Below are 144,179 nucleotides of genomic sequence, written 5' to 3'. Positions count from 1 at the left end.
TAGTAATTGAATGTTGCAGAATGCAGAGGTTTCGTCGGTCTTGTGATAATGTCCGCTGTAAAACCGACGTGATTTTGCCTCTCTTTTAATTTTTGTATGCAAAATGTATTAACCATTCAGTACACTGCGACAGTAACACAAATTCATTGCACACGGTGAGCTAGACAGTAACTCATTTCTGTCAGTTTACAGCCGCCGAACGGCCTATTGATTCTGACATATCCAATCGAGTGGATTGGCTAGATGAGACTGTAATCAGTTTGTGGAAACACTCCGCACGCAAATGTATGCAGATGCGCAGCGAAGCCTTTTAATGGCGGAACTCAGTCAATGGATCCGATCAGTGCGGTCCACACAGCCGCAGGACAGGCTCAATGACGCTCAGTGGTGGCTGGCTCCATTCAGCACCGCCACTGCGCGAAATATCGGCTACCTCGCGTGCCGGACAAGAGCTTCAAGTGGCTATACGCCCAGCTGAATGGACACCGCACAAAAGCCCGCCGAGAGCCTTTGCGGAGCAGTATGTTTGTGAGCGACAGATATGTTTGTGGCGGACAGCTAGAAGCGGTGCTTCGCGTGTCTTTCAATCGGCATTGCTCTTCGCGTGTTCTCGGTCCTTTCAGTGAGAAATTGATAGGGAGAAGATGTATGATCTTTTTGCACGGCAGTATCATCCCGAAACATTCAACTGTCACTATGTCGGGGGCGTGATTATCGTCACGCTGGTGACACATTGAGACTATTTGGTCTAAAAACAACAACAAGACATATTCTGATGATGATTGGGTTTTGTAGCGTGTACTCCAAACGTGCTGCCTAAGGGAAACAGCAAAATGATACGAAGTTGCATAAGTATTGCGAGAGACGACAATAACAGAACATGGCGGAAAAACAGATTATGCATGAGATGATTAGTCGCGATCTGCTATTTACCGGTGCCCATTACCCAGCTCCAGTGGTCGTACATATCAGCACGCCTGCCATTTGTCATGGCCCAGTATGGGTCTGTCACCAGCCAATCTTTCTGAGACCGGAAGCACCATCAACCACCCACCCACTGCGCCCTTTCGCTGTGACACTCACAGAGAAATGGTCCGCTGGACACGGGACGGTGAGATCAGGGTATAGTCTTGCTCGTGTGTGTGTGTGGCTGTTGTGCCGGCGCGTCATGCGTGTCATGTTTGTCACCTGTCCCGCCTGTATCAGAAGTGTCATCTATGTCACTGATGTCACTGTGTCCGGTGGGTCGTTTGCCGCGGACGGCGTCAGTGCCCTCACCAGGTAGCCAGCGCTGTGGGCCCGCGATTGATGGGCTTTCACCAGAGGTAAAAGTTTGACGGTGGCAAGATGAGGTAATTTGCGGCAGATACGAGTTATCAGACAGCCCACGCCGCTCTTGAAGGCCGCGGGCACGAGCCACGGCCCCCAGGTGATCAGTATTGATTACAGGCGGTCTGTCCTCGCTTCAGCCCGAGGAGTCCAGCATCGGCGCTTCAGCTTACGCAAAAGAAACGTCTACGGTATCGAAAACATGTCAGCACGGGCATCGCTTAAAGCACTCCGAAAGCGCCTTGAGATGTTCTTGAAAACAAAAATACATAAACATTATTGTCATAATTTTGCCCTAGCTACCTGACTTGTTCTGATTAGTTCTTTTTTGTCTCTCTTTTTCAGAATCATGTGCCGCTCTGCGCTACTGTCCGGCGGTGTGACCGTGTTCCTCGTCGCCCTGGTCCTCTGCACACTGTCACTCTGCTCAGCGGCCAGCCTACAGGTCAACGATGGACTTGAAAGGTAGGTCGCTGCAAATGTATCGATTATAGTATATAGGAGACCGTAAAATGTCTCTTAACGAATTAAATCTTGATTTGTGTTTATGCTTTATTCAGGTCAGGTGCAGGAATATTCCATCGATGTGTTAGCTCCAAATTTGTAAACATCACTTGCTCTTCAGCTGCAGTGTACCCATTGGTCATGCCCATTGCTTTTCTATGATTATTTCTTATTTATTCCGTAGATCAAAAAGCGAAACGTGTGTTGCAAAACAAAAAAAAGCTGATAGGTATTTTCCTCGGAAAAGAAACCATTAAAATGACAGACTCGGTACATCACTGCATATACCCCTGCCAAAATATCCACCACCGTCTTTATTCCATTTCTCCCCTCCATCTCCTTTCCATGCCCGCCGTCCGCCGCGTGCAGCCACGCTCTGCGTCCCGTCGCAAGGTGAGCTTGGTTCGTACCTTGTGGCGACGCTGAGCGGAGATCTCCAATCGTGGCTCCGCCAGCCCCAGGGACCACCTGATGGAGTACCACGCTCCACGCGACCGTGAGAGGCTGGGACACACCGCACAACCATCGTCTCCCACGGGCCGGACTGTGCGGGCTGAAAAGATGACTCGCACAGTTCCGAGCAGTCTGTTCAGGGCATCTAGCCTACCCGGTGAAGGTCAGGTGCTCGTCTTCCGAAACCTGGTCGATAGAATAGGACAGTAAGCAAGGGAACCCATGTGGATTCATTATTGCGGATGGCGATAACTGAAACTCCGCTTGTTCGATCTGGGCGGCGGATGTGTGGAGGATTACCGGGATCGCTTATTTGAAGCTCTGCAGTGAAATTGGCGGCGCTGGCCCACGCCAATAACAGCTCATTCGGGTCGTTTCCGCCCGCGATTGCAGCTATAGAGAGATTATAGGGGAGCGGAACGGTCATTGGGCGTAATAACCATGCCACCGGGCGCCATTTTACATGATAGGCTTTCTGCGTACCGACGAAACAACCTGCCGGCTGAATATTCTGATTTTCATTCATCCAGCCCCCTGCCTGTTTCCCAATATAACGGTAGATGTAAGCTTCGGAAGCCTCCGATGGCTTTGTTGGAAATTGAATCGAGCCGACTTGGATTCGCTCGGCAGCTGAGGCTAAACGTGTGCCTAAGGCTAAACTGGGCATGTAAAGCAGCGTTAGAACTAAGCCGTGATAAATCAGTCACTGCTAAAGGTACGGTCGACGGGGGTCCTATTAATCACTCTTAAAATACAAGCACCTGCGAACCTAACCATAAATCGCTGCAAGTGAGCGCCGAGGAATCCGTTCGTAAGCGCAAATGACTAACCATCATATCCGTATTCAAGCCCTTTGTATCTTTGGGCGAACTGGCTAATTAACACAAACAAAAAGCCACAGACGCATGTAGAGTGTAGACAATCTACAGATTTTCTGTGATTTCCACATGGTCTACATTTTCCAGATCTCCTCGGATTACGCTCCTGACCGGCTTCCCTTTTCGTTTTGTTTCAGGAAGCCCTGGATGGACGCGGTACAGCGAGAACTGCCCAGTGACGCCTACATGACCGAGTTTATCGCCCGGCTGCGAGCGCTCAAAGACGCCGAGGACATCGGGCTTGCACAGTACGATATCATTGATAGCTATTTCCGAGAGCACGTGCCGTTCCTCCACCTCGTCAGCCCGGTGCCGAATAGCGGCAGGCAGGCCCAGCAGGAGTCGCAGCCAGGGTAGGTTCGAATCCAGGCGTCGCCAGGCTTTAGCGCATGCGCCTCGACGCCCAGCCGTGAAGCAGGAGGTTCGACGCGCAGAGGGTGGCAGCTCGAGGCCGAGAAGGAATGCTGCTTCACCGACAGTGGTCGCTTTGTTAGGTTTGAGATTCTCCGAGACTCTGTCGTGTATGGTAAGATGAGAGGCTTTGCATGCCGACAGCTTATACGTGTCTGCCCTAGCTTTCGACGGACGTCAACGAATGACCAGCTATCACTAAAATTACGCCCTATGAAGCGATGTTCTTGTTCTCTGGAAACAGTACCTTTGATCATAGAAATGAATGACAACCGTTTCTGCACAAACATTGACACAGCCTTGGATCCTGCAAAGCGTACAATTAATTTTGGAACCACATTTGAGCTCGGTGAGGTTTCCACATGATTCAATTAGTTTGATGGGCTGATACAAGTAGCTGTGTGCTGTGTGCAGGGCCGTAATATTTTAATTTAGATAGCCCTATTCGCATCGTCTGAACACCAGTCCAGTCCTGCCCTCGGTGTCTGACGCGTCGCACCCACCCCGGCAGGAAGCGCGGACTGGACTTCGGCCTGGGACGCGGCTTCTCCGGCAGCCAGGCGGCGAAGCACATGATGGGACTGGCGGCGGCCAACTTCGCCGGCGGTCCGGGCCGGCGGCGGCGGTCAGCCCCTCTGCCGACGCTCCACTAGACCGCCGGCGCCGCCCCTTCTCGAGCCCTCTCAGTGTGTAGCAATAGCCGCCCAGGGCCGCCGCGCCGCCCCCGCCCCGCCCCGCCCGCTCCGCGCACCGCCCGACCGGCGGAGAGGCACCGCGAGGCACTGCGAGGCGAGAGCCGCTCGAAGCGCGTCGCAGTGAGCCGGCGCCGCGTGCAGGGGCTGGCAGCCGCGGTCAGCGGGGTCGCCGACCAGTGAGGCTGGCGAGGCAGTACGGGCACGGGCGCGCAACCGCGGCCAACGGGGACCTGACCCGAGCTGACCTGACCTCGACTCGCTGCGGCGTGACCTCAACGCAGATGAAGTCGACTAGTGACCTTTAAATTCAAGCAGCTACTCCGGAAAGCTAGCGCGCAACGAAGCTCTCTCCCCTGTCGCGGCCGGATGCGGCGTGCGATTGTTGTACGGTGGTAGACGAGTATACCTATAGGTGCCAAGTCGTGAGGTCGAATAGGCCCGCTGAATATGTGACTATACAAGGGGCAGGGCGGGATGGGGGCTCTGTGGATCTCTGCCTCGTCAACCCCGACGCTTTATTCTTATTTTATTTGACTGTTATGAGTATGTTTTCTTTAAATAAAGTTATTTTGTCCATGCTCTGAATGTGCATACGTTGTGGTGAGATGGAAATAGAATAGAGCAAACGGAACGAGGCGAAACTTCTATACCTAATTTGGTGGTTATCGGATGTCGGTTACCCGCTTTGATGATGCCACTCGGCGTCAGTTGGCTGCTTTTAACCAACCATCGTAACTAGAGAGCTATGGACGTACGTGCAACGTCGCAAAAGGGAAACAGGATTGAGTTTTATTCACGATCGATGGCAACACAAGTCAAATTCCTAAAACCAGACGTTTCGGCCACAGGGTGCCTTCGTCAGTGGACACTAGTGATTAATTGAATTAAAAACACATAGGGTGAATAGGTCAAAAACGCCCCCCTTAAGCGCGAAACCTTCTGACACTCAACCCAACACAGATTACTTAAACCTTTGGGCACCATCATGTAGCTCATTCTTTTTACTACGCTTTGAGACCAAGAAAAGACACCTGCGTGTGGTATTTAACCCCCCAAAAAGGTTTTCGCATACCCTTACAAAAGGGCGTTTTGCCCCATACCCTGGGTAATACGCCCACACCCATGTGCAAAGCGCCCCCACCCCATCCATCAACAGAAAATGATGAACATGGCAGAACTTGACGTCATTCTGACGTCATTTGTGGTCAACCTATCATAGCCTTTGGAATAAAATTTTGTTGCAATGTGTAAAATCGATGCCCGGAGGAGTCCTGAAAGTTTGGTGACGATATCTGCAGTCGTTTAGGATATATCAGCAAAAAAGGGCAGGGAGAGGCCTTTTCGGCCCCGACCTACAGGGCGCTACCCTGCACTCTCACCACCGTGCAAAACGCCCCCCTTTCAGAAAACTGGGGGCGTCTTGCCCCATGCATCGAGTAGGCGTCTTGCCCCATCCACTCCATTTCCGGTCAACAAAATATTGACAAAAAACGCGCCACTAACGCCGCAGCATAATACGTTCAACACAATGACAATAAAACGCAGTTTTGAGTGATGTGCACAATAGCAAGTTTTGTGATATAAAGAGGGCATCAAAATGTTAGGAATCTTCTGTAAAAACAACAAAAACAACACCCAAAACCAACATCAGCACCTACCCACGCTGCTCCTCAAGACGCAGAACCGGAAATAGAGACCTACGTAAACAAGCAGCTGACTGTTCTGAAAGACAGGATAAAACACCTATCCGTCGATAAGAAATACGATTTTTTTAGGGGAGGCGTTTAACCCAGGGGTGCGTCTTCCCCACAGTTACCCTAGTATCAAAAACAATCGGTATACATCGTAAGTCGACACATCGGGCACAGGTTTCGAAATGCATTCTTTGGTTCAACATTAAAAACCTAAATTGAGAACGGCATTCATCACGCTATTGTTCTTGTCGCGTTCTTTTAATATGCTGAAAATTAAATTATATAATGAATGTACCTACAGGTCACAATGTAAATGTCGGAACGTTTAATTCGCTCGCCTTTTCTCAGAGTCTTTCAAAGTTCGCCAATCACCTTTCGTTTAGAAATCGTTTACGTCTTGTTTCCTAGTGCCATCATTGCAGCCGCTTTTGCCCAGGTAAAGAATCCAGGTTTTTCGTTCACTGTATCTTGGAAACAGATGTGAGCTGCTTCCAGAGCTTTTCGCGCCGATTTTGACATGCCTTTTTCAATGACATGAGCACTGTTCCAGTTTGGTAAATTTTGACATTTTTCGATATGAAGGACGAGTGCGTTCGATCTATTGTGGTTCCGGACATCGCGTTTGTGTTCTTTCAGTCGTGTGTCGAGTCCTCTTCCAGTTTCTCCTATGTACGATTTGTTGCATGGGCCCGAGCAAGGAATTTTGTATATCACACTGTTACTATCTTTCTTTTCAGGTCAAATGGATCGAATGTACCGTAAAGTGGGGCTATTTGAGACAGTGGGGCTATTTGAGACAGTATTTAAAATCGCTATAAAATGAAGAGCGTTTGATTTCTATGTGATATTTTTGCTCAGGAAGGTGTGGAATCGAGCAGTAAATCGCCTGAGCAAAAAATAAGCATAAATTTCAAACGGTTTTTATTTTATAACAATTTTAAATACTGTCTCAAATAGCCCCACTGTCTCAAATAGCCCCACCTTACGGTAACGATAGTTTCCGGAAGAAAAGTGGAAAATCTGACTCAGCCGAAGCCTGAAAAGAAAGATAGTAACAGTGTGATATACAAAATTCCTTGCTCGGGCCCATGCAACAAATCGTACATAGGAGAAACTGGAAGAGGACTCGACACACGACTGAAAGAACACAAACGCGATGTCCGGAACCACAATAGATCGAACGCACTCGTCCTTCATATCGAAAAATGTCAAAATTTACCAAACTGGAACAGTGCTCATGTCATTGAAAAAGGCATGTCAAAATCGGTGCGAAAAGCTCTGGAAGCAGCTCACATCTGTTTCCAAGATACAGTGAACGAAAACCCTGGATTCTTTACCTGGGCAAAAGCGGCTGCAATGATGGCACTAGGAAACAAGACGTAAACGATTTCTAAACGAAAGGTGATTGGCGAACTTTGAAAGACTCTGAGAAAAGGCGAGCGAATTAAACGTTCCGACATTTACATTGTGACCTGTAGGTACATTCATTATATAATTTAATTTTCAGCATATTAAAAGAACGCGACAAGAACAATAGCGTGATGAATGCCGTTCTCAATTTAGGTTTTTAATGTTGAACCAAAGAATGCATTTCGAAACCTGTGCCCGATGTGTCGACTTCGAACGATGTATACCGATTGTTTTTGATACTATGTGTTTTTAATTCAATTAATCACTAGTGTCCACTGACGAAGGCACCCTGTGGCCGAAACGTCTGGTTTTAGGAATTTGACTTGTGTTGCCATCGATCGTGAATAAAACTCAATCATGTCTGATCATTTGGAAACAGGATTATGATTACGAGCGAGCGAGCGCAGCGAGCGAAGTGAGTCTTTTCAATATAACGGAAAAATCTCAGTATGAGCGGCCCGGCCCGGCCCGGCCCGGCCCGGCCTGTAACGCTTTTGAGAGGCTTATATCTCAGCAACCGCTGGACCGATTGACCTGCGGTCTTTTTTGTTGGTTAGCCTATCCCTTCTACCCCGTAATTGACTACTTTTAATACATCTCAGTGACCGTCGTAGCACGTGCCACGTGAAAAGTCAAGGGTGTTCAAGCTGTTTTGCAAAAGTAGTGATTTTGAGAGGCTCATATCTCAGCAGCCGCTTGGGCGATTGACTTGCGGTAATTTGTGTAGGGTAGCAGCATCCCTTCTACCCAAAATAGGATACTCTCGATGCATGTAGGTCACCCCCAGTGCACGTGCAAAATCAGGGCCTCGTCTAAGGAATTTTCACTGGGGGGTCAGAGACTGAAGGAGCCAAACCTAGGGTACCCCCAAATCCTGTTTTCTCACCGGATTTAGGCCACTTGTTTTTCGTCACAGCCCTGAGACCATTATTTTTTTAACAAAAAAAAAACAACAAAAAAAGGCAATCTGAGCCGTGTGTGTAGGGGAGGGGAGTGGGGATCGGATGGACTCCCATGGGTTTTCGCGAATAACTCGCGCAAAAAGCGGTCGATCGCGACCAAACTTTCAGTACCCTCGAGTTGATCAATTTTACACCCGTTCTAAAAAAAAATCATGACCCTGACCCAAATGACTTTTGACCTGTGACCTATTTCTCGAGACCATGTTTGGCCGGAATCGCGATTCAGCGCATGTCAGCTCACATTGTCCGCGCGTTTCCAGTCTTTTTGCGATTGTTAACGTCCAAACATGTGAAATGATGTTCTTCCCATGCATTACAGTGGGTGTCAAGGTCACGTGAAGGTTAGGTCAAGGTCATTGACCTTTGATGAACTCGGTTCACTTTTTCGAGTTTTACATGTTTCTTGGGTAGTTTTTGGGGCTGATTTCGAATTTAGCATCCATTTGAACATTTATGAAGTGACATTTATGAAGTATTATGAACATTTAGTGCCTTCGTAACATGTTACGACGCCGACGCCGTCAGTTGTAGTTGATAGCTACTATTGATAGCCGGCAGGACGCCTACTTGTTGACCTAACCTGACCTGACCCAGCCTGGCCTAAATGCATGAAGACATCATTTGTGATCAAAACTAACATGAAATATGTGATCACCAACCCTAAAAAAACATAACAGTTTCACTATATGGAGTTCTAGCAGGTCCCGATTTTCCCGACCTTTGGGTCATTGACCTGACCTGGAAGGTCAGCCAATGACCCAGGACCTTAAAATTGGGTAGTATCGGCTTCCTCTCGTCACGGGCAATACGCTCGTTTTTTTTTCCGCGAAGCTCTAGTTCAATCAGGGGCAAACGGCAGGGGGGTCCAACCGACCCCTCCCCTACACGTTAGACGCTGGCAAACACCGCACACATGCGAGGGTTAACATTAGTGTGTTACCCCCTTACATTGCCCCACCAAACAGTGACAAACATACTTATCCGTGTTGAGCGTTTGATTGAGTGGGGGGGGGGGGGGGCAAACACGAGTTGGGTCACTGGCCAGCTGCCAACTGACAATTTACTTCTTGGCGCTCTTGCAGCTCTGAAAATCACAAAACTCTGGCATTTCCCGTAGCCATGAACAGTTACCTATTGAACAAATTATTGTTTCTCGTTAAATCCATGTAAGACTCCTCACAAAAACGTATTGCAGGGAAGATAATTTTGTTAGAAGTTCACGTTTTGACTGGGGGGGCAAATGCTGGTCACTGGGGGGGCAATCCGCTCGACTGGGTAGGCAATTGCCCCCCCAGTTAACATGTTAGACGAGGCCCTGTGCAAAATACAACAATAAGAGGTGCCAAACTTGTTCCCATTTCAGTAACTCGGTAATTACTGGGGCGATTTCGCTGAAACTTGGCATACAGGTAGGCACCCACCAGGCAATGCATTCCCATGTGTTGCGGTTAGGGTGCTACTGCACGTGCGCACGTGCAGGGGGCGTTTCCAGATCTCGAGAACGGCTGGGCCGATTGCGCTCAAATTTGGTACACGATTGGGGACCAGTTAGTAGGGTGCCGTGCAAAAGTCATTTTGGACCCCGTTTGCACGTGCGCACGTGCAGAATGCCGCTTCCAGATGTCAGACACGGCTGGGCCGATTGCGTTCAAATTTGGCACACCGCTAGCGACCGGTTAGAAGGGTGCTTTGCGCAAGCCCGTTGGAAGCACCCTCTCGCCCTTCCGCACGTGCAGGGCTCACTATCTCGCTCGCTCGTTCTCCGCCCAAAAGGCGTTTTACTGGGCCCTGTTCGGGTCCGCGCAAAATATTTTGCTGAGTGTGAAGTCACACATGCGATGATGTCAGCCACCTGGCTCCGCCCATGCTCCGCCCCCTCTCCGCCGGTTCGCAAGGCCGAGGGCCACGCGACACGCGGCGAACCGTGGCGCCGATGGACTGGTGTGTTTCGTTCAGTTACTAAGTAAAATGCGTTCAAATGTGGTTAATAGCAATGTGCCACTGAAAAGAAAGATAATGATACCAAAACAACACCATACTAACCACTTACAATAAGAAATATATGAGGGTAAACTTTAATCCGCGCCACTTTCGCCTCCTGCAGCTACTATTTTCTTCTTGCGCAAAACTGAAAGATTTTGCGCGAGCCTACGTCACACGTGTGACGTCATACGCCGAAGGGCGGAGCTTGGCACCCGACAGACCCCAACTGCGCATGCGTGGTGCAAAATTTTGCAATAGGATGCGCTGCCCGAACAGGGCTCCGGTAATAAGACTGAAAGGAATTTAGAGAAAAATATTTAAATGAAAAAATTATCATGACTTCGGAACAGCTAGTTTCATTGCTACGACATATCTTCGATAAAAACACACACACGCACTGGGTGCCCACACTGTTCAGTCGCATACCTGTCAACTACAATTATACTTGCCAAAGTGCATGTAAGTTGGCTGCGATATTGAAGCTATTCAATCACCGCAGGCGTCATTGTCGAATACTGAAGTACGTCGTCTAAAGATTCATAGACCCACGACAAAATCACGCCACCTTAATTGACACACTCTGACATAAATGTACGTTTAAAGTGATCAGTGATCACAGTAGGGGAAGCCGGGGGAAGCCCGGCATAGTAAGCTCTTTTTCATTTTTATTACATACCATACGTGCTGTATAAAATGTTGATATCCTGCTAGCTAGCTAAGTTCATTGGCCGTGTTTAAAAATCGGTTTCGTGGAGTAAGTATAAGGTTGAGAAAATCGAGTTTTAAAAAAGTGTTGATTTTTCTGGGGTAAGCCCGGCATAGGGATAACGCCGGCCACCTCCCCAGCGCTTTACAACGAGTTGATGAAACCATTATGTGTTTTCCAAATATTAACGGAAAGTGAAATATTAAGGTACTGATTAGCTCTGGACATCTTAGAGTTTATGTCACTACTGGTATTTTAGCTAGCGTCTACTACATACCTATACATTACAGGTCGATGAAAATCGTGATGCTAAATTGACAAAAAATGTGTATTTCAAAATTCCTTAAAATCTATTTTTCTTTTTACCTTAATGCATCATATTGCATATCATTCGACTCGGCTGATGAAGAAGAACACAACGACACCATTTTTGAAGCTAGCTTCATTGTCAGTCGCGTTATCTGCAAAAACGTACTTTGACCCTAGTTGACCTTAAGTGACATGACTGGCTTTGTCTATGATAACATGTTTATTTTCGAAATTTATCTTTGATCTAGGTGTAAACCAAACCTGTTCAGTGCTCAGTACCTATTATCTCATGGAAAACAGTGGTTTAGTGGCATTGCTCTCGGTTGGGGGTAAGCTTGGCCACTCGCCCGGGGCTACGCCAATGTGCTAATTTTTATTTTAGAACAGCGATATTCGAAAAAATGTCCTACTTAAGCCAGCCTGCCTCGTCACCCCTCACTACAAACACTTAACCTTCCAGGCGGTGGGGGGCATTTTTTGCCCCCCCCCCCTTTAGTTTTTTCGATGTATCTCGAGAACCGCTGCGCCGATCGTCACCAAACTTTCAGTACCCTCCCGGGAGCAGCTAGCGCACATGGTGACCAAAAATTTTTCCAAAGGCTATGATAGGTTGGCCGCAAAGGACGTCAGAGTGACGTCATTTTTGCCATTTTCGACCCAAAACAAGGTTTCGCGGGAAGAGCTGTCAGGCCTACAGCTTTAGAGATACAGAAAAATGTTTTAGACATAAAAGGTGTGGAATCAAGAGGGCTACAACACTGCTATTTCGGTTTTTCGATTTTTTTTTTATTTTGACCCCTAAAAATAAAAAATAAAAAAAAAATTTTGAGTTTCGAAAAAACCGGAATATATGTGATAGTCCCTACCGCCTTCTATCTACATACCAAATTTGAGATCGATACCTCTTTTTTTGGCCAAGTTATAGCAAAAAAACTGTTCAAAATTGATGACGTCAAATATTCAAACTCAATTTTTAGCAATTCTAGACCTCGTAGCGCAAAACAAAGACCACCATTAGACTCCCCGTGACGAGCTGCATCGAATCGATACCCATTTTATGCAAAAATATCAACTTTGAAATTTGATCTTTTTTGACCTGACCTTGACCTGACCTCCACCAGAAAGTGACCTAAACCGTACCTGATGGTCTTATAACCAACACCATTGAGTTGGAAATGAAAAAATGGCCATAAAACATGCATCACATAACCTTAGTACAGTTGGGCTCATGTGGTGACCCTTGGTGACCTTTGGTGACCTGACCTGTGACGTGACCTGGTATGACCAGTGACCTGTAATAGCAACATATGTACTAGACAACTGACGCCTTATCGCTGATTTTCGACAAACTGCGTTTTACTCGGTGTTATAGCGCTTTCCCTAGAAGCCCCGTGAACGGTGAAACATTTTATATTTGACCTGACCTCTGACGTCATCGGTGACCCCGAGGTCAATGAAATTTGGTTTCCCTAGACAAATTGGACAGGGCTATCGAACGACGTTTGAATTTTCCGGATCCGTCCAGTAGTTTCGGAGATACGGGGGGGGGGCAAAAAATGCCCCCCCCCCCCCCCCCGCGCGGAAGGTGGCTGGTAGGCCCACCGCCTGCCGGGTACGGTCCTCACATAACATTTGTATAATTATTAGTACTGTATGGTATAACATTAACAGTGCAACATATCTCACTTTTTAGCTAAAAACCCTTAAAATATCATTTTTGCGCTATAACTTTAACAATGTGCAATTTTTGTCAGCCTAACTTTTTTGCTGGCGTTACCTTAGCTGCCACGCTGAAAGGACAAACAGTTGAGCATTTTATTGTGCATAATTTAGCCGGAAACGGGGTGGCCGGGCTTACCCCGCGCCCGGGCTTCCTCCGGCTTCCCCTACCTATTTTAACTACTTAACCTCACCGGCCGATATGTGGGGAGGGGGAGGGGTTTGGTGCCATTTCTCTAATGAACGGTGTTATGATAATTGGGCTGGGCCCACAGGTAGGTAACTTAAAGGGACCCTCCCACCTTCAAAAAAGTTAATGAATTGGCATGAAAGTGATGTCGCTCGGTTCAGAAAGAGCAAAAACGAATATCTACCAAATTTCATCGAAAAATATTCACCGGTTTTCAAGATATTAGACTTTTACTTTTGTTTACTTTTTGGGATCTCCGCTGTTCCTAGCGACTTTATTTGAAAGTGCGGCATTTGTTGCGCGCAAAGCAGCATATACCACCGCGTGCTACAAAACGTTTTAGTCAAACATTTAACGGACGTTCGAAAGCCTGATGACGTCATCAGATTCCTGTAATGGTTAAGAGATAGGGACCACGCTGGTCCCACCCTGCAAGTAAAGGGAAGAAATTTCTTGAACACCATAAAGCTGCGGGGGTTGCGACCAGGATAAATGGTGGTTTCTGAGCCTGGCTGCAAACTTGGCTATCTCAGCTCAAAACTAATGTTAAGGTGGGAGGGTCCCTTTAAGTTCAGGAGAGTAGATAGACATTAATTTCCGGCAGCGTCCGGTGTGATACCTACTTACGATTCAATAATGTTATTGGTAAATGTTGTGGAGTGGTGCAAGGAGCAAGACTATATTAGCTGACCGTTGGGCAGAAGCCAGAAACGTAGTCCACAGGCGATATGCTAAAGTCATTCAGTGGAACGAAATTGCTTCTGTCACTCAAACTTGATAAAAAGTAATAGAATTTAAATAAAGTAAAACTACCGGAGATGGCGTTCCCGTGTGACAAAAAGCGACGGAGGTGACGCGAAATTCAAAAATTGTGTGCAACAGTCAGAGGGATACCATCGTATAAAAGCTACACTACACTACACTACACAGTACACACAGCCCCCGTCAGTCACTGGGCGGGTACCTTCTGGGTAGGTATTATGATTTCGTAAGCCGAGAAAACTCGAAGGCTACGTCACCATAAAATCGGATATCATTGCTTTTAGAAACAGGTGCGATGTTCTACATATGTACAGTCCCACAGTCTGCAGACTGCAGAGTCGGAGTCGGAGTCGGAGTCGGTCGGATTCGACAGTTCTGACCGGAGTCGGGGTTGGATTCGAAGTCGATTTTGGAAGCCGAGGTAACGCCCGTGGCCGCCCCCGTAGCTCAGTCGGTAGAGAGTTGGACTCCGTGTGGTGAGAGCACGCGTTCTCGGTTAAAAGATAACAGTCCGGGTCCGAAGCGCGACGGGCGCTTGACGTTTATGAGCATCCTTACAGGTATGGTTGCCTGTTGGTGGCAGGCCGTAGCCAGGCGAAGTGCAGTGGTGTGAGTGAGTGGACCGGCCGTGCGCGGCTATGTGCGCACGTCAAACTTTGGACGCTAAATTCTGCCATAGAACCGGAATTGCCCGATCGGAGGGTAGGGGGCACTGGCAGGGTCAACGCAACAAGCTTCGCTTAGCGGGGGCTCTGTCCTTGCGAATCCTTCTATTGAAAAGGTTCGGACTAAATTTATAAAAAGAACTCCCCTCTAGCGAACAGGCTCTTGTTGGTGGGGTGACCGTTTGCCTACTTGGTTAGCTCGTTGACCTGACCCTCGGGACGTGCTCAGCCATCACGCGGCACAGCATTGCATGGTGGGCGCCCAGACCAATGTTCTGCCTCCCCTCGACTAAATTCTATCAATCACGTGCCTAAAGCTATCGCCTATCTCATCAGACCGGAAAGGAGAAAAGACCTACCTAACCGCCCATTAAAGCAATGTGCGAAATCAATCAAATCCTATCCATTTTGAAGGGTCTGTGAATTAACCAATTTCCCTAGGTCACCGACTTGACCAGACCGATAGTTCATTTAGGACATCAAATCAATGAACAATGATTAGTTGGAGGTGAGCTATGGCTAGTTTGAGCATAATTATGCATATTATGATGGTAGAAAATGACCTTATGCTCATGATACAATGAAATGATATTAAAATAAGTCCAAAAAGTATTATGATATATTTCGACTTGCGTCGTCTTCAGAATGTACATTTTCGGAATTGTCGACGGGCAAATTCAAATCCTTTCAAAATAAAAATGTTGCACGCTATTTTGAAAGGATTTGAATTTGCCCGTCGACAATTCCGAAAATGTACATTCTGAAGACGACGCAAGTCGAAATATATCATAATACTTTTTGGACTTATTTTAATATCATTTCATTGTATCATGAGCATAAGGTCATTTTCTACCATCATAATAACAATGATTAGATTTAGTTTTCAGATCCGTCGTTCAGTAAGCAAATAGTAAATGTGCCCATCACGGAAATGAGAAATCTGCCAATGCCGTAACAATTGGCCTAACACTAGAACGTAGTAAAAACTGGTAAAAACCTCTGATGATAAAAAACATTTGGTCAATATGGCAGCATTCAATGTGTCACCAAATGCGGCATTCGTCCTGCCTCACTGCATATTTACGTCTGGACAACGACTTGCGTTGGAGAGGCCGGAAATAGTGGCGATTTCAGGACCGCAAGAATGGACCGTCATTGGAATGATTCTTTTTTAAACCGTGCACTGTTTTCGGCCGGAATTTAATAGTTACTACAAAATATTTTGTAATTACGTTTCCACTAAGAATGAATGCCATCAGGGCTAAATTTTTAATACTATTGCATTTTGTCAAGAAGCATATAGTGCTGTTATATTGCAGTTTTAGCGCGTTTGTTACAAAATATGAACTATGAAGCGAAGAAGCGTCAGTGTAATTCATCAACAGTGCCAGAAGTTAACTTGAGGGAAGGCTATGCTAATTGCTCTTGTCCATCCACTAAAATTTATTAAATATTTTGCTTTGTGTATTCCAAAAGGAGAGGGAACTATTTCATTTGTGCCTTCATGTCAGAATTGAAGGTGGATCATTAAATTTTCAACGCAGTTTACAAACAAGCATTTGGTCTTTCTCGTTTATAAGCAGTGGCTAGGAAAAGGTTGATCAATCCTGAAGTTCAGTCATCGTACCTCAACTTGGCAGCAAGATCCCCCAAGGACAGAGGATATATTGTATACATGTCCTGTAAATCAAAACAAACACACATTTGGTCTTTCTCGTATATAAGCAGTGGCTAAGAAAAGGTTGATCAATCCTGAAGTTCAGTCATCATACCTCAACTTGGCAGCAAGATCCCCCAAGGACAGAGGATATATTGTAAACCTGTCCTGTTAATCAAAACATTTTTGTGCCTTCAAAGGCTTAAGTTATCTGTGGTGTGTTTGGAGTTAGGCTATATGGCCGTTTTTGTTGTATGTTTATGTGGTGATTGAATATAACTGGGACCCTGTGCTTGTTTGTATACTTACGGTCAAACAGGGAACAGCACATTCACATAACATACTCACCTAGCACCTAACTCATAGCTGTACCCTGCAGGATCTGTACTTGTTCATGTCTCGAGCATTAACAAAGCACTTAAGTACCGTAAAATGGGGTGTTAAGGGACAGTGGGGTGTTAAGGGACAGTGGGGTGTTAAGGGACAGTTGCATGGGAAAAACTTTGAGTCATATTAACTTCCTAATTTGAGAAGGTTCAATAAAAACTTCAGTGTGGTAGTTGACACTGTTTTGCTCTTGACCATAGGAGAAAATGGTATGGTTTTTCATGCAAGTGATTTGGTTCAAAAATGGATTTGAAAATCATGCTACATTTTCACAAAATTGAAACATCTCCAAAACTCTGTGTGTACCACATAAACTAGTGGGTGTACAGGGAAAATGAATGCATAGATGTATTGTCACATGTATTGCACATGTTTCCTGAAAAACTTGTGCAAATCCACCCATTCATTCATCATCCTCTTCCTCTTTTCCGGATACATGCATATTTTGAGGTGGATGTGGGGTGCTAAGGGACAGGGAATAAGAAATAAAAAATAATATCTAAATATAATTTAATTAAGGAGGCATGGAAAACACAAAATTCCACATAAAATGCTGGCAAGTTCATACTTTTATCTCTAACACATCTAAAGTTATGTAACAAAACATCTCAACACTCTCGTTTACAATGATGGGTCAATGGAGACTGATGTAGGTAAATGTGATGTCATCATAAAAAGGCTAAAACAAAGAGGGCAACATAATGACAAGTGACTAGCTTCAACATGGGTTTTTATTGATGACAGAAGATTACTTTTTGGTTCTGTTTACCTTATAATTAGCACATTTTCCACAAGCGTAAACTGCATTACACGTAATTGGCTAAAAAGGTCATTAGTGGTGAATGAACCTGACTTGTTTTGTGACAGAATATGCAAAACATTTCAATAAATAAATTGTGTGCCCTTCCACACCCCAATTGTGGGCATTTGATGACCATTTCTTGGAATAATATAGGTGTCCCTTAACACCCCACATTGGGGTGCTAAGGGACAGTGATGAAAAATAATAAAAAATAATATGCAGGCATAAATCTTAAAAACTTTAATGTGGCAGGCATGTAAAGCACCAAATTCCACATAAAATGCTGACAATTTGATGCTTCTATCTCCAACCCTTCTTGAGTTCTATAACAAAACACCTCAAAACTGTCCCTTAACACCCCGTTTTACGGTAGCTTAGTAATCATTTCCCACATTTTCTGAGCATCTAACATGACATAAAGCAGTGCAGAGCAGCTTCAGAGAAGAAACACTTTAAATGCACAGACTCACACCAGCCACCCAATGAGCCAGTTCCTCAGTTGACTGTTTCCCTGGACACAGCTTGGCAATGTGAGCTAACTTTTGGCAAGTTGAAGGTTAGCAGTTAAGATTGAGTTAGGGTGAGTACCTACCTAACTGGGTGCTACTGCCATGCAGGTCTTGGGTAGGCTGCAAATATGTGTGATGATTGAGGTTAGGTCAGCTGCCTGTCAGGTTAGTCAGGTTCAGTGCTCATTGCTCAGGTCACATTTTTATGGACATTTGGCAAATTAAAAAACTAACAATCTGATCTAAGCTAACCCGACTAAACATACACAACTACTGACTATAGGAACTGAGCACCTACCTACTTGTGCCTACATCCCATACCATGTCAAAGTAGAGTTCCTTGGTGGAAGATTACCCTCAGTACTTTTTATCCCAGCCCTGTGAAGAAAACTAATACTTCTAAGCTCTGAGTCACTGCTGGCCATCCACAGGAAGAAACACTGAGACTGAGAGCTTTGCCATTGTATATTGGACCAATAATGACTATCACAAATGACTATATGAACACATAATATGATCACCACGGTGACTGTAAATAATGATCACATCGTTGTATGGATTGTCACATTGACAATTTTACTACAATCCTTTTTTCAAGAAATACAGTGATGATGATTAACATCAAAATCAACATAAAGTGGATTTAGTGATCCAAGCTTTCTCCTCCAGTAGCAATGGAATGATCACATGTTTCATTTGCCAGACACTGAGTACCTGATGCACATTACAATCTGCATAGCATCTAAGCATAGTAAAACTGCCCAAGTCCATTCATTCTAGATTTTAACTTGATAGTTAGCACTAATTCATCTTGCTGTTGTAAGTTATCATTCAATATTCATACCAATACATCAATATGCGCTCATCAGTCAACATTTTCTGGCATGATCCTGCTCAGCGTGCTCTTCAGTATTGCTCCAAGGTCTGCAATATTATAGCTTGTTTTTGGACAATAAGCTCTTTTAATTTTACTTTTTCTTGCTGATATATGAGCCCGATCAACTTGCGTTTATCAACCAAAATTTCATAACTTGTTCAACTTGATATTGATATTGCTCAGTAGTCACTAGTCAGGACCTCTGTCACGACTGTCAGCCTCCTGGTCCTGGATACTTCAGATTGTTTTCAGTCAACATGCTTCTTAACTATGATATAAGTCAATCTTAAGGGATTCAAAACATCCAACAAAACGACGTACAAGAGCAAGAAAACCACCAGATAAACTAAAAATGGCCTTGGAACAGAGCCAAGTGGTGCTCCATTTGTTTGTTTACAATGATTGTAGTGCTGATGTATTTTTAGGACTCTGAACGTCGGCTTATAAAAATGAAACGTTTTTTACAAAAGTTGTAAGGCAAGTAATATTTATCTGAAAGAACTAAAATATTCAAAAGCCAAACACTATGAAATACATGAATCGGAACGAAAAAGTAACCCAAAAACCCAGCCTAATCACCGGCTCCTAAAACTGCAACACAATCAGCACTTTTCCCCGCAACTCGTTGTCCAGACGTAAATATGCTGCCTCACTGCGAAAAAAAAAGTATTGCATGCGTATTGCATTTTTGTTGACACAACACGCGAGCTCAAGTTGAGGCCGGTAGTTGAGGGTTTGATTATCATTATTTCGGCGTATATTTGATCTTTGAAAAGGATCGAAAATGGCGTCCGTAGCAGGTTCCAGTTCGTCCACTTCAAGTACTCAGAATCCTAACGCTGGACAAGGACAACATCAAAGCTGGAGGGAGAGGGTGAGGTTTATGTCTATCTTTCATGTTTTAACCACACCAAAGCCGTACCACAATAATCTATTGAGGAATTTAAGCATTTAAGTTTTGCATGAATTTTGTCGTAGTTCAAGGATCTTCATAATCCAGTGCTAATGATTTTTTCAGGATAGGTCAGTAGGCGGAACTATGGTCAAGCATACCGTAAAACGGGGTGTTAAGGGACAGTTTTGAGGTGTTTTGTTATATAACTCAAGAAGGGTTGGAGATAGAAGCATCAAATTGTCAGCATTTTATGTGGAATTTGGTGCTTTACATGCCTGCCACATTAAAGTTTTTAAGATTTATACCTGCATATTATTTTAACTATTTTTCATCACTGTCCCTTAGCACCCCAATGTGGGGTGTTACGGGACACCAATATTATTCCAAGAAATGGTCATCAAATGCCCATAATTGGGGTGTGGAAGGGCACACAATTTATTTATTGAAATGTTTTGCATATTCTGTCACAAAACAAGTTAGGTTCATTCACCACTAATGACCTTTTTAGCCAATTACGTGTAATGCAGTTTACGCTTGTGGAAAATGTGCTAATTATAAGGTAAACAGAACCAAAAAGTAATCTTCTGTCATCAATAAAAACCCATGTTGAAGCTTGTCACTTGTCATTATGTTGCCCTCTTTGTTTTAGCCTTTTTATGATGACATCACATTTACTTACATCAGTCTCCATTGACCCATCATTGTAAAAGAGAGTGTTGAGATGTTTTGTTACATAACTTAAGATGTGTTAGAGATAAAAGCATGAACTTGCCAGCATTTTATGTGGAATTTGGTGTTTTTCATGCCTACTTAATTAAATTATATTTAGATATTATTTTTTATTTTTTCTTCCCTGTTCCTTAGCACCCCACATCCACCTCAAAATATGCATGTATCCGGAAAAGAGGAAGAGGATGATGAATGAATGGGTGGATTTGCACCAGTTTTTCAGGAAACATGTGCAATACATGTGACAATACACCTAAGCATTCATTTTCCCTGTACACCCACTAGTTTATATGGTACACACAGAGTTTTGGAGATGTTTCAATTTTGTGAAAATGTAGCATGATTTTCAAATCCATTTTTGAACCAAATCACTTGCATGAAAAACCATACCATTTTATCCTATGGTCAAGAGCAAAACAGTGTCAACTACCACACTGAAGTTTTTATTGAACCTTCTCAAATTAGGAAGTTAATATGACTCAAAGTTTTTCCCATGCAACTGTCCCTTAACACCCCACTGTCCCTTAACACCCCATTTTACAGTACCCATTTTCGGGAACGCATTTTCGTTCTCATGTTTGGGAACGATAAACCCAAATATGGGAATGCCATGTAGGCATTATTTAAAACAAGAAAAAGAACCGTTAAATGACGTCCAAAAAATATAAAACGATCGTAAACCGCCTGATATTTGTCTCAATATTGTTGGGAAAGAGTTTGATATTGTAAGGCCCATCGTAGTTTCAAATCGTTCCCCTATTTCTAAAGCAGTCCATTCCATCCTCCGGGCCGCGAGCTCAAATTTGGGAACGCTCTCGTACACTGGCGCTGCAAGCGTTCCTTATTATGGGAACGGCGTACCCAAAATTGGGAACGATTTCACCGACGCCTTTCAGGGGCTCTTTTCATTAACAAGCATCACGTCCAACGCCGCAAATTATTGTTAACGCACCAATCATCACATGACCTTTCCGGCAAGACCGTCGCATGTTTCGCCCGGTCTTCTGCGCTTTTATTCCCGTCTATCTCGCAGCGGGCACGCCCCCCTCTGCAGGATTACGTAATTCACAACGCTCAGCGATGTTCAACAAGGTCTTCCATACCTATATCCACCGTCCGTGCCGAGGGTGGAGACATGTCAAGCACCTGTCTGTTTATCACCGATAGTTGACGAGTATGTACAAGGAAGTATCCAAAAATGGGAACGCTGAATATGTTACACCCTCAAAACACCTAGTCCCAATGAAAATCTAGTTTTTTTCCTTTCTTAATGAGTGTAAGTGGCAAAAGGCCTGGTAGGATGGGCACGAGGAATGATCGAACTCAGCATATAAATTATAAATAAGCCACACAGAGCGACCTATATAAGAGAAATTCCCCCAAAACGATCATGCTTAGAAACACGGAAGACAAAACCACGCTCATGACGCTCCTTATAAAACAACGCTAAACAGCTAGCATCCAAATAAAATATGTCTTTCCGGGCTGATAAAATACAGCTGAATAATTTTCGACCACTTAAACTGAGTTTACAACAGTAGTTCGGTAAAAGCACGCACGTTCTACGCGGTCGTCCGCCTCGACACCAGATGTCAACAATATTACCTCGGGACTGTCCGCGTGTTCGCTTGCATATGTCAGCATCGGGTGTCGCTAGTATGAAACTTCATAACCAGGCGAAAATTATTATACTTGACCTCAAAATGTAAAAAACGCTTCATTTTCCTTAAAATTGCATAATAAAATTTCCATAAAATTTCCTTAAAGTTAAATGTAGTGTAACCCATGTTTTCACCATTCCATCATTTCAAAAAATCATTAAAAATATCATTCGACGGTCAATTTCCTTGTTCAACGGTCAGATTATAGATAATTTTATAGAGACTTAGTAGATACTTAAATTAGCGTGCACTTTTTTGAGACGTGATGCACTAATGAGTTTTAGTGGGCGAACGGCCGAAAAATTACCTTCCGTTCTCATAAATGGGAACGCCCGTTCCCATATTTGGGAACTCCGTTCCCAAAAATGGGAATGTTCCTATATTTGGGTACCTACTCATGACCATAGTTCCACCTACTGAGGGGTGGTGTAGCATTGTTAGGTATCAGTCTGAATCAGTCGTGTCTGGTACATGTGTAGGTGAAGTATGGTGAAGATAAAAAAAACATAATCTAACCTGACCAAACCTCACCTACTGAACTATAGCCTTGAACCTACCAACTTAAAACCTACAAGTTACAATGGTACAACCTACAACCTACAAACTTACCAACCGTACTTCATCTACACATATACCTACCTCATGTTGTTGGTTGTTCTTGATCTTTGCTAATGCTATACATACCCTTCACTGATCTTGGTCCACCATTGTTGTTTTAGCATTATCTTACTGTGGTTTTTCATATTGTCAGAAATACCATCTAGAGGTTCTAAAGGTTGCAGCTGAGTTAGCGATTAGCATCAAACTTGACCCGGCAGTTGCTGGGGTATTTCGCCACCCGCCGTTTGCTGGGGGGGGGGGGGGGTCATTTATTGATGCAAAATTCACATATCTGTCAACCAACTAGGTAGGAAACAAATGATTTAAATAATAAACCAATTGGCAATTGGTACAAATCAAATATATTCAAAAACACACAAAGCTTTTGGCTTCAACAGCCACCTTTAACAACAGCTTTGCCTATGACACAGTGACCAAGGCTGTTGAAGCCACAAGCTTTGTGTGTTTTTGAATATATTTGATTTGCACTAATTGGTTTATTATTTGCATCATTATCCAATCTGTCATGGATACTCAACATCAGTAGGTAAACGTGGTGGGTGAACAAGGCCAAAGGCATTTCAGAAATCCTGTCAGCATGTTATCCTAAAACAGTTCCTAACCCAGCCTTTGTAACATGTTGATCTTCCTGCGCATCTCCCAGCGTGTCTGTTATCCGGCCGTCCCCAGTGCCGGCCCGCCGTGCTGGCTCGGCCGGTGAGTCCCAGCGTGTCTGTTCTCCGGCCGTCCCCCGTCCCGGCCCCGCCGTGCTGGCTCGGCCGGTGAGTGACCGATCCACCCGTGTTTCCACGGTCGGCAGGCGTTCGTCTCGGAGCTGCCATCCGACTTCCTGCGGCCGGACGGCGAGTCGGCCCCTTCCGGCGCCGGCTCCACGCAGGAGGAGCTCGACCGGCAGGCGGCCCTGGCGCTGGCACGTCACTACAACAGCCGGCGACAGATGCCGGCCACGCAGACGGCTGCCGGCAGACTCAACCTCACCATCGCACAGGTCAGAGACGCATATAGGCTATAGTGCAACCATGGCAACCCAACCTCACCATTGTGCAGGTCAGAGACGCACAGACTCAACCTCACCATAGCGCAGGCTAGCAGACTTGGCCATAACATGCGCAGGTCAGACTCAAGCTCAACTTCACCATATTACAGGACAGGGAACTCGTCCTCACCATAGCGCGAGCTATCGAACTTAACCTCGCCATAGCGTGGGCCATCGAGCTTAACCGCGAGCTGAGCACACTTCAAACTCCTTTGAATGTCCATTCTTACTTCTGAAAAATTGATAAGCTTTTCTGTATTGCTATTCATCCCGTTTTGGAAAGCCGCAGTATCATTTAACCGTTGAACTAGCCTCGGACGCAACAGGACCACTGACCAGCCATATAATCTAGAATGTATACGAGCTGTCAGTCTTATTTTCGTCCCGACCGGCGCACCCCTGGCTAATCACGCGCTCCGTCGACAGGCGAAGCTGACCAAGAACTACGGCCTCACGCGTATGGATCCGTACGTGCGCCTGCGACTGGGTCACTGCGTGTACGAGACGCAGACGTGCTACAACGGCGCGACCAACCCGCGCTGGAACAAGTCTGTCATGTGGTGAGTCCAGGGGGTGAGTGGGGCCTTGAGAGGGAGGGGGGAGGGGCGGCAGCCACTTTGACGCCAACTGACTGCCACTGTGGCGAGGGTGGCTGTCTCCATGGACCCACTGCGGATGCTATTTCGGGAGTGATGATCTCTGCAGAGTGGTTGAATCGTTTTCTGTGATATATTTGGAGCAATTTGGTCTGTTGCCCAGGGCTAGATAGCGACGGCGTAGAGACATTCTGATTATTTTATTTTGCGTTTCTTCTCTTTGTTTGTTTGTTTGCTCACAACCTTTATGCCGGGAAAATTGGTTATGGGTCACCGATTTGTATCCAAATCCGGGGTGATCCCTTCGGGAAGGTTGCTAGGATAGCTCGGAATTTGAATAAAAGTTAATGCATTTTGCTGATATTAGACCTCGGCGCCGGAGCTGACAGTGTTGCTGAAAAGTTATGGCTGCATGAAACTTACCCAGATTTCCAGATTTATGGACCTAATAAAACTGCTAAATATTTTCCGTCGAGTTAACATCAGAAGATCATTCCACGCCGTTGAAAACTCCGAAGCTGCTTGTGGGTGGCATATCGGTGCCTTTGTCTACTGCTGGTTTATTCAAATGATTCCCATGGATGTTGTCACCGTTAGCCGTTAAAAAATATGAAACTTAATGCCGCAAATGCACTTTCGAAATCAATGTTTATTTTGGTACAGGCTTGATCCACTTCGCTCCTTGATCGAAATGAAAAACACCGTTCCAAAAGTCGCACATTGCGGCTAACGAGAGAAAATAAACTAAGAAATAAGTTGAAACATAAAGATAAACCTTTCTTGAATGTCACTTTGACACTTGTTAATCAGTGAATGCATCGTCCTTGGCTTTGCATATTTACTTTCACTGTTTCAGAATGAGCTATAATAATGACCCCGTTTCAATCAGTTTCTCATCCAAAAAAACCCCTTTTCCTTAATTTTCTAAGCACAAAAATATGACAACAATTTCGTTGCTAGGCAACAAACGCACAGTACCCCCCGGTCGCGACATCCTCCCCCACCAGTGTTCACAAGGGGGAACACGAAACATGTCACTCGCGATACAGGCCACACGTTCCTGACACCCCTCGGTGTCTTTCACTCTGCACTTAACGACCACACCGTGTCAGCTCTGAGCACTAACGGCCCATGCCGATTCTGTCACGGCTCGCGTTGACCTTACGCAGGTCACAAATGTGGGTGCTAGCCACGCGGATCATTATCAATGTCTTCGAACACAGAACGTACCCCATCCATCAAGATCAACATTACTTTCACGGTTCGTCTCACATGAGCATCACATATTGGGCCAGTTGGCCGTGCACCCCGTCGCACGGATTCTCCGATGATTCCGATTTAGAGGCTTAGTTGAGACTCTCCAAGAGACACAACTTCGTTGTCGGGCGAACATACGTCCCACTCTTTGTCTTCACTTCCGCTGATCTGACTCCTCCGTCAGAGCCTGGGTAGACTCTTGTGATGCGTCCCAATTCCCAGTATCCTCTAGGACTCTGACTGTTGACGACCAAAACTACGTCGTCTATCTGCAGATTCTTCTTCTCTGTCTTCCATTTCTGTCTGTTTGTCAGCGTAGGAAGGTACTCCTTGAGCCACCTTTTCCACAGATGTTCAGCGAGGATCTGTACTTGTTGCCATCTCCTCCGTCCAACAACATCAGCATCAGCATCATTGAATACCCCTGGCGGTAGTCCTTCTCTTCCATCAGATGAGCCCAACAAGAAGTGGTTGGGCGTAAGAGGTTCGGGGTCTTGAGGATCACTGCTAATGTAGGTCAGAGGACGGCCGTTGATCATGAATTCGACCTCCGCTAGGGTCGTCTGAAGAACGTCCTCCGAGACGCATTTGTTTCCTAGAACCACTTTGAGGGAGCGCTTCACCGAGGCGATCAGACGCTCCCATGCACCGCCCATATGCGGGGCGGCTGGCGGGATGAACACCCACTGGATGTTTCTCTGACTCAAAGCATCGGATATCTGTGCCTGATTCCAATGTTCGATGGCTTCTCGCAGTTCTCTTTCGCCTCCGACTAGATTAGTGCCATTGTCCGAGTAGATAGTTCGAGGTCTACCTCTTCGTGCGATAAAGCGGCGCAGTGCCATGATGAAGCTACTGGTGTCCATCAAAGCAGCTAGCTCCAAAAGGATGGCCCGAGTGGCGAGACATGTGATCAGCAGCACATATCTCTTTTCTGTCTTTCGAAACTTCTTCACCGTCAGAGGTCCGAAAAAGTCGAGTCCGACTGTGCTGAACGGACGTCTCATGTCTAGACGGGCCTCTGGCAAGTCTGCCATCCTGGGTGGCTGAGGCGAGGCGCGGCGGTTACGGCAGAATGCACACTTCCACAGGTGCTTCTTCACAGCTGACCGCATCCGTTGCACCCAGTACTTCGATCTCAGCTCACAAAGTGTTCTTTCCAATCCCCAATGCATGACTCGCTGATGTGCATCGACAATGACCAGTCTGGTGATCTCACTCTTGGCGTCAAGAATGACGGGGTGTTTCGTGTACTCGTCTAACGAAGTCTTGCTCAGGCGCCCACCAACTCTCATGAGGCCGTGTTGATCTCGGAATGGAGACAGGTGGTCGAGACTAGCTTGTTTCATGCAGGTTTCTTGATCGTCCTTTATTATGCTGATTTCAGCCGCATCAATTTCTGCGCTGCGTAGTGGACCATCAATGACTTCTGTGCCAGCAACCTTGCTCTTCACGTTGCTGATGAATCGCCTTATCCATGCGACAATGCGTCTGTAACGAGTCCATGAAGAGAGCCGCGCCGGGTCTATGAGCTGGGACAGTAGAGAAGTGATCTCTTCTTTTGGTGAACTAGCATGACTTGTCGCACAGATGGCTGCTGACCTCTTGACTTCTACACAGTCTGGACTGATGTCTCCTACGTCTTCTTGTGGTGGCCAGTGCTCTTCTTTGCTTTCTAGAAACGCTGGGCCTAGCCACCACTCTTGCTGGTTTTTCAACTCTGACAGAGACTTTCCTCTTGAGCAGAGATCTGCCGGATTTTCTGAGCCTGGCACGAAGCGCCACTGATCTGGGCTTGTCGTGTCGTGAATCTCAGATACACGATTCGCCACAAATGTGTGGTATCGCCGACTTTCGTTCTTCAAAAACTGCAGCACCACTTGACTGTCTGTCCAGAAGACGATTCGCTTGAAGTTGTAGTTCATTTCCCTTTTGATAAGACTGGCTACTCTTGTTGACATGACGGCACCTTGCAGCTCAAGTCGGACTATCGACAGCTGTCGCAGAGGTGCGAGCCTAGTGCGAGCCATCACAAAGCGACTGTGATAGTAGCCGCTGGACAATACTCTGATGTATGCTACGGTACCGAACGCTAATTCGGAGGCGTCGCTGAACATGTGCAGCTCGTACTGAGCGTCAACTTCTTGTTCCGGCGCGCCATACCACCGTGGAACACATGCGTCCTCAACATGCTGAAGCTCTTCTTGCCAGCGTCTCCAGATATGTAGGGTTTCTCCTGTGATTCCTTCATCCCAGCCTAGCTTTCTTTCCCAGAGACTCTGGATCAGTTTCTTCGCCACTAGTGTGTAGGGCGCCACGATCCCTAAAGGATCAAACATAGACGCGACTTGCTTCAGGATTCCTCTCTTCGTCGGCGGCACCGCGACTACGCTACACTTGACGGCCAGGTAGTCGTCCTGCGGGGTCCATTTGCATCCTAAAACGCTGCAGTACGACTTGCCCGACGAGTCTATCTTCAAGACAGCTCTTTCATCAACCGGGACTTCAGCCAGCACCCTCTCCTCATTGCTCATCCACTTCGTGAGGCAAAACCCTCCTTTGGCGAGGATGCTGGAGACTTCTCTTTTCATATTGAGTGCAGCTTCACTGGAACATTCTGAGTTGACGAAGTCATCCATGTAAAAGCTGGTCTGAACCGCTTTCTTGGCTGCTGTGGACTCTTCTGTGCCAGTGCAGCCGTCTTCTGCCGCTCTCTGTAGTACAAAATTTGCGATCGCTGGGCTGCACTTCGCGCCAAATATTGCTACTTGCATTTGGTACATATCAGGCTGTCGTGTGGTGTCAAGGTTTCGCCACCAGAAACTTAATGCTGGCTGGTCTTCCTGGCGAATCCTGATCTGGTGGAACATCTTCTTGATGTCTGCTACCATGGCAGTCTGTTCCTCTCTGAAGCGGAGCAAAATTCCAACCAGATTCTGCAGCATGTCCGGTCCCTTCATCAGCTCACTGTTCAGGGACACTCCCAGGTGTGTCGCTGCAGCATCAAAGACTACCCTCAGCTTGGGTTTATTGGGGTTTACTACCGCGTGATGTGGTAGAAGCCAGCGCCTTTTCAAACGCTGATCGGCTTCTTCTTGAGACAGCTTGCGTGCGTGCCCCGCTTCAACATAAGCTTGGAGCTCGGCTTCATACGCCTTAGCCTTTTCCGGGTTACGTAACAAGCCTTTCTCAAGGCTCTGAAGTCTTCTCATGGCTGATGCTCTGTTGTCAGGCATTCTCTGATCTTTGCCTTTCCAAAGAAGTCCTGCTTCGTATCGGTCTCCGCATTTCTTCACTGATGTATCTAGGAGACGCAATGCCCGCAGGTCTTCTGCTGAAGCTTCCCCTTTGAGCTCAACTTTCGTGCCAAATGAATCAGTCTTCCACCACTCTTCGACACACTCTCCGAGATGCCTGTCTTCTGTGTCCGCACGGTGGATGAACATCACCTCTCTGGTTTGAGGTGGGACGAAACCAGCGATCGTGCCGGTCAACGTCCAGCCAAATGCCGTGCGCACCGCCACCGGTTCTCCTGCTCGTCCAACTTTGGCTTCGCGTTGAAGAACGGCTTCAAGGACATTAGCGCCTAGAAGCACCTCCACTGTTCCCTGTGAGCAGTCAGGTATGTTTATGCCTTGTAGATGCTTCCAGTCATCTTTCAATCGTTTAGGAATGTGCTGTGCTCGGACGTTTACTCGCGGCACAGAGAACGCTTCAGGAACAAGGATCTTGCGGTCAACATCTTGACCTTCGCACAAAGGACTCAGAGTCAGCTGGACCCTTTCAGACCTCTTGGTACTTCCTCGTCCTTCAACATTTTCGATGCATAGCGACTGCGCTTCGCCTGAAATCTTCACATCTCTGATGATTGCTTCCGAGCATAAGCTGGTCTGAGATCCTGGATCTAGCAGGGCCAGCGTGTCTCTAAATCTTCCATCTTGGCCGTGCACTCGAACGGGAACTATCTGGAGAAGCGTCATTCCCTCTGCTGGTCGGTTTCCCGTTACTGCGGCTATGACTCTCTGGTCACCACCGTGAGGCCTTACACGGTGACTGCCGTGCAGCATCTTGTGGTGTTTCATCCTGCACCCGTCTATTCCACACTTCTTAGAAAAGACACAATTTCTGCTCATGTGGCCTTTCTTTAAGCAGATGAAGCACATTCCTGAGCTGAACACTAGCTCAGCTCGGCCATTGGCGTCTCGCGCTCTGAAAGCTTCGCAGTCCTTCAAATGATGCTTCCCGCTGCAACACACACAAGTGTCAGAATCGAGTGAGGCTGTAGTGTTTGTAGCCAGTGTCGCCAGTGTCTTTTCTTTTGTCTTTTGATGTTGTGCTCCAGTTGCTGGTCTGGACTGCCAGGCGCGTTTTTTGACTTGATCAGTGTCTTGAATTGTCACGGCAGTGAGCTTCTGAGAGATCCTCACTTGTGTTGTGAGCCACTGGTCGAAGTTGATCAATGTAGCTCGGGCCGGCTCCATTTCAACGACGTGTGCGCTCCAAACGCGCTTCATTTCTTGCGGCAACTTCTCCACTATTCTACGCAGGTTTTCTGTGCTTTGAAGGTCTCCTTCGTACTTCAGGTTCTGAAGAACTGTTACGGCAGAGTGAACAGCTGAGTGAAACCGTTCCAATCCTTGCAGATCTAGATCTGCTGGCGACGGGCATGCAAAGATAGCCTTCATTTTCGCCTGCACAATGTCCTCTTGTCTGCCAAAGCGGTTTTCTAGCGCGTGCAGCGCTTCTTCATAGAGAGTCCCTTCGTAGAGCATCCCACTGATCAGCTGCTGCGCTGGACCCGTTACTGCGTTTTGTAGATGCGCCATTTTTTCAGTGGAGTTTAAGCTTGCTTGATCGTGCACCAATGTTCGGAAGAGCGCGAACCATCTTGGCCACTCTCCCGGACTACCACTGAAGTTTGGCAGCGTGATTCTTGGGAGACTTCTTGCGAACAGAGATTCAGATTGCGTTGGCACAGGACGGGCGCTGGACGGCAGAATAGGCACATGCACTTCAGGGCTGTCATCTTCAGACTCCTTTTCAGCTGGGGAATCGCCTTCGGTTTGAGCTCCTTGCTCTTCAACTGCGGATGCCTCACCATCAAAATCCTTTCTGCGGTCCCAGCTGAGCTCACTCTCAGCAGCTGCGGTAAGGCGCGCTTCTAGCCTGGCTAACTCTTCGGCATCTTTAGCGGCTTGAAGCTCATTTTTTCTTCGCAACTCTTGTTCTTCCCTTTCTCTCAGGTGTCGCCGCTCCAGAAGCTTACGTTCCTTTTCTTTCACTTGAAAAGCAATGTCAGCGCTTCGAGCAGCTAACGAGCTGCTGGACTGGTGAGACTGAATTGAGCCCGACACTATAGATGGTGTTTCACCTTGTCTGGATTTCAAATATTCTCGTATGCATTGATATGCTTCGTCGTGTTGCTGCTCTGCAACCTTCATGTAATCGACCGCTTCTTGAACAAGTGCTTCATCTTCTGCTATTGCTTCTTTGAGCTCTTCGTTCACTTCTTCTAAAGACTCAAGTGCAGCGTCCAGCTCCTTAAGCATGTCGACCAGCTGCGTCCTAGAGCCTCTATTTTCAATCATTACTAGGGCTCGTCTTCTTACTCTGGTGAGATTTGACAGCATCCTCCCACGCTTCCTTTTGAAATCAGATGCTGACATGATTGGTGCAAATAAATCAGTGTATCTTAATCAAAGTTGATAACTTGAATTCAGACGCTACATTGGTTTGCATCATGCTACTTTATATCTGAGCAGCTTCTCTTAAACTTATGCTGTGCAGTTCATCTTAGAGTTTTGCAAACATTTTTGGAACTGTCACCGTTAGCCGTTAAAAAATATGAAACTTAATGCCGCAAATGCACTTTCGAAATCAATGTTTATTTTGGTACAGGCTTGATCCACTTCGCTCCTTGATCGAAATGAAAAACACCGTTCCAAAAGTCGCACATTGCGGCTAACGAGAGAAAATAAACTAAGAAATAAGTTGAAACATAAAGATAAACCTTTCTTGAATGTCACTTTGACACTTGTTAATCAGTGAATGCATCGTCCTTGGCTTTGCATATTTACTTTCACTGTTTCAGAATGAGCTATAATAATGACCCCGTTTCAATCAGTTTCTCATCCAAAAAAACCCCTTTTCCTTAATTTTCTAAGCACAAAAATATGACAACAATTTCGTTGCTAGGCAACAAACGCACAGTACCCCCCGGTCGCGACAGATGTAATCCTGCATTTACATATGGCCATTATTTTGAATGAGCATTTCAGAAAAAGATTTAAGTTAGTAGTTTGATTCCGTTGTGTTCCATACCTGTTTGGATCGTAGCGCATCCACCAGACTTTGCCGCAACACTCGGTCTGGGAATATGCACATATCGGCTTCCATTCAGCCGGAGATGTGTTGCCACATTCAAACGTCCCGCAGGGGACACCTTACCTGACAGAGGCTGGTGATTGGCTGCTATCCCGCAGATGGGCGATACCAGACCGTTTCCATCACCCCGTGACCCCTGTACGATCCGCGCAAGTAAACGGATAAGCACCATCGCTGGTGGATGGGCTACCTTCACGTATCCTTGGAAATCTTAATGGGTGATGCATATCGAATTATCCCGAACCAATTCAATTTGCCTCTCATTTCACAAGGAAGCAGTAATGTTTATATCACCCTGGTGATGCGGATGCCCGTCGAGCTTCTCCTGCTTTCTTCAATTGCATTTTCTGTAACTGGTGAGGATTATCACATAAATCCGGTCTGTTTTCGGAAATGACGTGGTGGCGGCTCCAACTTCCCTGAAATAGAGACGGGACGTCGACGCTCCCCCGGAGCGGCAGATCCTCCCGTCTTCGGCGAGGGTGGCGTGGGTCTGTGGCGAGGGTGGCGCAGATGTGCGTCATTTACGGGAGCCTGCTGCTGGTACAGCCCACCCGGATCATCTCCCTATATGCTGGTGTTTCCACGGAAACCGAAAGCCTAGTGGTCGCTAGTGGCGTGTCGTGAAACATCCCCCGATTTTTGCTCTGGGGAAGTTCGTAAAACCATTGGAGCATTCAGATTCATGTAGATCCACGCAGATCTATGTATGTTTCAGATCAGTCGTCGCTTGTGGACCTAATAAGTGTTGAGTGAGGAAGGTCGGCTCTATTTGAAGTAGAATAGATACTTCTGATTTAGCGACCCATTGGCGCGGTTTCTCGCGGTGATGATTTGTCAGCTGACAGCGTCTCAAAGCATCGTTTGATGAACTCCAGGATGTCATATCCTGGAGGGCCATAAAAGTATGTAATCTCCCATGTTTCGAGCGGTCCCGGGGAAAAGTTGGCCATGTGTCATTGTGAACCTCAGATGACCACTCCATTATCAGATGGGCTGTTCGGGCCAAGACAGGCGCTAAATCACTCTGACCGATTTTTCCCGATGCGAGCTAAAGCCGTAAATTGAGAGCTGAGAATAGTTACATCAGAATACAGGGAACTCGACTCCGATGCAGCGCTCAGGCAGGACGTAGATTAGCGAAGTCGTTTTATCAGCCCGCATTGGTGTTCATGTAATTGGCACTGTACTAACTGTACTATGTCGATATCGTGATTGGCAGGCTGTCCTGGGGGCTATGCAGGTAGCCAGTCCAGTATTCGCCCGGTTTGTGGGATGCTGAACGAACACCATGGCCCTGTACCCGTCTTGTAACGGACTAAACCAACGGTGTTGTTTGGTTGTCATGTTTGTCGGTAATAGGGGCGGCCTGCAGTAACCACAGCGTCATGAAGCTGTGCTTTTGAATGAATGTTACGACTAAAGATCGATTCAATATTGAGTGCCAAATGGGCATATGAAGATATCTTAATCAAACGATTTCACTACGAGCTATCACAACAAACCTGCTTCAACACAACCCTATACAAGCGTATGCAACCCTTAGCCATGATTTTATACCGATCATTGCCTCGCTCTTGAAGCATGCATTTTCTATTGGTCTGGAGTTTAACATTGTGTCCTATTTCGCTAACTGCATCAATATTCACCTCCCATTTAGAAGTTCCCCAGCACCCGGTATGTTATCCGCTGCCATTCTCGGCCCGTTGCCGTGACCAGCGGCCAGTGACCAGTCCAGTCCAGTGACCAGACCAGACCAGTGACCAGTCACTTCATCGTCTCTCCCTCTGTCGGCCAGCTACGTTCCTCACGGTGTGACCTCGATGGGTTGACCTCGTATCTCTGTCTCTGTCCGTCAGTTACGTGCCTGACGTTTGACCTCGAGGAGCTGACCTTATCATTTGTCCCCTCGGTTCATACACTTGGGGTGACCTCGGTGGGTTGACCTCGCATCTCTCCCTCTGTTCGCCAGTTACGTGCCGCACGGAGTAACCTCGATGCACCTGGAGATCTACGACGAGTGCTCCTTCACCGACGACCAGCTGGTCGCGCAGGCCACCATTCAGGTGAGGACGCCCGCAGTGGAGGTAGACGGCGCTGGGAAACGGCAGGAGAGCCAAAGCGATGGAATATTGGCTCACGTATTTCGATTGAGTTTGATCTACAGGGCAATTTTGTGTGAAATGTTAAGGCTTTGAAGCAATATGCAACGTTCGCATACTTCTTGCGGTACTTATTTGTTCCATCACCACATTATTATTGCCTATGAACAGTTCAAATCGCCAACTTCAATAACAACTATATAACACATCTCACGCTGCAGCAATGCTCATTCAGATCAAACAGCTTTGAAGGGCAGTCGGCTGGGCGCATCAGCCTGGCGTCAAAGCGGTCATCAGCTTTGCCACAACTGGGGCGCTGCGTTCCTATTCTGGTTACCGGTGGGCATAACTCTTCGGCCTTCCGACACAACGGCTCCAATAAATCACCATCGCCCTGGTACTTTGCGTTGTTCGGATTAGGCTCACTGCCGACCCGCGGGAGTATTCTGCGCTGCTCATAACTCGGACTCGCCCCACACGCAGGTCGGCACAAAACCGAACCGGCGCCCGCGCCCGCTTCATTGACGGCGCAATGTCTACCTTGTATGTTGCGTCATCTCAGTACCGCGCGTTTGCCTTCCCTGCCGATCACATCCGCTGTACTCTGACCCCTCATGGCATTACGTCGTTTGGTCCTACTGAACCTGTGTCCTGATTTCTTGATATGCGTAGTTCTAGGTCTGGTGTCTGTGCGTAAACCATGACGCCGCGTTGTGTCGTGCGTAAATACGGTGTTTCGTGTGTCGCTGGTACATCCGGTAGTTGGAGCCGGTCATTGTCCTGGCACGTGGAGGCACGTGGCACGCTATGTGGACTTTGGACGTTAAAGAGTTCCTTCGGTCGCGTAGAGTGGCGTGTACCGGTCTACATAGGGCTTCTCTAACTCTTGGGGAACTTATGGGGGACTGTGGCTGCTTTGGATAGCTCTGCAGTTCAGGGAAGGACTGGCATGGCCGTCTGGGGCCCCTTGTAGACAGGTTGGACGCGTCTGGGCCAGGTGAGCAGACTGTGCCGCTTTGATACGTCGTCCTCACTGGCATCCGAATGAATGAACGGTTTTCTCTGTTGGGTGGCTCATCCCTTCCACCGAGTATTTGACCACTGCTGACACATTGTCACCGTGTATCACGAACGTCACCCTGTGTCATGGCAGTCACAGTACGTCTCTAACGTCAGAGCACATCTCGACCGCCACCGTATGTCGCAACTTTCACCGTATGTACATACGTCACGGCTGCATAGTGCGTAGTGCACAGCTCTTGACAGGTGTTAATCAGCGATCCCGGGCTATCGTGACTGACCAGTGCGGTGTTTCATTGTGAAGGCCTTATCGGGCCTTGGCCCAATCTAACAGTGTCGATGATTCGTATATTATTGATCAGAATACATCCGGTTAGTGTTGCCGCCCTGGTTCAGCACTATTCGTTTGTCATCGTACCTAACGTCATACTCGTATTCATCGCCAATACTGTAGTCTTCCGAATTCTAAGACTTAGATTGAGTCTTTATCCTCTCCGTGTCATATCCGCGTCTTTAGTAAGAGCCTCGAATCAACCTATATAATTAAAAGGAGCTCACCGAAGCGGGAAACTCTGGCCGATCCGTTCCCGGGTCTGAGTCGCCATTGGGTCGTCGGTGTCTCGTTAATGGGTCGCTCCCGCCGTGGGCAGAGAAGGAAGGTCGGCCGATGCTGGAAGGCAGGGGATACCATAGACAGTGACTCCATGGCCGGAAATGGGGGGGGGGGTTGTGCCGTCTCGTTGGGTGGTTGTCCTATCACAGTGTTGTGGTGACTGCTGTGTCGTATCAATGCCCTTTTGACCGTGTCTTGCGCTAGCGTGCTGAGAACTCGCTCTTTGCACACACACACACTCTTGTTAGCAGTGGTGTGAAAGAGATTCGTGTGCGGTCTTCGTCGGCTTTTGGTAGTGTGAGAACGGCTTCGGTTGGTTCAGAGCGGGGCTGCTCTGAAAACCGCAGCACCTGCGTCGCTGCGCTCCTCAAACACAACAGCGTGGCAATGGAAATACTTGCGTGACTTCAGAGCCGCATATGATCGTAAATTTAGCGCAGCTACTGCGTGCTAACTCCGACACCCAGGATTTAATAATATCATATGCGTTAACTGTTCGCCGGATCTTATGTGATGCTCGGAAACATGACCATTGCCTGCGGTGGAAGGTTTATTTCCCTCCTTTAGGCCCTATTGGCTTAATCTAGTTTGTCTTGTCATCGCTAAAACGGCACACACTTGGCCAAACAAACCGATTGATTTCTGTCTGTATTTGTGAGCTGCATCCAGGCAGACGGCGGCAGTGCAATTTCAATGGTTCTTACAGTCACCTGGTGTTGCCTTGCTCGCCTTCATGAGCACTGGTGTAACCAGCCCCCGGCTGAGAACATGCTCATACGGATATCGTACTTATGTGGATAAAAGTGCGACGGTTACGGCGATATTCTGCTTCCTGAGAGCAGAGCAGGAACTGTGGGCGGGGGAGGTGCCCACGGGGATGGGTTACGCGCTGGTCGCATACTGTCCGTGCCAGTGTCGCCTGGTCACTGATGAATGGAGTATAGAGGGCGACGGGACCCGGATAGTGTGGGAACAGCGCAGCACGGTGGTCCCATAGGATCAATGCTGCGTTGGAAGTGGCGAGCACTGGCACTGTTTAATACCAATTCCAATGGTCATATCTTGAGAGTGTCGGGAATTAGGTAAATAATCAATGAATCAAAGCGGTTCGTATTTTACCAGTGTCGTGATATTTAGTTGTGTCTACAGTACAATTCTAGTTGAGTTCTTTGCGCAGTTAAATCACGCAACTGCTGTAAATAATATCGTCTGATTTGTTTATGTGACAAGTGACTGGGCGCCAGCCCGTAGCTCATCTTTGGTCAGCTTTATTGCCCTCTGATGTCGGATCTGACATTTGCCTCTGAAACCCACGATGGCACTGTAATAGATCCTAGATCAATCATGGCATTGTGTAGGAGTGTCCTAAAGTCCGAAACGCGACCAGTGTCATTGTATTCGTTGACATTTCTGTCATCCTCACTCATCATTGCTCAGTGTTGTTCGTGATATTTGGCTAATCAGTTCGTATATTTTGACCATGCTGCCTTGATATGATTCGTTATGCACCTTTAGCTCCTTTTGTATTGCCGGTGCACTTTTGATTATATCGCAGTGCTGCGTTTCTAAGCTACCCTTGGCCATGCTAATTTAATTGGTCTTGCATATCTGTAATCTGACCAATCTCTAGTCTTATCACACTTGCTGCCATTACCTTGTTGACGGTCAAACAATTTTAAACAGTTACCGATGATATGTCGCGGATGTGTGTTACCCGTGCCGTGACCCATTCCGTGACCGTGCCGTGCCGCAGATTCCGGACTGCGTCATCACCGGCGGAGAGACCTCAGATGACTGGCACCCGCTCTCGGGCAAACAGGGCGACGGCAAGGAGGGCATGATCAACCTCATCATGAACTACACGGTCAGTCTAACGGGGAGAATCTAACTTGGAGAGATTTTGTTCATCTTGTCAGAATCTTACCTGCCCTGTGTCCCACGTGAGGCAGTCAGATGGGGTTGCTGTTCAGGTTGGAGGACCGCTTATTAGGCTTGTTTTTGGGTCAATTGGTAAGTACTGCAGGTTTTTTAGCTGTTGTCTCTTCCCATGTCAGATCAGCCATGTTCTCTTGCTTTCAAAGCTGAGAGCGGTAGTTTTCTTTGGGACGAACCGCAGGGTTGTTTCGCGGTATCCTAACCCCGAGTTCCTGACGTCGGTCATTTGCTGGGCACTGCGCCGCTTGGCTGACTGGGACGGAGCTGTAAAACGGTGTTCCATTGGCCGGAAAACTGGCCCACCAGCAGACCGGAATACTGCCGTCTTTAGCACAACGCTCCGCCGTGGTTAGGGGGGGGGGGGGGGGGCAGGGGGGACGGGGTTGATGGTCCCCGACCGGTAGCCTTTCTAAATTTATTTTTAATCGCAGTCAGTGCGCAGGGCACGGCACGCCTGCATCGCTTTGCGGTTATGTGGGTAAAGTATGGGCTACTTAGCGCCTAATGTTCGGAGCTAAAAAAGCTGCATATGCTTGTCATTATGTCTAGACTTTGGAAGACAATCGTTTAAGGTACAGGGTCGTTCATTACTTACAAAACGGCTTGGTCAGTTGAACATCATTTTACACATTTTAATGTCATTTTAACTTATTCCTGCTGCTTCATTAGTACGGCGTTTCCCATTTTCATAGTACGGCAGCCGTGACCTATCCCGCGCTGATCGTTTCCTGCCTCCGCTCCCGTGTGAGAACTGGCCGCCGGTAGTGTTCACTCGCGGCCAGCGCGGTGTGAGCGGCCGGCGATCCCAGCTGAGCCGTCCGCCACGCGCCCTCCTACCAAAGTTGGCTAATGGGCCGCCATGGGTGGCAGCAGGCGACGCAGGCGGCCGCAGGTCGACTTTTGGCCGACCAGTTAACTCTTCGGCCAGTTCGGACAGGACTTGGTCGGACGAATTTTCTACTCACCCCTCCCCGGCCTTCATATACCGTGAGTGGAGTGGCCGCCTGGCTGGCCGGTATCAAAACGAAATGCCCCCGGCAGTCTCTGTGGACGTCATAAAATATGGCGGCGGCACGGTCATCCATCTCGGCAGCGCGTCCGTCCGACAGACCAACTCGCCCTGGACGTAGAGGTGGCCCGTTTTTTGTGGGCTCGGCGGCGGCAGGGCGGGCCGAATGGGACGGGTGGCAGCGCGCGAGGGATGGATGCAGACTGGATTAGACTGGTCTTGCCGGCAGGTCGGAAGATGTCAAGGGTATCCCCGGGGAGGGTTCTGGCGTGGGAGAGTGTCGAGTGTCAGTGTGTGTGTGGGGGGGGGGGGGAAGCGCTGCCTTGTCGGGGAAAGGGGTGTCGGGTCGTGTTTGGAAAGGGGCGCCGTCATTGGCAGTGAGGCGTGCTGCGGTGCTTGGAGACTTTCTGCCCTTGATGACATTCCTTGGAAAATTACCGGCACCGCGCGTGTCTCTGGTTGTGAGAGGGTTAATATTTATGTACAGGACAGCACCTAGATTTCGAAGTCACTTTTTATATTATCCAGCATAGTGATAAACCGACGTTTAGCTTTGCACTGGTGATGCTTTTCTTTACGACTGCATTGACTACAATCGCGCATTTGTACCAATAAAAGAGCCATATCCAAGCCAGGTTATATCTAAAATGAGGAACACTGCAGCAAGCATCGTTCTCATGCAATGCAGTGCAGAAATCTAAGAGTGCTGAAATAGTCTGCCAACACTAACACCGAAGCCGCCAGAGGTAGTGTTTACGCCGGCAATGGCAATTGATTACAATTGGGGGATGAAGTTGCCTTTGAAGTCTTTGAAATGATTGAAACCACCGATGCCTCTTCAAAAAATCACATCAAACTAGGCCGAAAGAGTAATAGTAAATTTCAAAAGAATTTCGATGAATATCGGTCGAGGATTCGATGTCTTACATCAGCCACAGTGTGTCTCCAGTGGCTCATAATTTCCTCACGGGCCATTTCGTTTATTTCCACTGGCGCAGTCGGGCCGGCCCGGTCGGACAGAAAGTGACACTTGTCGGTTTCTCACGCCGCCCATATCTCTCTCCCTCCCCTCCCCGCTCTCCCCCGCCGGTCGTCGGTAAGCCAGCCCCCCACCCCCTCCCCCCCCCCCGCAGTCATAACATAGACGCTGTCTGTGGCGGCACTGGCCGGGCTCTGGCAGACCTATGGCCCCCGTAGGCGTGGGAGATTCGACAGGGCGCCCCAGCACTGTCAATATGGGGAGTTATGGCCGGCTCACGGGTCCAGATTCTACTGGGGAAGAGTCTGGACTCCCGGGGGGGGGGGGGATGACTGTCGTGTATTTTGTCTGAAACTTGAATTATGGAGACTTAGTGTTTGTGACGCAATATCCATGGCTTGTTCAGAATGGTTTCTTAAAATTGATGCGTAAAATGTATCCTGGCCCCCGGGGCACGTTTCTCAGTAGCTTATGCAGGTGTTGAACGGTGTGGCATCCTGTAATCTGGTTATGGTCTCCAGACATGGAACAATGCGCGGTCTTTCATCGTCGTTATAATGGTTCTTCTATCTTTCATTTCGCGAGCGTGGTAGAAACTGTAGCATGTTTGTTCGTTCGGTGAAATGCATTGGAATATTCTTTGGGACTATGGTCCAGCGTATCCTGTGATGTGATGAATTGAAACATCACCCATCTGGTGAATTGTGTTAATGCAATGCCCCTTTTCATTTTATTTACCTCGAAGATGCTCGAAGGCAGGTGTGAACTTTGCCTTATCGCTGTAAAAGGAATATTCATCGGGAGACGGAGCAGATAGATGAACACTCACTTCCACTGGCGGATCCAGGGGGGGCCACCGGGGCCATGGCCCCCCCCCAAAAGCCTGAAAGGGGGGGCCAACATATCTTTTGGCCCCCCCCCCCAAAAAAAAAAAAACGCTTGAAGAAAAATTAATGTGAGATGGTTGCGTAGTAGATACTTACTAGAATCAGCAGCGTGATTCAATAGCGTAGAGAAAGTCAGGGGTGCGGGAACTACTTTCAGACTGGGGGAGGGGGGGGGCACACCATAATAGAGATCAACCTAGGGTCCCCCCAAATCTAGTTTCTCACCGGTTTTAGGCCACTTATTTTTCATCTCTTGGCATTTTCAACACAAAAAAGAAAACATTTGCAAAAAGGGCGGTATTCCGTCTGAAAGTTGTGGTGGCACCGCCCCCCACTGGTGGATTCAGGGAGGGGGCCACCGGCGCCATGGCCCCCCAAAAGCCTGAAAGGGGGGCCAACATATCTTTTGGCCCCCCTCCCAAAACGCTTGAAGAAAAATTAATGTGAGAAGGTTGCGTAGTAGATACCTAAAAGTTAGAATCACCGGCGTGATTCAATAGCGTAGAGAAACTCAGGGGTGCGGGAACTACTTTCAGACTGGGGGGGGGCACACCATAATAGAGATCAACCTAGGGTCTCCCCAAATATAGTTTTCTCACCGGTGGTTTTAGGCCACTTATTTTTCATCCCTTGGCTTTTTTCAACAAAAAAAGAAAACATTTGCAAAAAAATGGGGTATTCCGTCTGAAAGTTGTGGGGGCACCGCCCCCACGGCCCCATAGTTGGGGGGTGGGCAAGCTGTCCCCACTGCCCCGGTTCCCGTGCCTATGGAGAAACCACCGGGTTTACTAGCTTCCTTCATAAAGTGTCGTCATGTCTTGTCGTCACCCGAGAAGGTCTTATTGCATACATATCGATTGAACTGTCAAGTTAACAAACTTGCTCTGGCAGCCTGACCTGACATGACCCGGCAATTTTTCATTCACGGAATATGCGCAATAATTTTTTTAGGAACACTCACTGAGTTGGCGTTGAAAAGCTTGTTTTGTTTGGTAATTGTACAAGAAGCATATCAGGGACCTTTTTGTCCCTTCCCGTGAAACGGTAAAAGACTTATTTCGGTCAGAGCTCAGGCCAATCTCTAAGGGGTCAGTCGGGTCACTTATTTCTTAAAAGGGTCCTTACGGCATCCAAGGACCAATTCCGGCTTTTGAGTGCACCACATCAGCATTTGATGCTGCGACAGATGGTGAAATATGAATATATGTTACAGGCCGTATGAAAGTTGTCCGTTTGCAAACGGCCTGGCCCAGTCAGGGCATATGAAACAGCCTGAAAACACCGGCCGTTTGCAAACCATGACCTGAAATATCAGACCGTTTGAAAACGGCCTAGTTAGTTTCGGCCTAGCGGATCCAGGGGGGCCACGGGGTCATGCCCCCAAGCCTGAAAGGGGGCAACATGTATTTTGGCCCCCAAAAACACTTAAGAAATATGAATGTGAGAAAGTAGCGTAGTAGGTAGAAACTACCGTATCATTAAAAATATGTGAGCTTGAGTGTTGGTCTCGTCTTCACCCAAGAAGTTCTTATTGCATACTTTACCTCTCGATCGACGCGTGAAGTTATCGTGTAAGTTATCATGAATCCGATCGCGACGAAACTTTAGCACCCTCATGTTGACAAAGTCTGAAAATTACATGACCCTGACCCAAGTGACCTTTGACCTGTGGCCTATTTCTCGAGACTATCCGTGCGTTCGGAGAGCATGGAATATTCACCGTCCCCTGGAATATTCCCCGTGCCGCGTTCGGAGGCGTATCTCTCTGAACGGCCAATCTCCGGGAATGTTCCGCGCGCATGGAGTATTCCACGGATTCCACGTGGAATGTGCCTCTCCGAACGCACCATATGTTTGGCCATGTTTGAGGCCATGTTTGGCCGGAATCGCGATTCCGCGTATGTCGGCTCACATTATCCGCTCGTTTACAGTCTTTTCGTGGTTTAAAACGCTCAAACATGTGAAATGATGTTGGTCCCAACCATTGTGGTAGGTGTCAATGTCACCTTAGGGTCAAGTCAGGTCATTGACCTTTGATGACCTCGGTGCACTTTTCCGAGTTTAACATGTTTCTAGGATAGTTTCGTTTAGCTGATTTTGAATTTAGCATTTAGCAACCATTTGAACATTTACGAAGTAGTTTTGATGCCTTCGTATCATGTTACGTAGCTGCCAGTGGTAGTCGGACACCTGCTACACGGACACCCATAAGTACTGTTTGACCTGGTTGACCTGACCTGGCCTGCCCCGACATGGCCTAAAGGCATGAAGACATCATCTATGATCCAAACTAACATGAAATTCGTGATCAGCACAAAAAAAATCTATTACAGCCTTACTTTAGGAGGTTCTGACAGGCCCTGATTTTCCCGTCTTTTGGGTCTGTGACCTGACCTGGGCGGTGTTTCACGGCACGCTGCCAGCGCTGTTGGCACTTTTGGCTTCCATGGAGACATCAACTAGCCTATACCTACAACACTACCGAAGGTTGACCTTAGCTCGCGGAATGCGCTGGCAGCGGCTGGCAGCGCGACCGTGAAACACCGCCCTGGAAGGTCAACCAATGACCAAGGACCTTAAAATCGGGTAGCATCGGCTTCCTCTCGTCACTGACAGGCAACACACTCGTTTTTTCCGCGAGCTCTAGCTTGATCAGGGGCCGAACGGCAGAGAGGTTCAACCGACACCTCCCAGCCCGCGAAGGCTGCGCCAAGCACCGACCCGGAGCGGTGGTCGACAAAAGCAATTTGAAGCGTTTTCAAAGTAATATTAAGGCACGGGTTGAGTGGACTACCATTTCTCTCTTTATTTTTTTTTTTAGTTTAAAAAAAATTATCGTTTCAGGGCTGTGACGAAAAATAAGTGGCCTAAATCCGATGAGAAAACAGGATTTGGGGGTGCCCTAGGTTTGGCTCCTTGCACGAGTTGGCCCCCCCCAAAACGCAAGTCTGGATCCGCCAGTGCTCACTTCTAATCGGGCGTTGTAGTTAATAACGGAGCATTATCACCTCTCGGCGCTTTTTCATCTCTGACCGGGGGCTCCCGGTGTTAAAAGTACGGCTACTTATCCTAAGTTGTTAATTAGCTCTCCGACTGACTGGCCGTGTGAGCCTCCACCCGGAAAGTTAGCTCTCGTGTGCATTAATCATGGGTGCGGAACTTTCGTCTGCCCCATTGTCGAGCTCAGAGAAGGGTGGTCGCGGACTGAAAATCATACCTTTTTCTGTTGGAGCGATGTAGTGTGTGCCCAGTTTCTGTGGTGTGTGGGATTTTATGGCTGTTGTGCACTTGCGTCGATGTGATTTGTCCTATTTGTACTACAATGGTATCATTTACTGCTCAATGTCCATAGAAACCAATGTATCCTGTGTCTCTCATTAATTTAGGGCTCTTAGCAGACAACTAAAATTCGTCCAACTGAACATGTTGGGGTGTCGTAAAAAGTCGTGACACTACGAGGGGGTATCGAAAAGTTCTGATCATCACATAGAAAATATAGACCGATTTTGATGATTTTTGGTGGGTATTATATTTGGTTCTTAAGAACAATGCTCCCGCAAAGAGAATCCTGAGAAGTGGTTTTATCTTATGTAGGAGAGACTTAGAAGTAAAAAAGATGAGTATTGGGCCCATTGAGGACCGATCCGTCATTCAACTAATGCATTTGAAACGGTATCACACTGAAAAAATACATCAAGAACATGAAATTAGTTTATGGCGAGGAAAGCCCATCTCATGCACTTACTGAAAATGAGGAAATAATTTTCAACTTGGTTGCATGGCCCTTGCAGGGGAGTCAAGAAGTGAGTGACTACCAGTGACTGACAAGGTGGTGACTGTGAAGGAAGTGGAAGACCTCATCCTTACAGATCGTCGTGTGACCTTTCAGATGATTGTGCAACAGAAATGTATCAATGCTGGCAGTGCCTGAAAATATTATCAGCGAAGAACTACAGACGATAAAGGAGTCAGCCCGCTTAGAAGTTCATGTGTCTACTTTGTTCAAGAGAAAAATGCGTCTTGGCCTTTCGAAATGAAAACTAGGCCTTTTTTAGGAAATTGAAGACCTCTTCGAACATTTGATGACATGTGACGAATGCTGGGTTCTATGTGCATGATCCAGAGACAAAAAGATGATCAAGAAGTTTAAGCATGGCACATCTGTCCTTCTTAAAAGGCGAAGATGCAGAAGCCGATATGGAAGGTCAATGCTATCAGTGTTCTGGATCTGGCGTAGAATAGTCATTACCGACTGTCTTGATGATGGTCGGATAATGATAAGCAAGCACTACTGCACACTTTTGAAGAAGTTGCGAGATGGCCTCAAGCAGAATCGCCGCAAAAAAGCCCAAGAAAGATGTTTTATCCGCACCGACAGCGCCCCCACCCATTCGTCCTGAGCTGCGATTGAAGAAACAACATGATGTGGACATTAAATCCTACCGCATCTAAGAAATTCACCTGACCGGGTATTAACTGACTCTTGATTGTTACGGGAGATGAAGAATCCACAGCATGGCCGGCGATTTTAGGACAGAAATGACGTCATTGATGAGGTGGAGCAGTGATTTACGGGACAGCGCGAAGGTCCTACAATGACCGCCTGAGGCAGCTCAAGAAACGATGCAATAAGTTTACAGTCGTGTGTGGCAGCTTGCAAAGAAGTAATGAACATCATGCAAAGAAAATCAAATTTCTATCACATCTAATTCATGGTGATGATCAGAACTTTTCGATACCCCCTCGTATTTGTCACGCAGCCGTGGGTTGTTTACGGTTTCTGTTTGGGTTTATGTTCGCCTAGAATTATGGATTATGTTGGCGGTTGTGCACCGCGAGGGGATATGTCTGGTCTGGGTGTGGTTTCAAATTCGGCTTAGTGACTTATATGGATTCTGCGATGTGGTATTGTTTCCTGTCGCACCATCCCCTGACCCCTTTGTTTTTTTTTTGTTTTTTTTTTTTTTGTTGGGTTAGGCCTTTCGGTCCAATTAGACCATTTCAGAGCCGGAAGGATGATAGGAATTAGGGGGAGACATTGGTCTGGGCAGGCACCCTAGTGAGTCGCCGGGGCTGAGCCCGTCCAGAGGACAGGCCACCCAGCCCCAAGGCACTCACTGCACCCGGCTACGGGGTGCACTCCCTCGGGAGCAGCGGTGCCGCTCCAAGGGAGCAGCCCGCATGAGATAAATTTACCTGTCCAGCCCGGAAGGGGGTTGCGGCGTGGAGGAGAAGGATTTCAGTATCCTGAGGATAGAAGCACGGAACGGTCCCCTGACCCCAGAGTGTTTTGCTAGTCCCCTGACCCGCCTCCCTCTCTGTTTCTCCGCAGCCGATGTCGGGTGACATGAGCGTGCCGGCGATGCCCGGTCAGATGCCGGTGATGGTGGCACCCCAGCCCTACATCGGCCTCATGCCCACCATCGGCGTACCCGTCTACTCGGCGCCGGCCGTGCCCACGCCCCAGGCGCAGCCGCCGGCCCGGCCGCCGCCCGTCACTCCCGAGGACGTGGCCCAGGTGAGCGATTGTGGCGCCGCTCGGTGGCGCGGGAGAGAACTGAGCAGAGGGAGAGATGTAGGGGGAGCTGGTGAAATGGAATTCGGAAGTCGGGAAATCGCAGATGAGCGGCGTGCCGCAATTTAGGGGATGTGAGAGCAAACGTTTCTTCAATTGGTGTTTATCTGTCGAAACTGCGCCAACAGTATGTCTTAAAATCGCAACAATATTGTATTTCTTTTCTTGATTTTCCGTTTGTAGGGTGTTCGAACAGTACTTAGGATTTCCCTTCTTATCAAAATAATTGTTCAATGGTGTGGCATTCGCTGCACGTTTCCAATTCAGGCTATGCAGAACTATTAAGCAGGCCTTTCGTGGAGCAATCAGGAGACTACTCCACGAACAATGTCACGAACAGAACAGGTGCCATTGCTGGCTGATGTTAACCCATTAACGCCCAGCGGTACCAAAAGGTACCAACGCACATTTTGGCCCGCTGCGTTGAGACCATACGTTTTTTTCGCCACATAGATGCTGTCATTGGATAATCGCCTCCTTTCCGGATATGCTGTTGGATGAAAGTAACGTGCTGATACAAAGAACTTCATGTGAGGTGCAGAAAAGCGAGGAGTGTTTCGAGGCGCCACAGTCATTGGCTGACGTTAGGAGAAAGAAACGTTTGTATTTGCATGTCTGTGAATATTCTTTTGGCCAAAGTGTGTTTACATTAAAGATGAAGAACTCGCAGCTACAGTTAAGCAGAATATCCGATGTTTCGTCATGAATCCTGGCGTCCCTAGTGGAAGAATTCTTGTTGGTACCTTTTGGTACCACTGGGCGTTAAGCTAAGCGTTTTTTCGCAATTTCATGCGTGCGCGTTCTGTGCAGACGCGTAACAATGCTCAACGGAGTGATGCGGACAAATTGCCATTTGGGGCGCCATCCCTCAAGGGGACGCCACCGCCTAAAGACATTGGGTGCGTAAGAGGGGTGCCTGTGAGACCATAGGGGCGCCGATATGCGAAAGAGGGGCACCTATAAAGTTCATAGGGGCGCTTCAATGCAAATGAGGATGTCCATAGGAGCGACTTCGATGCCCATAGGAGCACCTGCATGCGAAAGAGGGGCACCCGTGAAGCCTCTGGAGTGCCTCTGAGGTCCATGAGGCCTATAGTATATGTAGGGGCGCCAACACGCAGAAAGGGCGACGCCATGCAAAAGGGGCGCCCATGAAGGTCAAATTCGAGCTTCCATAAGAAAGCTTGGCCACTGCATCCCTAAGGATGGACGCCCCTGAGGCCTATAGAAAGAGGTGCGCCTGTGAAGCCCTTAGGGGCGCCTCAGTGGGAACGAGGGGCGCCTGTTAGGTCTAAAGAGGCGCCTTTGATGCCTATGAAACCTAAGGGGACGTCTCTATGCTAAAAAGGGGCGCCTGTGTAGGCTGAGAGTCGTTTGTGTAACGTTTCTCAGGGACGGTGTGCCGTTTGCGGCAAACAGAATCGAAAAAGAGTTCGGAGGGGAGTGCCTTCGTCGCCCTCGTCGCTTGAAACTGGTGCATTCATTGCTGATAAGTTATTCACCGCTGACGTGACACATTGATGTTGGATAGGATGTTTGCCCTGTAATCGCTATTATTATTGCGGGTATCCCTGCCATTTGCCAAGCAGAGATGTGGTCAAGGCCCAAATGAATATTGCTTGGGGGAGGGGGAGGGGCATGGTTTTGAGATCGTCTTGTTGTTTAGAAAGGCTGTTGATGTTGTTCAGGAAGATGTGGGTAACGACGTCACATCCCAGTGCAGTTTGTGCGGTAGTATACGAAGGAAATATTGATCCTGATGGTAGTGACAGACGAGTTCCTGCAGACCTGCTGCTTGGTACGTGCACCTGATAATGCTGCGTACGCCGCGACTGATGCAGACACTGGATTAGAGTGGGCTCCGCCATGAATTGGCGCTTGCATTGTACTTATGCGGCTGTCACTAGTACATATAGTCATCTGTGGCAAGGGGCGCGTGGCGCTCTGCCCGGAGACGTACATTGAGAAGCATAACGGCTAGAGCCTAGAAGCATGACGTGTTGACTGCTGCAACGTGTGCCTCAGCGCAACCAGCACTGCACAATCCGGCTGAAGTCCATTTTTGAAGATCTGTCTCGTTGATTGCTGGATTAGATTTGGTAGGTAGGTATAGCGCGTGTCTTTCAGTGCATGAACCGTAAGCACAGACTGTGCTGGATCTTGACTATGGGCTTCATGTTTATTTTCATAATTTTGAAAGAAATTATAAAACAGATTGTAGGGTGGTTGCTGGTAATGGCTTTTAGAAAACCGTTTGTTTTGTCATTTGTATAAAGATATTTGTGCATTTTAGGAAAGTAAACAACTCTACAAGCCTTGAAACCTGGGCTGCAGAATCGGAATCGGGAGTCAGTCGGAGTCGATATCTTTAACTGAAGTCGGAGTCAGAGTCGGAGTCGATTGTGGAAGCCGAAGCCGGAGTTCGAGTCGCCGAAAATCCCGCGACTCTGCAGATATACCAGGGCTGCGGAGATGGAGCAGGAGTTAGAGTCGGTCGGAGTCGACAATCATGCCTGGAGTCGGAGTCAGAGTCGGAGTCGAAATGTAAAAGTCTGAATTGGAGTCAGAGTCTGTCACTGAAAATCCATCAACTCCGCATCCTTGCTTGAAACAGCACAGTTTTTCATTAGACTGACCCACCACCAGGTGAATAATAGCATTGACGTTTATGGCAGTTAGGCATAGCATGCAGTAATGACGTCATAATCTGACAACTTGAAAAAACATAAGCGGCGAGCGTTTCCCATAATGTTGCCGATCAGTATGTCGTCTAATATTCCAATTTTCACGAATGAGCTGCAAAGTCTTCTTGGCAACATATCTTGTATGCTGCTAAAATGCATGTTTTTGAGAAAAAATGATATCACTAACGCCCAGTGGTACCAAAAGGTACCACTTCAAAAAAGGATATTTCTAGAATTCGCACATTTACCAAACTCGCATGGTACCCTTAGGGGACCATTACCTCTAAGTCGGCAAATGGGCATTCGTGTGCGTTCGCTGGGGAATTACGGGCGTTAATGGGTTAAGCTGTTATCCCGTCTCCGTCTCCGTCTGACCGTCTCTCCTTGCGCCCGTCCACAGCTGAAGGAGATGTTCCCGGCCATGGATGACGAGATCATCCGCTCTGTGCTGGAGCAGCGCGGCGGCGATAAGGGCGCCGCCACCACCAGTCTCCTGGAGCTCACCGAGACGTAGTGGGGCGCTGCCGCCGGCCCGGCCACGTCTGTGTGTCTGTCTGTGTGTGGCCGGGGCTGTGAGGTCGGGGTGAGCCGGTCGTCCCATATCGCCCGGTGTTTCCTCTTCAGAGCGGGGCTGAGTGACTGCCGTGGTGAGCTCGATGGGAGTTATTGAGCTCACTGAGGGTGCGATTCAGAGTATGCACATTGCACAGCGGTTTAAGTAACGCCGCTGTACCGCGGTGTATGTCTTACTCGGAGCTTATTGGACGTCCTGACGTTCGTTTGTGTCGAAATCTCCCCGGGCTGCTATGCCTCGATGTGGCTTCTCATGATCCACGCCTTGCTACTCCGCTTTTTAAACCACCTCTGACCTCGCTTGGTCACTAAACTGCGTAGTGCGTAGTGTACTTAATGCGCACCTTTTCTTGCCTTCAATTTCTACCCAAGATACCGCTGATGTTCAGAGTTGTTTGAAGTTTGTTGGCTTGGAATGTGCTGTGGTTTTCTTCTTATTTTGTCATTTCAAACTAGCTGTCCGTTTTACGAATCGGACATGATCGTCACGATTGAACGAAGCGTGCGTCTCTCAAACCACCCCTCTGACGCTGCTCTGGATGCCCGAGTCTCGCTCTTGTAACGCCCAATGACCCGGGCGGACTGCCAGCCGGCCGGCCACTAACCCCAGCCTGTAACTGCACTGTTACCTCCCGCCCCGCACGCCATGCTTTGTGATGGGTTTCTGTAGGGGCCAGACGCCTCAGTGAGTTTATCCCACTGTGAGCCGCGCGTTCTAATTGTTTATTGGTTTGAATCAAAATGGATATGTTATATTCATACATCGAGGAGGCATCTATAGACGCTATTTTTGTATCTGTGATTATCATGGGCGGCTGTTGTGTTCAACGCTCGGCTAACTGCTGTAAATAGTGCTTCAGAGTCGTGTACGTATATTCACAAGTATAATAAATTTGCACGTAAGAGCCATTATTTTTCTGACCTTTGAGGACAAGTGAAGTATTAACAGTTAGATACGTATGCTCAGCTGTATATCGCTCGCTTATATACTTCATACGGACCTCTAGGGCTTCTTTTAAAAACCACGGGACCTCACTTTTCCGCACCAACGCATTTTTACTGGTGATCCGTCCTGCCGACACTCCGACCCGAGGTTCTTGTCCAGCTGCTGCCGACGCGGCAGGACGCTGTTACCTGTTGCCCTCGCCTGTTTCCACCCGGCGACTGGGAACAGGCTATCGTCTGGGCGTGTTCCGGTCGGGTCAGAGCCCGGAGGTCACACCGTCTGACCGCCGGGGTCACCTGTATGACCGCCGGGGTCACGAGACGTCTGCACCGCCCCACCACCCCTCTCACGAACGAGGAATGAAAGCGGGCGCCGAGAGCTGGCCTGACGCCCGGATCGAATGCTTGTTGAGCGGTGTAAATGCTGGGTCAGAGTGGTAGAGCAGGGCATGACGTTGCAACATTGGTAACGCTGATGACCATTTCATGATGCCACGTTTTTGCCACAACATCCACTCGCTGATAAGACAACTGTCATTCAAGGTTTTCGCATCAAATTGCTAATTAGATGTGTCATACGTGACTGAAATGTCAGCCTTCTTGCTACATGTTTGGGTAAATAGACCGACTTTGTGATCTGACCTAGACTTCGACGGTTGACCTTCGCTCAACTGACCTTTGCTTGAACTTGGCACTTAGGTTATGATGATCTTTGTATTTACGACTGGATGAGCTTATGACAACAGATCCCTCAGCAGTCAGCGTAACGTTTCGAAACCACTTACTGCAGCTAGTCTCTTATTTCGGTTATTTGACCTGACCTTGACCCGAACTTCAACTCAAAAATTATTTTAGACCGAAGGAGCATAAACCATCAAGTAATATTTTGATAGCTCCACCATGCACAGGATCTTTCAAACTCTAGCTTCGTGGCGCACCTGCTCATAATCTTGCGTCAGTTCTGGCCCTGTTAGCTCAGACACCTGTTTATTCAGAGTCCACGACCTCCCACCCCTGTCCTCGAAGGAGCCGTGTGTACCGTGAAAGGCACCGCCCCCCCCCCCCCCAGCCCCCTCACGTGTGTCCTGTTCTTCAATCATCCTTAGTGCTCATCCACGGGACTAGTGAGCCCACGAACACGACAGTACCGACCGTGATTGGTTTATAATTGCCGGGTCAGTGGGCCGCGACTGGGCACACCTGTCGGTGGGTCGTCTGCCTCAGGCTCAGATCCTGAAGTTAGCCCGTGGGTGAGCCGTGTAGTGACAGCAGTGGTAGGCCTACAATATCGTCATACGGATGAGATTATCGACAATACTAAAAAAAATAAAGCTTCAGAGCTCTTAAACTTGACTTCCTTTTCACTTAGAAATGTGTCGTGACACACTTAAGTATTTAGAGACCGCCTTGCTGCTTTAGCCCATTACTGTTTTATTTCGGCGTGTCTCGGTCTGCGCGGCACGCCTTTCCCGTTAGTCTCATTACAGCCGGCTACTGTAATGAGCCCCCACCATGCATCATAGCCACAGGAGAACGATGAAAGTAATGAAGCCTGCTGTTTCACCGGTAACCCGAGAAACCACCCTAACGAGCAGCATGAGCGGTGCGGGCTCCCTCACGTCCGTTCTCTCGGGGGACGGTAATGCACAGACTGTCGGCGCTATGCGTAGTTATCCGTTCAGTTCGTTCACTATTAACCCGCGCCCCGTTGGGCTCTGCCGAGCAACGCGCCCGGTTGGGGGGGGGCCATTTTGGCCCCCCCCCTAAGATCTCGAGAACCACGCAACATAGCGACAAGCGGTAAACGGCGTTGGATAGCCCCAACGGGGAACTACCTTGTGACCCAATTTTATTGACCTAGGTCAAACCGATGACGTCACAGGTCAGGTCAAAGGTCCAATTTTCACCGTTTACAGGCACTTCAAGAAATGCGTTGTAAAATCGAGTAAAATGCATTTCATTGAAAATCATCGATGGGGAAATGTTCTTCAAACACATATTTTGCTATTTGAGGTCACTGATACCAGGTCAGGTCACAGAGGTCAGGTCACGGGGGGATCACAATATGAAAGTGTCGTGTGATACATGTTTTATGGTCCATTTTACATGACAAATGCGATCATATGGGTCAGGCAGCCTTTGGGGCCAGCTTAGATCACGTTTTGGTCAAGGTCAGGTCAAGGTCAGGTCAAAGTCAGGTCAAATTAGGTCAAATTTCAAAGTTAATATTTTTGCATAAAATGGGTATCGAATCGATGCAGCTCGTCACGGGGAGTTCAATGGTGGTCCTTGTTTTGCCGTACGTGGTCTAGAATTGCTAAAAATTGAGTTCAAAAATTTGACGTCATCATTTTTGAACAGTTTTTTCGCTATAACTTGGCCAAAAAACGAGATATCGATCTGAAATTTGGTATGTATATAGAAGAGCGCTGGGACTATCACATATATTCCGGTTTTTTTCGAAATTCGGAAAATTTTTGGATTTTTTTAAAGTTTTTCTAAAAAAATCAATTTTTTGAATTTTTTTTTGGTCAAAAACCAAAAATTTTGAAAATCCGAGATAGCAGTTTTTTAGCGCCGCTTTTTGTCTACTAGACCATATAAAGAACTTTGAAATTGATTGATAACTGTAGATTTGGTGAGCGTTTCAAGATTGCATGTTTTTTGCTCATTTTTGCTCGAACATGACCTCAGTTTGACCTCAATAACTCCTGACCTAAGGTGACCTAAGACTTGAAATTTGGTGTGAAGGTGTCAAATTGATGCCCGGGAAGGTACTGAAAATTTGGCGGCGCTGCGCGCCGCCGTTTTCTTGCTATTCAGGAAAAACCACAGGGGGGGGGCCAAAATGGCCCCCCCCCCAACGGGGCGAGGGTTAACTAGTGAGCAGTGAGCACTTATCATGGCAGCTGTCCCTCACTTTATCGGTGAATGGAGCGTAAGCATTAGGTATGCCTGGGTCGCTCAGTGAATCCGCCGCCAAAAACTTGACGCGAGATATACTGATATGTCCAACTTTTCCACATTTCATGGCTCATGCATTCTCAAATGTCCAGTGGATGTTTACGTTTAGTCAGCCCCATGGAGGTTTATTCAAAGCTCATCGACCTCTGGCATGCTTGACCGCCTTACCGCGCACCTGTCCAGCTCGGGCCGACCTTGTGACTGAGGTCTAGGGGCTCTCGACCGTGGGGCCACTCGTGCCTTCGAGTAGGCCGACGCGACGGCGGGCTCTCCTTCGCTCAAGCGTGCTACTCAGCTGGGACTCAAGCGCTGACACATGCGATTCATGTTGGGGTAGTGGGTAAAAGAAGCATCGTTCTGTGGGTGACATACAATGCCGGCAGGGTCATCGAGTCTATGAGCTGTACAGTGTACATTACGTAACGAGTGTATTCTTATAATCACGGGAACTTACATTCATTCACGGGTATCACATCTTCCGTATTATAAGGTTTTATCCATCCCTCAACCCTACCCTCCCCACCTCTTCTCCCCAACCACCACACCGGCATATCAACCAGCCGGTGGTATGGTGTAACGCCGGCGCCGGGCCGTCCGATGACGCGGCACGTCATCAGACCCCCAGGCGTCATCCGGCAGCGGCGGCGGCTCTCGGTGACGGCCCGACGGCAAACACGGCTGCCCAGCGCCTATAAATGGTCTGCGTTTGCACAAGACATCTCGCGCTGCCATCGACGCCGTGCGGGCGAGGATAGCTAGGTAAATCCGTGTTGAGGTGCCTACTCAACTCGTTTTCAGCTAGCTCATATCAAATGAAGTGGCTGTACGGCCAATGCCAGTAATTGTCCCGAGTGCTGTTCGTCCTGCGAAGCGTTAACCCTCGCCCGCACATGCCATTTTCCCATCCTAGAACGCACATGGGGGGGGGGGTTGCCACCCCCCCCCCCCGCGCCATTTCGTTCCTGTTGGAGATAGAGCTTAGCGGTAAAGACCAAAAAGATTCTTTGGGAAGAGCCGAATCCAATGATATCCAGTTTTACCTGCTCAGGTCAGTCATTGACCTTCCAGGTCAGGTCAAACTAAAAAATGTTGCTGTTTTGGGTCACCGTTGGATATCAAGTGCGCTGCTTATCATATACCGATGACAACATGTTCCATGATAGGTGGGAGGTAAGACTGGCAAAAAAGGCCGAAATCAAGGTGTCAAAAGCTCACAAGGCCCATAGCCAACGCAAGATCTTGAGAATTGGCCATTTGGGTCATGACATGACCTGAAAAACAAGGTCATATCTCCGAAACCAAAAACCACAGAAACTTGAAATTTTCAGTGAACATCAAGAAAGGATAGAGGAGCAGCTATACGAAAAATCAGCCTTCTAGCTCAAAAAATGTTGAGTGCAGGGCAGAAAGACTACCTGGGGGGTGGCAACCCCCCCCCATGTGCGGGCGAGGGTTAACCCGCGACCGCCTGGGGGGGGGGGGTCGGATCCGACCCCCCCTCCGATTTTCTTGAATAACTCATGAACCACTTTCGCTATCTACTTGAAACTTGGCATACCTTCTCCCCCATCAATTTGACGTCTCCTGTGCAATTTTTAAGAAAAAATTTCCAAAAAGTTTTGAGATATATCGATTTTAGTGATGTAACTACGTGGCGTTTTTAGTCAAAAAGTGGTAAATGTTTAAAAAATCGCCAAAAATCAGGGTTTGAAGCAAATTGCAAATTAAGGACATCAAAAGACGCAGCTCAACGAGTTCTTTAAAATGGCTATCTCGGATTTTCCATAAAATGCGTTTTTCACCCCTAAAAATTCAAAAAACTATATTTTTTGGAAAACAGCTAATAAAATCCAAAATTTTGGAAATTTCCAAAAAACCGGAATACATGTTGTAGAGCTCTATTAGAACATTAGATGCCCCAAATTTCAACTTTCTATCTTGATTTTTGACCCCCAAATTGTAAAAAATAGCTCCAACATGCATAGGGCATGGTGACGTCATAAGCATTTTCGTGAATTAGAGGCACTTCTGAACATCGCATGTGAAAACAAATGGCACCACTAGATTCCTGGGACAAAGCTCGTCTAGAAAAGTGCATTTTTATGTCAAAAATAAAAAGTTGAAAAATTGACCTTTTTTCTTAGCCCTCGTTTAGTTATGTATAGTATAAACGATTTTTTATGCTTTCAATGCACACTTATCACCAGCACAGTGACTTGGGGTCACATATAACCATTACCATCGGATTCGGCGTGAAAAATAAGCCATAAAACATGTGTCGCACGCCCATGTAGCAGAAAGTGAAAACCGTGACCTTTCGTGACCTGACCTGACCTTGACCTGTACCTAGTATGACCCCTATACGCACATGGTACCTTCACTAGGCCTTTGAGGTCATTTTTGGTGAGTTTCGAGCAGCAGCTATCGATTCCGCTGTCCGTAAGCCGATCCATGCAAAACCCCTGAATTTGACCTTTGACCTGACCTTGACCCGAAAGTTGACCTCAATCTTAAAATCTTAAGAGTGCTTTGAGAAGGTCTCGTAGAGACCTTTCGAACGCCGCCTCGCGGGGCTCGATACGACCATTGGTTCTCGAGATAACAGGGGGGGGTCGGATCCGACCCCCCCCCCAGGCTGTCGTGGGTACGGAAATAGCCCAGGCGGTGCCGGGTTAATAAATGTCCGGTCAATCTTCATGCCTACTGCGTATAGTGCGTATACGTTACCTAAATAGGTGGTAGTTGGCGAGTTTTTTACGCACGATTGTCACCGTTCTATATAAAACACAGCCAGCGTAACATTCATTAAAACACTCTTAATTAATTATCGAACCTCAAATGCGAGTGAATCAGCCCTTTTACTTCGCCTCACCAGCATCTCACGAAGCGATATGTCTGCGCACGCACTAAGGGGCCATTATCAGAAGCTGCTCTCTGATGAATGACCTTGTTAATGAGACTCATTTCGATTTTTTCGTCGCCGCCGTATTTCGTTCACAGGACCCCGTTTCACACACAGAGCGAGACGAATCCTCGGTAATCGTCGATGGCGCAACGCGTTTGTCTGTTGTCGCAGTGCCCGTGTCATTAGCAAGGCACATGCGTGGTCGGCGAGCGCGTGAGAGGAGTCGACTGTTTATCACCCCCGCTGCCGTCTATTACAGAGACACGACCTGACGCAAGTCGGGGCGCGTCCGGCCGAGAGGGCCGCGCCGCCGGCGGACGAGGAGCTCTGTGATTTTACCGGCCGGCCGGCCACAAAAACCGGCGCCGGTGTGTTTGTGACTGCTCGGAGCGGCTGGGAACGGCGGGTTCCGCGCCAGTTCGCCGGCTAACTACTGCAGTACGACAGCGTCTTCATAAACGGGCCTGTCCTGTAATGGGCGCCCACCGCGCGTGTCGGATGATATCGCACGCTGAGATGCCGGTTTATCTTTCGGAGGGGAGAGCTCCAGGCATGTCATCGCCAGGCAAAAACGTCGGCTGGTAGGCAGAGGACGTCCCTCTGATGATGTCCGGAACAGCTCGGTCCTTTGTTGCGAGTGACGCGTCACAAATGGGTGCAGCGGAGAGGGTGGTGAAACACCCCTGGGTGTGCCGGGTCAGAGAGCCGCCGGTGGCGCTGCGACGCTATGGGATACCCTCATATCAGCGTCTGCTCGGGCCGGAGCCATCCGAACGGCCATCAAGTGCAGTAAACAGGGCAAGATGGACGGCCACCACGTCCGAGCGTTTTTATTGGGGCTGGAACGGGGCGTGAGCGCGGAGAGGAACGCGAGGGAGGGAGGAAAATAGAGGGAGAAAGTGTCGAAGGAGAGGGGATAGGAGAGGGACGAGAGATAATTAAAGGGACAGAAGGGCGTACCTACTACCTGAGAGAGGGAAGAGAAAGAAGTGTTTAACGTATAGGCTCATATCCAATATAGTTACGACTAAAAAGATGTGCGTGTAATACAAGCATGCCTTTGTGGCAATCTTCGTGCAAGCCTTCAAGCCTTCCTTCAAACGTTCAAATACAATGACCTTTAAGGTCAAATATTTTTAATAAGGTATATATTAGGGAATTTGAGATTCTGACCCTAGCTATCGAATGCGACCTTCAGAAATCGGAACGGACGATCGGTGTAGGAAAAATCGGGGACTCAATTTCAATCCGTGATTTGACCTTGAAGATGACCTTGAAATTTGAAATGAATACGATATTCGGAATCAGCGTCCCAAACTGCATCGGATAGGTTGAGTTTAGTTGAAATTCGGACTCGACGCTGAATCCGTCGCGGAATACGACGCTAACTTCACGCACGTCAAATACAAGCCTTCAAACACTCCAGTTTTAAACATTGAATGCATTGCATGCCTAAATTATGGAGTTTGGGCAGCTAACAGTTATATTAGGCCACACGACACGCGACGCGACATTCCTCGGAGCGCCGAGGGGCCTCATCACACCGTTTTGATGCAAGGTGAGCGTAGACTTCCTGATGTATTTCGTCTATTAACTTCATCTCCGGTTATCATCATTAAAGGGACCCTCCCACCTTCAAAAAAGTTTATGAATTGGCATGAAAGTGATGTCGCTCGGTTCAGAAAGAGCGAAAACGAATATCTACCAAATTTCACCGAAAAATATTCACCGGTTTTCAAGATATTAGACTTTTACTTTTGTTTACTTTTTTTGGGATCTCCGCTGTTTCTAGCGACTTTATTTTAGAAGTGCGGCGTTTGCGGCAGATGTTGCGCGCAAATAGCATATACCACCGCATGCTACAAAACGTTTTAGTCAAACATTAAAAAATCGTTAGATATTTGCGCTGACGTCACACATTCAGAGGGGTATTCCTAAGCATTAGCCCCTCTGAATCAAAATGCTGCAATTTTGAAATTCAATATTTCCGATTTAAGGCATTTCTCGATGTTGTGAGTGCCGAAACCGGTAATTGTGAGCCAGGGACCCCATTTTGGCTATCTCAACTCAAATCTAATGTTAAGGTGGGAGGGTCCCTTTAATGTAGTCAATCCTACAGGCCTGCAAGAGCAGCTTAACTGTGCGGGCGCGCGTGGCCTTTGATGTCATGGTATGAGGTAATCCGTGATCTTATTTTGGAGCCATATGCTCGATTAGAGCGAGTGGCCCCTTTCTACCGTCTCTCTGCTCTGTAACTGTCCAGTATGAGTTGTTGGACAACAGCAGGCGCTAGACAAAATAACTCCGAGATGAAGCTTCACAATCGGAGGTAATTTGATGAGGTCGTAGCCTTGCACGATGAATTTCGTAACCGGAATCAAAAGTGCGTCCACTTGGGACTAGAGCATGGAATCTGAATTGGACACAGGAATGTGCAATGCACATGCATGCTTTCACGTGCCTGAACAGTCAGCGAAATGGAGCTATCCAAATTAATCCTGTAATGATATCCTAATTTGATTATTAAATGCTGGGCTTCATTCAACAACCACTCCTGCAGTAGCCATGCTTATAATCGTACGTCAATTTCTTCAACAAAAGAAAAATCAAAGTACGCGGATTGTGTGGGGATAGGAGGAGTGGATATTTTTAGAGTTTATTCACACAGTTGGGGATAGGGCCGATAATACCGCCGACTGCTTTAACAGCCCTATCACTTTAGGGTGCCGTAAGGTGGTTCAGTACGTCATGTGACCTTCTCGACCCTAGATCAGCATAAGGTGAGATTTCGGCCTCATTGTTCACAGACGTCCGGGTGTAATTTGGTGAGACTTAAGGGATCAGGTGGCCGACAAATTGTCTGCACAGCGAAGGCCTGATTTTCTGAAATGGATAACATATGTACATGTATTAGCAGACACAGTATAGGTACCTATACAAATACCTATCGGTGTTCACTGGCGGTCCCAGGGGGGGGCACGGGGGCCATGGCCCCCCCTTTGGTGCTGAAAGGTGGGGCCATACTATCTTTTGGCCCCACCTTTCAGATCGAACAAAAGTCCTAGAAAAGCTTTTCGTATGTTTCATTTTCTTTCTTGCGCCATCAAAGGACGTAAATTTCACTCATGAGGGCTCAGTTTCGCATTCTGTCAATTTGGTGGTCAGCGTCGCTGGCACCGGTTCACGAGTATGGCCGGATCTTATATGGAATATCAGCGTGGGTTTACTTGAGGCTCTCGTAGGCCCAGCAATGGCTGGCATGAGACCCTCTTCGGCAGTGGTGGGTGGGCCCTGCTAAAGGAGATTGGCTCTAAGACACTAAAGTAAGACCTCATGGGTTGGTGCTGTGCACCTCAGAAGCCCGGTGGTGACGCCGTATGCCGGCTTGGTTTCTTAAGGATTAGCGTGGGAACTCCGGGGCCTGCATAGAGTTTGCATGAGCTAGTATGTAATCTCAGAGGCATGTGTGTAATGTGTACACAGTGGCGGTCGCGGGGGGGGGAGGGGCATCAGGGCCATGACCCCCCCCCCAAGGTCAATAAAGGGGGCCATCATATCATTTGCCCCCCCCCCCTCAAACAACCAATGGGCCCCCATATAGGTGTATGGGGCCCTGGCAATTATTCGATCGTCACGAAGCTCAAAAAAAACCCACGCCCAGCTATTAATATAGCTCCCACACCGGTCTTTGAGCGTCCTACACTGACCTCTGAGGGAACTTCAGTGGCGGTCAAGTGCCCACGTTGACCGCTAAGAGCCTACATCAACCTCTGAGACCCCACATCTGGCCTATGAGGGCCCCTAACAGGCCTCAGGGGTCCCAACCGGCGTCTGAGGGTCTCACACCGGTCTCTGGTGGCCTTATTTCTGTCTGTGGTGTCCCAAGACGAACCTTAAGGTGCCAATGAGGGCCCCGCACTGGCTGCTGAAGACCCGATGCCGGCCTCTAAGGGCCTGCATTGGCATTTGAGGAGGGCCCATCTTGGCCTTTGAGGGCCCTCTGCTGGCCTCTGGGGTCCAACGACGGCTCATGCCGGTCTTTTAGGGCCCCACGCTGACCTCTGAGGGCCCATGTTGGCCTGTAATAACCCACATTAGCCTCTGAGAGCCCAACTCGGTCACTGATTGCCTCAAACTACTGGCCTTTGTAGTTTGCAGGCCCTGTACTGGTCTCTGAGGGCCCTAAACTGGCCTCTACGTGAAAACATATATGGGTGGGTTTCTGAAGATCAGAGGGCTCACGCAGTCTCCGGCACAGCCTTACGTTGGTCCTGATCGAGATTACTTTGCGTCCTGATGGTCCGGCGCAGATTCCCTCATATTTCGACGTCGGGACCCCATGAGCCGGCGTGGGTCCTGGGGCTGGCAGAGACTGATGAAGTCCTTAGGGCTCAGGGCCAGTCTTTTTAGCAGTAAGACTAGGCAGGTTGAGTGAGCCCCAATAGAGCCGCTGCGAAGCCCCGCAGGAGTCGCGCGCGGCCCTCAGATGCCAATTTTGAAAGCTCGGAACCTGTGGGGGGTCTCCAGAGGTCGGTCGGTGTACCTACTCTCTCCCGCCGCCACACAACTAGGTATGTTACCTATATGAGTAAATGTCATAGTCTGAAAATGGTCTCTGGGTTTCACATGCTTGTTCAAAGCAAGAGGTATCTGTACTTTTCCGAATTGTTTTATAGTGGTAAGGTCATGAATCCGCGTGCCTGACCTTCCAGTATACCTATGCTACAGGGTTGGGCAGATAAATTGGGACAAAATACATATTTGCATTCAGAACGCCGTAGCTTAGAAATTTGTAAACGTAGGCATTTCAAATTTGGATCACATATTGTCACACCAATTTTACACATTTATCACCAAATATGATCACTGTGGTCCACCTGCATCAGTCCTTATCGGTGCCTGGACTGGCCGCACGCGCGGCGAGATCTCCCTTCTGAAATGGCTCGTAATTGTAGCCAACTGGCACTGCTGAGACTCACCACAGTCACATGGGGACGTTCGTTAGACTCGGCCGCAAAAACGCCCCAGCAACCAGAACTTGTGTGGGCTGAGGTTTAATGAGGGAGGGGCCATTTAGCCTTGGGTACAGTTTCCGGGATCCTCCGTTTCAGGAGATTTTGTATTTAATTTACTGTATGCCGGGGAGCTGACTCCTCGAAGAGCATCACTCCATGCAGGATGATGCCTTCTTCCATCTTGTTGATTCGAACTGCCGGAATAATGGTTAGGTACGCTGTAAGGGCGAACCTCCTCCCGATTCCGTAAAATAAGGGGCCCCACGTGGCCGTCAGAAGTCACCGAGTGGAATGCCATCACCGAGGTCTGCTGCATGCTTTTTGGAACTAAGATCACGTCTTCTGGGCTGGTTGCGATGTTTCATGGTGTTTGCGGTTGTTCATATGTTCGGTTATGGGGATACCATCGTCGAAAAAGACCTGCACGTGCTTGCTCGCTTCTCCAAAGCCCTTTAAGAGGAAACAATCTTTTTAACGTCACAGCTGCTTCAACATCTATGTTAACAGGTCGATATGCATCAATGCATAAGAGTACATGTTTGAGGTGCTGGTATATCGCTTTCTCATGGCGCGGCTACCTTCGTTGTAAGCTCGCGCCACTGTTTTCGCGAGGATCCTCTGATTTAACTGAATTTTTCCTTTTAGCCCCCCTGGAAAACCGGGGGAGCGGCAGGTGTCAATGCAATAAGTATGTAAGGATGAGTCAACATCTTCTCTTCCTCCAACGTTTACGTCTGTTCGATACACACTACTTTCAGCCATTTGATGGAGCATAATTAGAGTATTGGCACGCATGTGGGCGCGGACTAAGTTGATAGTGACTTGCTTAAGCCCACGTTCTGTGATCAGCCGATTCAAAATTACAACGCAACCTGCATAACATCGAAAAGTATTCATTAGCCCATATTTACGTTCAAAAATTATCTTAATCACTCAAAAAATAGTCGTTTTAGAGGAAGTTGAAATTTGTCCCAATTTATCTGCCCAACCCTGTACACCGATCCGTCGTCATGGTGCAGTGGGCCGACCGGTGGAAGCACCGTGGGACGGGAAATGGAACTGGTGATTTTGCCTTAAATTGAGCTTAAAAATTTCACGCAAGAATCAGATGGATGAAGCATAAGTAATGCCAACTGCGCGGCACCTCGTGGACGTAAAAAATTAGCCGATCACCCCCCCCCCCTCCCGGTGACGGATAAATGTTATGTCCCGCGAGTATGACTTTGGCCCCCCCCCCCCCTTTTGCTAGCGGCTGCGACCGCCAGTGTCGGTGTTTCCATAGATAACATGAATCATGCTCTCTATGGTGTTTCATATCGTGTTAAAAGTCGTAACACCGACTTCAACTCCATCAACAGCAACCTGTCCGGCACCTCGCGCACCATGGTGGACTGGCTGGACGACAGCGACCGGACGACAGAGCGGAGCGCTCTCACCGGCCGCCACAAGAAGTTCACGCCGCTCGTCAGTATCGCGCCGTTCTCGTCGGGACCGCGGTCCAGCGGCGGCGTGAAGGTGAACCTGGTGGCGCCCATGAAGAACGGGGAGATCATTACGGAGAGCCGCAACAAGTTCGAGATGGTCGAAAAGCGATCCGCCGCCGATCCGATGACGAAGAAGATAGCAGAGAAGATAACTCGTCTCGACGATCTGATCGATGAGAAGCCCAAGAAGTTGGAGGAAAGGACAACCACCAGCGTTGAGATCACTAGCGCCGACTCTGAGCGGAGCCCTATCGTGTAAAAAAATTACCTTCTTATATGCTTATCAATAGCCTTCCGGATAAATGATGCTGTCAAAAAAGTAAACTCAAATTAATCAAATTCAGCATTTAAGTTGAATTTATCTAGTTCTTTGTGTTGCGTGAGTGGCATACTATATTTGTTTATTTATATTTCGAACAGCTATCTGAGTAGCCGATTTGGTAATAGATAGACGTGAACAAATTGAATGATAAATGAGACGCATGATCGAACCTAGAGCCTGATAACATATCGGCGATAATTTATCGCCGATAAATGCCTGATGTGTTATACCAGACACGAACTGGAAAGGGTTGCCTCTTCTGACATTGAAACGTGCTGTGAGTGAAAGTTTCCCGTGCCATACGGCCTATTTGTAAGCTGGTTGATGACGTAAACAATTATGCGCCAGAGAACTACACTGAAGTGACTAGTAACCGATAAATGTGACGAATTAGGATCAGAAACGGCGATGCGTCTTGCTTAGGAGCACCCCTAGGATCTCGTGGCACCCCCGAAAGCCTCTTTTCTCGAACTGCAACTGATGTGTTCTCCTTCACGATGCTCGTGTATTTCCAACAAATGACCTGGATGACTAACTACTACAGTTACAGATGCTCAGAAATCTACAAAAACCTCAATACCGCACTTTTAACAACATACCAAGACCCATAAAATAAAAAAAATAAACAAATTTACACATATCCGTCAGCGCCGGCAGTCAGCCGATGTGTTAACGCGCACCTGTCTGACGCTGGTTTCAGCTGCAGCCTTGACACCCACATTTCTGTCGCCTCGTCGCCTCGTTTGCCTCAGAGCAGACGGCGCTGTGCGGCGCCGGATCTCATCTGTCTGACACCTGTCACATGGGACGACGACAGGTCGCAGCAGTACTGCCCGGACGCTCCAAAGACGGCGGGTCTGGCGCGTCTTTCCGGTTGGGTGGGTGTGTCCGTCACCTCTCTGAGACAGTGGGAGAAGGGGAGCAGCTGCTGACGAATTGCGAGTGGTGAGGACGGGAGCTAAGGGTGCTGGATGTGTGCTAACAGGCGATGTGTGAGGCGATAACGAGTGCGTAAGTGGTGATAGACCACTGACATGTTTAGGTATTGTGTAATTCGATGCATACATCGAATTATTTAAATGGAATGATTAACTATTCTTATACATAAGCGCCATATATGCAGTTAGATTGTCACCGTTGGGGCAAAGGTAATTAATCAGAAAATACTTGACGCATATATTATAAATATAACATTAAGCGAGTAAATGGAAGAAGAGAGGCAAAGAGAAGGACGGTCGGAGTGTATGTAGTTGGTCGCTTACATTGGTCACTAAGTGATAAAAGTTCGCCGACATTCACATGTCACAATACTTCCTGGATGACAACAAAAAATATGTCAGGTCAGTGGACGGTCCTTTGGTGAAAATGACCTTACTTACCAAACCAATATAAAGCCGAAGTGATCAATAACACCAACACTACATTCAACCGCAGCCATTATGTGAGAGTCTCTGTGAATGCGTTGTCGATCGATAATTTGGGTCCGCTCACGTTACCTTTCCCACACACTCGGTCACCGTGTCTTCGGACATCGTTCTGGGAGACATCCCGCGACAATTTTGACGGGCGGCACGGACGACAATTTCCGGGTTCACGGGCTTACTTTCAGTCGAGGAGGGTGCAGTGGGGAAATATGGCCGCCGTGAATAATCGTGTCTGGCTTGTTTCTGTTATGGAAGACATTCTTTGATTTCTCTGCATTTGAAAACAGATGACCGAACAGATTTTGAAATCGCCATGTTTGTCAATGGTCAAAAACGAATAGTTGTGTCCCGCTTTTAGCTTTATATCAAGCTTTGGCCGTTTAAAATATGCTTTTCTAAAGCAGTGATGATAGCACTTATTAAATTTCCTTTCTATTTGCAATGTATCAACTGTTTGTAGGTACTGTCACACTTTGACCCTACCTTTTCCCATTTATTCAGGAATCTCACGGCTCTCCTCTGTCGCAACATGTGCACTAGCCGCGCCAACGAAGGTGAGTTTCCTTTGTAAGTCGCCGAGACGTTTCACAAGTCATTAGCATAGGTCTTGGCTCGTGCCTGGGCTCGGCTCGTCTCTAGCCGGCGGCCTGTGTTCACTCATACCGCGCGGTGTCAACTTTGGTCCGATGACGTCATGACAAGGGTGCGCTGTCTGCAGAGACGGAGCACTCGGAATACAATCGAGCGACCTGTGGTCTGCCGTGTTAAGAGTCGCTGGTTTTGAAGAAGCCATCGGTAGGATGAAAGGTGACGTCCCTCGATCCGTTTAGTGAGACCACCCACAGAAGAGTAGGCGGGCTGAGCCGGATAATTTCTGCCAAAGGTGACATCTGTCTGTTTATTGAATCCCTGGTCACGAGGATCACTAAAACAAATAATCCGTGCCCACACCCTGTCACTTTCCATTTCCAATTGGCTAATGCCGTGCTGACTAAGTGATTAATTAGGACCTGTCAATGCCTTTCGTGTTCCAATGTTTGTCCTGAGAGACTGTTTCCCAATGCACCAGCTTCGCATAAGTCAATAGTGAAGATGGAGCAATGAGTGTTAAGAACGTCATGTTTCAATCGGAGCCATGGGGATTGTTTATCACTAACTATGAACGAAGTTGTTTTTACTACAATTAGTCGTCCTTGTGTGTGTGCGTGTTTTTTTTTTTATTCATCAGTTTCCTGTCGTAAAGTCTTAACTGATTTTTTTTCTTAAGTTTACCCAAAAGTCAGCCAAAAAGAATGTTTCCGAGAAAACTACAGGAAAGCTATCTGAATTAATGACATTATGGCGCAATATTCCAAAAGTTATGGAGTAAAACCCTGCATAAATGAACGGCTCACAAACTATGTATATTGGTAACCGCCGGTAGCCGCTGCTAATGGCTGTCATGCCGGTAATGGCCGAAGCCACTGTAATGGCCCGCGATCTGCTAATGGCTGAGAGTTCCCCGTACTGACTCAGGGCGCTGAGAGCCTACCCTGCAGCTCCCGCGCCGGGCTGGCTGTGACTGACGGTAAAAGTCGTGAGGAGTGCGGCTGTCCATGAGCATACTCGCACTTGGAGCTAGGTCCTTTGCTAGAGATTTACTTGGCAGTGATGGTTTTGGTCTTATTCCGCAGCGGCTTGTAAGGTTATCGAATGCATATTTATTTAAGCTTCAAAACAATATCACACTAGCAGAGGCATGGTGTGCTCCTGCACACCCGACTCTCGCCAAGGTAGTTCAGAAAGCGAGGAAAGAATAATATTCTTTATAATATAGACATATTATGTCTAAGGAAAAAGATCGCAAGAGTCGTAAAAACTTTGGCGAGCACAGGAGTGGACCACTCGAGCACCCGATTTGTAATATTGATACTCCTATGACAGAGAATAAAAACTAAACCACTTTGATTTTTGTCATTCGAATTGTTGCTCTCTTCCACGCCTGTGTCGAATTTCGACTAAGGCTCCCCATTACTTAGAGTGTTGGAAGGAAGCACTTTGACCTAATTTAGAACAAGAAAGTTGAACATGTTAACAAGCAAACAAAAATTATTTAAAGGGACCCTAATATGGTACACATTTCATATATTGCATGAATGATGAATCATACGGCAGGTAAGTGTTTTACGGCAGTCAGTCAGTACCTATACTTTTATATGTCAGCCTGCAAGTCGGTTCCTTTGTTTTGCACTGGGGCTTTAGTGATAGACGTTGGACAATGTAACGCTGCATACAGGAGTATCTCTGCCAGGCGGTGAGAATAGTGAAAGCATCTTCTGCTATGGGGAGAAGACTGGACGATTCACTATTGGAAGGTGTATCCTTGCAAATAAGCTCGAAACACTCCGTCCTGTCCGTCTTTCGTGACGATGAGATTTTCCCGTGAGGTTGAGAAACTTCAATCAGATACAGCTTGTAGCATTACTTGATGGCGTAAAAATGGTAAATAGCCTGTGAAATGGTGTTCAAATATTCACCGTCTTTCAAATATAGCGCTTGCTTATGTGTGATTCTAACGCTTTGACAGACGCTAAAGCAATGGATTGGAATGGAAGGGAAACTGGATTGCTCAGTGTAGCCGGGCTACATTACAGGCGATGTAAGCTGGAAGCAATGATGACCTTAAATATGTAAAGATAGACGAATGGCAATTGATTTCAAAAGCAGCCACTGTGTACCGTACATCCTACACTTCCCACTCTCTGGGCCACTGGGACGTTTGCCAACACCCGGGTTTCATGAGCAGGATCGAAAGTGGACACCGTTTTAGAAATTAGCACCACTCTGCAGAACCTCCTCCTTGTCCGCTAGGATCCCTTTCGATAGCCTCATCGATATTCCGCCGGTGGCACGGAAGCACAACAAACCCATCTGCAGCTCAGTGGGGAGACGGCACCGAGGAGCATGGGACGGCGCGGTCATTGGATGGCCTGCCGTCACCGAGACGGGGAGAGGGACAGCTCGAACCGGCCGGCAGGACCGTTAAAGCGCCGGGGAAAGGCTCGGGCGCGCTTTGCGTCACTGCCGGCTGGTCGCGGCACCGATAAGGCGGCGTCCCGTGGCGCCGGTCGCCCGAGAGGCGCGACTCGGCCCGACCCCTGACCTGGCGCGGGTCGCGGCACCGGCACGGTGCGTTACTCAGTGCCGGGAGAATGTGATGGAACAACCGGAGCTGCCGGCCCGCGCCAGAGATGCGGCCGGTGCGTGCCCGGTGCCGGGGCTGTAACAGGAGTTACAGCAGACAGTGAAACTGGCGATAGCACATGGACGAGAGGAAAAGGGAGATGTATACCCAGCATGTGTTCGACAGATACCTGTGAGCTCAGCCCGTTGCCTCACTTTGGCTTCTATTTGATTAAATCGTGGAATCATTCGTTTGTGTGGCCTTCGACCTGTTGTTCGTCTAAAACCATCTCCAAATTATCTTCAGCTCATCTCAAAGTCCTCTGGTTGCATTAGCGCGGCAGTTTATAATTGACTGCTGCTCATGCGAATAAAAGCATGGCTACTCCTAATAAAAACCGCATACGATAATTCACAGAACGACACGGCCTGAGGTTATATGAGGCTCTAAACACGCCACGCTTCCTCTCTAGGCCACCGAAAATACCCTGCAGCTCTGCCAAGCATGCTATTGGTGTAACTGTGTGCTGTTTAACTCACCTCACAGTTTAAACCAACTGCTGCAATAGCTCTCGATGCATGTTAACTATTGTTAATTGTATATCAAAGTAATTAATTCATTTCTTGAATGACGCTTTTCCTTAGCGTACCTTCCAACGGTATCACACAGGAAAAAATCAAAATGATGCGTGTATGTATCCATTTCCATTGCTGTATAAGTGTATAGTTATATTAGTATAATTACATACAGCAATTTCCGCTGGGCGCTGTCAGCCACATGGGTATGGTTTTATCTTACGATGCAAATCAATCCGTTATTTTGAAGGTTATATGATAGCAATTTATCAGGGGAAAATCATATTTCGGCTAAGACGTTGTGCTGCTCTAGGTAAGACCATTGTTAGACGCATACGTTACAGTGTGAAAAGTTAAATACGTGCGGGAAACGGGCTGCGAGCTAACCACACTGTGATAGTTAAGCAATCTAACGACATTCTTCGGCTTTCTCCTTCCCTAACACCTTCTGCGATTGGTATCACTTGTCCAACACCTGAGACATGTAAGCACTCACCGTACGGCCTGAAATCCATGTCTTCATTTACCCTGTCTCAGTGAGAAGCGAAAGGCAAAGATCGGAAGGTACTACAAGCTCCATGGCATTGTCAAAGTGGGGATATCGGCCAACAAGTCTCATATGTCACAGAGATTAATCGCCAGCAGTTGGGTCAAGCCTGTAACGGCCGCGCCGCAGCCCGGGAATATTCATGGTGTTTACCTTACGCGCGTTGAGGCGGTTGCGATTGCGCTTCCCCGGTCAGATGAACGAGGATGCCACTCAGTTGCCGCGGGTAGGAGCCGGCCCGCCTGCCACTGGCAGCGCGATAAAGATGTAGAGATAGTGGTTTATTGCGTTGTTGGCACCGGGAATGCTCTTTGAGCCACTGAAACGATGTGCGTGTTACGTGTTACGAGATGTTGAAAGACTGCAACGCCGCAAGGGGTAGTAACTGGAGAATGCATCGCAACATAGAAAAATAGCCTTCGAATGTGCACCGGTGTTTGTTGTGTGCCAGGTGGCTTTTGAAGTGATTTCGCTTATCTGAAGTATGATGAATTGATGCATATTTACACTTTACGAGTAAAATTCGCAGTCCACTGGTTTTGCGGTCCAAATGCACATACTCGTAAGCTCGTATGTGCATTTACAATTGTATTGGTAACCTTTAATGGAACATGTTAATGGCTTTGGGACGGAAGGAGCTGCGAGAACGACGTCTAGAAAACACGTTTCGCATGCACACATACTACACAGAAGCAAGCAACTTCAGCCGATTGCATAAATCTCATGTGTGAAATGAAGATCACCATTTGCCTACCTCACCATTACAGCGACATTATCTTATTACATTCGGTTTAGTAAATTTTGCTGCAATTATGGCTGTTACCTACCACAAGTGGATTGAGAAAAATGCTCATGTTATGCATTGACTCATATCAGTGAAAGTAAAGCATTTATTTGTTTCTTTATTTCAGTCACTCTTCAAGGTTAACGGGCTTCAACGCTCGCGGAATCAGCCTAATTGATCTGCGAGGAGCGCAAACGATCTAGTGTTTGAAATAATTAACACTGCTGCGCATCGTCGATCTTCCATAATAAATTCAATCATTTCACAACGTCCCGCCTAAGCATGCAAATCTGGGTTCATGACCTTCTTACCAAACCCGCCATGCTATCAAAGACTCTGACCGAGTTTGTTCTACCACCGAGCTCGAGAGCGAGTCATCCGATTGTCTCGCAGTCGTGGCGACCTTGCGGCGAATCACGGCTGCGTCGCACCATCCACCGTCTCCTGTGTTTGAAAGGCAACTGAAGCGTGCCCTCTCTGCTCCTTCCGGTAGTGGCTGCTGCCCGTGTGTCGTGGAGTCACCGCCGGCCGTCGGGGGTCAGGTCACGGGTCAGGCTGTTTCGCCACCGCGGCTGGCACGGCGGCAGGCCTGCAGCGGGGTCACTCGGTGCAGTATTGCAAGCACTGGGCTCCCAGACACGAGTCGAGACCGGAAGGGCGATATCCGCTGCTGTCAGCATTATATGTAATGGCGGTGTTTGTTGTTCCAAACTGAAGTGGCCCATTATCGTACGGAATGACGCTGGGGACACGAAATGCAATTAACTATATGTATGGAGCATACGGTTTACCCATATTCATACCGCCCCGCAAGACTCGATGCTGAAGTGTTGCGTTCGGGACCTTACGCGATATTATGTAAGACATCAAGTTATATGTAGATGTGTTGTTCCGTGAATATTTGAGAAATGACAAGTCGTTATCTGTTATCTGTACTACTGTTATCTGTGGACAAGTGGTAGATGCAGATATGCTATTAATTCATGGAAATAAGGAATTTAGATTTGACATGCGTATCACCATCTTTTCATCCAAGTTACTGTTCGCGTTTGGAAAACCATGGAGGAAAACTATTGAACATGTTTTAGGGAGACTTACAGATAAGCCTGGTTCTGAGCAGTGACACCGACCGTCGGCCAGGGTTCCGGTCGGATACATCGGTGGGTTTTTGTGGCAGTACCCAGTCGGCCCGCTGCGGACCGCCCAGAGCGGCCGGCCGCCCTCCCACGGGGTGTTCCTGGGTCAGGCCCCCATCAGTCTTCTCCGGGGTCAGGCGGCGCCGCCCCCTAGCCGCCGCCGTGGTCGCGCAGTGAAAGTGCCTCTTGCATGCCACGACCGTTCCGCCCGCTTAGTTATTCATCGTTAGAGCTCATCACTCGGCACACATGGTGACCAGCACGACCGTCTGAAGGCCACCCATCGCAATATCTGCGTCCAATCAATAGTCAACTGCTGTTGAAATGGTTCATCAAAAGTGACAGCGAAATAACCTAATGTGGAAGGTTGAAAGCGCGTGTTCAGGAGAAGCTATGGTCGAAGTTCTGAGTGAGCAACGCACGACACGTGTTTTTATCGGAACGCCGGTTGTGAGCAAGATACATTGAAGATGGCAGAAGATGCATATCTGTAAATTACTGGGGCAGCTATGGCAGCGTCAACTCTAAATGTATCGTATTGGAACTTAAGTCACATGTCTAGGAATGAACAAATAATGTTAAAACATGCACTTTGGTGCCTATAATAATATGAAGCGGGTATAATTACGTTGAACAAATTGCAATGACAAACAACTGCATGTCAATGCACAGTACCATTCCATTTTTTTATGTGGGCGAGGATGGATGACATGATTATTATTAATATAACGAGGCTTGAAATGATCTCACGCATGTCAAAGTGCTTTTATTTTAGGCAAAATAAATATCTAAAACAGTAAAACAAGCTTTCGGCATTACGCCATCATCAAGTTTGAATAAATTAACATGTTTTCGATTTTCAAAAGCTAGAGCACAATCATATTGTTCCAGGCATCCTCATAGCAGCTCACTTTTTTAAACGTATTGCAATACGTTGCAAATAGTGTGGTACATTGCACATGGCAAGTAAATAATGTACAACAATGTATCATTACGTACGCTACAACATGACATGCACACAATATATCATAGGTACAACAAGGTCAATAAATCTCATCTCAACATCAGCCGCATACATCATCAACACCCGGTTGCAGTAAACATTGACATTATAATCATATTGAAAAACATTGCCGCTGTTCTTAGCTCGATTCCAGTCAACCAGTCGTGAGTCGGGCAAGTCAGTTAGGTGCATGTGTACGTGTGCGTGTGCGTGGTAGAGTAAACATGTGAAACAAAGGGTAGAGATAAGTGAGTGAGTGTATAAGTTTGTGAGAGGGTGAGTGAGTGAGAGAGTGAGTGTGTGAGTGAGTGAGGGGTGAGTGAATGAGAGAGAAGTGTGTGTGTGTGTGTGTGTGCGTGTGTAAGCACTCACTTGTCAGGGCCGATGACGGGATACACACCGACCCGACAGGACCGATTTCCCTGTCAGGACCGAAAACCCGGTCCTGACAATTCCAAGACCGGGGCCATGTTCCTTGGCCTCTAAACATGCCCTAGGGCCATTTTGAGGTCGGTCCTGTTAAGTCGGTGTTCTGTCAATATGTGTGTAAAATGTGTGTGAAAATTGGCCGCCGTATACACTCTTCTGTCCGGTGGCGCCCCCTAATGAAGGGTCGGGCGGCCCATTGAAGCTGTGGTCCCTCCCGCGACCTCCCGCAGAGTCCAATTTGTTCCGGGTAGGGTGGCCGGGCAGGGTCGGGCCGAGCCGGGCAGTCGAAGTAATTAGCCGAGGAGCGAGTGGATAGTAGCGCTGGGTGTGCTGCTCAAGTTTCGCTGTAGTGACCAGCGGCACGGGCTGATGCTATCAGTGTTGGTAAAGACGAAATAAGAATAGCCTGATGATCGACCATACCTGACGTCACCTGACTCACCCTACCCAAAATGCCCAAATAATATATCATGGAACAAAACGATTGTGAAACAATTATGACAAAACGATTGTGACAAATAACAGAAGCGGTTGCGTGGCGTTTGATGTGGGTAAAAAGCAGGGATGCGGAGCCGTGAAAATTTCAGACGGCTCCGGCTCCAGAGAAAAAAATCGGCTCCGGCTCCGGCTCCGGGTGAAATGCGATGGCGACTCCGGCTCCGGCTTCGGCTCCGAGTAAAATGGTCCGGCTCCGGCTGCTCCGGCTCCGGCTCCGGCTCCAATACTAAGTACATCCCCTATGCAATTAAATACGGGTGGAAGAAACAAGATGATGGGTTTGGTGCGCGCTGCTTCTGTATTTGCATAACAAGGCTATTTTCATATTTTGACTACCGCATGTTTTACTGCCTTGAACTGTCAAACCGAACTAGGTCAATAATTTTTCCTCTTCAAAAAAAGGAGCCGGAGTCGCCCCCTTTTTCGACGGCTCCGGCTCCGGCTCCGGCTCCGGGCAAAATATGCCGGCTCCGGCGTCTCCGGCTCCGCACCCCTGGTAAAAAAGTATGAAAATAGTTTTGGTGACCTGAGATCAGAGGTCAGGTCAACGACCCTGAGCTGAGGTTTTGGTGTTTCGCAAATAACTAACAAAAATGGTCCGAGAGCTACAGTAGTGGTACTATCGCATTCGTCTTGTCAAGACGCGTCGAATGACATATATTTTGCATGGAAAAGTTCAAGTTTTATGTTGACCTCATGTGACCTCGAATGACCTTCTTTTTGCCTAGACACATGAATGGTAGCTTATATATGTTACAGGGAGTATGAGAAATCAGTTAGTTTGCAAACTACCTAGGGAGTTTGCAAACTCCCTGAACGATCAGGTAGTTTGCAAACTACCTACTATGGACGTCAAACCCCTTGAGACCCCACTTTTTTGCGATAATTTTTAAATGCGTCAACTCTCGTTGACAATATTCTGGCAATGTGTGTTTTAGAACCTGCCGAAACTTTTATTACTTAGGTATTTTGACGCCAAACGATTATGAAAGGTACTTCTCATTCACTCGTAATGTTAAATTTCACGGAACGAATCTGCTGTTTGGGTAGAGGCTACACGCTCATGGGGCGGAGCCACGCAATGACGTCAGCGCTAAGCTCCGCCCTACCCCTCCGGCGCTCCTTGCCCGGCGACCGGTCACTCGCGTCTCTCGCTCCATTCAGGCTTGATGGTGGGCGGTAGCTGGTAGCGGTAGCGGGCGCTGGTAGATGGCATTTAGAGCAGATGGCGCTGGTGGCGGGGCTCGAGTGTGGCCGAGCGCAAGCCTCTGCCCGGGCCTGAATTGACCTTAGCATTACGAGTGAATGAGAAGTACCTTCCATAATCGTTTGGCGTCAAAATACCTTAGTAATAAAAGTTTCGGCAGGTTCTGAAACATACATTGCCAGAATATTGTCAACGAAAGTTGACGCATTTAAAAATTATCGCAAAAAAGTGGGGTCTCAAGGGGTTTGACGTTCATAGTAGGTAGTTTGCAAAGTACCTGGTCGAACAGGTAGTTTGCAAACTCCCTAGGTAGTTTGCAAAGTCCCTAGTTAGTTTGCAAACTCCCTAGGGTTGTTGCAAACTACCTAGGTAAAATGCGAAAACGACGAAACAACAGCCATATACGAGTACATATGTAGATAAGACGCGATGAATTGGTCCATAGCTCAGAATGAAGCTTGGCAGCAATGGTGCATAACGAGACGATGTGATTGACGCTCTTTCGTAGCTTACTATTTATTTTTGTCTTGCTCGCAAATATCACCTTACAGATTAATGTCTGCCTTTTTTCTTGTAGTCGACAACATGTTACGTTGCCAATGCCATCCACCTCCTATCCTTGTACGTCAGCGGCCTCTCCTCCACCGGTCTGGCGTCCATCAGAAAGGGGATGACGCCGCCATGTTCGGCGAGAGAGTTATCGCCGCCAACGCTTCCTCCCACTCCCGGAACCTCTGATCGAGCAGTTCGTGAGACATCCCCACAGAACCACAGAGCAACCACAAAACAGAAACTGCGATCACTATGCTGCCTCTCCACACTCCGCTCAGAACTGATGACCCGCCAGCACTGTGCACCGTCCACCAGCCATGACTCAACAGCGCCTTTCATCCGTATCCCGCATGCACACACTGACCTGACCTGTCAAGCTCGGGGCAGTCGACTGCTGGCTACCAGGATCGGGTGGAAGCGGGGCGTTGGGTTGACTAAAGATGACATCCTGATTTCTAACCCGCACCCCGTAGGGGGGGGGGGGCGTGGCCGAAATGGCCCCCTGTCCTTTTCCGTCAATATCTCCTAAACGGCTGCAGATATCGCCACCAAAATTTCAGGATTTCTCCGGGCATCAATTTTACACATTTTACCCAAAATTTTCCAGAGGCTATGATAGGTTGGCCATAAATGACGTCAGAATGACGTTATGTTCTGCCATTTTCGACCGAAAAAAGTGCTTCGCGAGAAGAGCTGTCAGACCTACAGCTTTGAAGATATAGAAAAATGATCAAGACATAAAAGGTGTGAAATCAACAGGGCTACAAATTTGCAATCTCGAATTTTTAAAATTTTTGATTTTTGACCCCCAAAAATGAAAAATGAAATTGGATATATTACCGAAAAAATCAAAAACGTTTTTTAAGTTTCGAAAAAAAAAACGGAAAATATATGATAGTACCTACCAGTCAACCCAACGCCCCGCTTCCACCCGATCCTGGTAGCCAGCAGTTGACTGCCCTGAGCTTGACAGGTCAGGTCAGTGTGTGCCTGCGGGATACGGATGAAAGGCGCTGTCGGGTCACGGCTGGTGGACGGTGCTCAGTGCTGGCGGGTCATCAGTTCTGAGCGGAGTGTGGAGAGGCAGCATAGTGATCGCAGTTTCTGTTTTGTGGTTGCTCTGTGGTTCTGTGGGGATGTCTCACGAACTGCTCGATCAGAGGTTCCGGTAACGAGTTGCCTCATTGAAGAATAGCGCTCGCCTACTTCAAAAGGTTCGGCACCATTCTTCAAATCTGATTTGCGATCGGGTTATGGGCTATGGCACAATTTTTCCCATTGGAGCTTTTTCTAACACAGCAATACGAAAATTGTTATACCTATCGTCCACTGGCAGATCCAGGGAGCGGGCATATAAAGCAAATATTATCTCCCCCTCCCCTTGCATCGCCCGAAATAGACAATAAGTACCTTATGTTTCCTAATAATAAAACTTTTGCTTCATACTGTTCAGCAGCAAGGAATCGAAATCCGAGGAGTTTTTGGATTTTGGACACTGGGGGGGGGGTATGTCCCCTACAGCGTCGAAAACGCCTTTCTGGATCCGCCTTTGACATCATCTCGACTGGGATCTTGCCCCCCCCCCCCCCACGCCAAAATCGAATCCGCCGCCACTGGTCAGGAGCCCGGAGTCGGAGTCGAAGTCGGATTCGGAACAGCACTACCACAACTCCAAAAACCCTGAATTACAATGTGCATGCATGTAGGTACCCTTCAGAGTGTCTCCAGCGTAGGGTCTTGATGAAACATCTCTTAAAGTTTTCTTAAGCTGAGTGTAGCTAATTACGGTGGCCCATGAATCGATTCAAAGGTATCATAGATTATAGATTTTAGATTCAGCATGCTTTGATATCCATCAGGAATGGAATCGAAATCACAGATAAGGCACTCCCACTCGGATGCAGCGGACGCGTGCAATGTGCATGGGTCCGAACTCCGAATCACGAAAGGTATGCATGATCTCAGTGGATCTAGGAATCCTGATTGCTCTGTTCCGTCGTTTCCCTGGACTCAGGATACTCAAGTTGTCCTCAGCCCGTAATGTATTCGAGCATAGTCCCTTGTACAGTCTGTCTTAAAAGTACCGCGCAAAGTGACGGTGGATCCATCAAGCCTGACCGAGAAAGGGCCTGTTTTAATTTAAAAGTCACCGACCAATTGACCTAGGGAATGGAAAAGCATGCCAATTGCTTCGGTGACCCAAATTTAGCAGGCCCTTGCTCAGTCAAGCTCGATGGATCCACCGTCACTTTGCGCGGTACTTTTAAGACAGACTGTACTGCGTTCTATGTATATTAGTTTATGCTTCGTCTGTTTCGTCATTCCTTCTTGGAGCCGTGCAGTCTCTCGCCGCTTCTTGATCATCCCTGGGAGCCGGGAAGGATGGGTAGCGGGTACAGCTAATCCCTGACCACCTGTAGCGCCGTCGAGGTTCGGCGTGGGAAGGAGGGGAGGGGGGCTGGATGGGGACCGGTTCCCCTTCGCAAGGTGTGACGAGGAAGGGTGACGGCTCTGTCCCGTGGAGCGCTGACCCACGCAGCCGATGTGACACGTTATAGCTTGTAAGTTTGGACGCATTAGTTTCCAAGCTTTTGTCAGCCTTGGGGACCGTAAGTATGCCTCGAAGCGATGTATCCATTGGTCACCGCAGGAATTGGAAGTCGTGGTAGCGGTGCTTTGACACTGGCTCCGGACTACTTCTCCGGGTTCCTGTTCAGTTTGAACTGAAAATAATTCTTCCCGGAGCTGACGAATTAAAGGGACCCTCCCATCTTTGAAAAGGCTAATGTATTGCCATAAAAGCGATATCCTCGGGTTCAGAAAGATCAAAAATGAATATTTACCAATTAGTATTCACTGGTTTTCAAGATAATATACTTTTAATTTTGTTTACTTTTTGGGATCTCCGTTGTTCCTAGCGACTTCATTTGGAAGCAATAATATGACATCCTTTTAGTGCGGCAGACGTTGCGCGGAAAGCAGCATATACCATCACGTGTTAACGATGGTTTAGTATTGAGATTTAAAAATCGGTAGATCTCCGCTGACGTCACAAATTTAACCCTATTCCGGGCGGGCTCTGAAAGGTTCGATTCTGGGCGGGGGGGCCTTTTCGGCCCCCTTCAGATCTAAAAAAACAACACATCGCAGCGACAAACGGCAAACGGCGTTTGATAGGTCGTTTAAAGATCTACAGCTTTTGCATAAAACATTTTCAGGTCAGGTCAATATTGAGGTCACCAGAGGTCATCAACGATAAAATGTTTTGGAATTAGTTACCTATATAACTTTTAAACTAATAAACAAAGAGACATAAAATTAATACATTTTTTGTTGCTCTCGTCGAGGCGATGCGAATTAAGTATGCGATGACCTTCACAGGTCAATTTGAAATTTGATCCCAGGTCAAGGTCAGGTCAACATCAATGAGACTGTGGGGTATGGTCATGCTGCTACCAAACGACGCGCCTTGACCAGGCGAGCAGTTTGGTACCACTTACAAGTCTTAAGCACCATCATGTCGTGATTTATTGATAGAAAAACGATTTATGACGTCACATGACCTCAGATGAACTTTCCCGGTGCCCCTGTCAATTAGCGGCACCAGGATCATCACCGATGAGATAATTTTTCATAATATTGAAAGAATTGGGTGGTTTTGACTCGTTTACACGAAGCAGGAGGCGTTTCAATATTTTCCCATACATAGGTTTGCAGTGTAAAAGTCACGAGTCTGGCCTGACCTCAGGTCAGAGATATAAAAATTCTGAGATAAACAAATTGCACATACTGGTACCCTAACTAGAACCTGAAGAGAAGAAATTGATCCGTCAAAAACTCTAGCTCTGGCGTGATTGCAAACTTTTCTGAGGTGAGGTCACCAAACCGCCTCTGGTGACCTGACCTGACCTGACCCGGTAACTTTTTTTGTCAACATGTGCGCAATGAATGTTCAGAAAAAGTCACCGAGTATGAGCTTTCAGTCTTGCGGCGTTTGGCAATGGTAGAAGAAAAACCTGAAGGGCCCGCCCGGAATAGGGTTAACCCCTAGCCCTGGCAGGGCATTTTTCATAACACGGCCTGGCAGGGGGGGGTTGATGCGACCCCCCCTCGCGATTGGCTCCTATGGCACCTAGAAACACCAAATTTGGTAGGTAGGTGAGCCCCTGGAGTTCTCGCCCCTGTGCCAATTTGGTTGCTCTAGGTCAATATTTAGGGGGGTTTGGGGGTATAAATGTAAAATTTTTGCTAAAAACATGTCAAAAGTTTTTCGCTTAAACTTTTGAACCAATTAAGATAGAAAAAAAAGAAAAGCACCAGTGAACTCAGCACGTCAAGGCGTGTCGAATGATATACTTTGTTGTTTGCTTAAATGTACTTAAAGTTTTTCTTAATTTTTAAGTAAACTTTAATTAACTAATGAAGTTCAAGTTAACCAAATTGCATCACATCGCATATCATTCGATTCGGCTGATCACCAGGAACACAATGATACCATTTTTTAAGCTCTAGCGTCATTATGTGCCAAGTTATTGGCAAAAACGTCATTTGACCTCAGTTGACCTCATTTGACCTGACCCATGGATAAGTACACCAAACAAAGAAGCACCAAGTGACCTGCTGTTACTTACTATGGTTTTAAAGCACAAAAGTGATGGAACGAAGCGGATATCTCCATTATTTTCCGAATTTAGTATTTCCCATTGGCTTAACATTACGACGTAATGACCTCTTACTGACCTCAGGTCAGTGACCTAAAAAACGAGATATATGTTATACAACTCGGTGAACTTAGCACATCCTGAAAGTTTGAAGGAAATCAGTCCAAAACTGTGAGTTGGACAGGTGCAAAAAGAAAATTGAAATTTGACCATAACCTTGTACCAGTTTTTCTGACCTGGTGACCTGACCCAAGGTCACCCGGACTTGAAATTTTCAGGTCATATGTAAAATGGTTGCCCCATAGGCTGTGCCAAATTTGGTGGCGCTGCACTTCGCCGTTTTTACGCTATCTTCGAAAAACCTTAGGGGGGTTGCATTAACCTCCCCTGCCAGGGCGAGGGTTAAGTTAATTCAAATGCATTAGCCCCTTAGAATCTGAAAACTGCAAGTTTGAAATTAAATATATCCGAATTAAAGCAATTATCGATGCTGTGAGTACCCAAACCGGTAAGTGCAAGCTAGGGACCCCAATTTGGCCATCTCAACTCAAAACTAATGTTAAGGTGGGATGGTCACTTAAAGCCTTGCTCTGCGGGTGGTATATGCGCATTACCTCGTCATGTCCAGATTCCAGCTAGAGGGTAAGCAGACTACACTACGTTATTACTTGAAAATATGCGCCGTACCCGCAGTCCGAAGTAATGTAGCTATTACATACAGATGTATTACCCAAAGTCACCGCCCTGCTGCCCACTGGCGCCCTTCCCACCTATCGCGCCCTCCTTTGAATTTGGGCGGCCGCCCTCCTCCCTTCTGGCATCATCGTGTTGAGCACTGACTTGCTACCCATTGGCGCCCTCCTTCCCATTGGTTCCCTCCTACTGAATGTTGATCGGGACCCTCCTACCTATGGGCGCCCTCGTGTTGATCGTCTCCCTCCTATCCACTGGCGTCTTCCAGCGGTTCAAGCTCGCTGCAGCATCGCTGTGTCAACGCCATCGCCATCAATCAGTAGGTAGTGGTTTTAGTTGTAAATGTTGCTGTTTAGCTGGGACATGGTTTATGCTATATGCATAAAACGTTCTTTTGACACCAGCTTTATTGTTTTAATGGAAGCTTTCAAGAGCACTTCGGCTCCCTTCTTCAGCCAAGTTACGTAGAAATGCTAAAAAGCAGTAATACAAACATCGAGATGTCGTTGAATTATTATCAGGTATTATAAAATACCAGTATAACGCCTTTTGGGGCGACTAACGGAGCGGGCGAGAGGGTGGGCCTTGCACGTGCGAAATTGCGAGGGGGTACCTCCAACTGACTTGTGCACGGCACCCTACTAACCGGTCTCTAGCGATGTGCCAAATTTGGGCACAATCGGCCCAGCCGTTCTCGAGATCTGGAAGCGGCACCCCGCACGTGCGCACGTGCAAAATGGGTCTCAACTGACCAGGGGCGGTCGCAGACTTGGAGTTTGGGGGAGGGGCAACTTGTCAAAGGGGCCCCTGCGCTGACCCGGGGGGCCCGGTGCTAGCTTAAAGGGGCCCACGGACGTAGTGCACGAGTGCAGAAATCCAGGCCATGGCCGGTGAAGCGGGGGAGGGGGGGTTAGTGAGCGGCATCCGAGAGGAGGCTCATTGCGAAATGCGAGCTTTGAGGAGGTACCATGTCGAAAAGGTACCGATAAGTGCATTTTGAAGCATTGATATTGTCAATAATTCACGCAACTGTGAATGGACTACCGCAAAAGTAAAGGCGGCGCGGCTAACTTTGCCATTTTCTAAGATCATTGTGCTAAAACTTTTGACAGTGGGTCATCGGTATCTGTTCACTGTTCAATCACATGTGTTCCGTTTCATCTTTTTTTTTTTTTTTACTTGAGCACAAATGTAAGTTTCGAAGGCCATTACAGTAGCGAATACTTCAGAAGATGGATAGTGGGCCAAATATCCTAAATTTGTCATGCTGCATGGAAAGTAGTGTTGCTGAGAAAAGGGGGTTTTGTTCCAGATTACTGTGGATGCAGAATACATTGTCTGCACCCACTGCAGAATTATTGTTGGTGCAACTGCGCCCACTGCACCCATGGTTCCTACACTTATGGGCCCATCGATAGCGCTTCGGCGATACCTATCGCCTAGAGGCTGCAATGGGGCCCTTAGAGTACGGTGTCAGACCCCCCAGAGGCCGGCGTTGGACCCAAGGGTCAGCAAAGGGCCTCAAAGGCCCCAGGTAGGGCCCCAGAGGCTGATGTGGGCCTTCAGAGGCAAGTGCGTGACGCCCAAAGGTAAGGCTTGAGCCCCCCCCCCCCCCCAGAGAACATACAGGGCTATCAAAGGCCGGTGTGGGACCTTTAGAGGCTGGTTTGGGCCCTTAGGGGCCAGTTTAGGGCCCTCAGAGACCAGTACAGGGCCTGCAAAGGGCAGTTTGAGACCATCAGAGACTGAATTGGGCACTCAAAGGCTAATGTGGGTCCTTACAGGCCAGCATGGAGCCCTCAGAGGTTACCGTGGGGCTCTAAAAGACCGACATGGGCCAGCGTTGGACCCCAGAGGCCAGTAGAGGGCCGTCAAAGGCCAAGATGGGCCCTCAGAGACCGATGCGGGCCCTTAGAGGCCGGCATCGGGTCTTCAGAATCCAGTGTAGGGGGGCCCTCAGGGGCTAATGTGAGCCCTTACAGGCCAGCATGGGGCCCTCAAAGGTCAGAATAGGACCCTATAAGACTGGCATGGGCCGGTGTTGGACCCCAGAGGCCAGCGGAGGAAGGCCAAGATGGGCCCTCAGACGCCGATGCGGGCCCTGAGCGGCCGGCATCGGGTCTTCAGAAGCCCGTGCGGGGTCCTCAGAGACTAAGGTGGGTCCTTACAGGCCAGCACGGGCTCTCAGAGGTCAGTGTGGGGCCCTAAAAGACCGGCATGGGCCGGCGTTAGACCCCAGAGGCCAACAGAAGGCCCTCAAAGGCCAAGATGGGCCCTCATAAGCCGATGCTGACCCTTAGCGGCCGGCATCGGGTCTTATGAATCCAGTGGGGGGGGGCCTCAGAGGCTAATGTGAGCCCTTACAGGCCAGCATGGGGCCCTCAAAGGTCAGAATGGGACCCTAAAAGACTGGCATTGGCCTGCGTTGGACCCCAGAGGCCAGCAGAGGGCCCTCAAAAGCCAAGATGGGCCCTCAGAGGATGATGCGGGCCCTTAGATGCCGGCATCGGGTCTTCAGAATACAGTGCGGGGCCCACAGAGGCTAATGTGTGTCCTTACAGACCAGCATGGGGCCCTCAGAGGTCAGTGTGGGGCCCTAAAAGACCGGCATGGGCCGGCGTTGAACCCCAGAGGCCAGCGAAGGGCCCTCAAAGGCCAAGATGGGCCCTCAGACGCTGATGCGGGCCCTGAGCGGCCGGCATTGGGTCTTCAGAATCCAGTGCGGGGGCCCTCAGAGGCTAATGTGGGTCCTTACAGGCCAGCATGGGGCCCTCAGAGGTCAGTGTGGGGCCCTAAAAGGCCGGCATGGGCCGGCGTTGGACACCAGAGACCAGCGGAGGGCCCTCAAAGGCCAAGATGGGCCCCCAGAGGCCGATGCGGGCTCTTAGAGGCCGGCATCGGGTCTTCAGAATCCAGTGCGGGGGCCCTCAGAGGCTTACAGGCAAGCATGGGGCCCTCAGAGGTCAGTGTGGGGCCCTAAAAGGCCGGCATGGGCCGGCGTTGGACACCAGAGACCAGCGGAGGGCCCTCAAAGGCCAAGATGGGCCCCCAGAGGCCGATGCGGACTCTTAGAGGCCGGCATCTGGTCTTCAGAATCCAGTGTCTCAAAGACACTTAAAGTCTAGTCTTGGGACTCGAGAGACAGAAATGGGGCCACCAGAGGCCGGTGTGAGGCTCTCAGACGCCGGTTGGGCCTCTGAGGCCGGTTTAGGGGCCCTCAAAGGCCAGTGGAGGGCCCTCAGAGGTCAATGTGGGTCCTCAGCGGTCAATGTAGACGCTTGACCGCCACTGAAAGGCCCTCAGAGGTCAGTGTAGGACCCTCAAAGACTGGTATGGGAGCTATTAATAGCTGGCGTGGGTTTCTCGAGCCTCGTGACAATCGAATACGGGCCAGGGCCCCATACGGCCATGGGGGCCCGTCGGTTGTTTGGGGGGGGGGGGGCAAATGATATGATGGCCCCCCTGATTTGGCTTTGGGGGGGCCATGGCCCTGATGCCCCCCCTGCGTATGCCCCCCCCCTGCCCCCCTAACTGTGTACCAAATTTGAGGGTAATTGGTCGAGCCGTTCTCGAGATCTGGAAACGACCCCTGCACGTGCGCACGTGCAGCAGCGCCCCAACTCTGGCACATGGATATGCAGTGCCTAGTGGGTGCCTACCTACATGCCAACTTTCAGCGCAATCGGCCAAGTAGTTACCGAGATATTGCAACAATTACAAAACTGACACCTCTTCGTTTTGCACGTGGCACGTGCATAAGGGGTCACCCACATGCATCGGGAATAGTCCAATACTTGGTAGAAGGAATGAAGCTACCCTACAAAAATTACCGCATGTAAATCGGTCAAGTGGTTGCTGAGATATAAGCCTCGCAAAAGCGTCCGCACGGCCGGCCGGCCGGCCGGCCGGCCGCTCATACTCGGAAATTTCCGTTAATCTAAGGAAAGACTTAACGCTCGCTTCGCTCGCTCCGTAATAACTTTACATACTAATGTGTTTTGTCTTTTATCTGACATTGATCGTAGCTCAGATTTTGTGGTAAAAAGGTTATATTCTACATTTGAACAGTACCTACATAGTTATAACAGTATCCTGTGCCTGTATAACAGGAATATAAAGTCAACTTTTCATGAACAGTGCCGTTCTATATACCTACTGCAATGGTAACGATTTAAGAAATAAAAAGAACAGATAGTTGTCATGCGTAAAGGACCTAACAATGTACATAGATAGGCATAAAAATAATGCCTTTCCTTAGTTATTGTATGTGTTTCATCTATGGCTGTAGTTCTGAGCATTTTATGGTTTAATACAGCAGTCCGTGTACTTCAGTCAAGGACGTAATGGGAACTCAAAACTTCTTCATCATTATACTATGCCATTACAACTTGTTTCAGCTCTCTATCGCCAGCGTGTTCGGAGCTATCGCAAAAAAAACCTATGGGGGGCCCCCCTCGGCCGGCGAGGGTTAAATTCGCTCTTTCTTAGCTTTGTCAGACTATAGGTCACTCAAGGTCACTGACTCGCTGTGAAGCAGTACGATAGCTCCGAGCCAGACGCATGGGTGTTGACTGTTGAGATGCTCGGGTCGGTTCCAACTTCTCGCTGGCATACCGTGTGCCTGGGTCCCGGCCGGCCAGTCGGCTCCCCTGTACCGGGCCGAAGGGAACAAAGAGACGCCGCCGCCGCCGCCGCCGCGGACAGCCGTCGCAGAGGGTCGCCGGCTGACCGCGCTAAGCCATGCATCACCCGCTGTCACTCACCGCCGGTCACCGTCAGCTGGGGAGACCGCGTGGGGAGGCCAATGGCGAGGGGTCGAGGAATTTCTCGTGTTTGGGCGACACGATAAGCTCCATCACGAGACACCGTACGTGTCACGGCATGGTGGCATTTCATTGAAAGAAGAACATGCCTGATAGGTAGGTTTCAGTTATAAGCAACTTAGTTGCAATAAGAAATGTGAAACAATATTCCTGCACACTGGCGGATCCAGTCTTGCGTTTTTTTTTTTTTTTTTGGGGGGGGGGGGGCAACTCATGCAAGGAACCAAGCCTAGGGTACCCCTAAATCCTGTTTTCTCATCGGATTTAGGCCACTTATTTTTCGTCAGGTCAGGTCAGGTCAACCAGTAGGGGTACTTATGGGCGTCCGTATAGCAGGTGTCCACTACCACCGGCAGCTACGTAACATGATACGAAGGCAGCTACGTAACATGATAACACACAATGATACGAAGGCATCAAAGCTTCTTCGTAAATGTTCAAATTGTTGTAAAATAGGTACTAAATTTAAAATCAGCTAGACGAAACCATCCTAGAAACGTGTTAAACTCGAAAAAGCACCAAGGTCATCAAAAGGTCCATGACCTGACTTGACCCTAAGGTGACATTGACACCTACCACAATGGATAGGAGTGGGACCAACATCATTTCACATGTTTGAGCGTTTGAAACCACCAAGAAACTGCAAACGCAGTTAGCCCAGACTGACTTGACATGCGCCGTGAGCTCCTCGAGGCTGGAACAGCGCTTCGCTTCGACGAGCCTCGATTTAAATATTCCCAACACATTTTTATGAAGTTTGGATCCGATGAGTTGCTTGGGATGTGATCTTGCCACAGACGCCTATCACAGTCTCCTGGTACTGCTTTTAAGCTTTGCTTGACCTGTGCACTGATGCAATGTCTTGCTTGAAGATGGGCCTACGACCTCCCGGGTGCCATTTTCTCCTCCAAAAATGTGTTCATACTTGCGGTTCGAGTTAAGCTAGAAGGCTGAAACTCCTCTTAGATCTTCTTGGAGAAGCATTCTGCGTCCCAATACTGTTTCTGGACTATCAATCGCAACCTGATCAGCGTCTGGTCGCATATTACCCCACATTTCCTTGACGCTGGCCTTCTGCATAGGAATAAGGCAGGATGACACGAAGGCCATTTCCGTCGCCCATATGGGACCGTTTTGGGGTTTGAACGGGTGTTTTATCTCGAACACGGACTAGGTAGTCCAGATGACCACATTGATGTCATCGGCCCTCCAGTGTTTTTAGCCTCAGGCATAACGAATCACATGTTTGGCCATTTTAAGACATTTTCAACTGTTTTGCGTCCCCCATTAAGTTTAAGCCCAGGTGACCGTGAGTCATGTACCCCGAAATAATACTCTTAGACAGCTGGCAATCCATTCTGAAAAGCCTGCTTACCAACTTTCTAACGCTAAGACTTTTTTGACGGCCACTACTTTGGCGCCACACAGTTTTGACCACGTGGATCACTCCTGAGAGCTGACAAAAAAAAGAGCATAAACTTGCAGCGATTGACTGCCGACAAATCATCTGCGTCACTTGTTGACTGTGCGTTCAGTTAGCGACAGACATTGGCTACAGACTGGATGGCCTCAATCACCCTCAACCGTCGCGAATAGCCTACGTGCGGACTAAATACCGAGACGTACCCGTATCGGAGACCTCTATGTTCCGGCGTAAGCCGTCTCCACAGGAAGTGCACTGAAAACTTTTTTACCATTTCCTGAAGGGTAAACCCGCCATAGCATGGTAGCTTGACACACAGACGTTTTTTACCACCTTCCAGATGGTTAATTTTACTCTTTCATGAAGAGTAAACTCGCCAGGGAGGGGTAACATGACACACAGACGTTTTTTACCATCTTCTGAATGGTAAACTCTTTTGATTTACTCTTGTCTATAGTGTAACATTTTTTGGGTTACACTCTTTGAAAGGGTAAATCTTAAACGGAACCCTTTTCTAGGGAGTAACGCATCGTCTACTCTGTGCTTTACCCTCCTACAGAGAGTATATTCTTCTGGCCTACCCTTTGTCACATGGTAACGTTTACTCTTTCCTTTAGTGTAAACCCCCCAGAGGATGGTAACAGACTCACAGACGCTTGCTTCAGAAGCTTCACGAAGCTTCTGTTAACCGGAGCTCACCAACTAAAAAAACATGCTTCAAGAGCAACAATGTATATTTGGCTTCCGTACAAACAATACGAGGGGCACACCAGCCATGAACATTGTGAGACTCTTCACTTATGCATACGAATTTATACGAAGCGTTCAGCAATGCACAAGCGGTAAATAAACACCACGATACAACTTGAATGCACTTTGAATGTGAATACAAGACATTCAGCGCCCTCATATTGGATAAGGCACAGCGCACAATATTTGAAGAGAGCGACGGCGTTCCTGGGTGGTCGCCCGTCTGCATGAGATAATGAGACCATGGATCACTACAGTGCAAGGCTTTTTCAAAGTCACCAACAAAATGCATAAACCTGTAGCATCACAACAAAATTAATGTACGTACTCACAACCTAGGCCACGTGGCCGTGCACGGGGTCCTGTTAACCAGGTCAAATTAGCACCACTCAACGGCATGCAATGCTCTAGCACATTGGTACTTACAATAAAATGTCCACAGAGGCTCTATAGGCGATGAACAACACACAAGCACAATCACCAACGGCCACGCCGCGCGGCACCGACACTGCTCACATCCGCTCTCGGAGACCAACGGCCGAAAACTGACAGATGCGCGCGGCCTTCAAACCGCAAACGGCCGATCTCGTTTCTGATTGGCTGAGTGATTCCATTTCAAATATCATCTTCACGAGGGTAAACAAGATCCACGCATGAAACGACTATCTGTACACGAGTCACGATACCCAGAAGGAAAGAGTTTTCGTGATGTTCTTGATCGCAAGAGTAATATTGATATTTACATGGTAATAATACTCTTTGCTGGCGAATAAGTTCATATTAACCACGTACCGTTACTATGCACATAATGGTAGCAAAGAGTTACCCTTTCAATATACTCTTATCTTGCTGGTTTGATGAAAATGAACCCTCCAGGAGGTAGTAAAAAAAGTTTTGAGTGTGAACTCTCTATAGCAAAAAAAAAAAATATTTTTTTTTTTCTAGACGAATAAGTTACCGTGGAGCGTATTCACAGTTGCCATGGCAACCCCAAAAGCTCAGTTACAAAATAAATTAAGCATGATTTTAAATACGAGTCTCTAAAAGAAAAAAAAATAGGTGAGAAGGAACTTATGGGACACCTGTACGCCGAATCGCGATTCCGGCCAAACATGGTCTCGGAAAAGAGGTCACAGGTCAAAGGTCATTTGGGTCAGGGTCATGACATTTTCAGGGTAGGTGTAAAATTGATCAATGCGAGGGTACTGAAAGTTTCGTCGCGATCGGCCGCTTTTTACGCGAGTTATTCGCTAAAAACCTTAGGGGGGTTGCATCAACCCCCGCCTGTGCCGGCGAGGGTTAAGGTCCTAGGTCAACCGGTGACCTCTGAGGTCAGGTCAAGTGCCTCAAGTTACGGTTCAGTTTTTGGTGAATAACTTCGTTCAGGTCAGCGCCCCCAGGTCACGAAGTTGGTCGAAAGAGGTCATGTCGCATATTATTCGATTTTGCAGGTCTTCCTGAGTCGCTAGCTGGTGGCTTTCCCGACTCGCTAGCTCAATTTGATCCGGAGTTATTGACGAAAAACTAATATTACCTTGATGACGTCATAAAAACGTCACGCAAGGTCAACATTGCAAAAGTGACGCATCTAACCTTGCAAGGATTGCATCAAATCACGATTCTGTGTGCTTGAGATAGTTGGAGATTGTTCCCAGCGCCAGAATAGCAGTTTTTATTTTTCCCCATTGACTTTTAATGGTGAGGTCACGAAAATGACCTGACCTCATATGACCTTTGGGAAAAATCCGAGATATACAAGCTATGAGACTCGTAATGGATACTAGATCTTGCAAGTTTCATTTCCCTGTGATAGCTCCTCTGGCAGTGAGGGCGTTGCGAAGTTGCGACATCTGAAGACCGTGCAGAGGTTCACTTATGACGTCATAGGTCAGTGACCTGACCTTACCCAAAAATGCGATTGGTGTCAAAGAATCTGGCTTGAATCAAAGATTAGATATGCCAAGTTTCAGCTCTATATCTCTAGTGTACTCGGAGCTATCGCAAAAAAAAACCTATGGGAAGGGGGCGGCACGGACAAAACTTTAGTTGGCACTTGTCAACCTTGTATAACTCCTGAGGTTCTGTTACTCACAGCTTCCGGCCGTCTCGCGGTAACCGCGCACGGGCAGCGCCGGTGACCTAAAATAAAAAATGGCCCTCATTTTCGCTGTGGCAGGCTGAGGCAGCTGAACTATACATTTTCTGAAAGGTAATTAATTAGTTAACACCATAAAGATAAAAGAAGAGCGGGACCTAGCGGGACTTTTTATATCGGCATTCCAGAATATCTATAACAACAGAATTAACTCACAATTTGAAAAACATCTAAGGAAACTTAACATGTGAAGCGTATTTATATATTCCGTTATAAGTTTTTCTTTCCATCGTGAAACCCATGGTCTTAACTATCAGGCTAGACCCCGAAAATATTGATGAAGCCGTCTAATATATATTTTTTTTGGCCTAAATTAGCTGCTACTTTTCTCCGTGCGAAAAGGGGTCTACGATGCTTGTCAAGGAACTTTGTGTTTGGGCTGATGTGGCGTGGACGCTGTACACCATGGACGAAAAATATTTGCAGATTCGTGGTGCATGGACATTTCTGAACTATGTGATACATTTTAACTAAATTTGGGAAAGGTCGGCAAATCCACCAATGTCGCGCCAATTCCGGCGGTGGTCCCATCGTGGCACTGGGGTGAAGGTTAATGACCAATTCCGGTGCATTGGGGGGGGGGGCTAATTTATATTGCCGCCCTGGTGAGTTACGAATGGGGGGCCTTAGCCCCTGCCCCCCGCCCCCCCCCCCCTGGATCCGCCAGTTAACAATATAACACTAATATGCCCTTACATATTCAAAATCGATTGTTCAGCTCTGCTGTGTGTGTACAACACAGCATGGCCAGAAGTCGCTGTAAAGTGGCTCATGCTTTATGAGTGGAAAGCCTACATATTGTACGAGTAGGTTGGGTTCGTATTTGCTGTGATGGAATGGACCTCTTCGGTCCAATGAGACCTTTGTGGGATGTGACATCGTATTAACACTATTATTGGCATCATTTATATCATATGCAATCCCACCAATGCACTCATAAGCGGGCAGGAACTTTTCATACATCATGAGAACCGCAGATTTCGGGCCAACATATGACGGCATAGCTATATAAACTGAGGTAAAATATATTAGGATACACTAAATGTTACGGGCGGCTGTGACCGCCCGTTGTGGCATGCCTGGCGCCGCCCGTGGCGCCTCCCCGGCTGGCCGCGCCCGGCGCCGCCCCTGCCGCGTGGCCCTCGGGCGGGGTCGAGGGCTGGCGCTGGCTGGGCGGTCGGCGGCCCGGGAGAGGCAGGGAGACCGTGGTTACGAGCGGTTGGCTCTGTGGTTCTTGTTTGGGGCCTCTGCCGATAATACAGTAAAGCATCGAGTCTGAGTGTGTTCAGCTCCCGCAACATTTGGCGCGGTCGGTAGGACCGGCGACGGCAACGGTGAGTCTGTTGTGTTATTATCGTTTGGCATGATTGTGTTTAGACTGTAGCCGATTAACTAATGGCCGGAGCCGAGCGGTCTGCTCGGATCAGTGGTGGATGAGGGGACGGTAGGGTTACCGCAGGCATTTTTCGGGGCGGTTAGCCTTGATTATTTATTATTATTATTTAGAGACTGAGTAGTATCGCAGGCGGTTAGCCTGTGAGACAGCGTCGTGCTTTTTTGATAGGGTAAACGGCTATTGCCTCTGTTGGATGGTGTCGCACTCGACTATGCGCGGCCCCTGTATGAGACAGGTAAAAGTTATTGAAACATAAAGGAGGAAACACTGATACGGAACGAACATCGAGTGGGTCGGTAGCATTAGCCTAGCGTGACGCCGAAACTGAGCGCGCGATGCTCCAGGACACAGTAAGTCAGCTTCAACAGGAGGTTGGGCAGCTGCAGTCGTCCTTGGAGGCACCCACTGTTGCTCGTTTCAGCCCTGATACGTCCAAAACTAGCGGGTGTTACGGGTGTGGTGCTCCTGACCATTTTCGGCGGGACTGCCCAGTGGGGCGTCTTGGTCAGCTGAGGTCCGGGACACCGGGGTCACAAAGTTGAGGTGTCCCTCGTGAGGAGGGGAGGCCGCAGTCGAGGTGGGTGCCCGTTAGTCGCTTCCAGCGCTGACCCACCTCGACCGATGTGTCTTCTCGATCCGGTTTTGCGGCAGAACAGGAGCGTGACCGGTCTATTATGTGACTAGGTCAGGATGTGTGTCAAAGGTTTCAGGCGGGAAATCAAATTTGGTCCCTCCTGATCGAAACCGAAAGTAGTGGAAGACCCTGTTACATCAAGTAGGGTGGGTGGGCAGATATTGACTTGTGCTGCTAAGAAGTGCTCGTGAACCAAAAGGTGATTGTATTTTTAAGTTTCAGATGGACCCTACGCGGCTGGAGCTAGACAGCCTCTGGACGGCTGTTGCCGAGGAAAGGGCCGAGCGCGAGCGACTGGAGGAACAGCTTCAGGGTCTCCTCAGAGGGCTCTCGGGAGGTGGTATGCCTTCCGCGGACGCCGGGCTGCCGCTGATCGTGCAGCAGGACGCGGAGCTGACTGAGGTGGTGACGGAGATGCCGTCCTCCGCACTGTGGTCGTCGCCGGCGCCGTCGGACTCGGACCTGGTGGAGGTGGTGGTGGAGGTCCCACCCGCGGATGGTGGTGCCGCGGGTGAAGCCATGTGGGGGACGCAGCCAGATGGAGAATCGTTCCCGTCTCCTGACAGGAGACGCCCGGGAGACGGCGAGGAGGGCGGCGGACGACCACCCGTATCTCCGACCGCCGCCATCCTGGCGGAGGTTTCAGTCGCGGTCGACGGTGCCGACATATTGGGCGAAATTCTGGGCGAGCCGGTATCTCCGGCCGCCGCCATCCTGGCGGGGGCTTCAGTCGGGGTCGACGGTGCCGACATATTGGGCGAGATTCTGGGCGACCCGATCGACACGGACTTTGGCTTGGGGGACATCGCTGAGGGGTCCGGCGGTTCGCCGGAGGCTGGTCCGCCGGGGTCCGCCGTGCTCTTAATAGGAGATTCTATGCTGAGCGGGGCGGACTTCCGGTGTGACCCCCCTCGGCGCCTGTCCGTGTGCGCGGTCCCCGGGCTGACTCTGAGCCGCTGGCTGCGGTCAAGCGCGACCGAAGTAAGGGCGTGGGTCTGTGGGAAAGGGGAGCTGACGGACCTCCAAGTCATCTTATGGCTGGGCGGTAATGACGTTTACCCAAGGGGGGCCGCCTTCGACCCGGTCACGGTGGTGGCGACGCTGGGGCGGCTGAAGGAGACCATCATCGACACCCGTAGCCTTGGTTGCGCCGTGACCATCCTCGGCGTGACGCCGCGGCCGGCCCGCGACGGTGGCAGAGTGTGGGAGTCCACCCCGGCCTTCTGGCTCGAACGGGCGCTGTGCGAACTGTGCCGCGAGACCGACTCCACTTTCGTCGCGCTCGGCCGACGCCTCTGCCGGCGGGAGGGGAGGAAACGGCGCTTTAAGATGGACGGCAGGTTCTTCTCGGCTGACGGGGTCCACCTCAGCGCCGCCGGCTACCGGCGACTGATGGACTACCTGCCGGGGTGGCTCAGGCGCGGCCGACGCTAGGCGGCATGTGTGAGGGCGCTCGGGACGGTGTGTATGAATGTATGATTCGAAGTTGTCGTTTTTGTTGTTGTTGTGTTTTGTTGAGGCTGTTTTTGGTGTGGTTGTCATGCGGGGGGGTCACTCGTGCTCGTGGGATGACTCGTGCTCATGTGGGGGAGGGGTGTTACGGGCGGCTGTGACCGCCCGTTGTGGCATGCCTGGCGCCGCCCGTGGCGCCTCCCCGGCTGGCCGCGCCCGGCGCCGCCCCTGCCGCGTGGCCCTCGGGCGGGGTCGAGGGCTGGCGCTGGCTGGGCGGTCGGCGGCCCGGGAGAGGCAGGGAGACCGTGGTTACGAGCGGTTGGCTCTGTGGTTCTTGTTTGGGGCCTCTGCCGATAATACAGTAAAGCATCGAGTCTGAGTGTGTTCAGCTCCCGCAACATAAAGGGCATGATGTGGAGTTTGCTAATGTAATAATTGAATGAGGACTTTACTCCACAAGAAATCGTTCGGGTCGGAGCTTTCGAATTGTATTCAATGATTCGAATTGTATTCAAATGATGCCAATTTGAACTGGAATTCAGGTGCTATGCTACAGGAACGCTGGCTACCCATTATCCGCAGTGCCTACTGCCTGCCGCTAAAAGCTTGTACGATTTTGACTTGTCTTTTTTATATATTTCACGCCTCCCCCCCCCCCCCATTGGTTGTTGCATATGGCTACTTTTCTCGTGAACTGTATATCCTCCTTTTATTAATGTTATTTGTTGTGAATTTTCTAGCCTATTGATGGAGTGTTTTTGATCATTGCTATCATTTTTATTCTTAACCTTGGTCGTTTATAGTGTATTTTATATACCTGGTACCTTTGTTAGCCTATTATCTATTGATGTTGCATACATGTTTATATCACTTGCTATATATATATAGGTAGGTCTTTATTACTATTTACCAGTATAACGCCTTTTGGGGCGACTAACGGAGCGAGCGAGAGGGTGGGCCTTGCACGTGCGAAATTTCGAGGGGGTACCTCCAACTGACTTGTGCACGGCACCCTACTAACCGGTCTCTAGCGATGTGCCAAATTTGAGCACAATCGGCCCAGCCGTTCTCCAGATCTGGAAGCGGCACCCTGCACGTGCGCACGTGCAAAATGGGTCCCAACTGACTTGTGCACGGCACCCTACTAACTGGTCCCTAACCGTGTATCAAATTTCAGCGCAATCGGTCCAGCCGTTCTCGAGATCTGGAAACGACCCCTGCACGTGCGCACGTGCAGCAGCACCCCAACTCTGGCACATGGATATGCATTGCCTAGTGGGTGCCTACCTACATGCCAAATTGCAGCGCAATCGGCCCAGTAGTTACCGAGATATTGCAACTATTACAAAAGTGACACCTCTTCGTTTTGCACGTGGCACTTGCATAAGGGGTCACCCACATGCATCGAGAATCGTCCAATACTTGGTAGAAGGAATGAAGCTACCCTACAAAAATTACCGCATGTAAATCGGTCAAGTGGTTGCTGAGATATAAGCGTCGCAGAATCGTGACCACGGCCGGCCGGCCGGCCGCTCATACTCAGAAATTTCCGTTATTCTACGTAAGACTCCGCTCGCTTCGCTCGCTCCGTAATCACTTTATATAACCTTTGTTATTTAACAGATTTAGGTATAATTAGAATGTATATCGCTTATGAGATATTTCCTTCTTTTTCATATACGTTAAATGTTTTATCATAGAATGTCACGTGCAATTTATCTATTTTACTATCTGTATTCTGTGACATGTCCTTGTCTGCCAAAGACGAATCGCCCTAAATGATGCGACCGATACCCCCGAACCCGATTACGATACGCTGACGAAGCTTTGTAATACAATTCGAAAGCTCCGACCCGAACGATTTCTTGTGGAGTAAATGTCCTCATTCAATTATTATATATCAGGATAGTATAAATCAAGTTATGTGGCCGAATTATGTTGTATGGCGTAGGGATGTTACGCGTAATTTGATGGGCTTACCCGCTCTGCATATATATTCACAACTTTACGGGCCGCTGACCCCCCCCCCCCCCACTCCCCTCCTCCCTCCTTGTCCCGGCGAGCGGTACGCCGGGAGAACTTACACGTGCATGGGGCCAGCCCGTTTTACTCCCTCTTTAAACCTTACCTCATTTGCCTTCCGACCGAGCCACCGTCTGTCCCTTCACATTCCGATCCTAATTAGGGTCACCGCACCTGCCTGACGGACTGTCAACCACCCAGCGGGCGGTCGGTCCTGACGGGTCGGTGCTTACACGCAGAATATCGATATCATTGTACGAGAGAAATATTGATTCAAAATGTTTTTGATTCTTGTATATGTGCTGTAAATAAATGTTTCGATCTTAAAAAGCAACTACCCTCCGTAAATCACCCGGTCCTGTCAAGTCGGTGGGGTGTCATGGTCCTGACGAGTGAGCGCTTACAAGTATATGTGTGTGTGTGTGTGTTATGACCTATGGTTTACGAGCGAGGGGCCATGAGCTTTTCATCATGTTTAATGTGGGCCTTAGGTCTCTAATTTTGATGGATTCAGTGATTTTTAGTTCAGCAGAATCCCGTCCCCAACCGATTATATCAATAGTAAAGGCGGAGTTGATTTCAGTGCTACTTGCGTTAAAGTGCGAATCAGCAATATGTTCACCTAGTGGGGTGTCTGGTTTTCTCAGGCGAGCGTCACTTAGGTGCTCGTTGAATCGATAACGTACGGGGCGGGTGCTTTCTCCGATATAAAATTCAGTTCGTCCGTTTCTTTCACAGAGGCTACAGGTAATTTTATAGACTATGTTTTTCTTAGTACACTTACCCTTCAGCCCACTCTCACAGGTGTGACAGTGCTTAGTCCCGGCTGGGCAGGGCGGTTTAGAGAAGGCGGAAGAGATAAGTTTGTTTCCTATTGTGGGACCACTAATCCAGGCTACTTTGATATTAGTTTTAGATCTTCTCAAAACACCATTGACTCTTCTAACGACGTTTTCGTCTAAATAGGGAAGCCGCATGAAAATCTCGTTTTCTTTGTTGCGCCGAGTTTTACGTTCACTACGCTTGCGAAGGTTATTCTTTATGCTCGTGTCTAACATGGCTGTTGGGTACCCGTTCTGCTCAAACAGAAGTTTTACCCGCTTTACGCTGCGATCCCTCGTTCGGTCGTCAGATGACACCCTCATCGCTCGCTTGATCTGGGAATTGAGAACGGCCTTCTTGGTACTCATGGGGTGGGCGGACGTAAAGTGGAGAATGATCGGGGCTGCCATCGGTTTAAAGTATAATTCCGTGGTGTACTCACCGGTGGGGTATACTGTTATGAGGGTATCTAAGAAAGGAAGTTGACCGGTGCTGAAGGTAGACTCCATTGTGAAGCTTATGGATCGGTTGTAAGCATTAATACAGTTGAAAAAATGGTTCAGGCGATCAATCCCATGTGTCCAGACCCCGACAATATCGTCAATGTAGCGTAAGTAAAGGACAGGGGCAAATTCCAAGCTCGACATAAATCCAGTCTCTAGTATATGCATAAAGGTGATCGCCACGGGAGGGGCTATCCTGTTTCCCATCGCGATGCCTGACGTTTGCTTGAATATTTTGTTTGCTAGAGACTGGATTTATGTCGAGCTTGGAATTTGCCCCTGTCCTTTACTTACGCTACATTGACGATATTGTCGGGGTCTGGACACATGGGATTGATCGCCTGAACCATTTTTTCAACTGTATTAATGCTTACAACCGATCCATAAGCTTCACAATGGAGTCTACCTTCAGCACCGGTCAACTTCCTTTCTTAGATACCCTCATAACAGTATACCCCACCGGTGAGTACACCACGGAATTATACTTTAAACCGATGGCAGCCCCGATCATTCTCCACTTTACGTCCGCCCACCCCATGAGTACCAAGAAGGCCGTTCTCAATTCCCAGATCAAGCGAGCGATGAGGGTGTCATCTGACGACCGAACGAGGGATCGCAGCGTAAAGCGGGTAAAACTTCTGTTTGAGCAGAACGGGTACCCAACAGCCATGTTAGACACGAGCATAAAGAATAACCTTCGCAAGCGTAGTGAACGTAAAACTCGGCGCAACAAAGAAAACGAGATTTTCATGCGGCTTCCCTATTTAGACGAAAACGTCGTTAGAAGAGTCAATGGTGTTTTGAGAAGATCTAAAACTAATATCAAAGTAGCCTGGATTAGTGGTCCCACAATAGGAAACAAACTTATCTCTTCCGCCTTCTCTAAACCGCCCTGCCCAGCCGGGACTAAGCACTGTCACACCTGTGAGAGTGGGCTGAAGGGTAAGTGTACTAAGAAAAACATAGTCTATAAAATTACCTGTAGCCTCTGTGAAAGAAACGGACGAACTGAATTTTATATCGGAGAAAGCACCCGCCCCGTACGTTATCGATTCAACGAGCACCTAAGTGACGCTCGCCTGAGAAAACCAGACACCCCACTAGGTGAACATATTGCTGATTCGCACTTTAACGCAAGTAGCACTGAAATCAACTCCGCCTTTACTATTGATATAATCGGTTGGGGACGGGATTCTGCTGAACTAAAAATCACTGAATCCATCAAAATTAGAGACCTAAGGCCCACATTAAACATGATGAAAAGCTCATGGCCCCTCGCTCGTAAACCATAGGTCATAACACACACACACACACACACACACACACACACACACACACACACACACACACACACACACACACACACTTCTCTCTCATTCACTCACCCCTCACTCACTCACACACTCACTCTCTCACTCACTCACCCTCTCACAAACTTATACACTCACTCACTTATCTCTACCCTTTGTTTCACATGTTTACTCTACCACGCACACGCACACGTACACATGCACCTAACTGACTTGCCCGACTCACGACTGGTTGACTGGAATCGAGCTAAGAACAGCGGCAATGTTTTTCAATATGATTATAATGTCAATGTTTACTGCAACCGGGTGTTGATGATGTATGCGGCTGATGTTGAGATGAGATTTATTGACCTTGTTGTACCTATGATATATTGTGTGCATGTCATGTTGTAGCGTACGTAATGATACATTGTTGTACATTATTTACTTGCCATGTGCAATGTACCACACTATTTGCAACGTATTGCAATACGTTTAAAAAAGTGAGCTGCTATGAGGATGCCTGGAACAATATGATTGTGCTCTAGCTTTTGAAAATCGAAAACATGTTAATTTATTCAAACTTGATGATGGCGTAATGCCGAAAGCTTGTTTTACTGTTTTAGACAGGGGGGTGACACCGTAATGCTGTGCCATAGGCCGATGTTGTAGCCAGCTGATGAGCAGGAATGACGTCATCGGCCCATGATAGCCCTGACCAATGTGATCCAACCCATTGCGACTTAAGGTGACCTCTGTGACTTGGGCTGACCCATCGTGACCCTGGGTGACCTCTGTGACCTGACCTGACCCAGGGTGACCTGAGGTGACCTAAAGTGACCTTTGTGACCTGAAATGACCCAGCGTGACCTAATTTGACCTTTTTATCTGGAATTCACCCATTTGGACCCCTTCGTTCAGCTTTTCGCGTAAGTACAAGACTTCTGAACTGGTTATTATCGCGTAAATGCCTTATTCGTGATAGCACCGTGTAGCAAGCGGTTCACCTAGTGTGAACGCGGTCACGGCTTTCAGCAAGCTGGCACGCGGAGCCCGGAGGTCTTAGCTCCGCGTTGCCGGAGCTGAGCGCCAGCTGGACGACACGCGGCAGGAATGTATACGGTCACTGGCTGGTCTTCATGTCAGCGAATGCCGAATGGCATGGCCAGCTCAAGCACAGGCCGCTGACTTCAGGCGGCCAGCTGCGCCTGCAAGCTGTCTGCCATCAAGCCGGTGGCGGCGGCGTGGCCAGCGTGCCGAGCAGCTGCACCGCGCGACACCGCAGCCGGCAGCGGCCCCATCTCCGACTAGCACCGGCCTCGCCGAGCGCCGCCCCGGCGTCAGCTACTACTGGTTCAGGTCGGGCACCATGGCCGCAGTGGCTCGGCGCAGTCGGCCCAGAGCGCGGCCAGCTCGGCCAGCACCGGCAGCGACAAGTCCAGAGCGTCCGTGGCACGGCTGACCAGCGGCAGGTGGATGCAAGTCCCCGCCGAAATTTGGTTGCATCGAAATTCGCCACGACATTCAGTTCCTAGGGCCATAGCGTTTCCATGCTAAATGCTCTGACTTTGTGAAGCGATATTTCCAACGCTTTTACTTTTTTGTATATGGGCTGCACCTTACCCCATCAGCCCCGCGTTGAGGCAGAACCCACCGGCCAGGCTCCATCTGCCTCTCCCGCACTAACAGAATCACTTAATCAGCCTAACATAATCAGAATCGCCGATCAGTTCCGGCCGGTACAGCCTGTTGGTCTCTGAGCCGATGGCACCGGAGCCGCAGCGGTTAGTCAAAGCTTAGCAGGTGCTCCAGAGCCCCGTCAAACGACTGAGGAGGCACCTAGCAGCAGCACAGTGCCGTCGACCGTTCCCGAGCCGATAACCAAAACTACATTGAGTTCCACACAGTCACTGTGTCCGCCGTCGATGAACAGTTGCCCCCTCCCCCTCCCCAACTCCAAGCTGGATCCGCGCTTGAACTCAGTAGTTGACAGTATTTTGTTGACAGTATTTTTGGTTCTAACTTCTATGCTGTCTAGCCACGAATGTGCATTGTGCATAGCTTGGCATTTATATCAACCTATGACATGCTAATGATCGTGTACAAAACAGCTGGTTTTGTGTTTTGGTCACCTAGTTTCTGTCTACCCGTTTGCTACGGGCGGGCTTACGGCTTAGGTACAATTTGCTGCAATTTGGCTGCAATTTTTGCTGTTGAAAGGTTGCAAGGATATTGAGTCAAACGGTTAAGAGGCCGCTGAACGTTTATTGCATTCCAGTTGGATAAAATCGATCACGAAACAATTGACGCAAACCCCATTCAGTTTCGCTGCCGTGGGTGGGCGGAGTCGGCGGAGAATGGGCCGATGACGTCATCCTCCCGCCGGCCGTGATTCGCCCCGATTGGCCGATGTCCATACCTGGTTAGAGGGCCTTGGTTTTAGATATTTATTTTGCCTAAAATAAAAGCACTTTGACATGCGTGAGATCATTTCAAGCCCATTCCATTTTCATTGATCAGACTATCCTTCTGTCTGATTCCACTATACCATTCAATCATTCAGCCCCTGTCTACCCCCTCCCCTGTTTCTCGCGTACCCACTCGCACCCACACTTTCCGTTTCCATCCTCGCGGCCGAGTCGGTCCTTTCGGAAAGCGAAAGTGCGCCGGTCTGCGCGGCGGCGCTGCTGAAGGCTCGTGCCGGCGGCAGCTCCCACGCTGAGGGTAGTGGAACTGGGGGCGGCCGCCGCCCGCGCTTCCCGAGCCGAGCTCACAGGAAGCGACTCGCCTCGCCCGAGGCAGCGTGTCGCCGGTGGTTCGTCAGGACGTCTCCGCCCCACTGATGGTCGCGTTGGCAGCTCGTTGTCACGGTGTAGTACCGGATGGAAGTGGTTAGTGAAGCGAGTCTTATGTAGGGGTGATGATAGTAGGTAGGTCATGGCTAGAGACTGCGACTATTATAAGGGTTCGTGCCCGGAGCCCGTCTCGCGCTACTACAGCGACCATCGGCATCGGCGAGCTAGCGACGGGATGAGTGCAACTGCATACCTATGCAGTATGCAGAAATATTCATCATGTCTTTCAGCACATAAGAGTGAGATAAAAAGTTCTAAGAATATATCACCCTGGGCCTGGTGAATGAATGAATGAACGTGAAGGGTGACTATGTGCCCGAGCAATAACTAAATGAATAAAGGGTGGCTAATGCCTATTTTGGTGCGTTCTCTTCATAAAGCCTAAATGTCAGCAAAATACCTGCAGAGCAGCCAGTTGCAGCTCTATGAAGGACTACACATGTAGGCAACCCCACTGGAGGCGGTACCTTGTTACACAACAGAGATCCCAGTTTTACCTGAGGCCGGTTCCCATGGCCCAATCATATACGCACTCTGTGTGGATCTTTACGGCGGTATGCAGCGTCACATTGCTGGTGATCTGGGACGCATCAGTGGATTCAAAACGGCCACTTCCTGGACCGCTGCAGTTGTCAACCGCAACGTCTCCATTTCAGAGGCGTTTTCGCCACAGTCCAATCGAGTTGCGCCACGGGTGCCACTGGAACGCCGCGGATGCCGCAGATAGCTGAAGAGGAGTTATGGAGAATGGTCCGCGAGAGATGGCTCACTTCCGGTGCCGAATCGATTGCAGAAAGCGTTTTGCTCCGATTGGATACCTGATGGAACCGTTCCATCGTCGCCAGGCATACCACATGTCGAGGGTAAATATGTAAGGCTGACAGTGCATTTAATGTTGTCCGCTTTTCAGTTAGTTTTCTGATAGCGACTTGTGTTTCAATTCAAGTAAACCTTTTAGGTAAAAAAATCGAAACATTGAGAGAGTCAGAAATTCTATGCAATTTTCGTAGACATTTAGAGTGAGGACAAAACCTTGTGAAGCTCTCTTCCGGACGAAAGTCGTGCTACTGTCTGATGTGCAATTAATTGACTCAACGAGCTAAATCTGTAAAGCGTTTAACCCGGCTGGGCCCGGGGGTAATCCCAACCACCGCAGCCCGGGGGGGGACGTTTTTCGCCCCCCCCCCCTGTCTAACTCCGTAAATAAGGGAGCTACGGAAACAAAAGCGATACCAAACGAAAGATCTTTACGAGACAATTCTAAAGCACCTAAAATTTTTGACCTCAGGTCAATTTTCAAGGTCAGAGGTCAAGGTCAAAGGCAAAAACCGACACATGTGTAGTGATCTCAAAGTAAGCCTTCTAGAGGACGGCAGGCTGCATCAAACCGGCAAAATTGGGTGTCAAACGAAGGACAAGAATCTGAAGATTCCGAAAATGTGCTCAAAATTAAAGATCAAGGTCAGGGTCACGCTCAAAATTTAACTCAAACTTGGCACTTTTTCGCACATCTTGCGTGCTAACTTCCAAGATGTTTTGAAATGTTTTGAGGCTTATCAGTTCCCTATTTGTGGTTCATCTTACGACACAAGGCTGCTCAAAGGTCAAGGTCACAGAAGAGTATCCCTGCTAGAGGCTATTTCACTGATTCAAGTTAGTAATAATAAATAAGACAATTTTGCCACTCTGAATGAAGGCTTAGAGGAAAATAGGTACATCCTCTAAGCCTTCGTCATCAGCGGGTACAAATCCTTCATAAACGACCTTTCATGTGTCAAGGTCAACCAGAGGTCATTCGAGGTCACATGAGGTCAACATAAAATTTGACCTTTTCCGAACAAATTATATATCATTCGACGCGGCTTGACAAGACGAATGCGATGGTACCACTGCCGTAGCTCTATAGGGCCATTTTTGTCGAAGTTATTTGCGAAAAACTAAAACCACATTTCGGGGTCGTTGACCTGACCTCTGACCTCAGGTCACCAAAACCAATTTTCTATTTTTCTCTAGGTCAAACGCTACACAACCGTGCTCGTAATTTGTCTGTATCTCTAAAACTATATTTTTAGCAGCTATTTGAAGTTTGAGTCTGTGACGTCAAAGTTTGCCGTGCAGGGGTCTAGAAAAATGGACCTTGTGAGTGTGACGTCATCAAGGGGGCTAGGTCCAAATTTTTTACTTCAGAAGATGTCAAATTGATGGGAAAAAAGGTACTGAAAGTTTCGCTTTCCTATCCCTAAGTGTTCGAGAGCTATCGCAAATATTCGCCAGGGGGGGGGCGAAAAACGCCCCCCGGGCCCGCGAGGGTTAAAAATTCGACCTGTCCTCGTCGATAAAAGTAGTTGGTAAGAAATCATCGGAAAGAAAATTCACCCAAATCCAAAGGGCCACATATTTTGTGAAGAGAATCGGGACAGCCAACTCAAGGTTGCCAATGCAAAACACAAATGCAAAACTGGCCTTAACCTGCATTCGGTACTGATAAATACGGTAACATTGACTTCTTACTGCACCATTGACTGAATGCGCTGTCGTCGACCAAGACAGTCGGAATTTATTCTGAAAAGCAGCACCATGGTCTGATGCCTCTTCAGTTCAAGGCCACGTCGTTTTCTCTGTGACCTTTGCTTTAATTATTCCATCGACGGTTTATACTTGGCTGAGTGAATGGCCATTCTGATTTGTCACAATGGGTCTCCTCCATACCCAGTCATTTCCAGCAAACGAGATGCGCCGTGGCACATCGCAAGACGCCGTGGCTCCTCACAAACGGTCCGCCTCCTTGGCAGCTACGGCGTTTGTTTTAGGCCGACTGAAGGTCGTTGGTCCGCCCGCCCGAGAGTGTCATCTCCCCATCCGTGTCGATTTGGTAACATCCGACGCGCAGTCGGATCGTTTGACCCCTGATGGCGGCCCAGGTGCAATATAAAAATGCCGAGCCCGTTACGCAAATGCAGCCACGCTCCCCAAGTGCCGGTAGATTCCCGTGATCACGCGCCGCGCACTTTTACATAATTACTGAGATGGCACATAATTGGACCCAGTCGCGCGGGAAGTCCATGGTTCGGGCAGAGACAAAGACGGTAACGGCATAGGTCAATGGGGGTGACGTATTGCGTACCAGCTGTAATCGATTGAACACTCCATGGATATGGGTAGGTATCCAGGCAACCGCCTTTTTTATTGCGTCCAAACGCACAAATTGTCTCCTCTCTCAATGCACAGGTTTTGAGACAAGTACAGTTTGAGACGACTTCATTCAAATACCGCGACTCACAGAAGCACTGGCGATAATCCGTTCATCATTACTGACGCTACCATTCCTGTATGGCTGGTTTGGCGTCTGATGCCCACCAATCGCCGTGTTTTCACCTGATTCATGTGGCCCGCGTCACTCCGGCATCAGACCGTCCGCTTCCCACCGCGCGCAGGGCCGACCGGCGGGCAGTGTTGCACTATCACTGCCAGGAGTGATTGATGTAGGCAGGCTCTGCGCGAAGGAAACACACCGTGAGCAGAAAATCGTGCCGCCCAGCTACTTGGCTATGGGAGTGGGCACGGCTGGGTGCGTTTCGCCACCGTTAGCAATTGCCATTATCAGTGCTGGTGCAACATTGCAGAACACGCGGGGGTGCGATGAGTGGTACTTAATTCATTGTGGATAACGAAGTCGGCAGAGGGTGTCTGTTTTCCTGGTGCGGTTCTCATGGCAGAAAAGTAATAAATGCCGCCAATGTTAATATCATAATGAAATAGTGTTACTGCAATAGCGGCTTGGCAGATCAAAACCAAGCCTAATTGGGCGCATCCAGAAATCATTTGAAGAAATGGAAGGTACTCGTAATCTCAGTGAATTCATGATTCATCAATGCAATAAATGAAGCAATGTGTGTTGAGTGGTGGACAATTATTCTGGTTGAGAATGATCTGGAAATGTTTCCATTTACTTCATCCAATAAAGAGTTAAAATCCGACTTCAAAGAGTTAAGTGTCGTGAGGAATATCATCATGATGATTATGCGCATATTTAGTTGACCGAGTCCTCAATTGAATCTGAATAGATTGACCAAATAACAATTAATTCGGGTATATTCGATCGCAGATCTTTCTCAACCGATCTTCGTATATTCGATCGGTTGACAAAGATATGTGATCGTATATGCTCGAATTGTGTTATTTGGTCAATTTATTCAGATTCTATTGAAGATTCGGTCAATTAAATATGCTCATAAAATACGACTTCTTTGCATTTCATTATTGTCTATTTAGGAGATAATACCTTATAGTGTTCTAGTCATGTTCCATTTTGTAGTATTATTGTTTTTCGTTTTCCAAAGCTTTTGGACTCTTTAAAGGGACTATCCCACCTTTAACATGGGGTTTGAGATAGCCAAGTTTGCGGCGAGGTTCAGAAACCACTATCTATCTAGGTTGCAACCCCCGCGGCCTCTTGGTGTTGAAGAAATTCGTTCCCTTCATTTGAAAATGGGCCTTGTACAAGGCCCTATCTTCAACATGGAGCGACCGTTAGTGTGACGTCACCTCGTTTAGTCATTCTGATTAAAATGGGTTTGTTCGTTGAAAAATCGCTGAAAACTTGGTCTTTGAAATTTTGGGCTGTGACGTCACATATTTGAAAGTTTGTGTTTAGAATATGGGAAGCCTAAGATGTTTAATGAAAAACAAATGCCAGAACCGTGTTCCTGGTCATCCAATCAATAAAGTCGGGCACAATTTAACTGGTTTTAACAACATTTTAGAAGGTGGGATAGTCCTTTTAAAAGGGACCCTCCCACCTTCAAAAAAGTTAATGAATTGGCATGAAAGTGATGTCGCTCGGTTCAGAAAGAGCAAAAACGAATATCTACCAAATTTCATCGAAAAATATTCACCGGTTTTCAAGATATTAGACTTTAACTTTTGTTTACTTTTTGGGATCTCCGCTGTTCCTAGCGACTTTATTTGAAAGTGCGGCATTTGTTGCGCGCAAAGCAGCATATACCACCGCGTGCTACAAAACGTTTTAGTCAAACATTTAAAAATCGTTAGATATCTGCGCTGACGTCACACATTCAGAGGGGTATTCCTATGCATTAGCCCCTCTGAATCAAAATGCTGCAATTTTGAAATTCAATATTTCCGATTTAAGGCATTTCTCGATGTTGTGAGTGCCGAAACCGGTAATTGTGAGCCAGGGACCCCATTTTGGCTATCTCAATTTAAATCTAATGTTAAGGTGGGAGGGTCCCTTTAAGCAATAAAACTCTCGGTAATTCCTTATATATTGCAAGAAGGTAACGTGAGCACAGTTTAGCTACGAATATGATTTTGCTTGTCTTCCATCTGTGATATATGACCAATCAACAGTCAACTTCATATCGAACATAGGCAATGACCAGCCGTCTCGCCGTAGCTCCTTCTTGCTAACATCAACGACAAATGTGCCAGCTTATTCCACATAACTCAGCTCCAGTTATCTTCTGGCTAATCGATGCTTGGCTAGATTTATGAGTGAGCAACTGAAAGCACATGCTTGTATTGTGTAACCGCCTGTACCGGGGTATACATGCGCGATATCGGGGTTGTCGGGTCACGGGATACATGGTGTCGCTTCTCAGTTCGTCCGGACATGGTCTCAGACATTAGAGGCGCCAGGAAGAGTTCAAACGAGCGGTGTAGAGAGGCGGTACCCCGACGCCAAACGTCTGATTATTGAACCGATGAGCCCGGATCGTGCCTTTATGGGTGATGCAGTACAGCCAAACTGTGCCTCGAGCACTAAAATTGATCACTTCGGTGCTGCATATGCTTAATGTGATGCTCACAGCTAAGAGCTGTTGTTGGTTGCACGAGGTCTATTTGTGCAATATGATTTTACGTCTGCATGCAAACAACGGCTGATCAGCACATTTTCCAACTTATTGAAGATAACGATGCACGCTGCTATCCGAGCGCATTCTGTCCCGAAGTTTTGTAACATCCCCCAAATAGCACTAATACAGGTAAAACTTACGCAATACTCATCAAACTCGGTTATTGTGAACAGTTCCTCATTGTTAATTCACTCCTCGCGACACAAAAGCCACTAAAGCAACAAAGCGGCAAGACATCAAAAACGCCTATCCCGCCGACCTTCGGACAACTTATCACTCAGCACGTTTCGTTTGACGCCGCTTTTCGGATGGCGCGGTGAATGGTCCTTGTGGCACACTCTGACCGCGTGTGGGCTGAGCTGGCGAGCCCGACCGTCCATTGTGGTGACCTGACCCTCCGGTGTGAGCCCCGCAGGCCGGTCAGGGACGAACCGACGCTACTGCGGATCGTGCGGTAGTACGATCATGACGAGGCGACTCGTGACCGGCGCCGTGTGACCTACTCGGCGCGCGGGGGACAAACACGCCGCGGGGCGAGGAGGGGAGGGGGGATGAGGCATCCGCTGGATTGATCAGGGGATAAAAGAACTTGTAGGAAGGATATACATAGTTAGAAGAAAGGAAGCAGTTGGTTATTTGAAGCAGTACGTTTCTTTCTTTCTTTTTTGCATAAATCATTATGTTAGTTTTTTTTTGCGGCTTTCAAATGGGCTGCTCTAAACAAATATTTCTGAATGGTAATTACGGAGCGAGCGAAGCGAGCGTAGTCTTTCCTTAGATTAACGGAAATTTCTGAGTAATGAGCGGCCTGCCGGCCGGCCGGCCGTGGTCACGCTTTTGCGAGGCTTATGTATATCTCAGCAACCACTTGACCGATTTACACGCGGTAATTTTTGTAGGGTAGCTTCATTCCTTCTACCAAGTATTTGACTATTCCCGATGCATGTGGGTGACTCCTTATGCACGTGCCACGTGCAAAACGAAGAGGTGTCCGTTTTGTAATAGTTGCAATATCTCGGTAACTACTTGGTTGATTGCGCTGGAAGTTGTCATGTAGGTAGGCAGGCACCCGCTAGGCAATGCATATCCATGTGCCAGAGTTGGGGTGCTGCTGCTGCACGTGCGCACGTGCAGGGGTCGTTTCCAGATCTCGAGAACGGCTGGACCGATGGCGCTCAAATTTCGCACACGGTTAGGGACCAGTTAGCAGGGTGCCGCGCAAAAGTTTTGCACGAAGCGAGAACGGCTGGGCCGATTTCCAGATCTCGAGAACGGCTGGGCCGATTGTGCTCAAATTTGGCCACATCGCTAGAGACCGGTTAGTAGGGTGCCGTGCACAAGTCAGTTGGAGGTAACCCCTCGAAATTTCGCACGTGCGAGGTTCACCCTCTCGCTCGCTCCGTTAGTCGCCCCAAAATGCGTTATACTGGTGAATGGTGATTATCATGGTAAAGGTGAATGTGATGTGTTGCTATGTCGGTAACAATTAGCGCGCGCCTCTTGCCGTGAAACCTACCGCAACTCAGTGTCCAATCATTATATCTAACGGAGAGATCTCGATGCTGCGCGGTCGTCCGCGCCTAATGCATGCGCACGAGCCTTAGTCTCCATATTCTCACGCGGTGGAATTGTGATAGGTAAGGGAGGCTTGAGAGACGGCGTGGAGCGTGAAAACGTGACCATTACTAGTCAAACCACCCGCGTGCCAACAGAATCGGTCTCTCTGCCACTCCCGTGTGGTGATGAGACGCAAAGATCCATTTATGCTGTTAAACCCTGGCTGGAAAAGTCGTGATGCAACACCATCAGGTTTTTAGGGGATATCTAGGAAAAACGCATAAGTTTCGGGTTAAGATTTCAAAAAACTTTGTCTTTAATATTTGTCCACATAACTTGAAAGTTTTCGTTTAGGTACCGACAAGTCCGGTCATTGGGCTATGACGTTAAATAAAAAAAGTTTTAGGTACTCGACCAAAATCGAAGAAATGTGTTGTCTGTGGGAGACTTGTGCTTTTTCCAGTTTCAACTCTCCATGTTAGTTTGCTCAAGAGTTTCAACGAGCAACTCCGAGCTGATAGCAAGTGACCTCAAGACCTCACGCAATGTTCAAAAGGAAAGACCTAAGCACTGGGCCCAATAAGGAGGGTGTGAATTTACCATTTCATGCACTTCGGAGTTTGGATGGTCTTGGTTCGGGCACAAACAAATGGGTGGTCGAATAAGACCTCGTTATATAAGAGCAAACCAAGGTAGGTAAATAGATGCTGAATTTGGATTAAGGCTTCGATTTTTCGTAAGTGTTTTTTTTTTTGGGGGGGTGGATATATGACCTCTATCAGCCTCTTTGGCAAAGACTCAGCCTAACTTGTAAGCACTAAGCATGCATCGGTGACCTGACCCCGCCTAACCATCCACCGTGATGGACTAACCACCCCCGACCTGCGGGAGGGGGATCGAAAGGCCGCGGCTATAAAGCGCCCAGGGCGGCTGGGGCAGCGTTTAGTCGCCGGTCGCCGCCGCCGAGCCCACAGACGGAGAAAGTGTCGCACCCACTCGGGGTGGGAGAGAGAGAGAGAGAAGGCGCCCGTGCCGTGGATCTGCCTGTCCAGCGGCGCGCACACCGTCGCGAGCCGCCGCCGTCGACGCTGCGACGCTCCGCCAGTGCCGGCCACCGAACGACGAGCGGTGCCGGGGGTCAGCCGACGCGCCGCCCAGCCTGCCGACGAGCGGGACCGAGCTCCGAGCGCCAGCGGCCAGCCGGGCCGCACCACTGCGGACATGAGGCTCCTGCACTGGGTGAGTTCAGAGGATGGCGCTGGCGCTGACTGCTCCACTGACGGGTCCTCGGGATGGGAATGGCACTAGCTTTGGCACTGGGTGATTTCAGATAATTGATACAAGATATATGCCATGTGTTATTTCATCAATTGAAATAAGACATCCATATGTTATGGTGGGTTCTCGGGATGGGTTTGTTACTGGTTTCTAGGTGCGTTTAGTGGGTAATTGGAAAGAGGCTGAAACTGGTAGGTAGGTGAACGTCTTAACCAGCCAAGTCCACACTCTGGCCGGTTATCGCATGTGCTTCATAAGCATTTGTCATAAAAGTGGGATTTGTTTCCTGTCTCCATCATTCCCTAGTAGCCTTTTCAGGCGTTGAAAGAACTACGGATAGCTAAATCAGTGTGATACTGAGTGTTTGATATTTTTCTACTAAATTATATAAAACATGAAAGCTCAAACTAAACGTAAAATCAATGCCTTTTTTCTTGCAAGCAAAGGTGGACGCAATTGTACGATCAATGCCTAACAAACTTAAGCAGCCACCCAGGTGGTGCCGTCGAATGCCGATATGAATTTTAGAGCTGGGGTATACCATTAAAGTATGTAGAGTAAAACGAAAGCAGTGCCTTCCTATAACCACAAACAGAAGGCAATGAAAGTGAAATGAAAATGAAAATGAAATGCCAATGAATATGAAAGAAAGCAAGCCACAGTTTGTTTTCGGGAAAACTTTTGGGTTAAATTGTTTGCTCACTGTGCCCGTGCCTTGAACTACCGGAAAAAAAAAACATTTTATTTGCATTTTTTCATATTCTTACTTCACAAATGTAAATTACTTGATTTCGCCAGTCAGTTTTATGTGATTTGAATAACTTTATTTTTTTCTTTTCAGAGCATTTGCAATGGCACATTAAACATTTACACCGAATAACGCATACCTTTTTTTAATGTTAGGACGAATTGTCTCTTGAGACATCATGATAGTTGCGGCACTCGACTACGGCAGAGGTTATGTAAGATAAGAGGCTAAACTAGATAAGAATTCTTACTTAAAACATAATTGATTTTTATTGGAGAGTATGTGACATTTTACCAATTATTCGGTAATGTAGAGCGGCATGCCATGCCAGCATAAAATGGTACTGAATCATCCTCCGCACCCAGACGTTCATATTAAGTCCGCTTATCTGAACATTCCCATTCTACTCTCCTTTCTCCTTTCAGGCAGGCTCATTCCCAAGACCAAAACAACCCACCAAGTTGTGTCCGATGATGTATCTACCAAACTTTGCTGGGTATCAAATTGCATGGTTATAGTCTCTTTGTGATGCATTTACTAATTGCAAGCATTTTCTTTTCTGTCATTATTGAAGAAAATTTGATGCATTGTGATTTTACAAGACTTCCCAACACACATTATACCTATGTATATGTGCCTTTCCTTAGTCACTTCTGAGGCATTGCTTTTCCTTTATCACAGTTGAGGTCGTTTGCTTTTCACCAATGGCAAACACATGAGTGTTGCATAATTATCAAAGTTGAGCAGCATTTCACTGGACCGCAGCTGCCATCGATGAGCCGGCAGCCCGGTCCGCCGAGCTGGTGACGCGAGACTAGTGACCCGCGTGCGACCCATGCGGTGCGTGACTGGTGGGCGGGGCTTCACTCACGCACAGGGGCAGGGCTGGACAGACGGGTCAGAGGTCGTCTTCTGTTCCTAACTGGGAGTGCGCGGCTCACTGCGGCGGTGGTCGTCAGTCCAAAATGAGGGGCCGGCACAGCAGGTGTTTTCAGCTCCGAATTCGGAGCCCTATGTGGCACAATCGATTGGGTTTTGCGGTCACTCTGTTTTGCATACCTCGGTTCTTTGACAGCTAAAAACGTTTATCTTCGATAAGCAGTTAGTTGACAGTCCTCGATCTTTGATGTTCAGGATGTGCTTTTTACCTTTATAAGGTGTAGTAATGCAAAAAGTCCAGTACACTCAGATGCCTCTATTCACACCCGTACCCGCTCGTGTCCCGGAGCGCACTGCCCGGCTTCACCACATTAGCCTAGATCATACCTCTGTACACGTCATATCACGTCATATCACGTCATTCTGAACCCTAGACAAAGGCTGATCAATTTCTCCCTCCGCCGACTCACCGTCGCCATAAGACCCTGGCTCGCAATACGACGCGCACCATCATCGCTCGAACCACGCAATGACTAAGACACAGACTACACCTCACCCTGATCCTCAAGATCATCACTTCCGCTGCTGCTGTTTAACGCATCAATCGGCACCACGTGGCCGAAGAAGTCAGGCGGCCGCCGATTACGCTGACCTCGGCGCACCACCCTTTCGCCGCTGTCGCTCTCAGACCGGCCGCATTCACCACCCGCATGGCAGTCTAAGACTGGTCGTACTTTAGTCTTGTTCTGCTGTTCAACAGCCATGAGAGGGATCAGCCCGCGCGGCGGCCCGTCCACCGTCTCGTCGTACGGCTCCAGCCAGCCGTTGTCGATCCATGTACGGAGTTCAGCATCAAACTCCTGCCGTGCCTCGGCCGGCACGCCGTACTGGGGGACACCGTTCCTCAGGCACCCTGGCTCCGCCCCGTTCCGCCACTTCCACGCCACCGTCCAGTGTTGACTTTTCGCGTCATAAGTGACCGTGAAGTCTCGCTCTTCCACGGTCAACGCCGGGGGCGTCACGGCGCTGCAACAGGACCCAGTGATGCAGGGCGCCGTCATACCGTACGTCGACGATCTGTGCGTCAATGAGGACGTGGTGAGCGCGGAGCGCGTGATCGCCCACTTCGCGAGCTATGGGCTCCAGTGTAAGCCGCCGGAGCGGGCTGCGGACGGAGCGCGGCTGCTGGGACTGCGTGTGGAGCCAGTCGGGGGTGGGCTGGCCTGGAGGCGTGACAACCCAGTCGGCTCACCGCCCGCGGCAATGACGCGGCGCTCCGTGTTTTCATGGTGTGGTCGTATCGTGGAGCGGAACCACCGCAGTGTCAAAGTGATCGCGGCGCGGAAGAAGTGTGGCATCGGAGAGGCCGTGCACCTGTACAATATCACGCCCCGTGACGGCGGGACGGCGGCTGAGGCGCCCGCCAACGGCATCTACCGCTACCCTGTGAGGGACGCCGTGAGACAAAGAGCTACCGCCGGAGCGTCCGAGGAGGCCGTGATAGGACGGCCGCCAGCCCGGCAGGAGGGCGATTTCCAGGTGGGGGACGCCGTGTGGGTGAGGCGGCCGGGCACCCGCTGCACCGAGCGGTCGGTTCGAGGAACGGTGTCTGGCGTGGTGTCGCCGCAGGTGGTTGAAGTGGGCGGCGTGCCTTGGCACATCAGAGACCTCCGCCACTGCGGTGACACCGGGGGACCAGCAGCAGGCCCTCGGACCCCCGACCGGGGCAGCGGGGGCCCACAGGAAGCGGAGGAGGACCGTGCCGGGTCCCCGATCGTCATGACATTCGGTTATGAGGGCGATGGCGCGCCGGGGCGCCCGGTGGAGGAGGCTGATGATGCGGGTGGTGAATGCGGCCGGTCTGAGAGCGACAGCGGCGAAAGGGTGGTGCGCCGAGGTCAGCGTAATCGGCGGCCGCCTGACTTCTTCGGCCACGTGGTGCCGATTGATGCGTTAAACAGCAGCAGCGGAAGTGATGATCTTGAGGATCAGGGTGAGGTGTAGTCTGTGTCTTAGTCATTGCGTGGTTCGAGCGATGATGGTGCGCGTCGTATTGCGAGCCAGGGTCTTATGGCGACGGTGAGTCGGCGGAGGGAGAAATTGATCAGTACACTCAGATGCCTCTATTCACACCCGTACCCGCTCGTGTCCCGGAGCGCACTGCCCGGCTTCACCACATTAGCCTAGATCATACCTCTGTACACGTCATATCACGTCATATCACGTCATTCTGAACCCTAGACAAAGGCTGATCAATTTCTCCCTCCGCCGACTCACCGTCGCCATAAGACCCTGGCTCGCAATACGACGCGCACCATCATCGCTCGAACCACGCAATGACTAAGACACAGACTACACCTCACCCTGATCAATTTCTCCCTCCGCCGACTCACCGTCGCCATAAGACCCTGGCTCGCAATACGACGCGCACCATCATCGCTCGAACCACGCAATGACTAAGACACAGACTACATAAGGCTCCCGATGAATCACGCAAAAACTAAGTCAAACATTATCTTGTAATTGAAAAAAAAACTTGCAGAACAATTATGTCAAAATCAGCTGACATAATTGTTCTGCAATTACCGCACCGAAAAACACTGCCAAACGATAAAGAATGCGTAACAAAACACAGCTACCAAAGGTAGCAAACAACTCTTTTATCCCCCGTTTCACGGCCAACTCATCGTCACGACCCGTGGCGTTACGGCGTCACGAGCCGTGTTGCCGCGTCGTCACGATCCAATCGTGACCTTTGTGGTCGTCCGTGAGTGTGCCAGTCCTCAGTCGTGACGCGCTGTCACTGGACAGTAGACACCGACCCCGCTGTCGTGACGAGCTCTATGCCATTGGACACCGGATGCCTCTGTCGCCACTGGGGTCACGGGGCGCTGGTCACCACCGCTCGTGCCGTCCGATGGGCCCGGGTGGTTTCCTGACACCCATGGCGTGCGTGTGTGAGTGGGATCACATAACAGGATCACAGATCAGTGACCACGCGCCGCTCGTGTCGAGAATCAGTCACGGTGGATCACTTCACTGCCGCTGTCACGCGGGTTATGTCATCATGGCTTCACTGGACAGCATGTGTGTATGCACATCCATGCATACAATCCTCCCTGCCTGAGGCTGTTCGGCAGCCGCCTGTGCAGCGGCGCGGCGGCGTGTGAAAACTCACTGACGCTAATCGACGCCACATGCAATGTGCCGTGCCACCGGCGGTGCGCACTCGACTCGGCAAGTCTCTCCGGCCATTGTTGAACGGGCTACGGGTGCTAATTGAAGGAGACATTTTTACTGACGGCGTGACACGGAGCGCATGGCGCATCCTGCAACACCAGGCGCTAATTTTTGTGCATTCCTTGGAGGCATCGTCGGCAGTTTCTGATTGGTGGTGCCTCATCCTAAGCACTCAATAAGTGGGCAAGTAAGAATGAGAGACACCTGCTGAGACAGCTAGACAAATGACAGACTTCAATGCAGAGGCGCTTTCGCTTTCAGTCGTACCCATTCAAAGTCATTCTGATCGGTTAGCCGTCGGGTTATTCAAAGTGTGAATCACTCGCATCGATTACACCTCATCGAACTTATTATATGTAATCATCCGCCTCATTTTGTCGGCATTTAACCACCATCGGGACACCCACCGACAATATCGGTCGCTGGCTGCCGGCTGGTCTATCGTTGGTCACCCCAACGCTAATTTCGGTCACTGACTGACCTATCGTTGGTCACTGGCGCCAATTTCGGTCACTCGCTGACCGTCACCGGTTTTAATCGCCGACTGATCCGCGCCAATTTCGGTCGTCACTGACTGCTGGACAGCTATCACGCACAGCTGTTGTGCAGCCGCTGTGAGAGACTCCTTACAACCGCCGAGATATGAAGGACGCGCGGGCAGACGGACGACGCTTTCCTTTTCACCTCAGACGGAGGAGTTGGGCAGGCGCGACACGGAACTGATTTATACAGGTGGGGTGGCGTCTCGAAACCGAGCTACAGGTGGGGCTCGAGGTAAAGTTACTAAGGTGGTACGGGGTCGAGATACGGGCTGAGCCACAGTCCTATACGGAACTGAGTTACGGCTTCGAATGTAAGTACGTATACGTGACTTACCTACAAATAGGTATGGGGCCAAGTAAAAAAACGTCCATACGAGAACACGATAAGGGCTTTCAGCTAAGGGTAAAGGGCGTGGCATGGACCTCCACCTGGTCCATGCCTCGGCTCGGGAGAGGGGGAGCATTGGTCTTTTCGCTATCGCGAAAGCGGTGAGGATACGTTCAGTGACGGCAAGCCTAGCAGAGGTGTGAAGGAGGCGGGGGCGGCAGTGCAGTCGCTCGCTGGCCACTTGCACCGCCCCCGGTCTCCCCTCCGGGCGAAGGTGCAAACGGTGCAGCGCGTGAGAAAACTCGGGACTGTTTGCGGACGTGGGTGCTCCCGTTTCGACTGTAGGGCGAGCAGAAAGTCTAGCGCGCTACTCCGCGGGAAAGGAGGGAAAGATAGAAAGGAGAGCCTCTGGGTGATTTATGAGTTTGTCGCATGCAGCGGCAGTTTGCAGTCCAACTAGTACAAGAGAATGTAATCAAAACGACCAGTTGGGATAGCATCCATAGGTGAAATGAGGGCGCACTGCCTTATCCGAAAGCGTCTTCCTTAGAAAAAGAGGATGAGTGTAACCAAAATTACTTTTGGTGAAACCACGAATCTGAAGAATCTGAGGTTAAAGTTAAGTGCCAGAGGCAAAAAAAGAAATGTAGGTAGAGGTATTTAATTTCTGAAGAGGGTCATCAGCATCATTGCTTTGAGTTCTCTTACACAAATATCGTTAACAAGCTCGAGAAAAAATCGATAGTTTCTGTTTGTTTTGTCTCCCAAACAGGAAAACAAGCATTTGTTTCTATGAGCGCCAAAGACGGAGCTCCAGCTGTTTAACAAGGCGTGTTCACCAGGCATCACCAGCAGTGAGGGAGTTGTTTAATGGTCTGGTAGTTATGGGTGGGAAAAACGCCAGGAACAGGGTGCTTAGGACTATACCGAATGTCTCTGCAGTTGCAAAGGAGTTCATGAACTGCGTCCAAACTGCTCCGGAACTGTTCTTTGTACCTATAGGTAGCGACCATTTTCAGTCAAGAAATGAACCGTTTGATCTATAAATAGCACACACAAAGTTTAAGTACTGAATTAGAATCCACTGCTTAGAGAAAATCACAAGAATTAGATGAATGCGGTATATCAGCTGTTGTCCTCGTCATCTAGGTATCCGGGTTGGGTCTAGCACGATGACTTCGATGTGGCAAGGGATGCATCATCACTCATATCTCTCTCTCTCTCATCTCTCTCTCTCTCTCTCTCTCTCTCTCTCTCTCTCTCTCTCTCTCTCTCTCTCTCTCTCTCTCTCCTCTCCTTCTCTCTCCTCTCTCTCCTTTCTCTCTCTCTCCCTCTCTCTCTCCTTTTCTCTCTCTCTCCTTTTCTCTCTCTCTCTCTCTCTCTCTCTCTCTCTCTCTCTCTCTCTCTCTCTCTCTCTCTCTCTCTCTCTCTCTCTCTCTCTCTCTCTCTCTCTCTCTCTCTCTTATTTTTCATTCTTTAACTTACATAATACAAAGTTCTAACACCGTAAGAAGACATGTAGTATTAAAGCATTACCACAATTACACATCATAATTAGCCAACTCTCAACTGCTCCATTGCAACCGACCCTGGTGATTATTACAAGCTGAGAATAGCGCCGTCACGTTCTTAGCCTCCCTGAGCGCCGCTCCGGGCCCTCAGTATCGCGAGTCTCCCGCCAGCTGTCTGACGACCCGTGGCGGGCCCGGCAGTGACTAGGACCGAGTTCTGGGCTCGAGGAGCTTTCTCGCAGCTGGTCTCAGTATGTGACAGGCCTGTGCCTCTCTGGCTCGGTAGCCTTGTGTGGTATTCCAACAGCCAGATCAGTGTAGGCATGCAGCGACCTCAGTGAACAGGTAGCGTGCCTTACCCACTCGAGACTAATTAGATGTCGTATGACCGTGATGATGATGATAGTGAGATGGCAGGGACCTGTGGATGTGTCTGGTCCTTAGTGAGCTCGTTGGTGGCTGGAGCGTCGTCATTCCAAAGTGCACGGAAGCCTTTCTGCTGTGAAATATTTGCCTATTGTCCCGCGCTTTTATTGAAGAGATTGTGTTGTAGAAATATGGTCGGTCGTGTTGCACATACCCGCATGATTCACGAGACCCTAGACACAGTCACTCGTTGAACTCCAACAAACAGTAACGCAATGCCGAGCCGGTTGCGTACGGCGGCGCCGGTACCCATCGCATTTCGAACGCACAGCGTCTGAGATAATGACCTACAGAGCGGCGGCCGGCGGCGGCGGATGGCCCGGAACCTCCCTCCTCTCTCCCCTCCCCTCCCATCCTCTCCCTCGGGCACCGTTTGGTAACGGAGCACCTTTCGTTGGCGGCCGGCGCGGCGTCCCGGCCTTGACCTGTGACCTGTCGATTAACCGACCGGCCGCGCCGCGCAGTGAGTGGGACAGGGAACGTTCACTCTCAGCCGCTCTGCCGCTGCCGCTCGGCTCGGGTCAGAGGTCAGAGGTCAGGGGTCAGGGGTCAGGGGGCGTGGAGAGTCAGAGGGTGTGATCGGCGCGGAGAATGCCGCTTCCGATCAACTGGAACAGTGGTTATATAATACATATACCTAATGAGGTTTTTTGGCACAGCTCAGTTCCCAATTTACATCGTCAAAGTTTTGCAATGAATGTTCTGCTCTTTTATTAAAGAAGGATTAAAGACAACAGTAAAGTAACAAATATGTTATCTCGCCAATTAACTACATCACAGACTTCTCTATATAGAGAAGTATGTCACTGTATGTGACTACATAGATCGGTAGGTGTGCCACTGCAGAATGTGCGTTTCATTGTGATCACAGATTGTTGGAAGTGCCGTCCGTCTGCAAACATGCCTGAAGGACGAACGAGACAGTGAAGGTAGCCAAAGGCCGTCTGCCCGCCTTACTCAAGCGCTGCAGCTGACTCTCCCTCTAACGCAGTATCATAGTCACTGCACTGGCTAACTGGTAAAATATTGTGCAAGACCCGAGCGCCACATGGGGCGTTTGCATTAGAGCCTAAGGAGACACTTTCGATCGACTCGACGGTACTCGCAGACCGCAGTAATCGCCATGAGAAAAAAGATCGGCAAACATCTGCTCGATTGATCTCATGTATTATCCAATGCTGTCTTCAATCACCATCCGTTCGCTCATTTTTAAGCGTTTGACGCATATGCAGTCAGCGATCATGGCCCAAGTAATGCGTCTGATAGCATGTTGTGCGTTGAATGACCGTAGAAAGTAAGTCTTAACATCAAGCTGGGAACCCCAGAATGAATGACAAAATGAGGTTCTCATGGAAATCTCCTCGGCAACGCACAGCGCAGCATAACATAGCAGTTTCACTTTTGATTTGCCGACCCATGACGTTGTTTCATGCAATGACGTGGTCTATCAAAATGTTGAACAGCCGGTGCATCGCACTGCGCCCCTGACACCAAGATGTTGTGTTTAAAGATGTCGTAGGCTCGTATTAGCATTCAATTGCCGCCAACTAGGCTGTCTTCAACTCCTCCAGCTGCATGTCAGGCGCACAGAAATCGTCCTTCATTTATCATTTTCGCATAAGATTCAATTGTCAAAAGAGACAGAGAAATCGCAGTGCCACCATCTTTACAGATGCCAGCTGGTGATGGCTCTAGTCTGCCCTGAATATACGCGAGCGCTCGCCGCTCACCTTACACACACCCGTAAAAGCCCGTGGTCCGTACGCTCAACGTCACCGTTTCTCGCGCCATACGCAGCCGCAAAAGTGATAACCGATGACGGCAACCTTCCACGTCATCATGCGTCTCCTTCGTCCCTGCCTTCACCCACGCCTACAACAGAGAGACAGCCGTCCTCTCCACACACAGATAGACAGACAGGCAGACAGACAGACATACAGACCCATGGAGCCGTCGCGCGGGTGGTCACATGGCCCGAGAGATGACCATCTGGCGTGCCGCCGGCTTTCATCCCGTTTCACCGCGGCCGCCGGTCACCGCGACACGTGCTGCTGGGAGCGGGGGGTGTGCTGGAGGGGGGATAAGCCCGCCACACGTGCCGCTGGAAGGGGGGGGTGCTGCAGGAGGGATAAGCCCGCCACACGTGCTGCTGGGAAGGGATGTGGAGGGGGTGACAGACCCGCGGCATGTCTCGCGGAAAACAGTGACGGGTGAAGTGTGAAGACAGACGCGGACAAAGTTGTCAGGTGCCGTGATCGCGGCGAGGAACAGTGGAACAATAGGGGAGGGTGATCGCAGAGATCACTTCCCTTTCTGTCCTCACTAAAGGGCCAGTTACGGTAGGCTAGCTCACAACAGCTCCTGGCTTCATACCACCTCTATTGTGCGCTGCTAGGGGCCACCCTTGGTGACCGAACCAGGATGCACGCGGTGCCCACTTTGTCCGTGTCAGAACACCCGGTGGGATGTTCACACGGATGACGCTTTCTGAATGATTGGATATTTGGAGCGACCGCAGTAGCTCTGTAATTATCCATGTGGGTCGCTTGTCGCTCTGGTTTTGAACACGATGGATGGATTTGCGACGACCTCCGGCTTCGGAGCAGAGTCCGAGGGCTAGACGGTCGGTTTCCCCGCCCCTGGTCTTTTTTTCAACCCATTGCTCGGGCTCCGCTGTTTTACTTGAACACTGTGGCTCCTTAGTGCACCTGCACTTACAGGCAGAGCTGCAGTGTGCACTTATCAACCATTTCCGTGATCTTATTGTGTGACGCTATAGGCTAGCCAAGCGATCATGTAAACACAGTTATTGACAGAATAACATTTAGTTTCACTGTGCATTGATGTCTCACTTTACATACCGCACCTGGTAACTACCCGTCCTCGGCATCACTCCAAGACAATTTGTTATTTCCACTTGGCCGGGCACGGGCACGCCGCGAATCGGGCTGCGGACAAACCTTTTGTGTTGATCAGTCCGGCCGGGGTGTGAGGGAAAGTGTCCGGCTGGTCCGAGTCCGGAGCGGAGCAGGAGCCACCTGCGCTGCTACTGTATGCACGGAACACAAATCTTACAGCTGCAGTCTCGCCGTGGCACGGTGTATCGCGGCTTCATGCAAAGCACGGTGATTTCCGGTGAATATTATCGTGAGAGTGTGAGAAAAGCCGAAAGCTTCGTGGTCACCTACGAGAGGCCATCTTAGCTTCAAGAAAACGCTAATCCATTTGAGGCACAAGGCAGCCACTCGCAATTACCGATCGCTCATTTCGTAAATGCGGCGTCGTGACAGATGTTTAAGCTTCACCGCCTTGTGGAGGGACTACTCGTTGCTTCGTTGTTGCCGTTTTATTACGGACAGGTAAACTACCAAGGAAGTCGAGAGTCGTTTCGCAAAGGCAGATCAGGTAATGGCCACATGGGCTACAGAGACCAGGATGAGTGTCCGTGTCGCTGCCTTATGTCAGCTCAGTCAACCGGAAAGCGGGGCTTGCAAAATTGTCCGCCAGACAACGGCCCAGATGTGACACAACGGCACGGTTTGGTAAGGTGAGACTGCCAATCGCTGGAAGGTGTCACAGCTAATGGATGTCCAGAACGAAGTGGTTATGGTAGCGAGTGTTGTCGCTAAGTGGTGTTCATGAAACGATCAAGCGAAAGCACCCAGTCTGATCGCACAAAAAAGATATTGGTTTATCATAAGGCGGGTTTATAAAGTACATCGAATTAAAACGCCAAACAGGTATGGACAGGCCAGTATTAAGAAGCGCTCGTCTATGCCAGGAGTGCCTGAAAGCTCGTATTCTTATTGGTGCCGATCGAGTTTAGAGCAGTGTAACACCTTTAGAGCATGGTGTGACAGTGTGGTCATAAGTGGTTAAATCACATGTTTGGCCTCTGCAACTTTCGTAATCGATGTGGTTTTAGTTTACCGCACAAGCGCCACGTGAAAAACTGCAGAGGCAGCGGATGAACGATGCGGTGGCAACCACATGCGGTTTGGAAAAGCGTGCTCTGACAATATGACGGACCCGTGAAAACGCGCAGGGTGGAAAACGACACCGTGCTGGGAACTTTATTTCAAGTTTAATAATACCACTTCAACGTGCTGGCGAGTGTGACGGGTTTACACAGTAGTGCTGGCGTTAATGTCACCCCCGGTATCCAGACAGGCGCAATCTGCGCGCGGTACAATGACTTGCCATAGGCCAGCGGCTTCCAGCAGAGGCGTCATGTTTGTAACATGACTTCTGTGGCTCTGATGACACATTTTTAGGGAGGTGAAAAATGTGCAAAAATTCAGCGAGTTTCACTTAGATCCAAGACAATTTATTTCCTGAAAATCACGAGTCATGTAATGTGTGCAATCTGTGTTTATCATAATATCATTATTTTATTTTACTTTCAAGTTGGAATTTATTTTGTCTTGTGAAATTGACCTTGACTGAAGCTTCAAGACCTGCCTTTTGCAAAGTCCATCAATCTAAGTTAAGTGATTTAATCCCCATCATTATCTTTCAACATGTATGAACTGAAAATCCACTGTCGATGACAGCACGATCTTCCCATTATGCACGAGCTACAAACGGCCATTGTACGCATAACCCACAAATTGTACATGGGAAGGGCCCATGCTCCCCTGCGCATGGCGTTTCGCTCGCAACGTCAGCGTTCGTCAGCGGCAGTGACGACAACCACTACCCAGGCCGGCGCACACGAGACCGGCCGTTTCGGCTGCGTGAACGCAAAATACATCTTCCTGGGAGATTCCCACGCTTCAGTTTCACTGCCTGAGTCGGCGCCGCGCTGGGCGGGGGCGGCGGCGCGGGCGGCGCGGGCAGCGGGGGCGGCGGCGGCGGATCCCACGGTGGAGGTGCGGGAGGAGTCGGCACGCACGCGGCATCCTCGACCATTAGTGTCCATCATTGGCTCTCTGTGATCGTCTTGGTGGACAGCGGACGATATCCCGCCCCCCGTTATTGGCGCTACGTGCCAGACGGGAGAAATCTGCAGGCCAGGAGACGGGCGAGTCACTGCAGGACTATCCCGCTATGTTTGCCTTTTATTTACAGGCGAAAGAAGGTAGGTAACCCTAATAAACGGAGTAGCTGAAAGTGTTATGCTTTGTGGCCAAGTTTATTTCATTTTTTCCCCTGACTGAACGACTTGTATATTAGTTTCTCTTTTCGACTTAATCCGTCCAATTTCTGTCCTATTCTCGATTTATCCCAGAGTGAGATCCTTTCTAACCACAAACGAACTGAATCTGAAAGTCCTTCACGAACCGAGCATGATCGTCTTTCCTCCAGCATTAGCGCCACTTCTGACGGTTGAGAGGCCGTCCCGTCATCGTCACGTCATCAGTGACGCATCCTCGTCCATTTGGTGGTCCTCATCATCTCCAATCAAGGCGATCCGTCACGACCCGGCGCCGCGCGTCCGTTCGGCTCAGCGCCCTGCTGACCGCAGAACAGCACCACAAACAAACGACGTCATCGCGTCATCGAGCCGGCTCGGCCGGTCACGTGGTCAGGCGGCGACAGTGTGGGAGTCGGTTCCTTCCGTCACGTGACATGACCACTGGGTAGGGAGGTGTGACGCGGGTGACACAGTGGTAGACACAAGGATCGTAGGCGCTCTACCGTACTGCGTGGTTACACACCGGATGGGAATGGTGACGGTGAACCCACAAAGGCCGTGGAGGGGCAGCACTGATGGCCAGGAGTTCTGGGTCACAGCGCGGTCACTGGACTGAGGATGGATGACATGTAAACATTGGCGAGGTCAAGTTTAACTGGTAATTGGTAGCCGCGGTTAGTTTGGTAATCTGGTGTTAACTGGCGGTCGCTTATGAGGGCATTTATGTCGTGTTTATCACATTGGGGTAGTTGTTAATAGGCCGCATACGTGTTATTAGGCGTATTTCTTATAAATAACCGTGACATATTCATTTATGTCGATGAACACCTAACAAATACCTATTGTATTTCTTTTCGTTTTGCTTTGATCTTAACATAATGGATAGGTGCATAATGTATATGTACGTTCCGCCTTACCTATAGGTATCCATTACCATTACTTATGACTCGGGTCCCAGAACTTACAAAAACGATCGAACAAATGCGATTAAAATCGTTTTATATGTTTAGTACCCGGGAGATCTCAATAAATTTGTCAAACACACCTTATTCACACGCCAGAAAGTTTGTCACGTAAGAGCATTGAAAGGACCGTCTACACACGGCGTCCAATCAGGCGTCACTCGTCGTTTCAGCATGCTCAGCCTCACACTGAACGGAGACCTTATGACGACACAGGTCAGACTTCATAACGGAGACAAATGATGATTGTTGCCCAACCGGGACTAGTGTTTGTCCGTAACTCTGGTGGAATATGCATAATTCATGGGGTGATGGCACCGCGAGGATGGTATTTCACAGAGGTGGCGCCGAGACAGTATCTTCGACCACATATCCTGTGCCCAAACATCTGAACTTCAGTTGAGCAAGCCCTGCGCCTAACTCATGAGAGATCATGATGAGACATTATGACGAGGAACTTTTTTTAACCGTTTGTGTGTCCACACCGAAGCACAATACCTACATATGACTTAACATAATAAATTTGTCGACAACGCTATCTATTAGAACATACATGCCCAAAGATGAACCAAATTTTACAAAACCAAATCATTTATATACTTCTTGCCTACACAGACTTGAGACCTTTCTTGTACCTATCATCGAACTCATTTTGCCCCGGATTTATCTCGCGCCACTCTGTCTAAGACTGACGGTTGTCTCCTTCCTCCGCAGATGCTCCTCCTGGCTGTCGTGGCCGCGTGCGTGGCCACAGCAGCGGAGGAACACCACCGAGAGAGGCGAGGCCTCTTCGGGCTCTTCGGCAAAAAGCGCTCCGGCCGAGGGCGTGGCCACGGACATGGCGGCAGAGGCCGAGGCAGGGGCAAAGGTCACGGTGGCAAGGGACGCGGACGCGGCAGGGGGCGGGGTCATGGACGACCCTCGACCAGCTATGGTCCGCCCTCAACCAGTTACGGCCCTCCGTCTACGAGCTACGGACCACCTCCGTCAACCAGTTACGGTCCTCCGCCTTCCACTAGCTATGGTCCCCCACCTTCCACTAGCTATGGTCCTCCACCTTCCACAAGTTATGGTGCTCCGTCTGGCGGTCACGGAGGTGGAGGCGGTGGACACGGAGGTGGAGGCGGTGGACACAGCGGAGGTGGTGGATATAGCGGAGGTGGAGGCGGTGGACACAGTGGAGGAGGCGGTGGACACAGCGGAGGTGGAGGCGGTGGACACAGCAGTGGACACGGAGGTGGAGGCGGTGGACACAGCGGAGGCGGTGGATATAGTGGAGGCGGAGGCGGAGGACACAGCAGTGGAAGCGGCGGATATGGCGGAGGTGGAGGCGGTGGACACAGTGGAGGAAGTGGAGGAGGCGGTGGATATAGTGGAGGCGGAGGCGGTGGACACAGTGGAGGAAGTGGAGGAGGCGGTGGATATAGCGGAGGCGGAGGCGGAGGACACAGTGGAGGAAGTGGAAGCAATGGTGGAGGCTACGGCGGGGGATCGGGAGGAAACATCGACGTATCTGCTTCCTGTAAGGCTTGCAGTGAATTTAAGTGGGTGCCGATTCCGGGACCGAGTGGCGGCAACAGGCAGCCAAAGCAGAGCTACGGAGCACCGGCGCAGCCCCAGCAGAGCTACGGAGCACCAACACAACCTGAACAAAGTTATGGAGCACCAGCGCAACCAGAGCAAGGTTATGGAGCGCCAGCACAACCTGAGCAAAGCTACGGAGCGCCAGCACAACCTGAACAAAGCTACGGAGCGCCAGCACAACCCGAACAAAGCTACGGAGCGCCAGCGCAGCCCGAACAAAGTTACGGAGCGCCAGCGCAGCCCGAACAAAGCTACGGAGCGCCAGCACAACCCGAACAAAACTACGGAGCGCCAGCGCAGCCCGAACAAAGTTACGGCGCGCCAGCACAGCCTCAGCAGAGTTACGGAGCTCCTGAGCAGTCTCAGCAAAGCTACGGAGCGCCAGCACAGCCTCAGCAAAACTACGGAGCTCCAGCACAACCTCAGCAAAGTTACGGAGCGCCAGCACAGCCTCAGCAAAACTACGGAGCTCCAGCACAACCTCAGCAGAACTACGGAGCGCCAGCACAGCCCCAGCAAGACTATGGAGCTCCTCAGCAAGCCACTCCTCAAAAAGACTACGGCCCTCCGTCCCAGCCTCAGCAGAGCTACAGCTCCCCGCAACCTTCCCAGCCTCAGCAGAGCTACAGCTCCCCTCAAACCTCCCAGCCTCAGCAAAGCTACAGCTCCCCGCAACCGTCCCAACCTCAGCAGAGCTACAGCTCCCCGCAACCTTCCCAGCCTCAGCAGAGCTACAGCTCCCCTCAGCCAGCCCAGCCTCAGCAGACCTACAGCTCCCCTCAAACCTCCCAACCTCAGCAGAGCTACAGCTCTCCTCAAACCTCCCAGCCTCAGCAGAGCTACAGCTCCCCTCAACTGTCTCAGCCTCAGCAAAGCTACAGCTCCCCACAACCGTCCCAACCTCAGCAGAGCTACAGCTCACCCCAGCCTTCCCAGCCTCAGCAAAGCTACAGCTCCCCTCAGCCAGCCCAGCCTCAGCAGAGCTACAGCTCCCCTCAACCAGCCCAGCCTCAACAGAGCTACAGCTCCCCGCAAGTTCAGAACATTGTCAGCCAGCCGATCAGTCTGCAGCCACAGCCACTGCCGCAGCTCTCCAGCTCTGGCTTCGTTCAGCAGGCGAACCAGGATTACGGAGCTCCTCAGCAGCAGGACATCATCAGCCAGTCACAGGCCAACAGCTTCACTTCGCAGCAAAGCTTTGGCGCCCAACAGACGTTCGGTCAGCAAATTAATAGCGATTACGGTGCTCCGCAGCAGGGAGATGTGATCAGTCAGCCGCAAACAAACAATTTTGCTGCCCAACAGTCGAGCTTTGGTCAACAGGTGAATCAGCAGTACGCGGTTCCTCAGCAGCAAACATTTAGCTCCCAACAGAGCTTTGGCTCTCAATCCAGCTTCAGTCAGCCAATCAACCAAGACTATGGTGCCCCGCAACAGCAGGATATTGTCAATCAGAATCAAGTCAGCAGTCTGGGCTCTCAGCAAGGTTTCAACCAGCAAGCGAATACCAACTACGTTGCACCGCAACAGCAAAGCTTTGGCTCCCAGCAGAGCTTTGGCCAGCAGGTGAACCAGGATTATGGTGCGCCGCAGCAGCAAGACATTGTCAGCCAATTCCAGGCAAACAGCTTCTCTGCTCAGCAAGGCTTTGGTCAGCAGGCGTCTTCTGTGCAGCCGGGCGGCTTTTCAAACCAGTTTGTCGGCTCCACGGCACAGAGTGTTGGCAATGGAGCGTCTTCCTCGGGGCGTCAGCCGGGTCAGGAGTACGGACCTCCCGTCTCCAACGACATCCTCACCGGACCCCTGCCGGCAGGGGTGTCCGTCATCGGCAGCTCCGCCCGGTCACCGTCCTCCTCCCAGCCGCCACGGCAGGGGTACGGACCTCCGGCCGGAGACAGCCTGCTCGGGGGACAGTCCTCTGGCGGGAATCTGCAGAGCTCCACCGCCTCCGCGACACAGACCGTCAACGGCTTCGGTCCTCTCTCAGAGTCCAGCGTCCTGACGGGCCCCGCTCCGGTCACCCAGCCGCTGTTCCAGGCTCAGCAGAACGTCCAAGGGGCCACTTTCGGACAGGGACAAAATACCCAGGCTCAGAGCGCTGTTTCGACGGAAAGCTATCAGGGATACGGTCCCCCGACGGGAAACAGCGTTGTCACTGGCGAGCAGAACTCGTTCGGAGACATCTCGAGTGGCGCTAGCGGCGGTTTCGTGGCGCAGAACCAAGTGCAGGGAGGTCTGTCTGCAGGGGGAAGCTTCAGCGGCAGCTCCAGCCAGGTGCTGGACCAGGGCTTCATCGCCAACCCTGGCGGCGATGGCAGTGTTGTCCAGGACTACCTGCCTCCGACTGGAAACCAGATTGACTCTCCCCTCGGCCAGACCAGTCAGGGCAACAGTCAGATCTTGGACATTGACATCCGCGGCGGGAGTGCCCTGAACGTCCAGCAGACGGCACAGCAGGGCCAGGTACAGCTACAGCAGCAGCAGCAGCAGCAGCAGCAGCAGCAGCAGCAGCTAGGGGAGGTGCTGACGGCCAATCAGCTGCAGCAGGACGTGCAGAGGCCCCAGCAGGACGACATCATCACTGGCACACGTCTGATCCAGGCACAGGGCGAAGGTCAGGCGACTGTCGACAGCGGAGCGCAGGACGTCCAACAGTTTGTGGACGCTCAGCAGCAGGCAGCCTTCGGTGACGCGTTTACCGGTTCTGAGCTCCAACAGGATCAGCAGCAGTACCAGCAGGACACGTCACCAGAGGCTGGAGCCCTGGACGTGCAGCAGTTTGTGCAGAGCCAGCAGCAGGGAGCGTTCACCGACATCCGCACCGGCTCGCAGATGCAGCAGGAGCAGTCGGTGGAGAGTGGAGCCGAAGCTGTGCAGCAGTTCGTCCAGGAACAGCAGCAGTCGGCGTTCGGTGACGGCTCTCAGCAGCAGGAGGTGGAGCAGGCCCTGTTCGGACAGCCCGTCTCGGGCTCCCAGCTGCAGACCTCCTACGACGACCAGGCTGAGCAGCAGCAGAGCCAGATACAGCAGCAGAGCAACGGCGTTCTCATCGACACCACCTCGAACTCCGACGGACAGCAGACGACGTTCGTGAATAGCCAGGAGGGCTCCTTCGACGCCAACGTCATCGGCGGCAGCCAGAGCGCTGTCGGCGGCAACGTGTTTGGTGGGAGCGTCATTAGTGACGGTCAGACTCAGGTGCAGGGATCGTTCGCCGGTGGTTTTATCCAGGGAGACGGCGGCTCACAGCAGAGTCAGGTGTCCCTGGATGGATCTTCCACCGACCAGCAGGACGGCGCTCTGCAGACCGGCTTTGGAGATGTCGTCACCGGTCAGAGCGACAACGGCTTCTCGGCGTCTGATGGCTTCCAGTCGCAGTGAGTAATGCAGTTTTTGTTGCATGAATTTTTAAACGTTTCTTGTCTCGTATTTAAAGAGCTTTTGTAACGTTAACCGTGACAAAATAAAATTGTTTAGTACTTATGTTATTAATGTTAACATTACCATAATTTACTTGCCTCATTTAATATGCAAATTTAGTACTCCGGTCTACTTTATTTGCTCTGTTTTTGATACTTTTGGGTTGTTTCGTGTTTATGAAATATTCCAACCCTCCCTCGACAGTTATTTCATGCATGTAGTAAATTGCACACAAATCTGTCACTCATCAAATGCATATAAATGACAAAATACCTATAGGTAGAACTAGACATATTGTATTAATTAAGCCCGTGAGATGCATTTATCATAGTCATCTTTGTATAATATAGCGTGTTTACTGTTTAATGTTGATTTTATTTTTCGCCAGAGCCACTGATAATGGCGGTTTCACCCAAACCAGCGTGGGCGGTTCCCAAGACGCATCCCAGGTGAGTCTTCCTTTGATTTATCAGCGAGATATTCCCACGTAAGCCTTTACGGGTACCTATCCGTATTCATGCATGCCTCACATACATGCAAGTACAGTACAATTTCTACCGAGTGCCATCTTTTGCCAGAAAACCAAGAGCAACTCATCAAGGCCCAGCCGTCCTGGCTTATACCTACATTGATTACGTAACACAATTAAATCAGCGTTAAACTGTAGAATCGAAACACACATTGAAACAAATGACTTTTTAATGAACACTTCTCCTTTCTACAGCTGTTCACCAGTTTCGTTTTCGTTCGGACGTTAGACTTGACTGGTTTTCCCAGACGTGCATTGGAGCGGGGAAGAGTAACTTGGGAGCTGATGGGAACTTTAATGACAAGAGACAGCTTGGCGTCATAGAGAACGGCGTGTCGCTTCCTTATCACTGTTACCATTAATAAGGATACGTCATTGTCACGTCACCAGGCTAGCGTCGTTTCTTCAGCAATGTCGCAATGCTTACCTACCTAAAATTATACAGGACGACCGGCATTCGGTTTAATTTTCGTAACGGCTGATATAGGTACCTACACTGTACCCTCCCTAATCTCATTGCATTTTAGCTAGGTAATCGTCAAAATAGGTATGACTCGTTTCTTGGAACCAATAATTAAAAATAAAATACTTTATGAATTTGTATCCTTGTCTCTGCAGCAGACTCTCAGATCAGCCTTGCAGTTGCAAACTCTCACCTCGGCTTATTTGCAGTTGAATGACTACCGGCTCATTAAGTAGCGTACTTCTGCTTTCCGTCGCTGGCATGCTGGGATTCAGAGATCCATAGAGCGTGACATTCTTCCATGCACCAGTGGCTAATTAAACATGTGCGGTAGATTTCAGCAGTCTCGCGGTAGTGACCACGGTTTCCCACCGGTAACAATCCACCCTCAACAGTAACAGTCCACCGTGGTCGTGGCAGACTGTCCCCGGCTGCGCCGAAACGCCTTAGGCTAGCGGCGAAATCGTCATGCGATAAGCAAAGAGGCGTTCGCCGCAGCTATGCCAATCATCGGAGACGTTTCAAGTCTTTTGGTTTACCTGAGGAACCTCAGAGAATGGAGGTTAGGGCTGCTAAGAATGTATTAATTAATGTTTAATGTAGTCGACGCTACCCGAGACACTATCACTCATTTATAATCTCTCATATAATCTCTCTCATCTCATACATAATCTCTTTCTTTTGAGCTGTACTAATCCCAGCTTGGAACATAATCAACCGTCCCTCGGTGTCAATTCCTATTGAGACACAGCTCACCTCAGGTTTCCCAAGGCGCTTCGAGGAGTTTCGGGCACCAGGCGCACGTCACCCCACGATGAGAGCTTGTCGATCACAATTACGTAATTCACAGCCCAGTCTGTTACCGGGCAGTACCTACTCATCGTATACTCAGTGTAAGCGGTTCACCCGGGTGCCTCGCCCAAGAAAACAGCAGGCACATTCTCTTGCTAGATTAACAGGTGTCGAGGAGAGATTCCCTGTAAAATTACCGACTGGAGTGACATGCCATCACGCTCAGTTTAATGCCGTGTCGCGGGCGGTCGGGTTTTCACGGCCGCCAGAGCCTAGTAGCGAGCGGAAATACAGAAACGGTGTGAAACGTGCTTTAGTAAGTCATGCAGATAAATGGTTGGCTCGGATTGCGGGAACTGGTGCGGTGCTAAGCCTCGTTTCTTTCGTATCATGGAGGTAACTGCGAACGACTTGTGGAAAATGTGAAAATCCTGTAATAGTCTGGAAGTTTCCCGAGCGGCTCTCGTTCTCGTTATCACCTCTCTGCATACGGATGATAAAAAGTGACGTTGGATGTAAGTCTCAACCAGATGCGATCGTATTGTTGGCTGTTTGAGTTATGTTGTAAGGAACAGTTGTTCTTTAGACATCCTGAGGTGCCATCGTTGGGGATATAATTGCAGTTTATTTCGTCATAAGCAATGAAACATTTTAGGCACATTAGTTAACTTTAGTCTTTTTCAGTGCACTTTGTAGATCTTCCTATGGGGCTACACCTTCCTGGTCTTGTGACCTCATTTACTACGACATTAAAACGATAAAAATAGTTTCTAGCTACCCACCTAAGCATTTCTTGCCACCTGTTCCATTCTTTTCCAGCAGACGGTTATCAGCGACGGCGGATTTGTCAGCGACCAGACTTTCACCTCCTCCGATGGCTCTTCGGGTCTGGACGTGCGGGCCCAGGGTCAGCTGCTGACCTCGGTCAGCGACCAGGGTCAGCTGCTGACCTCGGTCAGTGACCAGGGTCAGCAGGAGGAGCCGTACGACTACTCGGCGCCGGCCAGCCAGTTCCAGGAGGGACAGCAGCAGACCAGGTGGGCGATCCGTTCGACCTGCTCATACCCTGCTCTCTGTGACTGTCAGTTGGTAGTTGAGGCTGAAGAGCATGCTTAGTTTACTAACCGCCTATATCTGTAGTGCAAATGTGACCTTTGCGGCATGACCTTTCGTATGCTTAGGGCTTTGTGACGTCCGTTTTTTTTCAATGCGTAACAAATAACTCTCGCCTCTCTTGTACCGTATCATGTAATCTTTGCTAATTTTGTTAGACCCCTTCTGCTAGCGCATGAAAATGTTAACATTATTTCTCCTTAAGTGCTAGTTCGGAGTGGCTTTTGCATTTCTGTCCGTCCATGTAGTTGCCATATTGTAGAGTTGAAATGTCGATACAAATGTGATGCTTGATCTCCGTGTGCTGTCTTAGCCTAGTGGTGCTTGCCTACTAACTGTTACGTACCGAGAGTGACTGCTAACTGCCGACGCGCCTATAATACTGACTGACGTGACGGTATGCTCCCGCCAGCGTTGAGATCTACGACTTCGAACTCAACTGGCCGAAGCTCGGTGCCAAGGTGGCCTCAGCTCCCGTCCCTTCCCTCTCCAGCTCCCTCCGCACCCCGCCCCTGCCCCGCCCGCCCTCTCCCTCCTCCGCGCTACCGCCGCGACTCGCCGACTCGCCGAGGTCACCGTCACACTCCCCAGGGCGCAGCACCATCACCGTGTCCCTGGACGTCGGAGACATCCTGAAGCGTACCAAGTCGCCATCGGCAGACCTCAGCCGCAGCTCTGTGCTGCGTTTCACCACCCGGGTGCGCTCCACCATCCTGCCGCACGTCTCGAGCCGGCTGGCGGCGGCTCTGACCTCTCGGCACAGCTCGGCGATGGCTTCTCTGCGAGCCGCCGCCTCCGCGGAGGTCGGGACACCCTCGTCAGGCGGCGCTACCGGAGTCAGTAGGTGGCGCACCGTGCTGCGAGCCAGCGTCCGGCTCACGGCGGCTGACGGGTCCGCCGTCAGGCCGACAGAGACGGTACGACTGCACCTCAGCCCGCCCGTGCCCCTGGAGAAGTTCCGAGTACGGGTCAGACGACCAGGGCGGCTTCAGAGAGCAGAAGAGCCTGCTGGGGACAAGGAGAAGCTTGCTGATGAGCTGGCTGGACCATTTGGAAGGAGGAAAACTGTTGCGAACAGGAGAGAAAAACTGAGAGCCAGAAGGCCAAAGGGTGTATCAGAAAACGTGCGAATGAGACCGGATGGAGGACATAGTTCAAGGCTCGTTACAGAAACTAGTCAAGAAGGCAGCTCGGAGAGCCATGTAAATAGCGTAACTCGCAAGCATAAGTCTAAAGGACCTACAATTAAACCCTTGGATGCCCGAAGGCCTAGCAGCTTGACGCGAAATTCGATCGGCAGACCAGGGAAGTTTGTGTGGCCAGGAACTGGAGCCGGTAACGAGCAGAATAACGCCAAGCCGACGTTAGGACAGGCCGTCAAAGGTGAGCAATCCAAGGAAATAGCGATGTCGCAGAGCTCAAACCATGTCGCAGACTTCCAGCTACCCCTGGGATACCTCCCACCCGATCCTGAAGAAATCCTAAATGAAGCGACGAATTTTATCGAGCCGACAGAAGGTCAATCGGATCTGGAGGACCCCGCTCAACCAGAAACTCTGCCGATCATCTCCACAAAAACACCTGAGATTGATGTCAGACTTGAGTCAACAACAATCGCAAGTGCGGATGCCAGCAGGGACTACCTTCCACCACTAGAAGACGATGAAGGCCCATCAAATTCAGAGATCGAGGCTAATGTGGAAGGACAATCAAAACCATTAACGTCAAGTGCTTCTCCAGCGAATCCAGAATCAAATGTAGCCGATCCCCCGATATCGAGTTCAGACAAAGATGTACGGTTCAGGGAGGAAATGGGAGTGTACGAATATCTTGAGCCACCACCTCTAGCGGCTCCCACACAGGAAAGCACCAGAGTCTCGAAAGAGCCAACAAGGTACAATAAAAATGTTCAAACGGAAAAGCTACAAGTCAGCCTGAACGATAAATCACAAATGACAGATGACCCTGCTGAAAGTATTGGCAACAGCTTTCAGACAAACAAGACTGCAGCGAAAGAAAGCGTCAGAAAGAATAAGGTAAAATTGAGCAGCATTTTGAGGCAAAGCTTTGGTACCACCACGGCTGAGATAAGCACTCCGAATATTGCCTTCAACTATCTGCCCCCAGACCCAGCTACAACGCCGTTCACAGCCCCTGATCTGGAGAAAGATGTTACAGTAGACGTTGGACTTGGCGATAGTGACGTGACTACTACTCCAGTTCCTGCCCTAGATGAGCCAGCAGACACTACCCAGCTAACAACCAGCAGTCCGGAAGAATCGCCGACCGGATTACACTCAGCAAGTTCCACTGACAAATTCAAAGTCACTACCAACCTCCCTGTAACCAGCTACCTTCCTGTGCCCTCGTCCGTGGATCCGCTTTCAAACTCCGTTACGGAAGAACCACTTCTCAACATATTTGCTGCGAGTGCCCCGGCACCTGAGTCCAGCTCCCCAGAATCTGAATCTGATGTAGATTCCCCAACGTATTTCCGTCCGGAGGCTACTGTCGCGCCGTCGTATCTATCTTCAACCACCGAGGCCCTGCAGGGACATATATCTACCACTGGCGCTAGCAGTGCTGCAGAAGGATCTCCTTCTACCATCTCCTCATCTTTGATGTCCGATACACAGACAACCACAACATCTCCATTCGAGTATCTTCCTCCTCTTCCGGCATCAACACAGGAAGCAGATGTAGCGTCACCGACTTTATCTGTGTTTGTCTCCACTGCAGACGTCATTTCAGCTAAAGACAGCGAAAACCCAGAAGTGGTTGGAGACTCAGAACCGTCTGCCACTCCCCCCACCATTGGCACCTATTCAACAACAGCACTTAGCGCAGAAACTATCACTACGTCAGCTCCTGTTGTTGGCACCAATCGCCCGGCTGTGCAGATCGTGACGCCATCCCTGGTCCTGCCGTACCTGGCTCCAGAAGACGACGCTGCTGGGGTAATGCAGACTACACCCACGATATCTTCGACTCGTGACAACACTAAGGCTCAGGAGAACATCGTTGAGGACACTGGCTCTAGACTGCCCCCAACAGAAGCAGCTTCTTCATCTAAGACGCCGTCTACTGGATTCAGTTTCAAGAAGCGTCAACCGGGATGGTATGGTGTTTTGACAACACCTGCGCCACAAACAAATGAGGTCGAGAATGCAAACGAGGTCACCTCGTCATCTCTTCCGGCATCGAAATACGTCTACCCTTCTGATAGTTCATCACGAGTAGTATCACCACACACCACCATCAACAGCACCTACTTCCCCGCTGAGACCACCGTGAGTCCCATTCCAGGCACCACGGCCAATTCAGTGCTCGGAGTCCTCCGATTAGCCAATGGTGGGTCCTCCACGGGTCAGCGTCCCGTAGTCAACGTGAGACCTTGGGCACATCAGCAGCAGACTCTGAAGACGGTGACGCCGAGATCGGTGTTCACGCGGCGCAGGCCTCCCGGACTTCCCCGGAGGACCAGAGCGAGCACTACCTCCGCGCCGCTAACCGAAGACAGTGCCGCAGATAACAGGGTTGTGACCGAGGAGAAGAAGGGGAAACGAAAAGTCGACGACATTAGGTCAAGAATAAGGGGTCGATATCAGCGGCGACGAAATAGATTGCGAACTTCAGACGAAGAAAAAGCGGCATCTTCGAAAGAATTGGATGAGGCAGAGACGAAAAGGGTAGAAGTGCTAGTTGGTAGCGAAAACCAGACCCGAAGCGATGATATTAATGCCACGAGACAAAACCCGTATGCAAGACGCCGAACTCGCTTTAGGTCTCAGCAGCGCGTCATTGCTTCCTTGGCGTCAAAGATAGAAAATGCAACAGCTGTTGAGAAAACAAATGTTTCGGATGATGTTCCTCCCTCGCGACAGAATAGACACCACAGAAGGATACCAACGAGAGGAGACAAAGCAAAATCTGTTCCAGTAAGAGCAAAGGCAGCAAGCACGTTGAATAGGACTGTTACAAAACAAAAAGACCCAAGTAACAACTCAAGCCGAATCATCTCTCCGTACAAACGGAGAAAGTCTCGTTTCAGGTATAGATCTAGAACTACAGAAATACCTGTGCATTCAGACCCTAAAGCAAGTACAGAGGTATCAAACAGTCTAAGCAATACAAGAACGCGAAGCAGTGCCGCAAGTAGAAGATTTGTCCGTCCAAAGTCTACAGCTGCTCCTGAAATAGAACAGAACGGCGAAGAAGACTTGACGGAAGACAAAAAAGAAAACGCAGACAACGATGCAAATGTAATTTCTCAACCAAACGAAGAAAACAATCTGTTGGAGAAACGACCAGAGTCTAACACAGTGTTTGCTTCTGTTAAACGAAGGTTCAGACCACGGTTTCCTAGCAGAAGGCTTATCACGAAGTCCCCAAAGACTTATTCCACAGCACCTGACCGTGACCGTCCCACAAGACGGTTGTCGTCTTTGGTATTCCCTAGGTACCAAAAAGAGAAGAAGCCGTCAGACGCCTTGGAAACCTCCGACTCTTTGGAAGAAACTGTCGAAACACTTAAAGCCGAGGCATTAAAAGACGTTGAAGAAGCTCCCACCTCATTACGAAATTCCAGTGCATCGACGAAGTCTTCAGCAGACCAAAATAGCATAGAATCTCTCGAGACGTCTACAACGGCGTCTACAACAGCCATCGTCTCTTCATCCACCCCTACCCCTTCTCCTGAACCCTCCTCGTCCTCTTCACCATCCAGTCGACACCGATCCCGCCTGAGGCTACCCTGGCGGTCGCGGCAGACGGTCAGCACCGAGAGACCGTCGGAGCGCACACGACACCGGGTGCGGTGGTTCCGTCACCTGCCTCCGGACCAGCCGTGACGTGCCGTGACGCGCCGTGACGCGTCATCCCGACAGGTGGACTGACCGACGCTCCTCAGTGTGACGCACTGCGGGTGTGACTGACCGGGGATTGTGCTTCTTGGAGGTGTTGTGACCGGGCGGACGTGACGGGATGCACTCACTAAGCACGTTGTGGATGGGTTGCTCCCACTGCATGATTTACACTGCCTTCCACAGGTTACCGGCGGCTGATGTGTGACATGAATAATGACTCTGACAGTGATATGTCAGCACCGGGCACATACCTACTGATGCTACATGTTTTGGGAACACCACTACAAAATGTTGATGGAACACGTTGTGCACTCACGCTGCATCATTCACTTGAATGTGCCTGTTCACAAGGTTGCATTGCCCTTCAATGTCCTTACAATGTGGTCCTCCATTTCAGCGTCATCCAAGACAGTTTTGGAAACGTCCAGCAAACTTTCGAAGGCGACAGCTCCGGAGTGACTGGTGAGATCATATCACCTGGATTCGAAGAATCCAGCACAGGAGACTTCGATGCCAATGCGGGCGGTGGTGAGACTATTTCTTCGGAGAATGAGATCACCTCATTCGCCGGAGAGGTCACAGACGCGGGCGTTACTACAGACGGTGAGATCAGCTCACCGGGTAGTGAGGACATTTCATCCAGCAATGACATCACTGCCTCTGACTACGAGGCGTTCTCAACAGGCGGAGACGTCGACGGCACCTTCGTGGATGACAACACGGCTCCCGGGGTCCTGGTCGGTGGATCAGCCACCGACTCCAGCTCAACCTCAACATCCGTTTCAGATTTCAGCTCCAGCTCCGAAACCGGCCTGGATGTCACAGGGGGTAGCTCGTCGACAGATGAGGTCGACGACTTCGACAGCAGCGTAGCGCCGTTGACGGAGGCGCTGCCAGCGCTTGCAGCCTACGGGTCGTCCGCTGACCGTCTTTCAGAGAGCACCTCGCCTGCTGAGGAAGCAGCTGCGGTCAGCACGTCTTCTGTGGAGTCGGCAGAGGTCGCCATCCAGGTGACCGACTCCGGTGTGTCAGAGACTACCTCCGAGGTGGCGGACGCTCCGGCGGTCGGCTCGGCGGCCTCCGCGGTCGGCTCGTTCGTGGACGGGACCACCGAGGAGGCGCTGGTGGAGGTAGTGGAGGACCCGGTGGTGACTGAACAGGTGCCTCTGCTCGGAGAAGAGGAAACCACGTCCGAGGCAGCCCCAGTCGCAGGGGAGACGCAGGAGCAGCAAGAGGTCCAGCCGCAGCCTTCCGAGTACCTGCCGCCGCCGACAGATGCCCCAGCGCCCGACTTCGACGTTCGCGCCATTCTACAGCAGGTATTTCAGGTCGCTCCTGATTAACATGCGCCGGCCGACAACGCTTTCGCTTCGACTTACTCACGCGACTGAACAACCGGTTGAGCAGACCATAACGCATTCGACCGGCGACAGCAGCTCCTGCCATCGCATTCTGACGACTAGCAGTGGTGATCTAGCGGTCTTCAACACTTTGTAGAATCGTCGGCATGTCTCTTCAACAAACAAGACTTTTGCAGATAACGGCGTAGTAGTGCTTGAACAACCCGTAGTCCTCTTAGCCTGAATATAAAATACATTAGTAGTATTTGCACATATTCTTAAAACATTTAACTATATTGTTCGTTTTCTTCTTAACCGTAAAAGTTGCACTGATGCTAAAGCATGACTTTCAATGCCTTACATAGTACTTATTTCTCATTAGCTTAATTTTATCTGTAAGCTATAGCATAAGTCTACTCATTAGACTTACCTATGACCCCGGTTAAATGCGTGTATGTATGTATGTTGTGCTGCTAACGTCACCTTTACGCTGTGAACTGTGGCTACCAACCGCGCTTGATTGACCATGATTGACGTTAACCAGTCGCACTGAACCTAACTGACTCAAATAATTACAGAGTAATCTTCAGGAACCCCATGTAAGCCTGCATGCTACTGACCAACTTCCATCACTTTGTTACATTCTTCACTTTTATCTGTGCTTTGCATCCCGCTCACGCTGTTAAACTGCACCTGCCGTATCACCTCAGCTGCCTGCATCCGTAAACTGCATGTCTGCTTCGCAGGACTGGCGAGCTCGCGCGTCACGACCTACCGACCCCGTACTGACCTGTGGGACGCCGGCCGACGTGACGCCAACTCGGACTCGTGGACCTCTAACTCCGGTCTTCCATCACTCCCCACTGCCTTGGGCCTCTCCGCACCATCCGACTTCTCCGAAGTCAGGAGTTTTCCACCTGCCGAGCTCTCACTTACGTCTGCCCTCCTGTCCTCGTCCGATGACCTCGAAGATGATTTTCCTCTCTTGTTCGCCGACCCTGACGAAGCCAATGAGATCGAGACTGACATGACCAGTCCGTTTGGGAAACCGGCTGATGTTGATCCCGCATCATTCGGTGTGACGCCTCCGGCCAAGTTCCTTGACCTTATGCTCATGACGACCAGGCTGTTGGACGCTGAGGCGGACCGGTTACCAGACGGTCTGCATATCAGCGACCAGGAAACATCAGAGGCGGCCACACAGGCTCCAGCAATCCCGCTGGACGTTACAGCGAGAACAGCTGACCTCACAGCAGACATGATGATCAAGGCGATGCAAGTGGCCGAGGTTCGGAAACTGGGTCGGAAGAACATGCTAGAAACAATAGATGTTCCAGAAGAATCCACACGTCGGAGGGCGAACGGAGAAGTGGCTTTTGGAGAAGCCTCTCAGCCGGTCAGTACCTTTGTGGTGGCACAAAATGACAGTGAGGAAAAGCAGCCTGGAGGAGGTGCCTTGGATGGGTTGTCTCTAGCTACCAGATTGAGGTTAAGGACTGCACTAGAGGCGCTGGCAAAGCTGGATTCCGAGCTGGAAAATAACGACAAGGGTGACAAAATAGGCAAAACTGCAGATGACTCCGTCAAAACGTCAGATTTTGAGACTGCCGCTGGTGAAGGGGGAGATGACGTTGACGATAAAATCACCGAGGCAGAGGCAAACGTAAGCCGTCAACCAGATAACGCGACTTCCCCGCTGCCACCACAGATCAGGAACATGGTGCAAATAATACAGGAAATTCTGCCAGAATTTCAGAACATCACTCAAAAGACCCGAGAGTCGCTTATAAATATGATGATGGAAAAGATTAACAGCAACTCAGCCGACGAAGGCAGCCCTTTCCGTTCATCCAATAAAATCGAAAGCAGCGACGATTTTAGTGATCAAGTAGAGTTATTAAAATTAAAAGTTTCTAACTCGACGTCTGCAGCACCCCGGTCCAAAACAACTTCAGCATTGTCCAGTCAACTTCAAGCTATTTCGAAATTCCCAGATAATTCAACCGATGAGATTTCCATCCCTGAAAACATTTTACGTCTAAACGAAACCGTTGAAAAGCCTGAAGTAGAAACTCAGATCAACAAACCTCAGGCAGTGCTTACAGACCTAATATCGGATAACAGACGTCCCAGCATGAGGCTGAGCGACATGATAAGCGAAGCTGATCGAAATCGCACTAAGCCTTCCAATCAAGAAAGGTTTTCAGCCAGCTCCAGCATAAGCCAGTTAAACCTTACAAACAGCCCTCCGGAGTCGTTCGAAGTTCTAACCAATGCTCTTCGAAATTTCACCGTAACAAATCCGGTTGAAGCACCCCTCACGCTAGCAGATATCAAAGGACTGGCCGAAACACCTATTGATAGTGAGGAATCTATGAAAAGCCAAAATATAGTCCAACTACTGTCATCAATTCCTCTTGCCGTGGTAGTAAAACTGGAACAAATACCTGCCGTGATGTCAGCGATCCTGAACATCATGAATCGTGAGATGGTATCTACCACAACACCGGGGAGTAAAGCGGCGAATGCGACAGCTTCACCTTTGCCCGTCTTACCACTTCAGGTGCGTTCAAACGTAAGCATGCCAGCTGAGTCCATGGCTCTGTCAGAATTGTTGCGCAGGGTTGAAAAGGAGTTAAAAGAAGAGCAGGGAGCGGAAAGCAGAACTGCAAAAACCCGTGACCAGCGAATCGAAGACGGTGTGCAATCGTCGAGTTCCTCGCGGCCACTTTTCGAGCGCCTGAGGAGACCAGAGGCAACAGCCCGATCTCCCGAACCTGGCCAAACACGACAGAGAGTTGGCACATCTCTAGCGGATGCCCTGAGACGCATCACTCTCCAGTCCCACAACCGTGGCTCCTCGGCCAGTCGGCCTGGCCCGGGAAGGAGAACGGCTGCCAGACTGTCTTTCAGAGGGCGGACAATTTTTGACGCCGTCTCACAGAGACGGACGTCCTCAGGCACCACGCCAAGAGCAATCAGATCCCCACTAAGAAAACCTATCCGAGCCGGGGCCCAAGTGTTGTCCGCTTTTAATGGACAGAACTTTTCTCGTGCTCGGATTCCTGAAAATGTCGCTGAGAGAACGATGACTGCCAGAGCTAATACCAGGGAGGTTGGTCGCCTTGCCTTTAGGAAACGACCTCTCAGACAAGAAGTGTCTCCTCGCCAGTCACCTTTACCGTTGAAAACCACTTCTTCCTCTGCGAACCCAATACGGGCAGCCCAAGGTCTTCAGCAACTTGTAAATCCCACTCGCGGAGCTACGTCTACGCTGACGAGCAGGCCATCTGCGATTTCTTTACAGTCAATGCAGGCTCTTGGAAAACCAGTGAGAGCCTCAGAGCCCAACGTAAGGACCAACCAATCAACCACGGATGACATCACAGAGATTCTCTCTGTCCTAGGGATGATCCCTACAGAGGGTTTACCGACCTCGTTCCGAAGAACAGCTCAGCTACCAATCAAGTCCACTTCTCAGCGGGCCGGCTTTGAGCTCCCAGTTGCGAGTCAAATAATGTCTGCTGCAAATGACGTTCGCCCAGTGTTGTTGCTTTCACAATTGGCTGCTTCAGTACAGGGAAGAAAGGAACTCAGAAGAGTAGTTGATGAGGTTTTAACTTCGGAAACATCATCAAATGCTAGACCACTTATTCCCGCTCAAAGAACAATGCCCTCTGGATCATTTGCTTCAGTACAGCAACCAATGCCCCCTGAAGGAAATGGCGCTATTAGAATGGAGGCACTAGGATCTTCGTCCGGAAATGGGACCAGGAATGTAAAAGGTCTGAACAGCAATGTCGGCGGTAATGTGATGTCCTTGTCCGAACAGCTTCGACTGAGAACGCTTCAAGAGATAGCCACCCAGAACAAGGCGGATAATATGTCACCGTCTTCAACCACACCAAAAGTATCGATCGATTTGGTTCGACCGAAAAATTTGGGTATGCGCAAAGAGCTGTCCGCTAAGGAGAAAATGTTGGCAGATTGGAAAGAACAGCTGCGTCAGCGGATTGCCGTGAAGTTGGTGCTTAAGAACGAGCCTGAGGATGAAAGGCTTTCCATGCCGCTTCCGAATCCTTCGGCGCCCAGCGCCGGTAATAAACCGAAGCCACCTGTGATATCTCACATGAACGGTGAGTTAGACGTCCTAAAAGAATTTCTCAGGCAAAAGGTTGCAAGACGACCTCCAAAGAGCAACAATGTTCAAGAGGAAGATGCTGCTTTAAATGCCCCTGAGACACTGAATGAAGCAGGGCAAGAGAAAACAGATCCCAATATCTCGCTTGGAGGCCGTCTCTTTCTGATGTTGAATCAAGAACGGATGAATCAGAATAATGCAATGACGAATGAAGCACTTGGACAAAGCGTGAATTCTGCCAGGCCGTCAAGTTCATCGACAACAAACTTGCGAGAAGCTGACATTGCAACTGCTGCAAGACAAGCCATAGCAACTTCTAACTCGCAACGAATCTCAGCCGGTGCTGCATCCCCGAAATTAAGAATGCATAAGATATCACAAAATGGCAAGGAGCAGCTGGGACCTCGAATGCCCAAGGAGATCTTTAGCAGGGATATCCCATTCCCTGTGGAGACGATCACTTCCCAGTTACAAAGGCTAACTATCCCTCATCAGCAGCCCCAGTTCAATGCACCGGCCTTCAAAGGTTCGGCGACTCAGCCCCAGGAACCGCAAGAGTTCTTCGATAGGTGGCGACAGCTGTTGACTATTACAGCAACCTCCGGAGGTGGAGAGTTGGCTTCAGCTACAGCTGCTTCAAAGGCAGCAAATGCGACGGATACGGTGCGCACCTCACAAAGGGCTGCCGAGGCAACATCCGGTATCACCCGATCGTCGGTTCCCAGTCTGTCTGTGAGAGAGTTTACCTTTAGGTCCCCAGAGAGCACTACCACGCGGAGTCCGCTCTGGCCTGCAAGTGACGGAACTGCACAGAAATCTTTCCCTCGAGATCGGTTCAGGTCATCATCCAAACGCAAACCATCGACGTCGCCTTCATCTCAAAACCAGGCAAACTCAGAAACACTAGTGATACCCAATGGTGCCACCACTGAATTTCCCAGTGATGACACAAATGATGCTTCTAAAGCTGACACAGCTTCAGACAGAGATGAAGACGATGGTGACCTGTCTCTAGCGGACACTGAGCGTCGCGAGTGGCTGTGGAGCTTGTCCCCTCGCAGAGCACACACGGGCCGGCCCGGCTGGCGATGGCCGTTGGACTCGGCTCGTCTGCTCCCGCCGCGACAGGACAGAGAGAACCCCTCCTCCGTCCTCAAACCCCGCTCAGAGGTTACCAGGAGACACCTTCTGCCCTCCCGAACCCAGACTGGAACACATGGGGGAGCGACAAGTGGACCGGGAAGGCCTGGCGGCTCCCGACACCAGCCGGGTCGGTCGACAGCGATCTCGGGCCGTTCGGACAGGGTCGGCGACTCTCCCGTCCTGCCATCCCGACACCAGCAGTTCCACGTCCTTGACCGACCGTACGACTTCACTGACCGGTCGCCAGACAGAGCGTACCCCGTTGTGTATATACAGGGCTTTGGCTGATGACCTGGACGAGGTAATTCGAGACGGACTATGGACGTGACTTTGACAATGATCAAGTCGTGACTTGGCAGTAAATCAAATGTTACAATATTTTCCCTCATACTTTTCCAATGACTTTTGCCCTAGACGAAATAAACTGAGCGCTAAATGTTGTCGATTGCATAATCTGCTCCCTTATTTGTGTATTAAACTATTGGTTGTTTACTACGAGTAAGAATCCTCCCTCGCCTCGCTGTGTTCACCCCGCTTGTGCTTCCTTTGTTATTCGTCTAACTCTAATCCTGTGTCTCCAGCGTCGTAGGAGGCTCGCTCTGAGGCGAGGGCGAACGTGGGGCTAGCTGGCCACCTCTGAAGACGGTGGCACTATCGTCCCGGTGTCTTCCGGCGGGCTCGAGCGCTCGCACTAGTCCGCTCGAGACTCCGCCAGCAAGCCGAGAGCGACCATCGGACGAGAAATATCGGTCGGGCTCAACATGCGGACTCCTCTGTGTGGGATGTACAAACTGTTCGCTGAACGTGTGCGAAACTGGCAGCGAGAGAGGTCGAGAGAGGTCGTGAGAGTGACTTGAAGCGGTAGAGGATCTAGTGATGTCGGGAGTGGAGGATTGGAGGCGTGGTTAGATTGTCCCGGATTTGTCGAGGAATCCTCAGTCAGATGGAATCGTTAATCAAAGCATTCCTTGTCCGTTGCTTTCTTGGGTTACCAGTTGTGTAGACTTCACATATTGTTATTTTATATTGACTTCTGTGTGAGCCATACCCGTGTGAATACAACGAATATAATATTCGCTACTAAGCTTGGATGTGTTATGCGGTAATGCTGGGTTTTTGCGGCAATGAGGACAACTTATCGGCACAAGAAGAAATCTTTAGGTTTTCCGAAAATGACAATTTAACAACATATTTTCAGTACCTACATATATTTCAATCTTCGTCCTAGTTCAAGCTCCGACAACATTTTAATCCTGAAACAATACCTACCTAACTAATGCAAATGTGGAAACCACTAGGTCAATAACAAGCCAGCAATCGCAACATGCAACAATACGGTATGTGTACTGGACGAACAGTTAATGTAAATAACTAAAACGTTAAAACGTATACAGCCACCTTGCCTGACTCCTGAGATCTAGTTGAAAAACAACTGGCGTAAACATAAATAAATAAGCGTTAGGTGCAAACAAAACAAGGCTGAATCATCTATCTGACCTCGGTAAAGCCTTCTTTACAAGATATGGCCTCGGTAAAGCCGGTCTTAATTACCAAGAAGTGCATCCATGTCAGTAGATACAATAGACTGTTGGCCTGAGCGTTTTACTAGCAATATCTTTCCCCAATTTCTCTGCCATGGCGTGTCGAAGACTCGCTTCTAACTAGAGTTTCAACCGACATCCCTCTTATGATGCCACCACACGCGACATTCCTTCGAAGAATAATATTCCCGCTGACCTCTCGCGTCTTAGGGTGACGCCGCGCTGACCTCCCGTCTCACAGTGGCGGCCCCGCTGACCTCCCGTCTCACAGCGAGGTAAGACGAAGGACTCCGGAGGCGGGCGTCTCCATCAGCAGCTTCCCCAGGCCCTTCAGGCCACCGACCAGCACGTTCTTCTCGCCGACCATCAGCCACTCGGAGAGCAGCGCCGGCCAGAATCGGAGCGGCGCCGTCAGCGCGTGACTCAGACGGTGAGAGAACGAGGCGTAGTTGGAAGCGAGCACGCCGTCCACCAGCAGAGTACCGTGCTCCGTCAGAGGCACGAACGCGCCTGGGGAATGGTGAGGGGCGTTATGACGCGTAAGAGACTGGGGGACGGTGGGGCAGCATGTCACGACACAGAAAAATAATGCAGCTAATAAATGCACACAAGCCTTCATATCAATGACACAACTTGTCTCGAGCAGAAACGGCAGTAGAAGCCAGGTTGGGGCTGGACTCACCGGCCATAATCTGGTATGTAATATTGCTGACGGCGCTGTAGACGGCCGTCCCGTTCCCCGCCTCCGTCAGCAGTTCATCACCCACTCGCAGCTCGCTGGCGAACAGGCCCTCGGGCCGCCGCCGCGCGAACGTCACGTGGTTGGCCGAGAGCCGCAGCAGGTGGCCGGAGACCAGCTGCACGTGCAGGTACTC

General features: G+C 49.4%; 6 protein-coding genes across 6 annotated transcripts in view; 5 read left to right on the top strand and 1 right to left on the bottom strand.

Annotated features, from left to right (window-relative positions):
- LOC122365656 (diuretic hormone class 2-like) overlaps positions 1–4,855 on the top strand; it is a 10,098-nt gene extending 5,243 nt beyond the window's left edge. Inside the window, exons 2-4 of the mRNA XM_043337067.1 lie at positions 1,675–1,794; positions 3,302–3,412; positions 4,087–4,855. Coding sequence (XP_043193002.1) covers positions 1,679–1,794; positions 3,302–3,412; positions 4,087–4,228 — 369 coding nt within the window. The 5' untranslated portion in view covers positions 1,675–1,678 and the 3' untranslated portion in view covers positions 4,229–4,855. The remainder of the gene's footprint in view (positions 1–1,674; positions 1,795–3,301; positions 3,413–4,086) is intronic.
- Positions 4,856–19,509: 14,654 nt separating this feature from the next.
- On the top strand, positions 19,510–50,363 carry LOC122365648 (toll-interacting protein A-like). Its single transcript, XM_043337056.1, has 7 exons — positions 19,510–19,776; positions 23,608–23,796; positions 24,271–24,404; positions 34,054–34,147; positions 37,570–37,680; positions 45,959–46,144; positions 49,286–50,363. Exons 1-7 carry the CDS (start codon positions 19,687–19,689, stop codon positions 49,397–49,399), a joined length of 918 nt encoding a protein of 305 aa, XP_043192991.1. The 5' UTR covers positions 19,510–19,686; the 3' UTR covers positions 49,400–50,363.
- A 7,403-nt stretch (positions 50,364–57,766) lies between these two features.
- On the top strand, positions 57,767–63,270 carry LOC122365642. Its single transcript, XM_043337047.1, has 2 exons — positions 57,767–57,830; positions 62,646–63,270. The coding sequence occupies exon 2, from the start codon at positions 62,671–62,673 to the stop codon at positions 63,028–63,030; it is 360 nt and encodes a 119-aa protein (XP_043192982.1). The 5' UTR covers positions 57,767–57,830; positions 62,646–62,670; the 3' UTR covers positions 63,031–63,270.
- An 8,771-nt stretch (positions 63,271–72,041) lies between these two features.
- Positions 72,042–95,971, bottom strand: LOC122365638. Its single transcript, XM_043337033.1, has 2 exons — positions 94,833–95,971; positions 72,042–72,075 (listed from the first exon to the last, which is right to left on the bottom strand). Exon 1 carries the CDS (start codon positions 95,950–95,952, stop codon positions 94,855–94,857), a length of 1,098 nt encoding a protein of 365 aa, XP_043192968.1. The 5' UTR covers positions 95,953–95,971; the 3' UTR covers positions 72,042–72,075; positions 94,833–94,854.
- Positions 90,216–92,448, top strand: LOC122365631. The gene is made up of 2 exons (XM_043337018.1): positions 90,216–90,250; positions 91,169–92,448. Exon 2 carries the CDS (start codon positions 91,169–91,171, stop codon positions 92,378–92,380), a length of 1,212 nt encoding a protein of 403 aa, XP_043192953.1. The 5' UTR covers positions 90,216–90,250; the 3' UTR covers positions 92,381–92,448.
- A 12,306-nt stretch (positions 95,972–108,277) lies between the features above and the next one.
- On the top strand, positions 108,278–142,836 carry LOC122364977 (hornerin-like). Its single transcript, XM_043335818.1, has 6 exons — positions 108,278–108,561; positions 123,088–127,334; positions 127,766–127,826; positions 129,981–130,198; positions 135,537–136,458; positions 142,345–142,836. Exons 1-6 carry the CDS (start codon positions 108,544–108,546, stop codon positions 142,387–142,389), a joined length of 5,511 nt encoding a protein of 1,836 aa, XP_043191753.1. The 5' UTR covers positions 108,278–108,543; the 3' UTR covers positions 142,390–142,836.
- The last annotated feature ends 1,343 nt before the right edge of the window (positions 142,837–144,179 follow it).

The sequence above is a fragment of the Amphibalanus amphitrite genome, unplaced genomic scaffold, assembly GCF_019059575.1.
Source record: "Amphibalanus amphitrite isolate SeventyFive unplaced genomic scaffold, NRLGWU_Aamphi_draft 000028F_arrow, whole genome shotgun sequence".
Lineage (NCBI taxonomy): Eukaryota > Metazoa > Arthropoda > Thecostraca > Balanomorpha > Balanidae > Amphibalanus > Amphibalanus amphitrite.
This window is presented reverse-complemented; position numbering and strand designations above follow the sequence as displayed.

Bases quoted from the DNA above. Each gene is read 5' to 3' on its own strand.
- LOC122365638 (XM_043337033.1), bottom strand. From the start codon at position 95,952: ATGGGAAACAGGATAGCCCCTCCCGTGGCGATCACCTTTATGCATATA.
- LOC122365631 (XM_043337018.1), top strand. From the start codon at position 91,169: ATGGACCCTACGCGGCTGGAGCTAGACAGCCTCTGGACGGCTGTTGCC.
- LOC122364977 (XM_043335818.1), top strand. The intron at 127,335-127,765 runs GTGAGTAATGCA...ATTTTTCGCCAG, and splicing joins TCTGATGGCTTCCAGTCGCA to AGCCACTGATAATGGCGGTT. The intron at 130,199-135,536 runs GTGGGCGATCCG...CCTCCATTTCAG, and splicing joins GAGGGACAGCAGCAGACCAG to CGTCATCCAAGACAGTTTTG.
- LOC122365642 (XM_043337047.1), top strand. From the start codon at position 62,671: ATGGTGGACTGGCTGGACGACAGCGACCGGACGACAGAGCGGAGCGCT.
- LOC122365648 (XM_043337056.1), top strand. From the start codon at position 19,687: ATGGCGTCCGTAGCAGGTTCCAGTTCGTCCACTTCAAGTACTCAGAAT. The intron at 24,405-34,053 runs GTGAGTCCAGGG...TCTGTTCGCCAG, and splicing joins TGGAACAAGTCTGTCATGTG to TTACGTGCCGCACGGAGTAA. The intron at 37,681-45,958 runs GTCAGTCTAACG...GTTTCTCCGCAG, and splicing joins ACCTCATCATGAACTACACG to CCGATGTCGGGTGACATGAG.